Source organism: Carcharhinus amblyrhynchos, chromosome 11, assembly GCF_965287045.1.
Source record: "Carcharhinus amblyrhynchos chromosome 11, sCarAmb.v2.hapA, whole genome shotgun sequence".
In the NCBI taxonomy this organism is placed as follows: Eukaryota; Metazoa; Chordata; class Chondrichthyes; order Carcharhiniformes; family Carcharhinidae; genus Carcharhinus; species Carcharhinus amblyrhynchos.
Window position 1 is genome coordinate 17,544,802 of NC_137334.1, and position 144,179 is coordinate 17,688,980.

The 144,179-nt window shown below is 46.4% G+C and overlaps 2 protein-coding genes across 2 annotated transcripts; one reads left to right on the top strand and one right to left on the bottom strand.

Annotated features, from left to right (window-relative positions):
* Positions 1 to 39,836: 39,836 nt before the first annotated feature.
* On the bottom strand, positions 39,837 to 96,588 carry ube2g2 (ubiquitin-conjugating enzyme E2G 2 (UBC7 homolog, yeast)). Its single transcript, XM_080198631.1, has 6 exons — positions 96,485 to 96,588; positions 75,532 to 75,567; positions 71,698 to 71,743; positions 50,850 to 50,968; positions 50,539 to 50,679; positions 39,837 to 44,451 (listed from the first exon to the last, which is right to left on the bottom strand). The coding sequence occupies exons 1-6, from the start codon at positions 96,525 to 96,527 to the stop codon at positions 44,339 to 44,341; spliced, it is 498 nt and encodes a 165-aa protein (XP_080054757.1). The 5' UTR covers positions 96,528 to 96,588; the 3' UTR covers positions 39,837 to 44,338.
* A 61-nt stretch (positions 96,589 to 96,649) lies between these two features.
* On the top strand, positions 96,650 to 116,150 carry pofut2 (protein O-fucosyltransferase 2). Its single transcript, XM_080198632.1, has 9 exons — positions 96,650 to 96,824; positions 97,962 to 98,212; positions 100,816 to 100,960; positions 104,058 to 104,168; positions 106,052 to 106,118; positions 109,131 to 109,256; positions 110,023 to 110,203; positions 113,071 to 113,194; positions 115,199 to 116,150. The coding sequence occupies exons 1-9, from the start codon at positions 96,667 to 96,669 to the stop codon at positions 115,350 to 115,352; spliced, it is 1,317 nt and encodes a 438-aa protein (XP_080054758.1). The 5' UTR covers positions 96,650 to 96,666; the 3' UTR covers positions 115,353 to 116,150.
* The last annotated feature ends 28,029 nt before the right edge of the window (positions 116,151 to 144,179 follow it).

Here is a 144,179-nt window from a genome sequence, read left to right on the forward strand (position 1 = left end):
TTGGCTGTGGGGGGAGGGGTTGGCAGTGGGAGGGGAATGGCAGGAGGGAGGGGGCAGCAGTGGGAAGGGGGTTGACAGTGGATGAGGGGTTGGCAGTGGGGAGGAGACTGGCAGTGGGGGGGGACTGGCAGTGGGGGAGGGGGTTGGCAGTGGGGGAGGGGGTTGGCAGTGGGGGGGGACTGGCAGTGGGGGAGGGGGTTGGCAGTGGGGGAGGGGGTTGGCAGTGGGGGGGACTGGCAGTGGGGGAGGGGGTTGGCAGTGGGGGAGGGGGTTGGCAGTGGGGGAGGGGTTGGCAGTGGGGAGGAGTCTGGCAGTGGGGGGGGACTGGCAGTGGGGGAGGGGGTTGGCAGTGGGGGAGGGGCGCAGTGGGGAGGGGGCTGGCAGTGGGGAGGGTTTTGACAGTAGGGGAGGGTGTTGACAGAGGGAAGGGGGTTGGCAGTGGGTGAGGGGCTGGCAGTGGGTGAGGGGCTGGCAGTGGGTGAGGGGCAGGCAGTGGGGAGGGGACAGCAGTGAGTGAGGGGGTTGCCAGTGGGAAGGGAGTTGGCAGTGGGTGAGGGGAGCAGTGGGGAGGGTGTTGGCAGTGGGTGAGGGGGGCAGTGGGTGAGGGGGCAGTGGGGAGGGGACAGCAGTGGGTGAGGGGTTGGTGTGTGTGGGTGCTGGGGGCAGGATCGGAGACAGCTGGATGGAAATCAGTGTGAAACCGAACCTCAGCGCAGCGACAGGCAGCCCCAGAGAGGTGATTAGTCGGCAGAATTTCTGCATGAATCAGACAAAACCCTTTCCAAATCTGCAGTAAACACCTGACACCTGACTGACATCAAACTCCAACCCAATCCAGGAGCAGGTAGCACCTTACCCCAGGGCGGCGTGCCTGCTTCCCCAACCCAGAGAAACTACAAACTCCAGTTGTGTGATTGCCCAGGGGGACACGGGCAGAGTCTCAGAAAAATAAACCGAATTGCATCACTCTATAACAAAAAGAAAATCTCCAGAGAAAACATTTATAAAATTTCAACAGAAACAGCACATGTTCCACCCAAACCTGATACTCAGCCAACTTGGCAATCAGAGTTCAACACATTTTCATTTGACTAGCGCCGCTCATGACCACAAGACCTCCCACAGTGCTGCACAGCCAACGGAGTACTTGTTTTGCCTGAGGCGCAGTCACTGTGCGGGAAGTGCTGCTCCCGAACTGTGCACAGGAAGATCCCACAAGTGTGTGTGGAAATTTTTTTTTATATTCTTCATTCGTGGAATATGGGCATCGCTGGCTGGGCCAGCATTTATTGCCCATCCCTAGTTGTCCTTGTTCAGAGGGCAGTTGAGAGTCAACCACATTGCTGTGGCTCTGGTGACACATGTAGGCAAAGGACAGCAGATTTCCTTCCCTAAAGGGCATTAGTGAACCAGACGGGGTTTTCCGACAATGGTGACCCCCAAGATGTTTCGTGGTCATCAGGAGATTTTTAATTCCAGATTTTATTTTATTGAACTCAAATTCCGCTATCTGCTGTGGCGGGATTCGAACCTGGGTCCCCAGAACATTGGCTGAGTTTCTGGATTAATAATCTAGTGATAACACCATTAAGCCATCGCCTCCCCCAGAATGGCTAATTGAGAGGATAAAATCTGGGCTATGCTGCTTAAGGAGCCTTGATGAGTTCCTGCAGTGTATCTTGTCGATGGTACACAGGGCTGCCTCTGTGCATCAATTGTAGAGGGGTTGAATGTTTGTGGTTGGGGTGCCAAACAGGGCTGCTTTGTCCTGGATGGTGTCGAGCTTTTTGAGTGTTGTTGGAGCTGCCCCCATCCAGGCAAGTGGGGAGTATTCCATCACACTCCTGACTTGTATCCTTGTAGATAGTGGACAGGCTTTGGGGAGTCAGGAAGTGACTTGCTGGAGAAGTCCTAGCCTCAGATCTAGTAGCCACAGAATTTATATGGCTAGTCCAATTTATTTTCTGGTCAATGTTAACCTCCAGGATGTTAACAGTGGGAGACTCAGCGATGGTCAATGGTAACCCCCAGGATGTTGATAGTGGGGGGGATTCAGTGATGGTCAATGGTAACCCCCAGGATGTTGATAGTGGGGGATTCAGTGATGATAATGCCATTGAATATCAAGGGGCAATGGTTAGATCCTCTCTTATTGGTGATGGTCATTGCCTGGTATTTGTGTGGCGTGAATGTTACTTGCCAATTGTCAGCACAAGCCTGGATATTGTCCAGATCTTTCTGCACTTGGACATGAACTGCTTCAGTATCTAAGGAGTCATAAATGGTGCTGAACATTGTGCAATCATCGGCGAACATCCCAGTTCAGACCTGGAAGGAGGGTCATCGATGAAGCAGCTGGGCAGCACGGTGGCAAAGTGGTTAGCACCGCTGCCTCTCAGCGCCAGAGACTGGGTTCGATTCCTGGCTTGGGTTACTGTCTGTGTGGAGTTTGCGTCTACCCAAAGATGTGCAGATTAAGTGGATTGGCCACGCTAAATTACCCCTTAGTGTCCTGGGATGTACAGATTAGAGGGATTTGGGAGATAAATATGTGAGGTTACGGGATAGGTCTTAGGTGGGATTGTTATCGGTGCACTCGATGGGCCAAATGGCCTCCTTCTGCGCCGTAGGGATTCTATAAACTGAAGATGAATCATAAAATCCCTACAGTGCAGAAAAAGGCCATTTGGCCCATCGAACCTGCACTGACAACAATCCTACCCAGGCCTTATCCCCATGACCCCATGTATTTACCCTGTTAATCCCCATTGACACTAAGGGGCAATTTATCATGGCCAATCCACCTAACCTGCACATCTTTGGACTGTGGGAGGAAACGCACGCAGACACGGGGAGAATGTGCAGAGTCCGCACAGACAGTGACCTGAGGCTGGAATTGAACCTGGGCCCCTGGAGCTGTGAGGCGGCAGTGCTAATCACTGTGCCGCCCTAGACCCTGTCTGGCCTAGGACACTACCCTGAGAAACCCCTGCAGTGGTGTCCTGGAGCTGAGATGACTGATCTCCAATCACCACGACCATCTTCCTTTGTGCCAGGTACGACTCCAACCAGCGCAGGGTTTTCCTCCAATTCCCAATGATTCCAGTTTTGCCGGGGCTCCTTGATGCTTCATTCGGTCGAATGTGGCCTTGATGTCAAGGGCAGTCACTCTCACCTCACCTCTGGCATTCATCTCTTTAGTCCCTGTTTGAACCAAGACTGCATCGAGGTCAGGAGCTGAGTGACCTTGGTGGAACACATTTGTTACAGACCAGCTCTCACTTTCCGTGGCGAGTTTACTGATCAATTTTGTGCCGAATTTCCTCAAGCTGATTTGGGGGGGTCGGGGGGCGGGGGGGGGTGTTGTAAAGAGCTGTGCATAGTGCCCAGTAACCTGCACTGACTGGGAGGTTCTCGCTGCCCAGTTGCTGGGAAGTTATTGACAGAATGCCAGTCAAAGCCGCGGGTACATTTCCAACACAACCTGGGCAAAAGACAACAGGCACAAACTGAGGAAACTTGGCTCCGAGGGGAGAGATAATCCACACAACATGGGCGGAGATGTAATGCGACGTAAATAATTTTGTAATCACTGCACACATCAAAGACGCTCATTGCGACAAATTAAAAAGCTTAGCTTCATGAAATTATGATTCATGACCCATCTCTTTCTCGGAAAGTTTTCTACGCCAACATGTGTACTGTCATCAGGCATCCCTATTCCGCTGAATAAGGAGAGGGCATTCTTGAAACCCAAGCAATTACACTAAAGGGAAAGGCCTCAGAAGGGAGCCTTTCTCAGTGTTTATGCTCAGTTCAGCCCCTCACTTGCTTGCAGAGAATCCCTACAGTGCAGAAGGAGGCTATTCAGCCCATCGAGTCTGCACTGACTCTCCGAAGAGAACTGTATCCAGGCCCACCCCACAACCCCCTGCTCCCTCCCACTCCCACTCCCATTTCCCCCACTCCCACCCACATTTCCCCCCACCGCATCTCCGTAACCCTGTGCATTTGACGTGGCTAATCTACCTAACCTGCACATCTTTGGACGCCAAGGGGCAATTTAGCATGGCCAATCCACTTAACCTGCATATCTTTGGACACTAAGGGGCAATTTAGCATGGCCAATCCACTTAACCTGCACATCTTTGGACACTAAGGGGCAATTTAGCATGGCCAATCCACATAACCTGCACATCTTTGGACACTAAGGGGCAATTTAGCATGGCCAATCCACCTAACCCACACGTCTTTGGACACTAAGGGGCAATTTAGCATGGCCAATCCACCTAACCCACACGTCTTTGGACACTAAGGGGCAATTTAGCATGGCCAATCCATCTAACCTGCACATCTTTGGACACTAAGCGACAATTTAGCATGGCCAATCCACCTAACCTGCACATCTTTGGACAATAAGGGGCAATTTAGCATGGCCAATCCACCTAACCCCCACATCTTTGGACACTAAGCGACAATTTAGCATGGCCAATCCACCTAACCTGCACATCTTTGGACACTAAGGGGCAATTTAGCATGGCCAATCCATCTAACCTGCACATCTTTGGACACTAAGCGACAATTTAGCATGGCCAATCCACCTAACCTGCACATCTTTGGACACTAAGGGGCAATTTAGCATGGCCAATCCACCTAACCTGCACATCTTTGGACACTAAGGGGCAATTTAACATGGCCAATCCACCCAAACTGCAAATCTTTGGACTGTGGGAGGAAACCGGAGCACCCAGAGGAAACCCATGCAGACATGGGGGAGAACGTGCAAACTCCACACAGACAGACAAAATCACCCGAGGCTGGAATTGAACCCAGGTCCCTGGAGTTGTGAGGCAGCAGTGCTAACTGCCAGTTCACACAAGGGGAAGGAGAGACCTCCCCCCCCCCCCACCTCCCCCACCTCCCCCAGAACCACCCCCCACCCCACCTTGCCCACCCCAGTTATAATCCAAATCAGGGAACAGAGGCTGAGATGCAGAAAAGGACAAACTACAATTAAAACTGCAGGTCTGAACAGTGCCACAGAAGGTAAACTGATTGTGATGTTTAAAGTACTCACCATCAAAGTGCCGAATTCGACAGGAACACAAAGGCCTATAATTAAACGTTGGGTGTGATCAAGGAGATTTATTAAGTGAGCCTCTCTATTTATCTAGCAGCCTTTTGGAAGCAAGTAGCTATTTACTGTCCCATCATTCCAATTCTATTAATATTGCCTTTGATGTGAAACCTATAAGGAGTACAGAGACATCTCAAAGTTCACAGATCCCCCGCTCAGTCCTAGCCACATCTAGGCAGTTCTCATCCATCAGCTGGGGGTGCTTTGTTGACCAACCTGGCTGCTTTCTCTTCAGGCATGTGTGATCTGATCAAGACCTTCAGAAATAGAGTAGCAGAGAGGCAATTCTTCATTGCCATCCCACTCCCGGAGGTTAAAAGGACAGTGGAGGGCGGAGAGAAGGGGAGTGCGTTATTGGAAGCAAAGCAAAATGTTCCACCAGCACAGAAAGTGGCCTTTTGGCCCATCGAGCCTGTGCTAATTTTTATTCAGGAGGCACAATGGCACAGTGATTAGCATTGCTGCCTCACAGTGCCAGGGACCTGGGTTCAATTCCAGCCTTGGGTCACTGTCTGTGTAGAGTTTGCACATTCTCCCATGTGGGATTCCTCCGGGTGCTCTGGTTTCCTCCAAAGATGTGTGGGTTAGGTTGATTGGCCATGCTAAATTGACTCTATTGTCAGGGGGACTAGCTAGGGTAAATACATGGCGTTACAGGGATAGGCTGGGATTGTTATTGATGCAGCCTCGATGGGCCAAATAGCCTCCTTCTGCACTGTAGGGATTCTATGATTTTATAGTGCATTTAGAGACCCCCCAAGGACGATCACGGGAGACTTATCAAACTAATTTTGATACTGAGCCAAATACAAAGAACAAAGAACAGTACAGCACAGGAACAGGCCCTTTGGCCCTCCAAGCCTGTGCCGATCACATTGTCCTATCTAGATCATCAGGCTGTCTCCCTCAATTCCCCATCTGTTCATCTATCTATCTAGATAAATGTGGCTAACATAACTGCCTCAACCACCTCACTCGGCAGTGCGTTCCGAGCCCTCACCACCCTCTGTTTAAAAAACCTTCCCCGCACATCTCCACTGAACCTTTCCCCCCTTACCTTGAACTTGTCCCCCCTTTAATTGTCATTTCTGCCCTGGAAAAAGATTCCAACTGTTCACCCTATCTAAACCCCTCATAATTTTATAAACTTCTATCAGTTCGCCCCTCAGCCTCCATCTTTCCAGGGAGAACAATCCCAGTTTATTCAGTCTCTCCTCATAGCTAATACCTTCCATACCAGGCAACATCCTGGTAAACCTTTTCTACACTCTCTCCAAAGCCTCTAAATCCTTCTGGTGACCAGAATTGGACACAGGATTCCAAAAGTGGCCTAACCGACGTTTTATAAAACTGTAACATAATTTGCCAACTTTTATACTCAAGATAGAATATATAAAGATATTAGTTCCAGTGACGAGGCCTTCCTCAGGAGGGACGTTTTAAAATGTGCCTTTAAGGAGGAGCGATGGAGAAGTTTAGGGAGAGAATTCCAGAGCAAGGGGTCTTGTTCACCAACCCATTCTGAAAAAGCCTCAAATTCTTATCCTTTTTTTCAAATCCCTACCTCTCTGTAAACTGTCTGTCCTTTTATATGTTCTGTCTGAGGCTAGAACTCTCCATTCACCTGATGAAGGGGCAAACCCCGAAACTTGTGAGTTTACTATCAAATAAATTGGTTGGATTTAAACCTGGTGTTGTCAGACTTCATACTGTATTTACTCTTGACCCAGGTTTGACCCCAGAGTCACTAACACTGCAGATTCTCGCTGGGAGATGATGCCAGCTCTCTGAGCACCACAAGGCCTGGTTACGAGACTGTAAAAAAAAACAAACAGGCTTGGCTTTGATCCCCTGTCTTGCTAAGTTGTCGAGAGAAAGGGAAGAACAACATAAACTACAAAACAGAAATTGTACATTTCCGTCACAATTCTCTGTCTGTTCAGTATGCAAGTCCAGATCAGACCATCCACACACACTGGCACCATATCCAGGAGGTGGCAAGGCTGAGATGTTCTGGGCAGGGTATCCGATGTGGGGATTTCCCACTGAATTTAGCAGGATGCCTGTTAAGTTTTTTACCGGGTTTTCTGTCTGACAGCCAGACAGCCTGACAAGCTGGTCAACAGACTGACTGAGAGGATGATTGACAAATTCTCTGACAGTCTGACTGACAGGCTGAATGGCAAGTTGACTGACGCTGTGACTGAATCGCTGTTTGACAGTTAGGTTGAAAGGCTGTCTGATGAGATGCCTGACAAGCCGACTGACTAAGAGGAGCTTTGAAAAGATTGGCTGACAGGCTCACTGCCTCAGGGCCAGAAAATCTCAGCAAGAATGGAGAATTTGGTGCTCAGCCAGAACTCTACATTCACTGCAGCAGGACTGGAAAATCCCAGTGAGAGCAGTGAACATTGCTTTCAGCCAAAGCTCCATTTACAGCAGCAGGACTGGAAAATCCCAGTGAGAGCAGTGAACGTTGCTTTCAGCCAAAGCTCCGTTTACTGCAGCAGGACTGGAAAATCCCAGTGAGAGCAGTGAACATTGCTTTCAGCCAAAGCTCCATTTACTGCAGCAGGACTGGAAAATCCCAGCGAGAGCAGTGAACGCTGCTTACAGCCAAAGCTCCATTTACTGCAGCAGGACCGGAAAATCCCAGCAAGAATGAAGAATGTGGCACTCATCCAGAATTCTGTTTTCTACAGCGGGTCTGGAGAATCCGAGCTGCAGGTGAGGTTGGAGAATTCTGGCCATTATTATAGAGAATTGATCATGCGTAGAATTACATTGAATTCACAGTGTGGGCCTTTCGTTTACTTGTCTGTGCCGGTGTTTATGAGCCTCCTCTCAGCCGCTGCCTTCTCTCCCTCCCACTCAGCTTCCCTTCAAAGATATCTGAGCTATTTGCCTCGACCACAGCGAGTTCCACACTCCCACCACTCTCTGAGTAAAAGGCCTCCTCCTGAATGCCAGATTTGATTCATTAGTGACTGCCTTGTGTTTATGGCCCCTTGGTTTCGCACGCGCTTGCAAATGTGCAAACATTTTTTCTACATCTTCAACATTCTAAGGGCCTCAATCAATGGTTAGCACGGCCAACGCACTGAACCAGCTCAGTGGAAACCCATGCAGACACGGGGAGAACATGCAGACAGTGACCCAAGAATTGAACCCAGCTCCCTAGCGATGTGAGGCAGCAGTGCGAACCACTGTGCCACCCAATAAGCTCATGGCTGATCATACAATCCCTACAGTGCAGAAGGAGGCCATTCGGCCCATCGAGTCTGCATCGACCACAATCCCACCCAGGCCCTATTCCCGTGACCCCACATATTTACCCTGCCAATCCCCCTGACGGTAGTGGGCAATTTAGCATGGCTACCTGTGGGAGGGAACCGGAGCACCCAGAGGAAACCCAGGCAGATACGGGGAGAGTGTGCAGACTCCACACATACAGCGACCCAAGCCGGGAATCGAACCTGGGTCCCTGCCGCTGTGAGGCAGCAGCGCTAACCGCTGTGCCACCCTGGCAGTGCATGTCAGACACCTCCCTGTCTAAAAGACTTGCCCCTCACATCTCATAAAATCATACAGCACAGAGGAGGCCCTTCGGCCCATCAAGCTCGCACCAACACATTAGAAACACCTGAACTCCTATCTCTTTGAACTTTCACCCTCTCATTTTTCTTGGCCCTCCTCCAGTTCTTATTGCTGTTAGTCGTTCAATGCAGCAACCCACCCTCTTTAACATGACTTATCCTCTTCTTTATCATTGCCGGCTACTTCCATCCCAACCCTGTACTTTCTTACATCTCCCTCTGACCCCCGTTCATCAATTTCTCTGGTGAGCTGAACAAGTTTAAAGTTTATTTATTAGTCTCGCAAGTAGGCTTACATTAACGCTGCAATGAAGTTACTGTGAAAATCCCCTAGTAGCCACACCCCGGCCTGTTCGGGTACGCTGAGGGAGAATTTAGCACGGACTAGTGGGGTGCCCCAGGGGTCGGTGCTGGGGCCTCAGCTATTTACCATTTATATAGATGATCTGGAGGAGGGAACCGAGTGCAGGGTGTCGAAATTTGCTGATGACACCAAGATTGGGGGAAAGGCAAATTGTGCGGAGGGTGTGGAGAGTCTGCAGAAGGATCTAGATAGGCTGGGCGAATGGGCCAGGAAATGGCAAATGGAATTTAATGTTGGCAAGTGTGAGGTGGTCCACTTTGGTAAGAAGAATGGTAGGAAGGACTATTACTTACGTGGCGAAAAACTGCAGCAGGCGACAGTGCAGAGGGACCTCGGGGTCCTTGTGCATGAGTCGCAAAAACCCAGCTTGCAGGTGCAGCAGGTGGTCAGGAAGGCGAATGGGATGCTGGCCTTCATAGCGAGGGGGATTGAATATAAAAGTAGGGAGGTCTTGCTGCAGCTGTATAGGGCATTGGTGAGGCCGCAGCTGGAGTACTGTGTGCAGTTTTGGGCGCCGCATCTGCGCAAGGATATTTTGGCCCTGGAGGGAGTGCAGAGGAGGTTTACTAGGCTGATACCGGAGTTGAGGGGATTGAGCTATGAGGAGAGGCTGAATAAACTAGGCTTGTACTCGTTAGAGTTTAGAAGAATGAGGGGAGATCTCATTGAGACGTATAAGATGATGAATGGGATGGATAGGATAGAGGTGGAGAGACTCTTCCCGCTCAAAAAAGACAGTAGGACTAGGGGGCACAGCCTCAAGATAAAGGGGGGGCGGTTTAGAACGGAGTTGAGGAGGAACTTCTTCACTCAAAGGGTGGTGAATCTCTGGAATTCTCTGCCCGTTGAAGTGGTGGAGGCTGCCTCGCTAAATATTTTTAAGAAGCGGGTTGATGGGTTCTTGATAAGAGAGGGGATTAAGGGTTATGGGGAGAGGGCGGGAAAGTGGAACTGAGCCACGACAGATCAGCCATGATCTTATTGAATGGCGGGGCAGGCTCGAAGGGCTAGATGGCCTACTCCTGCTCCTATTTCCTATTTCTTATGTTCAATGCACCCTAACCAGCACATCTTTTGGACTGTGGGAGGAAACTGGAGCACCCAGAGGAAACCCACGCAGACACGGGGAGAATGTGCAAACTCCACACAGACAATGACCCAAGCCGGGAATCGAACCCGGATCTCTAGTGCTGTGAGGCGGCAGCGCTAACCACTGTGCCAGCGCGCCACCCACACCAGCTTGTTTAATACGTCCCCACCATAGACAGAAATCTCCAGAGAGAGAGAAATTCAATCAAGCTAATTGGGGCAGCACGGTAGCACAGTGGTTAGCACTGCTGCTTCACAGCTCCAGGGACCTGGGTTCGATTCCTGGCTTGGATCGCTGTATGTGTGGAGTTTGCAGATTCTCCTCGTGTCTGCGTGGGTTTCCTCTGGGTGCTCCGGTTTCCTCCCACAGTCCAAAGATGTGCGGGTTAGGGTGCATTGGCCGTGCTAAATTCTCCCTCAGCGTACCCGAACAGGCCAGGGTGTGGCTACTAGGGGATTTTCACAGTAACTTCATTGCAGCGTTAATGTAAGCCTACTTGCGAGACTAATAAATAAACTTTAAACTTGTTTGGCCATGCCTAAAAAAAAATTGTCCCTTAGTGTCCTGAGATGCATAAGTTAGTGGGTATAATATGGAGGGATATGGGGGTAGGGCCTGGGTGGGATTGTGGTTGGTGCAGACTCGATGGGCCGAAGGGCCTCTATCCACACTGTAGGGTTCTATGATTCTAATGGCTGCTATTAAATCAATTTCAGATGGTTAAAAATCCAAGTTAATTCCAGGATCATTTATTCTGAGGTACATCAAATGCCTGGGGAGGGAGGGTGCAAAACATCTTAAGCAGCAGATTAAAGTGCGTGATTACAAACTCATTGCCCCTTTAATGTCCTGGTTTTTTTGCTGTGGTATTCCCAAGGCCTCCTCCAAGTTCTGAGATGAGCGTCACTGGGCTGGATTCCGGTGGATTCCGAGGTACGCGGGATTCAGTGGGTGGCCTACTCTCCCGGCCTAGACCTGGCTGACATATTACAGGGAGATGGGGAGGTGGGGGAAGGAGGTAATGTGGAGGAGGTGATCTCGGGCTGCCCACCCGTCTTCTGGCCCACCCCTGTAATTACCCCCTTTTAATTCTTACACCTTCCCCCCAAGTCACTTGAATCTAACCCCCCCTCCTCAAAACCCGCCTCCCCCGCCAACCCCCATTGAGCCCCCTGACCCCAGTGGACTTACCTAACCTCCTCTATGTGTGAAGTTTGCACACTCTCCCCGTGTCTGCGTGGGTTTCCTCCGGGTGCTCCAGTTTTCTCCCACAGTCCGAAAGACGTGCTGGTTAGGAGCTTAAATTCTTACTCAGTCTACCCGAACAGGCGCTAGACTGTATCATTTTCCCAACAGAATAAGGTGGGAGACGGAATGTCTGGAGTGCGTGGAGTTCTTAATTATGCTGGTTGCTTTTCCGAGGCAGCGGGAAGTATAGATGGAGTCAATGGATGGGAGGCTGGTTTGCGTGATGGATTGGGCATCATTCACAACCTTTTGTGGTTTCTTGCAGTCTTGGTCAGAGCAGGAGCTGTACCGAGCTGTGATACAACCAAAAAGAATGCTTTTTATAGTGCATCCGTAAAAGTTGGTGAGGGTCGTAGCTGACATGCCAAATTTCCTCAGTCTTCTGAGAAAGTAGAGGCACTGGTGATGATGTGAGTGATGATGTCTGCGGCACTAATGTCCTGTTACAATGCAGAGGCGGGAATATAGCAAGTTGAATATATATCTATTTGAAAGGGAGAAAAGCCAATGGGGAGAGGTTAAGGTGGGGGCGGGAGTGGGGGGAGTTGGGGAGGGGATTCATTGGCTAGCCCTTGCAATAAACTGCCACAGGCAGAGGGGCCCTCCTCCCATACTCAGTGCCTCTATCACAATGGAGAATTTAAGACCATAAGATATATTCGGCCCATTGAGTCTGTTCCACTATTCAATCATGGCTGATAAATTTCTCATCCTCACTCCCCCACCTTTTCCCTGTAACCTTTGATCCCCTCACTAATCATGAGCCTATCTGTCTTAAAGACACTCAATAACCCGGCCTCCTCTGTGGCAATGGATTCCCCAGATTCACCACCCTCTGGCTGAAGAAATTCCTCCTCATCTTGGTTCTAAATGGTTGTCCCTTTGCTCTGTATACACTGAGTCCTCGGATCCCAGTCTTTCTGACTAATGGAAACATCTTCCCCACGTCCATTCTATCCAGGCCTTTCAGTATTCTGTAAGTTTCAATGAGATTCCGCCTTCTAAACTCCATCGAGTATAGACCCAGAGTCATTTGCCTTCTTTACTGCCTGCTGTACCTGAATGCTTACTTTCAGTGACTGATGCACAAGGACACCAAAGTCTTGCTGAGTATCCACCTCTCTCAACTTACACCCATTCAAGTAATAATCTGTCTTCCTATTCTTGCTACCAAAGTGGATAACCTCACATTTATCCACATTATATTGCATCTGCCATGCATATGCCCATACACTTAGCCTATCCGAATCATATTGAAGCATCTCTGCATCCACCTCACAGCTCACCCTCCCACCCAACTTTGTATCATCTGCAAATTATCAGCCTGCAGGTGCAGCAGGTGGTCAGGAAGGCGAATGGGATGCTGGCCTTCATAGCGAGGGGGATTGAATATAAAAGTAGGGAGGTCTTGCTGCAGCTGTATAGGGCACTGGTGAGGCCGCAGCTGGAGTACTGTGTGCAGTTTTGGGCGCCGCACCTGCGCAAGGATATTTTGGCCTTGGAGGGAGTGCAGAGGAGGTTTACTAGGCTGATACCGGAGTTGAGGGGGTTGAGCTATGAGGAGAGGCTGAATAAACTAGGCTTGTACTCGTTAGAGTTTAGAAGAATGAGGGGAGATCTCATTGAGACGTATAAGATGATGAATGGGATGGATAGGATAGAGGTGGAAAGACTCTTCCCGCTCAAAAAAGACAGTAGGACTAGGGGGCACAGCCTCAAGATAAAGGGGGGGCGGTTCAGAACGGAGTTGAGGAGGAACTTCTTCACTCAAAGGGTGGTGAATCTCTGGAATTCTCTGCCCGTTGAAGTGGTGGAGGCTGCCTCGCTAAATATTTTTAAGAAGCGGGTTGATGGGTTTTTGATAAGAGAGGGGATTAAGGGTTATGGGGAGAGGGCGGGAAAGTGGAACTGAGCCACGACAGATCAGCCATGATCTTATTGAATGGCGGGGCAGGCTCGAAGGGCCAGATGGCCTACTCCTGCTCCTATTTCTTATGTTCTTATTTGAAGATAGTACAATCAGTTCCCTCTTCTAAATCATTCATATGTAATGTATACAGTTGGGGTCGTAGCACAGATCCCTGCAGAACCCCACGAGTCACTGACTGCCAATCAGATAAAAAACCCATTATGCCAACTCTTTGCTTCCTATCTGCCAACCAGCTTTCTATCCATCTCAAGACATTACTTGCAATCTCATGTGCTTTACACAGCAGTCTGTTATGTGAGACTTTGTTAAAAACCTTCTGAAAGTCTAAATAAACCACATCCACCTCAGTCAACTCTACTTGTTATGTTCTCAAAAAATTCCAGTAGATTTGTCAAGTATGATTTCCCTTTTGTAAATCCATGCTGACTTTGTCTGATTATACCACTGCCTTCCATCCTTGATAATAACATATAGCAACGCCCACATCCCATGAAATTATATTTAAAATTAGATTGGAATGTAAGTTGTGAGAAGGATGTAAAGAGGTTTCAAGGTGATTTAGACAAGTTGAGTGATTGGATAAATACATGATAGATGCAGTATAACGTGGGTAAGTGTGAAGTTATCCACTTCAGTAGAAAAAACAGAATGGCAGAGTAAAGGGTGAAGGATTGGGAAATGCTGATGCGCAAAGAGATCGGGGTGTCCCTGTGCACCAGTCACGAAAGCAAGCATGCAAGTGCGGCAAGCAGTTAGAAAGGCAAATGGTATCTTGACCTTCTTTGCAAAGGGACTTGAGCACAGATACCTTACTGCAGCTGCACATGGTTTTGGTGAGACAACAACTGAAGAATTGTATGCAGTTTTGGCCTCCTTACCTAGAGTAGCATGTGCAACAGTGCTTAGCACTGCTGCCTCACAGCGCCAGGGACCCGGGCTCGATTCCGCCCTTGGGTGACTGTACGGTGTCTACATGTTTTCCCCATGTCTGCATGAGTTTCCTCCCACACTGAGGGGTAATCTAGCATGGCCAATCCATCTAACCTGAACATCTTTGGACACTAAGGGGCAATTTAGCGTGGTCAATCCACCTAACCTGCACATCTTTGGACACTAAGGGGCAATTTAGCGTGGCCAATCCATCTAACCTGCACATCTTTGGACACTAAGGCGCAATTTAGCATGGCCAATCCACCTAACCTGCACATCTTTGGACACTAAGGGGCAATTTAGCGTGGTCAATCCACCTAACCTGCACATCTTTGGACACTAAGGGGCAATTTAGCGTGGCCAATCCATCTAACCTGCACATCTTTGGACACTAAGGCGCAATTTAGCATGGCCAATCCACCTAACCTGCACATCTTTGGACACTAAGGGGCAATTTAGCGTGGCCAATCCATCTAACCTGCACATCTTTGGACACTAAGGGGCAATTTAGTGTGGCCAATCCTCCTAACCTGCACATCTTTGGACACTAAGGGGCAATTTAGCATAGCCAATCCACCTAACCTGCGCAGCTTTTGGACTATGGGAGGAAACTGGAGCATCTGGAGGAAACCCATGCAGACACGGGGAGAACATGCAGACTCTGCACAGACAGTGACCCAATCCAGGAATTGAAACCTGGGTCCCTGGCGCTGTGAGGCAGCAGCGCTAACCCACTGCACCACCATTAGCCCGGTTAGTTCTTTTTTCATTTCAAGAGCTGGCACACATGTGACGGGCCTCAATGGCTCCCTTCCGCGCTGCGTCGCCTCAGGATTAACCCCTCACTGCCTGCCGGAGGGGGCTTGCTGTGCACCTGCCCACATCACAAGGGCGACTGTGCGTCAAAGTGGACTGCGTCTGTCTGCGAGGTGTTTCGGGAAAGTGTTGAAGCAGTGAGAAAGGTCTCGGTATAAAAGTGGCTACATCATCCGTTCCACTGGGAGGAATGCAAGAATGCTGTGGGCCCAATCTGCAGGGTGTCTAGTGGGAGGAGTGGGGGGGATGTAGATTCCTCTGATATAGAGAGCTCCGTATCGGCAGGACTATCAAGTATCAAGACTATTTATAACAGCACCTTTGAACTGAAGCCAAGAGACATTAAGCAGAAATTAAACATCACCTGCATCGCGCTCTGCAAACTCTCGATAGCAATCAAAACAAAGAAATAAAAACAGAAAGATTCCACATCCCGGATAAAACACCATCAGCGACTGAGCTGCACGGGGAGGGAGGTGCCAATATGGTGGCCATTAAAATAACTTTGTGGTTGTGCAGTGCCTTTGAGTTGGCCTTGGGCTGTATGCACTACTTAACTTTCCATTTGAAGACTGGCTTGTAAACCAGCATGATGCCATTAGGAGCAGATTGGCCCATTCTGAGCCATTAGCACGAATTTAGCTGTCACGGGGTTGGCAGCTAAATACTGTATGGAACCCATTTAGCGAAAAACAAAATGCCCCCACGGGCTAGGAACAGCCACGAGAGGAGATTGATGTTCCGTTTCAAGAGCAGCTCTTGAGGACGGCAGTAATTCGATCGCTGGAACCGGTGGTTAAGGGCTCAACTTGTTAACCCCTTCACTGCTGATTGGTTTCAGAAACATGGCATGGCACGGTGGCACAGTGGGTTAGCACTGCTACCTCACAGCGCCAGGGACCCGGCTTTGATTCCCAGCTTAGGTCACTGTCTGTGAGGAGTCTGCACATCCCCCCCGTGTCTGCGTGGGTTTTCTCCAGGTGCTCCCACAGTCTGAAAGACATGCAGGTTAGGATGCATTGGCCGTGCTAAATTCTCCCTCAGTGTATCCGCACAGGCGCCGGAGTGTGGCGACCAGGGGATTTTCACAATAACTTTATTGTAAGCCAATTTGTGACATTAACAAATAAACTTCACTTAACTCACTATGTTCAGTGTCATTGTCCAATCTCTATAATTTTTCTTTCAATAACCCAAAGTCTTGAATGAACGTCCATCACACAAACCAGCCTCACATCCATTAACTCCATCTACACTGTCTCGGAAAAGCATGATGTGGAGATGCCGGCGTTGGACTGGGGTGGACACAGTAAGAAGTCTCACAACACCAGGTCCAACAGGTTTATAATAAATCAAATCAAATCAAACTGTCACTTTGAGGGGCTCTGACTGACATCACATCACTTTTCCCATTTAAACCCAGTGAAACATTCCATAATAAATGTCAACCTTGGTAGATTTGGAGATAATGGCTCAAAACTCAAAACCTTGTTACATTTTTGACATGTTTCTTGGGGTAAAACAGATTATTTGTAACAGTTTCTTTTCCTACACACAGAGGGTGGCACGGTGGCACAGTGGTTAGCACTGCTGCCTCACAGCGCCAGGGACCCGGGTTTGATTCCCGGCTTGGATCACTGTCTGTGTGGAGTTTGCACGTTCTCCCCTTGTCTGAGTGGGTTTCCTCCGGGTGCTCCAGTTTCCTCCCACAGTCCAAAGATGTGCGTGTTAGGTGGATTGGCCATGGGAAATGTATGGGGTTAAGGGGATAGGACAGGGGAGAGAGCCTGGGTAAGTTACTGTGTTGGAGAGTCAGTGTAGAACCGATGGGCCAAATGGCCTCTTCTGTACTGTAAGGATTCTATAGTATTCCACCCTTAGATCGTGACTGCGTGGGTTTCCTCCGGTGCTCCGGTTTCATCCCACACTCCAAAGATGTGCGGCTTGGGTGTATTGGCCAAGCTAAATTGTTCTCTGGTGTCAGAGGGATTAGTAGGGCAAATTTGTGGGTTATGGGGATAGGGCCTGGGTGGGATTGTGATCAGTGCAGATTTGATGGGCCAAATGGCTTCTTTCTGCATTCTATGATCCTACTGTCTGATTCTAAATGCATTTGTTCCTAAATTGCATTACAGCAAAGCGTTACCCAGACAGTTAGTTAAAGAGAAAGGACAGGCCTGTATTTCTACAGCACCTTAGACATCCTCAGAAAATTCCAAAGTGCTTTACACTCAGTTAAATGATTGCAAAGTGTGGTAATTTTATGAAGTGGGAAACACAGCAGCCAACTTGGGGATATCGCCCTGCCTTTCTTCAAATACCACAATGTGAACTTTCACACCCACAGTAGATAGCGGTCGGAATTCTCCAGGGAATTTGGCGCTCAGCCAAACCTTTGCTCAATGCAGCAGGACTGGAGAATCCCAGCCACGGGCGAAGTCAGAGAATCCTGGCCTGGGCCGCAGGTTTAATGTGCCAACTGAAATACAGCACTTAGAATCATGGAGTCATAGAATCCCTCCAGTGAAGAAGGAGGCCATTCGGTCCATTGAGTCTATGCCAACCAATCTCCCACCCAGGCCAATCCCCATAACCCCATGCATTTACCCTAGATAGTGCCCTTGACACTAAGGGGCAATTTAGCATGGCCAATCCACCTAACCCGCAACACCTTTGGATTGTGGGAGGAAACCGGAGCACCTGGAGGAAACCCACGCAGACACGAGGAGAACGTGCAAACTCCACACAGACAATGACCCAAGCTGGGAATTGAACCCAGGACTCTGGCGCCGTGAGGCAGCAGTGCTAACCACTGTGTCACCGTGCATAGTGCCAACCTGGCAGTGCCAACCTGTGGCAGGGGTCATTGTCAGGCTGAGCAGGGTAAGATGGATAGGGGCTGGCTTCCCCAGAGCATTACTTTTGGCTCTCTGCATTCCGGTGACAGTACCGCTACATCACTGCCTCCCTGAACATAATGAAGCCAAGTTAAACAAAAAGCCAAGCACAGCACTGTGACTGCGTCTTTAAGTATCTACCCCTGGCTCTGCCACAATTCCAAGATGCTTCGTCTGTCCAAGACTTTTCAGACTAGCCGCCGTTTGCCTGAGACTGCAGGACTTATCTCACTGGCTGTGTTTCTATGGAAATTAAACCATTAGCAATTACAGTAAAATATAACCTGCAGCACTAATCCATTCCTTTACCTGTTCCAAACTGATTAATATATATATCAAGACCATAGCTAACTTCTAAAGCTAGCTCAGATGTCTGTACATGCTCCTATGAAGCTTGGGGGGAGAGGGCACTTACTTTGGTTAAAATTGTTGCCATGAGTTTGGGTCACATTCCTGGATATGAATACATGACCTGCTAATGCTCCATTGATTTGAGGTAAGCGGGCATTTCATTCAGAGGAGATGATGTGAGGTCCCTCCAGGTGGTGGTACAGATGGCACCATCAGTAGCAGTGTCTGACGTTGCCCCTTTCCACCTCCCCCATTCCCTCCCCCACCACGCCCGTTAGTCACCATTCTTCCCCAGATTCACTGGACCGAGGGAAACAAATTTATTTGGTCATCAATTTGTTGGGGTTGGAATATCGGAGACGGGCTGGGTGGCAGGAGAACGGGGCAATGGGTGGTGGAGGATTGGCATCTTGTCACCACCCTCTGGTAGTGAATCACAGAATCAGGGAACCCCTTCAGTGCAGAAGGAGGCCACTCGGCCCATTGAATCTGCACCGACCACAATCCCATCCAGGCCCTATCCACATGCATTTGTCCTGGCTAGTCCCCCTGAGTCTAAGGGGCAATTTACCATGGCCAATCCACCTAACCCACAAACCCACGCAGACATGGGGAGAATGTATAAACTCCACATAGATAGTGACCCAAGCTGGGAATTGAATCCAGATTCCTGGCATCATGAGACAGCAGTGCCAACCACTGTGCCACCATGCTGCCCCAAGTAGTAAGAACTCAATGTGGTGGTGATGGTGGTGCAGGGTGGTGGGTCAATGGGGCTGATGGGGGTTAGGGCTGGTGCGCTGGGAGGGGCAGGTGGGGGGAGGCAAAGGGGGAGAGTAAAAGGTGGAGTTTCAAAAGGATTGGATTTGATTTGATTTATTAATGTCACGTATTGGGATACAGTGAAAAGTATTGTTTCTTTTATGCTATACAGACAAAGCATACTGTTCATAGTGTACATAAGGGAAAAGGAAAGGAGAGAATGCAGAATATAGTGTTACAGTCATAGCTAGGGTGTAGAGAAAGATCAGCTTAATGCAAGGTAGGTCCATTCAAAAGTCTGATGGCAGCAGGGAAGAAGCTGTTCTTGAGTCGGTTGGTTCGTGACCTCAGACTTTTTCCTGATGGAAGAAGGTGGAAGGGAGAATGTTTGGGGTGTGAGGGGTCCTTGGTTATGCTGGCTGCTTTGCTGAGGCAGCGGGAAGGGTAGACAGGGTCAATGGATGGGAGGTTGGTTTAAGTGGTGGGCTGGGATACATTTATGATACTTTATAGTTTCCTGCAGTCTTGGTCAAAATAGGGGTACCACGGTGGCACAATGGTTAGCACTGCTGCCTCACAGTGCCAAGGACCCGGGTTCGATTTGTGGTTTGGGTTGCTGTCTGTGTGGAGTCTGCACGTTCTCCCTGTGTCTGTGTGGGTTTTCTCTGGGAGCTCTTGTTTCCTCCCACAGTCTAAAGATGTGCAGGTTGGGTGGATTGGCCATGCAAAATTGCCCCTTAGCGTCAGGGAGATTATTAGGGTAAATACTTAGGGTTATGGGGGTAGGGCCTGGGTGGGATTGTATTGGTGTAGACTCGATGGGCCAAATGGCCTCTTTCTGTACTGTAGGGATTCTATGATTCTAACAACCATACCAAGATGTGATACATCTGGAAAGGATGCTCTGTATGGTACACCAGTAAACATTCATAAGAGCGTAGCAGATATGCCACGTTTCCTTAGCTTATTATCATAACAATTTAACCCCTCCAAACCATTCACCATCAGCACTTGGGAGTATATTGCTGTTCCTTCGCTGTCAAAATCTAGGCCACACGGTGGCACAGTGGTTAGCACTCCTGTCTCACAGTGCCAGGGACCCGGGTTCGGTTCCCAGCATGGGTCACTATCTGTGTAGAGTCTCTCCCTCTTCCTCTTAGCCAGAGCTGGCACCTTTCTCACCCTCCTTCCCCCAAAGACCATTGCTGGCATCCCCAGCTAATCCACTCCCTTCTGGCCTCCCCACGTTAAATGAAACCCCCTCCCTTTCCCCCCATCACGAGGCTGTCACTGAGGCCTGTCCCTTGGATTACTTGGCACAGACTGGCACTGCCAAGTGAGGCACACCGCCGGGAAATGTGTCCGGGAACCCTGGAATTGGGCTGCAGCCGTTATTAAAGCTCTGCGGATTCTCCCCCAAATCCGTGAAAGTCCAGCTCGAAATCCCTGTGTGTGACCGAAAGTGGAAGCCAGAAGTATCTGAAGTAGAAAGGAATGGAGGCTATGGAGTGGCTGCAGCGGGGGCATTTTGGAAGAGAATAACCAAGATAGTGGATCAGCTAAGTGACTGAATTTAACTTTTATTCATTCGTGGGACACGGGTTTCGCTGGCCAGCTTTTATTGCCCATCCCGAGTTGCCCTTGGAGGGCAGTTGAGAGTCAACCACATTGCTGTGGCTCTGGAGTCACAGGTAGGCCAGACTGGGTAAGGATGGCAGATTTCCTTCCCTAAAGGGGCGTTAGTGAACCAGATGGGTTTTTCCGACATGGTGACCAGTAGGTTCCAGGTATTTTTTATTGAATTCAAATTCCAGCAGCTGCCGCAGCAGGATTTGAACCCCGGTCACCAGAACATTAGCTGAGTTTCTGGATTGATCGTCTAGCGATAATACTACTAGGCCGTCATCTGAAAGGTCACTGAAGTTAGCAATTCAGTCTGTGAAAGCGAGGCCTACAGTAGGCTGGGCCATGACAGGATAATTAGACAGCGGCAAACACAAGCACTGTGCCATTACATCTTCTAAAAGGCCTATTGAACAAGTTACATTTCTCATTACGTGTTCTGTGGTAACCTCTGGTTTGGGTTGACTCAGAGCTCAAACGTGCTTTCGAATCCTGCAGTCACTCTGTGATTAAGAAGTAAAATTGCTAAAATTGTAACGATGCAATGGTGTTACAGAGAAGTAGGTTAATGCTTTGGGTACAGATATTTTTCTGTGGGTCTACAGACACTAACCTGTTTCCTGCTTCTAGCTGTTGACTGATCTATTCTTAGTGTTTTCTATTTTTATTTCAAACTGTCAGCATCAACAGTACATTTTTCTTCTGAGCTTTTTTTTAGTCTAACGATGTGCAGGTTAGGTTGATGCTAAATTGCCCCTTAATGTCAGGGGGACTAGCGGGGTAAATACATGGGGTTATGGGGATAGTGGTCAGTGCAGGCTCAATGGGCCAAATGGCGTCCTTCTGCACTGTAGGGATTCTATGATTCTCGGTTAATGTTTTTTTTAAAATTATAATTGTTAATATTTCAGCTTTTTAAAATTCCTTTCTACTTTAGATATTTCTGGCTTCCATGTCACAAAGATTTCAAGCTGGACTTTCACGGATTTGGGGGAGAATCTGCAGATCTTTAATAATGGCCGCAACCCAATTCCGGGGTTCCCGGACAAGTTTCCCGGTGGTGTGTCTCACTTGGCAGTGCCAGTCTGTGCCAAATAATCCAAGGGACAGACCTCAGTGACAGTGATGGGGGGAAAGGGAGGGGATTTCATTTAACATGGGGAGGCCGGAAGGGGGTGGATTAGCTGGGGATGCCAGCAATGGTCTTTGGGGGAAGGGGGGGTGAGAAAGGTGCCAGCTCTGGCTAAGAGGAAGAGGGAGAGACTCTACACAGATAGTGACCCAAGCTGGGAATCGAACCTGGGTCCCTGGCACTGTGAGACAGGAGTGCTAACGCACTGTACCACCGTGCAGCCTAAATTTTGACAGCGAAGGAACAGCAATATACTCCCAAGTGCGGATAGTGAATGGTTTGGAGGGGTTAAATTGTTATGATAACAATGAGAATTAAGGGCGTAAAGAGAGTGAATGAACACGCAATTATTCCCAACGATTGCTCAGTGTAACATCCTGGAGAATCCAGGACAAAGGCTGGGGAATTTGTAAATCCTGTGGGGTAAGTATTTTATCAGGGGTCTCTGACATCAGTCTCCAGTGATAAAAGCTTCTCACTGAAACTCTATCAAAAGCATCAAACTCTTCCATCTTCTCCCCTATCAACAAAACTCCTTTCAACTGAAGCCAAACTTTCAGGTCTCTGCCCTCAGCCGCCCGGGTGGTGGCAGGAATTCTCTGTGATCTCAACACAATTGGCCTCAGTTTTCCTCGCTCCTCCTGATGCCACGTGCAGCACGGAGCAGGAGAGCTGTCACCGAACGCAAGCCCTGGTGGATAAAGCTCGGTCCCTCACACGACACATCACAAAAAGGAAAGGAAAACACTCAGGGTGCAACGTTTGCTCATTTGATTTGATTGGGTTTCATTTATTATTGCCCACGTGCAATACAGTGAAAAAGATCAGCCACGATCTTATCGCCCATTCACGCCAAGCTACCGCTACTACAGAGACAGAGGAGTTGGTGACAAGCTTGGAAAATCTCGCTGGCGTCAGAGTATTCCAGCCATAGCTTCTTGTGCTATACAAAGCATGCCATTCATTAAAGTAAAGTTTATTTATTAGAGTCACAAGCAGGCTTACATTAACACTGCAATGAAGTTACTGTGGAAATCCCCTAGTTGCCACACTCCGGTGCCTGTTCGGGTACACCGAGGGAGAATTTAGCACGGCCAATCCACTCTAACCAGCACGTCCTTCAGACTGTGGGAAGAAACCAGAGCATCTGGAGGAAACTCACGCAGACACGGGGAGAAAAGGAGAGAGTGCAGAATACAGTCACAGCTAGAGTACAGAGAAAGATCAGCTTAATATGTAGAACGCTACAGTGCAGAAGGAGGCTATTCAACCCATTGAGCCTGCGCTGACCACAATCCCATCCAGGCCCTATCCCCATGAATTTACCCTAACTAGTCCCCCTAAGGGGCAATTTAGCATGGCCAATCCACCTAATCCATACATCTTTAGACAGTGGAGGAAACTGGGGCACCTGGAGGAAATCCACGCAGACACAGGGAGAACTGCAGACTCCACACAGACAGTGACCCAAGATGGGAATTGAACCTGGGTCCCTGGAGGAGTGAGGTAGCAGTGCTAACCACTGTGCCACGATGCCACCCTATGATAGGTCCATTCAAAAGCCTGATGACAGTAGGGAAGAAGCTGTTCTTGAGTCGGTTGGTACGTGACCTCGGACTTCGTATCTTTTTCCCAAGGGAAGAAGGTGGAAGAGAGAATGTCCGGGGTGCGTGAGGCCCTTAATTATGCTGGCTGCTTTGCCAAAGCAACGGGAAGTGTAGACAGAGACAATGGATGGGAGACTGGTTTGCGTGATGGATTGGGCTACATTCTCGACCTTTTGTGGTCTTGGTCAGAGCAGGAGCCACACCAAGCTGGGATACCACCAGAAAGAATGCTTTCTGTAGTGCATCTGTAAAAGTTGGTGAGAGTCGCAGTGGACATGCCAAATTTCCTTAGTCGCCTGAGAAAGTAGAGGCGTTGGTGGGCTTTCTTAACTATAGTGTCAGCGTGGGGGTCCAGGACAAGTTGTTGATGATGTTGAATGGTTTTACTGTGACACCAACTGGGTGAATCAATTGTGGCTCAATAAAAACATGGTGACTCTGTAGCTACATGAACCCCCCTCCCTGCCCCCTACACCATTCCCTCCCCCACAACCAACCAACCCCATGTTATTTAGTTAGATCATAGAATCATAAAATCTCTACAACGCAAAAAGAGGCTATTCGGTCCATCAAGTTTGCACTGACGATCCGACAGAGCATCTTAGCCAGACCCACTTCCCTGTCCCATTTCCTTAACCCCACCCATTTACCTTGCTAATCCCCCAACATATCTTTGGACACTAAGGGCCACTTTGGCCTGTCCAATCCACCTAAGCAGCACATCTTTGGACTGTGGGGGGAAACTGGAAGCTGAAATTAAACCTGGATTCCTGGTGCCTTGAGGCAGCAGTGCTAACCACTGTGCCACCCTTACCACCCTATAGTTGAAGAATCTGTCTAAGACAGTTGATTCAATGACCCAGCCTCCACTGCTTTCTAAGGAAGAGAATTCCAAAGACCAACAACCTCTGAGAGAAGAAATTCCTTCTCTTCTCCATTTTAACCTCCTTATTCTGGGAGTATGCCCCCGAGTTCTAGATTTCCCCACGATGGAAGTAAGGGTGGCACAGTGGTTAGCACTGCTGCCTCACAGCACCAGGGATCCGGGTTCAAATCTTGCCTTGGGTCACTGTCTGCGTGGAATTTGCACATTCTCCCCGTGTCTGCGTGGATTTCCTCCGGGTGCTCTGGTTTCCTCCCACATCCCAAAGATGTGCAGGTTAGGTGAACTGGCCATTCCAAAATTGATCCCAGGGAGACTAGCAAGGTAAATACATGGGGTTACGGGGATAGGACCTGGATGACATTGTTGGCAGTACAGGCTAGACAGGCCGAAACACCTCCTTCTGCACTGTTGGGATTCTATGATTCTATTTTATGAGGGAATCAACCTCTCAGCATCTACTATGTCAAACCCCGAGAATCCTATCTGTCTCAGTAAGGTTGCCTCTCATTCTTCTAAACTCCAGTGAGTGCAGACCCAACCTCTCCTCATAAGAAAATCCCTCCATACCAAGGGTCAAGTAAATGAACCTTCTCTGGACTGCCTTTAATGCTAGTATATTTCCCCTAAATAACGGGACCAAAAAAGTTTGCAGTTTTCCAGATGTGGTCTAACTAGTTAGTGCCTTGTATAGTTTCAGCAAGACTTCCCTATTTTTAGACTCCATTCCCTTTGAAATAAAAGCCAGCTTTCCATTTGCCTTCCCAATTGGCTGCTGAACTTGCATGCTAGCTTTTTATGGTTTATGCACAAGAGCCTTAAATCCCCCGGTGCTGCAGCTTTCTGCAGTCTTTCTCCATTTAACTCAGCTCCTTTATTCTTCCTACCAACGTGCAGAGCTTCACATTTCCCACATTATATTCCATCTGCCACATTTTTGCCACTCAGTTAATCCCTCTATATCCCTCTGTAAAGTCTTTGTGACATCCTTACCACTTGCCTTAACACCATAAAGAGCAGAATTCAGAGGGATTTTCTTACAAGGAGAGGTTGAGTAGGTTGGGCCTGCGCTTACTGGAGTTTAGAAGAATGAGAGGCAACCTTACTGAGACAGATAGGATTCTCGGGGTTTGACAGGGTAGATGCTGAGAGTCTGCTCTGCCATTCAATCATGGCTGATATGATTCTCATCCCCATCCTCCTGTCTTCTCCGCATAATCCCTGATCCCCTTATTAATTAAGGACCTATCTATCTCTGTCTTAAAGACACTCAATGACCTGCCCTCCACAGCCTTCTGCAGCAAAGAGCTCCACAGATTCACCACTCTCTGGCTGAAGAAATTCCTCCTCATCTCTGTTTTAAAGCAGTGTCCCTTCACTCTGAGGTTGTGCCCTTGAGTTCTATTCTTTCCCATTAGTGGAAACATCCTCTCCACTTCCATTCTATCTAGGTCTCTCAGTATTCTGTAAGTTTCAATTAGATTCCCCTTCATCCTTCTAAACTCCATCGAAAGTTGCCTTCCCAACCATTTCTGTACCAACTGCAACCTTGGCAACAGTCCATTCCTGTCCTTCATCCAAGTCATTAATATATATTGTGAATAATTGTGGACCCAGCACTGATCCCTCTGGCACCCCACTAGTTACAGGTTGTCATCTTGATCATGCCCTCCTTATCCCTATCTTTTATCAGTTAGCCAATCCTCTATCCGTGCCAACATACTACCCCCAGAAATCAACCTAGTGAACCATCTCTGAACTGCCTCCTTAAGAAAATCCCTCCTTAAGTTAGGAGACCAAAATCATACAGAGTTCCTTAGGGCAGTCTCATCAGCAGAACTATAATAAACTCACAATAGTGCATTAGCCATGCAGTATCCCAAAGGTAATAAACTGATAGGTGTTGATGTACAGGAGAATAAAACTAAAACAGAACTTTATCAGTAATGATTGTTTTACAAGGGAAGTACTGAAACCCTTGATTATATTTCAAATTGTAAACATCACAGTGATAATGATTATCATAAAGATTTTAATAGTGCCTCTCACATCTTCAGTACTGTTTAACCAACACAGCACTGTTGAAAAACCACGGCGGCACAGTGGTTAGCACTGTTCCTCACAGCGCCAGGGACTTGGATTCGATTCGCGGCTTGGGTCACTGTCTGTGCAGAGTATGCCTTGGCCATGCTAAATTCTCCCTCAGTGTACCCAAACAGGTGCCAGACTGTGGCAACTAGGGGATTTTCACAGTAACTTCATTACAGTGTTAATGTAAACCAACTTGTGACACTAATAAATAAACTTAAAAACGATTCATACAAACTCGAAACAATGGATGGGATTTTCCAGAACCTTCCTGCCAATGGGGTTTTCCAGTCCCACTGAAATTGACCCCCACTCCCGCCATGGGTTCCCCAGTGGCGGACAAGTCATGCAAATTCCCCTTGGCTTCGTTAGATGGGACAGGAAAATTCTGCCAGAGGCCATTGGTGAGACGCCATTACCAAGGGAAAACCCACCACGTTGGGAGGGGTGATGGGGGGGCTGTTTCTTCAGCTGTTAGCTCTGTGATAGGCTGCTGAATTCGAATTTCAAAAGCCTGCAAAGCTTGTTACCAAGGCCACCCTGATGCTTGATCTTTGCTACAAATGTTGCAATCTGTGTACTCAGTGTACTTGTATTTTAAACATAAAAAATATCTGGAATTAAGAATCTATGATGACTATTAAACCATTGTCGATTGTTGGAAAAATCCATCTAGTTCCTTTAGGGAAGGAACTCTGCTGTCCTTACCTGGTCTGGCCTACACGTGACTCCAGAACCACAGCAATGTGGTTGACTCGAGGTGTGCTAGGAAGGGCAGAGGTGATGGATGAAGGGGCTTCCAAAGATGTGTGGGTTAGATGGATTGGCCATGCTAAATTGCCCCTTAGTGTCAGGGGGACTAGCTAGGGTAAATGCATGAGGTTATGGGGATAGGGCTTGGGTGGGATTGTGGTTAGTGCAGACTCGATCGGTCAAATGGCCTTTTCCAATGTTGGCATGATGGCACAGTGGTTAGCACTGCTGCTTCACAGCACCAGGGACCAGATTCGATTCCTGGCTTGAATCACTGTCTGTGTAGAGTTTGCACATTCTCCCTGTGTCTGCATGGGTTTCCTCCAGGTGCTCCAGTTCCTCCCACAGTCCGAAAAAAGGGCTGATTAAGGTGCATTGGCCGTACTAAATTCTCCCTCAGTGTACCCAAACAGGCACCAGGGTGTAGCAACTTGGGGATTTTCACAGTAACTTCATTGCAGTGTTAATGTAACACTAATAAATAAACTTTAACTTTTAACTTTTTTGCACCATTGGATTCTGTAATTCATGGACATGGAGTGAAACATGTTACGGGGAGTTGAGTTTTGGATGATTTGGAGTCTGCAGAGGGGGCAAGGTCAGCGAGCTGCCTGCAAAGTCCTGGGATAGTCCAGTCCAGAGGCAACAGAAACATTGATGTCAACCTCAGCAGAGGTAAGGAGAGAGAGGGATAATATTACAAGTGGAACTGGACAGTCTCATCAAGGTATATGGCTTAATGCATTGTATATAAAATAGTTTAGAGTGGGAATATTTGCACTTCTGTAGAAAAAATTGAAAAGGCAGCAAGATATATCACTTTTTTTTTACTCATTCTTGGGTTGTGGGCATTGCTGGCTAGGCCAACATTTTTGCCTACCCCTTATTGCCCCTTGAGAAGGTGGTGGTAAGTTGCCTTCTTGAACCGCTGTGCTGTTAGGGTGGGAATTGCCCCTTAATGTCAGGGGGACTAGCTCAGGTAAATGCATGGGGCTATGGGGATAGGGCTGGGGTGGGATTGTGGTCGGTGCAGATTCAATTGGCCAAATGGCCTTTTCCAAGGGCGGCACGGTAGCACAGTGGGTTAGCACTGCTGCTTCACAGCACCAGGGACCAGGTTCGATTCCCAGCTTGGGTCACTGTCTGCGTGGAGTCTGCACATTCTCCCCGTGTCTGCGTGGGTTTCCTCCGGGTGCTCCAGTTTCCTCCCACAGTCCAAAAAACGTGCTGATTAAGGACAGGGAAAGAATGGCCGATATACCTCCAAGTCAGGACGATGAGTGGCATGGATGGGATCTTGCAGGTGCTGGTGTTTCTCTGTGCCAGTTACCATTGTCCTTCTAGATGGTAGTGGTAGTGGGTTTGGAAGGTGTTGCTATGTCGATGGTACACACTGCCACCACTGTGGTGGAGGGATTCCCAGCCTCTGACTACTCTTGGGGCCACTGTGTTCATGTGGCTGGGTCCAGTTCAGTTTCTGGCCAATGGATGTTGATAGTGAAGAATTCAATAACGGTGCGATAGTTAGATCCTCTCTTACTGGTGGTGATCATTGCCTGGCGCAAATGTTGCTTGCCACTTGTCAGCCTGAGCCTGGATGTTGTCCAGATCTTGCTGCATTTGAACATGAACTGCTTCAGTATCTGAGGAGTCACGAACGATGCTGAACGTTGTGCAATCGTCGGTGAATCTCCCCACCTCTGATCTTAGGGTGGAGAGAAGGTCATAGATGCAGCAGCTGAAGATAGTTGGGCCACGGACACTGCGCTGAGGAACTCCTACAGTGATGCCTGGGGACTGAGATGACTGACCTTCCAACCACCACAACCATCTTCCTTCATTCCAGGTGAAGCCTCCAACCAACAGAGAGTCTTCCCCTGATTCCATTGACTCAGTTTCTGCCCCGGCTCCTTGATGCTGCAGTCAGTCGCAAGGTCTATCACTCGCACATTAAATCTTGGAGCTCAACCCTTTTATCTACACTTTGAACCAAGGCTGTAATGAGGTCAGGAACTGAGTGACCCTGGCGGAACCCAAACTGAGCATCAATGAGGAGGTTATTGCTAAGCAAGTGCCGCTTGATAGCACTGTCAGTGACCCCTTCCATCACTTTACTGATGATCGAGAGTAGGATCAAAACAGTGCGGCCTGTTTAGAAAATAAATTGGCTGGTGCTCGTTTCACAACAGTCCGAGCAATGCTATATCCCTGGAGAGCAGACACAAAGAACGGATTCAGACATAACTTCTGTAATCCGCCACTAACCAAAGTTCTCCATTTCCTAATTAATTATCGACCAGAGTTGCTATCTGCCTTAAAGATCAACCATTTGTCATTGTAAATTACTTGTATCAGAGCCCCCAGGCAATAGTGGAAGGGACTTCCTGAGATGATAGACATTAGTATCTCAAGATGCATCTCTTCTGTAGCTGTTATTAATTTCAGTTCAATCACAATCAGCATTTACTGAACAGGTTGTAAATTTAATTTTCAAAGATATGTGGACCCAGGTGTGGTGTGTGACAGATTGTTGGAGAATCCTGCAGCGCAGAAGGAAGCCATTCGGCCCATCGAGTCTGCACCGACCACAATCCCATCCCTATCCCCTCAATCTCACATATTTGTCCCACTAATCCCCCTGATACTAAGAGGCAATTTAGCGTGGCCAGTCAACCTAACCCGCACATCTTTGGGCTGTGGGAGGAAACCAGACCGCCTAGAGGAAACCCACGCAGACATGGGGAGAATATGTGCAGACAGTGACCCGAGGCTGGGAATCGAACCCGGGTCCCTGGCGCTGAGGCAGCAGTGCTAACCACTGTACCACCATATGTTTGTAATAAGGCACAGGATTCTCACTGTTATTTAGTGAGTGTTGCCTAAATGTCCCGTGAAGATCTCGGCAGAGGAGTTGAATGGGTGTAAATTGAGAGAGGTGGAGTCTGTACGTTTTCCCCATGTCTGCATGGGTTTCCTCTGGGTGCTCCAGTTTCTTCCCACTGTCCAAAGATGTGCAAATTAGGTTGATTGACCATGCTAAATTGCCCCTTACTGTCAGCAGGGTAAATTAATGGGGTTACAGGTATAGGGCCCGGATGGGATTGTGGTCTGTGCAGGGTCAATGGGCCGAATGGCCTCCTTCCGCACTGCAGGGATTCTATGCTTCTATAAAGTCCTGCCCCTGTATCCCTGAACAATTGTTCCCTTTGATGTCCTAATCCAGAAAATTACCTTTGAATCTTCCCCAGCTATCCCTCAGCTTTGAAGGTGGACACCGGTTGAGATCTGTGGTGATTTTGTAAAAGTTTAGCATCATTTTCTTGCTTCTGTGCTCCATGGAGGGAATTTTCCAAAGTGTCACCTCCAATGGGAAAAGAGGTTTGTAGCTCACCAGATCCGCTGCCGATTTTTCCCGCCATATTTTTGAACAGTTGATCAAAAAAATCCTGGCGGCAGGTCCCATGATATCAAGTTTAAGTTTAAAGTTTACTTATTGTCACAATTAGGCTTACATTAACACTGCAATGAAGTTACTGTGAAAATCCCCCAGTCGCCACACTCCAGCACCTGTTTGGGTACACAGAGGAGAATTTATGGCCAATGCACCCTAACCTTTCTTAACTGTAGACGCAAGAAAATATTAGATTAGAGAGGCATCTGTGGTGGCACAGATTTGTTGGGTCGAAGGGCCTGTTCCTGAACTGTATTGTTTTTTGTTTTTGAAATCAGAGCACCCGGAGGAAACCCACGCAGACACGGGGAGAACGTGCAGACTCCGCACAGACAGTGACCCGAGGAATTGAGCCCGGGTCCCTGGTGCTACGAGGCAGCAGTGCTAACCCACTGTGCCACCATGCTGCCTCACATGTGGCGGCTTCTGAATGAGCCCATCCCTCCAACAACACCAAAAAAGGCATTCCGATCCTAAAATTAAAAAATATATAAGTAAGATCTTTCACTCCCGGCACCATTGGTACTGTGGTTAGCAACTGCTGTCTCATTGGTTTTTTACACAGAAGGTGTAGGTATCTGGAACGTGTTGCCAGGGGCGGTGGAGGCAGATACAATAGGGGCGTTTAAGGGGTTTTTAGGTAAGCACATGAATATGCAAGGAATAAAGGGATATCGATCAAGGGCAGGCAGAAGGGATGAGCTTAATTTGACGTAATGTTCGGCACAATATTGTGGGCCGAAGGGCCTGTTCCCGTGCTGTACTGTTCTGGGTTCTATATTCCCATGTTTTAAGGTCATTCATCTATCTGGAAAGCACTGACAGTGGGGATGAATAGTCTTATGCAAATTTATTAACATCTTAAATAATATTTGTATTTTTTTAAATGAGTAGCTTGAATCGTTTTACTTTGAACCACAGCATTTAATTTATAGACTAAACTTAACGATGGAGATAAAAGATTTTATTTAACTTGCTGCAGGAACTCAGTATAAGCTACATCAATGTGCAGAGTGGTTCTTGGCACAGAGCTAATTGCTGTTTTACTACATGTGCATTAATTGAGAATTCATTCACTCGATGTTTTAATCTGCCAAGCAGATTTATTAAACAGCAAATGAAGAGGTGAATAGGCTCAGTAACAAGCGTGTTTTCCTGTCCTTAATATAATCTTTCATGTTTTTCTTATCCTTAATGCAATGCAATTTCTGGGCTATGCTTTTATCATTCAGGGGTGGGGCATTCCTGACAAGGGCAGCCTCTATCACCCTGGAGAAAGTGGCCCTCCTCAGTCGCTGCAGTCCATAGGTGTAGGTATTCCCACTGTCGGGAATTCCAGCATTTTAACCCTGTGTAAGAGTGGGCCAAATGTTTCTAAGCCAGGAGGGTGCGTGACTTGGAAGGCACTTTTAGGCAGTGCTGTTCCCATGCGCCTGCCACCCATGTATGTTTAAAGTTTATTTATTAGTGTCACAAGTAGGCTTACATTAACACTGCAATGGAGTTACTGTGAAAATCTCCTAGTTGCCACACTCTGGCGCCTGTTCGGGGAAACTGAGGGAGAATTTAGCACGACTAATACATCTAACCAACATGTCTTTCAGACTGTGGGAGGAAACCCGGAGCACCCAGAGGAAACTCATGCAGACAGGGGGAGAACGTGCAAACTCCATACAGACAGTGACCTAAGCCAGGAATCGAATCCAGGTCTCTGATGCTGTGAGACAGCAGTGCTAACCATTGTGCCCCCGTGCCGCCCCTCCCACTGTCAACCCTATCTATGCCCTATTAAGTCAACATAATAACCAGGGTATGTGCATTGGGGTGAAATATCCAGCTTTCTGCCTGTTTGAGATCACAAGGCATACTTATAATCAGCCAGTTTTTAAATGTCAACTATGTCTAGAACATAGAATCCTACAGAGCAGAAAGAGGCCCTTTGGCCCATCGAGTCTGCACCGAACACAATCCTATCCACTCCCTCACCCCTCACTCATTCCCCACTCCCTCACCCCTCACTTACTCCCCATTCCCTCACCCTTCTCTCACTCCCCACTCCATCATTCCTCCCTCACTCTGTAACCTCTCCATCACTCCCCACTCTGTCACCCTTCACTCACTCCCAACTCTCTCCCTCACTCGCCCCTCTCTCTCCCCACTCCCAACTCACTACCTCACTCGTCCCTCCCTCACTCCCAACACCCCAACCCTCAATCACTCCCCACTCCCTCACCCCTCACTCAATCCACACTCTCTCACCCTCCCTCACTCCCCACTCTGTCGCCCCTCACTCACTCCACACTCTCTCACCCTCTCTCACTCTGTCACTCCTCACTCTCTCCATCACTCTGTCCCTCCTTCTCAGGCTCCACACTGCATTACCCCTCCCTCACTCCCAACTCCCTCACCCCTCCCTCACTCCACACTTACTCCCTCACCCCTCCCTCACTCCCTATTCTGTGACTCTCCCTCACTCCATACTGCATAACTCTTCCCTCACTCCCCACTCTGCATAACCCTTTCCACACTCCCCACTCTGTAACCTCTCCTCACTCCCCCTCCCTCCCTCCCTCACTTCCTCCCTACTCCCTCATTCCTCCCTCACACCCCACTCTGTCCTCCTCCTGTTTCTATTTTATCTACACTCATGTCCATTATTTGAACCATGTCTAAACTGAGGCCTCCGGTAGTTTGGGCCCAGCTCAGTCAGTAGCACTTTTGTTTCTGAATGACAAGGTTCTGTGTTCAAGGCCCACTTCAGGCCCTGAGACCCAAATGTGGGCTGAGAATCCAGTGCAGGCCCCACGGAGTGCTGCACTGTCAGCGATGCCGACTTTTCAAGGAGATGTTAAACTGAGACCCTATCTGGCAGTGTAAAAGATCCCATGGTGCTGTACCCAAGAATGAAGGCCTGGCCGATGTGTAAAAGCCAGGTTAGTCTTAATTTTATTCAATTCTCAACACAGGGGACCTGGATAAAAATTAAGCCAGGATTCTATAATAAGAATATCATTCCTCAAATTCATAGAATCATAGAATCCCTACAGTGCAGAAGGAGGCCAATCGGCCCATCAAGCCTGTACCAATTCTCTCTGACAGAGTATCTTATCCAAGCCCACTTACTCACCCTTTCCTGCTAACTTTGGAAAACTAAGGGGCAATTTAGCATGGCCAACCCACCTAACCTGCACATCTTTGGACACTGAGGGGCAATTTAGCATGGCCAATCCACCTAACCTACATATGAACTGTGGGAGGAAACCAGAACACCCAGAGGAAACCCACGCAGACATGGGGAGAACATGCAGACTCTACGCAGACAGTGACCTGAGCCAGGAATCAATCCCGGGGTCCCCGGGGCTGAGGCAGCAATGCTAACCATTGTGCCATCCATGGTTTATTTAATTTATGAGACTTGCATTTGCATAGTGCCATTCATCAGATGTCCCAAAGCAGGTGACAGCCAATGAGGTATTTTTGAAGGGTGATAATGCAGGAAATACAGTGGCCAATCACATGCTCACAAACAGCGATGGGATCATGAACTGACAAATCTTTCCCTTTGGCATTGTTGCCGAAGGAAAAATTATGGGCCATTTGCCAGGGTAACTCTCCTGCTCTGCTTAAAAATAGTGTCCTGGGCCCTTTTAAATCCAAGAGAGCTGGACTCAGTTTAATGGCTTACCTGAACCATGGTGCCTATGACAGTACAGCATGCCCTTGGTACTGCATTGGAGTGTCAGCCTTCACTCAAGTGGAATCTGAACCAGGAGCGTGACTCAGGCAAGAATAGTGCCAACTGTGCCACAAAGGAAGCATGAGAAGGGAAAATTTGAATGAACACAATTCTTTAGACCTATTTTGTTTCGTTTATTAATTAATCACAAGTAGGCTTACATTGGCGTTGCAATGAAGTTACTGTGAAAATTCCCCAGTCGTCACACTCTGGCGCCTGTTCGGGTACACTGAGGGAGAATTTAGCATGGCCAATGCACCCTAACCAGCATGTCTTTTGGGAAGAAACTGGAGCACCCGGAGGAAACCCACGCAGACACCGGGACAACGTGCAAACTCCGCACAGACAGTGACCCAAACCGGGAATCGAAGCCGGGTCCCTGGCGCCGTGAGGCAGCAGTTAGGGGGAGCGGCCATGGTAAAGGTTTTGAAAGCTGTTGGGGTGTGATTTTTCAGTTTCTTTCTCCTGTGATTTCTGCCTCAGATGAAAGCGCTTCGGTCTTGAGTACCACCATGGGGTTGAAAGCTGTTGTTGTGGTTTATGGGGAAGTCCATTAAAAATATGAATCCACACGCAGATCCGTGCTCACCCATGGAGTTGGGCGGAGCGGGAATCAGACGGGACACTTAGTAACGCATCTCTGCTTTTAATCTCAACTGATCTCCAGCCACGATACGGCGCTGAGCACAGGTATATTGCAGGTGCAGGTATCAGCTGTCATTGTTGGGCAGTGTCAGATTTCCCTCACTTCAGTGCAAGGAACATCAAACTATTTGATATCGCAAAGAAGAAACAGATGAGCCACGCAACCCAAATAGAATCAGATCTTATTATGTCTTTTAAATTACATCAAGGTCTGGAGGAGGATATTAGAGCATCACTCAGAGCGTAAGGGTTCTTTAAGTTGCATGGCAGGAAGGTGGGGAGGAGAAAGTTTCAGAAATTTCCTTTATGATGCTGTTAACATTATAGCCCCTATGTTTTTGTTTGTACATCTGTGTTCGAACGGGCATCGTAAGACAAGACTGTGTTTCAGCTCCCTATAACAGCCTGTCCTTAATCCGACAGGGAACACACTAAAGTCAGATCATTACCACTTTGACACAGAAAAATCTATAGCAGCAAACGTTAAGGTGTTCTCACTGTCCCGCTCTCCCAATCAGGGATTTGATCCATGTCCTGGCTGTATGACTGAACATCTCAATGTACGATAGGATAGAATCATACAATCGTCTCAGCACAGAAGGAGGCCATTCGGCCTGTTGTGTTCGCGCTGGAGCAATTCACAGTGTTCACAGAATCCCGATAGTGCAGGAGGACGACATTTGGCCATCGAACCTGCATCGACTACAATCTCACTCATGCCTTATCCCCGTAACCGCGCATATTTACCTAGCTAATCCCCCTGACATCGAGAGGCATTTTAGCGTGGCCAATCAACCTAACCTGAAGATTTGGAAGGTCGGGCAGTACGGTGGCACAGTGATTAGCACTGCTGCCTCTCAGCGCCAGAGTCCTGGGTTCTATTCCCGGCTGGGGTCACTGTCTTTGTGGAGTTTGCACGTTCTCCCTGTATCTGTGTGGGTTTCCTTCAGGTGCTCCAGTTTCCTCCCACAGTCCAAAGATGTGCAGGTTAGGTGGATTGGCCATGCTAAATTGATCCTTTGTGTCCAAAGATGAGCAGGTTAGGTTGATGGGACACTAAGGGGTAATTTAGAATGGCCAAAGAGGTGTAAGCTAGCGGGTTAATACATGGGGGCAATGGGGTGAGGGCCTGGTTAAGATGCTCTGTCAGTGAGTCAGTGCAAACTCGATGGGCCGAAAGGCCTCCTTCTGCACTGTAGGGAATCTAGGATTCTAACGGATGTTGTGAACTGTTTTCTCTCCTCTGCCAATATTGCCATCCCAGCTGCCCTTACAAATCCATCTATTTTATTTATCCAGTCGGCTCAGAACCGGAACGTGATTTGCTTGTGACAAGGTGCAACAATTCATCGGAGCCCTGAGGGTTAAAGCAACAAAGTCAATATTTTGTACTCAATGCTATCAAGGGACACTAAATTACCTCGACAAATCCACCTAACCCCATCATCTTTGGAGTGTGAGAGGAAACCGGAGCACCCGGAGGAAACCCATGCAGATACAGAGAGAACGTGCAAACTCCACACAGGCAGTCGCCCAAGGCCAGAATCGAACCCGGTCCCTGATGCTGTAAGGCAGCAGTGCTAACTACTGTGTACCCAAAGAGGCCCCACAGTATAGCGGCTAGGGGATTTGCACAGTAGCTTTATCGCAGTGTTAATGCAAGCCTACTTGTGACAATAATACTTAAACTTAAAGTCATTTTTAAGGATTGTCAGAGTAGTCATACCAAATAATGATCTGTTGATATTCCTGTTAATTGATGCTTTTATTATTTATCTTCCTTTTATGAATATGGCCAGGGTTGAAAGGAAGAAAATGCTATTCCCTGTAAGTGGAGCACAATTTGCTGTCTCAACCAGTATCAACTGAAGGGACAAATTAAAACACGACCCCTGAAAAAGGTACAGTGTAAACAGAATCACAAAGGAAATTTAAAACATTAAAACAAAATGTGATTGAAGGAGTTGATAACACACACCAGTCCCCGCAGTGCCCAACGAGCATGGAACACACGGTTGCACTGGCGGATACCACGTGCTTCCTTTCCTGAGACTGTTCTCTGTGAATGTGTAAGTCCAGTAGCATTGGTCAAAATCAGAATAAATTCTGAATGGCTTTTGAGCCAGGCACAGTTTCCGAATTCAAGAGTACGCTTTCAGCACAACGATTCCAGGGCACGGTACGGGCTGGAGTGATAGCGCCAGACTCTAGATTGTACCAACTGCTCTTATTACAGCTCTTTCCCCATCTGAAAATGCAAATACAGCATTGCACTGTATAGCAAAATTTAAAATTTATTTATTATTGTCACAAGGCTTACATTAACACTGCAATGAAGTTATTGTGAAAATCCCCTAGTCACCACACTCTGGCGCCTGTTCAGGTACACTGAGGGAGAATTTAGCACGGACAATGCACCTAACCATTGGGAGGATAGTGGGCACCCAGAAGGTATCTATGTAGATAATGTGCAGACTCTGTACAGATTGAAAGGAGTCCCACTTGTGACATTAGTGTACCTTTAAGAGATGTTTTGTTTTTAATCATGATCTCTGCAGCTGTTAGAGCCAGTGTTTCTAGTTCACAGCTTTAGCTGATGTCATTATGTTGCTGGGCTGACTACAATGAGTCCTTTTATTGCTACTCAAGTAGCTTAAATGGGGTTGTTTGTGTTTGCTCTGGAATTAGTTTTACAATCCTGCATTGTTAGAATGGCCATGTATTTCCAGACAGTCTTTTTTTTCATTTTCAATTTGGAGCTGCAGGTTTGAGTTTGGGTTTTAGAAGGGACAGCAAGCTAAAAAGAAATGTTTTCTCTCTGTTGTTTTGAAAATTCTGTTGGTTAGCTGAAAACAAGAACTTGTTTTTCTGAAGTGTAAAAACCTGCTGCTGAACCGGAGCTTCTTGTCTTCAAATTTGTTTCTTGTTTGTAGTTGATACAAGTTCTTGCTAATTTTCTTACTATACATGTTAACTATATTCTTAAATAAACCTAGTGGGTCACATGGATCATACTTGAAATGAAACATATCACGCATATCCTAGCCAAATTCAAGGTGCAAAACTTATGATCCAGGCAGGCTTCATAGGGGAATGGCACAGTGGCTAGCACTGCTGCCCTGTAGTGCCAGCTTGGGTCACTATTGGTCTGTGCAAAGCCACACATTCTTCCTGTGGCTGTGTGGGTTTCCTCTGGGTGCTCCTATTTTCTCCCACAATCCAAAGATATGCAGGTTACCATGTTAAATTGACTTTAGTGGCAGGGGGATTAGTAGGGTAAATGGAGTTGTGGGGATGGAACCTGGGAGGGATTATGGTCAGTGCAGTCTCGATGGGCTAAATGGTCGCCTTCTGTACTGTTGGGGTTCTATGACACTAGAAAGATTCTATGATGATAGAACACTTGAGTTTCTGGCCTGAACCATAACACACTGAAATAGGTTTAACTTAAGAAGGTTGAATTCCTAAATCTCTCTACAACTTTGGAATGACATTAAACTGCATCTGAACCCCTTGCCTTCAGCAAGATAACACAGTTGAAGTGTTCAGACTCTCAGACCCTTTGAAGTATTGCCCTCCTTTCCAGACAGAGCCTTAATAATGACGTTATTAATTGACACAGACTCACAACAAAAAATGCTGGAATTAAGATTTACACCAAATTGTCATTACTGCATGGTAAAAGCAGAAAAGATGGCCAATTGCCAATGAATGGTTAACAATTCCATTCATTCGTGACTCATCATGCCGTGTGACTGCTTTTTCACGTTCTTGAACCTTGTAGTGATAAGTGATACCCATCAGTCACACTAGTAATGCAGGGATAACACGAAGAAATATCACTGACTGCAGATGCCCCGGGTTAACAAACATCGTTGTCAGGATGTCAAACTGGGAGCTACTGTCTATGAAAGAACTTGCTTTTAAATTGCCTCTTTCACAACCTCGGGTCACGAAACACTTTACAGCCAACAGACTACTTTTCAAAGATTAACCACTCTTGTCTTCTATATTTAATAAAATGACAATAGAGAGCACTGTGGAAACATGTTTTGCACCTCATATCTATCATCCAATTAAAGCTATAGTTTGGGGCTATTTGCCCTCATCAATGCATGTTTTCAAGTTGCAAAGTCTCATGGTTAAGAGTTCAGTAGATCAGTTGGTTCCTGTATCAATATGTTACATCTGTGGTTTATACCAATGATAACAAGTTCCCTTCTACCTAGGAGTCACTGTCCTTTTTATAAAGTCCCTACAGTGCAGGCCATTCAGCCCATCGAGCCTGCACCGACAACAATCCAACCCAGACCCTATCCCTGCAACTCCCATAATTATCCTACTTATCCTCCTGACACTAAGGACAACTTAGCATAGTCAGCGCACCTAACCTGCACATCTTTGGACTGTGGGAGGAAACCAGAGCACCCGGAGGAAACTCATACAGACATGGGAAGAATATGCAGACTCGGTACAGACAGTGACCCAAGCCGGGAATCAAACCTGGATCCCTGATGCTGTGAGACAGCAGTGCGAACCACTGTGCTGCCCTTGATCCCACCCTGTTCCCATAACCCCATGTATTTACCCTGCTAATCACCTGACACTGAGGGACAATTTTGCATGGCCAATCCACCTCACCTGGCAGTGCTAATCACTGTGCCACCTTCTCAACCTAGCAGGTAGAGACGACTGAAAGCAGTCTTCAGTTTGTACGCTCAAAGAAGCGGTCACTAACTCCCAGGGTGAATGAGAAAAAAAAACGAGGGATGCACAAAAACTCATCAAGCCATCCTCCGCATGAAATACCTAGAAATTTATTTTTGTTCTTTATATATAGTGTACATTTTTTTTTTACACAAGAAAGAATAAACCTTTTTGCTGCTGGGTACCTTTGAAATCAGTCAAGAAGTCAAGGGGTAAAAGCATCTCCCGAGCTGTCGCCTTTCAGTGGGATGGGCAAAAATATGGTTCCATCTGAACCACGTGTTTGTGAACAGCAAGCCATCCACTCCTCGTCCTGAGACTGGCCTTAAACTCCACCTCTGGCTAACGTTTGGTCAATCTCCTAATATCTCCATCCTTGTCTCGGTCCTCACTTCCTTTTTCCCTTATGCTTTTCTCTATGTTAAAAGGTGCTGCACAATGTTGCTGAGTGACAGCACAGGGAATACAACATTCCACGTTTGATAACATTCTGCGTAGGCCTTAAAGCAGCCCCAGGACAGGTTAAGACACAGGACAGAGGTAGTGTGGAGCGTTCTAACCTGACAAAAGCGCTTGTGAAAAACAAACACACCTGCTAGATTCCTACACTCTTTTGTAAAGAGTCATGTATCTATGTTTCTCACGTGTACAGGGATGAGTGACGTTACCCCATCCTGCCTCCCACTTTCTTTTAGATCTCAAGCAGTGCGTTTTTAATCATTTCCCTGTCAGTAAGGTTTGTGCAGAGCACAAACGAGAACACAGAATTCATCAGATGGACTTGAAATTTGTTCAGTTCTAGCTCCGAATCAAACTAGGTAAAAATTCTAAGTGTACAACAGTTTAAATGAGCCAATTACGGCAGCGAATTCAATCTTGCAATGCTTTTAGTGTGCCAGGGATTTGAGCTGAATCGCGGCATAAATTCAGCGAGGGGGGAACACCACCTTAAACACAACACTTGCCAGCTGAACCTGCCAGTCAGGCACACTGTGGGCAGAACTCAAAATATCTGAATTGACATCAGATGCTACAGAGAGATGTGGAACTCGCGACCACGATGGACCGAACGAGGTCAAATCGCAGAAATCCAGTTCAGAGGAGTTTGATAAATACATGCAGGATGAACAGAAGGATATGCTCATATGGTGAGGTTTAATGAGAGGAGGGTCGCATGCAGCATTAACAGGCTGGTTTGGAGCAAATGCTGCAAATCTTATGCAGTAATCTAAAATGAAATTTTGCCATTTTAACAATGCAGATTCAATTTAATTCCCCTTAGCAGTAAATATTTACAACAGAGGTTAAATTCTATTAGCCAGTTTTGTAGGCCACTGTCTAACTTGGGCATTATCAAGTTAAGTAAGAAGTCTCACAACACTAGGTTAAAGTCCAACAGGTTTATTTGGAATCACAAGCTTTTGGAGCACTGCTCCTTCATCAGGTGACTCAGAGGTTATGGGGATAGAGTCTGCATGGTGCAGACTCGATGGACCGAATGGCCTCCTTCTGCACTGGAGGGATTCTATGATTCTAAGAGACTTTCCAGAGGGCAAGTGAAATAATAAGGTGATGCCTAGCTTGGGCAAGCAATGTTTATCATTATGTTAATTCCTGGGGTGTGATCGGGCAGCGCAGAGGAGAATTCACACTCGAGAGTTCCAATCAGGTCCAGGGCTCAGTGGGACACTCAAATGATTGTCCAGCAGGCTCCAGGGGTCTTGGCAGCTCTGAGTGGCCAGGGGACTGGAGGCCTCACACAGGCAGAGAATTCAGACAAAGGAGTCAAGAGATCCCAGACAGAGGGTGTGGGGGGCTGCGGGAAGGTAGAGAGGAGATACCACCCGAGCTTCTTCCAGGAGCGTTATTCCAAGCTGAGTTCTGAATACAGCAGCCTGGGCTAAAGCCACCGTCCCAGTTATGGGCTGGGTTCTGGGGTGCGAACGTCACACACCAGACATTGAAAACAGGGAGGGAAGAACCCAGTCATGCAGTGTGTAGGAGGGCAGCACAGCACCACACCTCAAGCAGTGCCATTGTTCCCAGTAGGAGTTACCAAATCGAATCCTACCCCAGGGAGATGTCACACAGTGAAGTAGTCAGGTATGTTGCTGAACCCGCAGGGTTACCTCTCAACTGGAAGAAAGATAATAGCTTTCATATCAATCACATTAAAAGTTTATTTATTAGTCACAGGTAAGGCTTATGTGAACATTGCAATGAAGTTACTGTGAAAATCCTCTAGTTTCCACACTCCAGCACCTGTTTGGGTACACCAAGGATGAATTTAGCACGTCTTTCGGACTGTGGGATGGAATCAGAGCACCCGGAGGAAACCCGTGCAGACATGGGGAGAACGTGCAGACTCCACACAGACTGTGACCCAAGCGGGAACTGAACCCAGGTTCCTGGTGCTTTGAGGCAGCAGTGCTAACCACCGTGCCAACATGATAAAACAACTTTGCCCCTTCACAGTGCACTGAGGAACTTTACACCAAGAGTTTCTCTGTCATAACTTAAATGGAGGCCTCTTGTGATTACTAATCCGTTTGAAGAGGGGTTCTTCAGCCAAAAAAGGACAATTAGCCTAAATAACCCATAGTAAGAAGTCTCACAATGCCAGGTTAAATTCCAACAGCTTTATGTGGAATCATGAGCTTTCAGAGCACTGCTCCTTCATCAGGTGAGTGGAACAGATTCCATTCACCTAATGGAGGAACAGCGCCTGAAAGTTTGTGATTCCACATAAACTTGTTGGACTTTAACCTGGTGTTGAGAGACTTCATACTGCACCCACCCCAGTCTAATGCTGGCATCTCCACATCATAAATAGCCCACGGCTTATGTTGCCACAAACTAGAGTAGCATTACCTAAACTTCTGTCCACCGCAGCCCCATTTCAAAGCTTGAAAATTGGCATAAATGGTAGAAAATGGGCAAAAAACATCAGGGATTTTTAAAAACCTACCTTTTCACTGGCTTTGTTGGAACAGGAATGAGGCCTTAAAGGCCAGATGGTTGGGTCACATCCTCTGTTATAAGACAACAGGAGGATTTCAGAGGGGGTGATGTTGACATTCAGGTGGGACTCTGCAGCAGCCACTGCTGCCTTAGAATCCCGACTTGTGTGGCCCACAGTTTGGGGACTTCCCGGGGGATCTCTAGGCTGCCCTCATGCATGGGCACCATGGCAGCATGTTTACAGATACTGTTATCTTTATGTCTCTTCATATCACAACAGTTCCCATGTTACTGGTGAAGTAGACACCCTCTTTTTCCACAAACATAGGCAGCTTCTTACGAACTGTAAAGTGACTGCCACATGATGGGCAGAAGGAAGGCAAAAGAAACATTAGCAAACCTCTGGAGAGGCTGGCGGCTGCAGCCTCCGGGAAGGGAAGCCATTTGTTAGCAAATGCCTTGCAAACAAAGTGTGAAGCAACAAATGTTACACCGCAATGCGGGCTGGGAGTGATGGTAAGACATTCTGTCCAGTGAGTCAGACTTCCAGTTACAACCAGGCCCTAATATAAAACCACTTCAATATCAACCACAAGTCAGGCAGGTACACTGCGCACTTACTGAGGGGAGGGAGTGGGGCAAAGGGAGAGAGGGAGAGAGAAATGTCAATTGGATCTGAAGTGAGCCCTGAAAATTCTCAACTGTGGCATCTTGCATATTGATTTGCTTTGCCTTTGTTTGGCTACATTGTGGGCAGACACACCTGCACATGCGCAGACACACAGTGATGGACATATCGGGAAGAAACTGGAAGCCCTTTTAGCAGCAAACATAATCCATTTTTTGAAATGCTGTTTTGAGTTCTCCACGGTTGGGGACAAGGAGGGATTTTCACTCAGTAATTGCTTTTCAGGTTGCTTTTTATTTTTTCATTTCTGAAAGCTTCTTGTACATAATCCACTCCGTTAAAAGGATAGGGATAGCAGGGTGCCCTGATCACCTGGCAAATGATGTCCCCTATGCCGCAAAGATCAATTCATGCTTCCCTCATCTCTACACGGTTTCTAATGAGCGAGAAGAGCTTGTTGAAAGTACGCTGCTCCATTGTATGCTGCTAAGGCAAGCCCTCACACGCAAAACAAAAACTTCCTATTCATGTCAGCATCTCTGACTGTCTGCATTCAATAAAGATGAATCAAATGCCAGGATACAGAGAGTCTCCCGTCACTGTCCCCAGGATTAAGATGCAAAAAGGACTTTGGAAATTGTGCAGACCAGCCCAGTAGGAAATGCCGCACCTAGTCCCAGTATTAATAGCAATACTAAAGAAAAAGAAAACTCACTGAGAAACAGTCGGAGCGACTTGAGGGGAAGTTACTTTATCCCTTCAGCTATTTCATCCAAGCAAGGTCAGCCTCTATTCGTGCTGGAAATGAAAACGATAACAGCTGTGGAAGCCAGGCTACGCTCCAGTTAACTGTTTAACAGGAGGCCGAAAGGTGGGCTGTCCTAATATCAGCCAGGAAAATGGGACAATCCTAACTTTATCCTTGGATATGAAAAGCAGGAGGCAAAGTGCAAAGAACCATTAAATAATGCAGGCGACCCTGTATAGTTGCACCTCCCTCCGATCACAATCCCAGGGACTTCCGTACAGTCTGCTGAGCGATTTTGTAGAACTGTCCCCGATCATCGCGCCACATCTTTGAGGCATCCACATTGGCCCCGCTTTCATCGTTAGGCTCTGTGGGGGGGGGTGGGGAAATAAACGAGAGAAAGCAACACATTGAGAGCGAATAAAATTACTGTAACTAAAAACATGGAACTGCTTTACATATGCAGCCTCCCATCCATCGACTCCGTCTACACTTCCCGCTGCCTCGGAAAAGCAGCTAGCATAATCAAGGACCCCACGCATCCCCGACATTCTCTCTTCCACCAGAAAAAAGGTACAAAAGTCTGAGATCACATACCAACTGACTCGAGAACAGCTTCTTTCCTGTTGCCATCAGACTTTTGAATGGACCTACCTCACACTAAGTTGATCTTTCTGTATACACTAGCTATGACTGTAGCACTACATTCTGCACACTCTCATTTCCTTCTCTATCAACGGTATGTTTTGTCTGTATAGCACGCAAGGAACAATACTTTTCACTGTATTCCAATACATGTGACAGTAATAAATCAAATCCAATCAAACACTTCCTGCTGCCTCAGGCAAGTAGCCAGCATAATCAAGCACCCCACATACTCTGGGCATACTGTCTTCCACCTTTTTCTGTTAGGAAAAGAGACATAAACTTCATAATAAATTTACTGCAGTGTTAACGTAAGCCTACTTGTGACTAATAAATAAACTTTTTACTTTAGATCACATACCAACCGACTCAAAAACAGCTTCTTCCCTCCTGCCATCAGATTTTTGAATGGACCTACCTCACACTAAATTGATCTTTACACCCTAGCTATGGCTGTAACACTAATACTGCGGTCTCTCTTTTCCTTCTCCTCTAAGTACCCTACGTACAGTATGCCTTTCTTTATATAGCATGCAAGAATGAATATTTTTTACCACATCCCAATACATAAAATCAAATCAAATGCAAAGAAATTTCCTTAACTCTTCATATTTCCGAGTTTGGCCTCAGAATGAACATTGCACCCAGTTCTGGGCACCACAATTTAGGAAGGATTGGAGAGAGTGCAGGAGAGATTTATTAGAGTGATGCCAGTGATGAGGAACTTCAGTCATGTGGAGCGAGTGAATACTGGAGTTTTTCTCCTCAGTATAAGGGGAGATTTAACACACATAAATCTGTGTGGATGGGTAGATTCTATCTCTGCCGATGGAAAGGTGGATAACTAGAGGACACAGATTTGAAGTGTTTGGCATTAGAAACAGAGGAGTGGAGAACCCTTAAAAAAAAACACACAGGGGATGAGGAATGTGCTGCCAAAAAGGTAAATAGCAGCAAATTCAGTAATAATTTTCAAGAGGGAATTGGAAGATTTTGTTCTAGGAAAGAGAGAGCGGGGGGGGGGAGACTAACTGGACAGTCCTTTCAAAGAGCTAGGACAGGCATGATGGGCCAAATACCCTCCCTCTGTGCTGCCATACTCTATGATTCTAGAGCAGCCACTACTAAATTACACAAAGTCCAAATCTGACAACAAAGTCAGAGTTCCACAGCAGCAAAGGCCCTTCGGCCCATCTGTACCAATCAAAAACAACCACCTAACTATTCTGATCCCCTTTTCCAGCACTTGGTCCCTAGCTGCACTGGCATCGCAAGTGTACATCTAGATACTTCTTAAACGTTGTGAGGGGCTCTGCCTTTCAGGCACTGAGTTCCAGACTTCCACCACCCTCTGCGTGAAAAAGGATATCCTCACATCCCCTCTAAACCTCCTGCCCATTACCTTAAATCTTTGCCCCCTGGTCATGGATTCCTCCACCAGGGGAAAGGTTTCTTCCTGTTTATTGATGCCCCTTAGTTTTATACATCTCAGTCATGTCCCCCCCTCAGCCTCCTCTGCTCCAAGGAAAACAAACTCACTCTATCCGCACAAAATCTTGAAAGAGGAAGGGGTGGCACAGTGGTTAGCACTGCTGCCTCACAGTGCCACGGGCCCAGGTTCGATTCCCAGCTTGGGTCACCGTCTGTGCGGACTCTGTACGTTCTCCCTGTGTTTGTGTGGGTTTCCCCTGCGTGTTCTGGTTTCTCCATACAGTCTGAAAGACATGCTGGTTAGGTGCATTGGCTGTGCTAAATTCTCCTGCTGTGTACCTGAACAGGCGCCGGAGTGTGGCGACTTGGGCATTTTCACAGTAACTTAATTGCAGTGCTAATGTAAGCCTACTTATGACACTAATAAGTAACTTAAAAACATCTTCCTTCATAACTAAACCTCTCCAGCCTAGGCAACATCCTGGTGATTCTCCTCTGCACCCTTTCCAGTGCTATCACATTCCTCCCAGTATGCAAAAGGGCTGTCAAAGCTGTTATCAATGTTGCCACAGTCAAGAGGCAAAAGACCCTCCCTGAGAGTTACTACATTCCTGCTCCATGCAAATACTTCCTTGTAATTGACAGATATTATGAATTAGATGGTCAGAACACCGGAGTACATGGAATATGGTCGTGTAACTCTTGCACTAGAGATGAACAATACTGCTGAACACACTGATTACTTCAGACAGACACATTTGGAAATATTTGAAATTGGTATTGGAATGCAAAAATAAAACCCAATTCCACCAAGTCAATGTCACAGACCTACGTGCATGCGTGTGTATTGTGCATGTTTTAATGTGATAAATACAAAGTTCACAATGCCAAGGTTTTCAGGCACTTCTTGATTCCTTTTGCAACTTCTGCTGTTCCTCTGTCTCTTTCTAAATTGTTCCACCCTTCCCATATTCTCCCCATCTCCATTAATATTGCAGCATTTGGCACTGGTGTGCTTTAACCTCTCTCCATGACCACGGTTCTAATTGCATCCTGGTCCTATTCCTCGGTTTATTTTGATCTTTGTTTTCTCCATCCTCACTTCTATTTTTACATCACCTTCCTTCTCATATAACAATATATGGCAGTACTGTGGCACAAAGCACGGCACAGTGTCAGCAACCCTGGGTTCTATTCCAGCCTTGGGTCACTGTGTGTGGAGTCTGAACATTCATAGACTCTCCACAGTACAGGAGGAGGCCATTCAGCCCATCAAGTCTGCACTGACCACAATTCTGCCCAGGCCCCATTTCCATGACCTCACATATTTACCCTGTTAATCCCCCGACACCAGAAAGCTCGTGTTACCAAATAACCAGTTGGACTTTAACCTGGTGCCGAGACTTCTTTTTGTACCCTAATGCTACGGTCAATTTAGCATGGCCAATCCACCTACTCTGCACATCTTTGAGAGGAAACTAGAGCATCTGGAGGAAACCCAGACAGACACAGGGAGAATGTGCAAACTCCACATTCTCCCGAGGCTGGAATTGAATCCAGTCCCTGGCATCGTGAGGCAGCGCTGCTAACCACTGTGACGCCACATTCTCCCCATGTCTGTGCGAGTTTCCTCCAGAAGCTCTGGTTACCTCCCACACTCTAAAGATGTGTAGGTTAGGTGGACTGACTATACTAAATTGCCCCTTCATGTGCCACAGATGTGTAGGTTAGAGGGATTTACAGGCAAATGTGTGGTTACGGGGATAGGGCCTGTGTAAGGTGCTCTTTTGAAGAGTAGGTGCAGGCTCGAGGGGCCAAATGGCCTCCTTCGGCAGTGTAAGGATTCTATGGACAACTTTTCTTTACAGCCTTGCTGAATCTACACTGGCCCTAGCCACCCAGCAACAAGATTCAGTACTTTCTGTATTAGCCCAGCCTCTCGTTTCCTGCCTGTATGAGTCTCATTTCTCTCGGCTTTATCCCATTTAATTTTTATCTTGTAACTGCAGGCCTATGGGCACTAGGGGGCAATGTGTTCCAGGTCCACCTGTCATTCCTCCTTCCAGCCAATCATTAGCTGTTTTGTTTTTAATTTTGATTTCAGTTTTCAATTTGGAAATGGAAGATTTAAAATCCCTTTCTCCCTCCATCCACCTGCTCACGCCAGGCTCTGCTGCTGCTACTGCTCCCAATGGCCAAATCCCCACACTAACATCACCTGACACTCAGGCCTCCAGTCAGTTCATTACTGTCACAGGTTTCCCCGTGGCACTTAACCTCCCCTTACTGAGTCCCAGGAGACTGCATGCAGCAGGCGTTTTAGAAGAGGTGAATACCCTTGAGGTGGACACATATTATGTAGGCTATCCTAACAACACTTGAAATAGAATGGGTAGCACAGTGGCAAGTGTTGCTGCCTCACAGCACCAGAGACCTGGGTCTGATTCCCAGCTTGGGTGTGGAGTCTGCACGTTCTCCCCATGTCTATGTGGGTTTCCTCCGAGTGCTTCGGTTTCCTCCCATAGTTTGAAAAATGCACTGGTTCGGGTGCATTGGCCGTGCTAAATTCTCCCTCGATGTACCTGAACAGGCGCTGGAGTGTGGCTACTAGGGGAATTTCACAGTAACTTCATTGCAGTGTTAATGTAAGCCTATTTGTGACACTAATAAATAAAATAAAACCTGCAGGATCCTTTTAAACTCACATATCATCCCGAGATGGGCAATTATTGCTGTTCCTTCACTTTCATTGGGTCAAAATCCAGAAACTCCCTTGCTAACTGCACTGTGGCTGTCTCTACTCTAACATGCACTGCAGCAGTTCCGGAAATTTGTTTGCCACCACCTTAATAAGGACAATTAGAGACAGGCAATTAACACTAGGGAGGCACAGTGGTTAGCACTGCTGCCTCACAGCACCAGGGACCCAGGTTCAATTCTGGCCTTGGGTCACTGTCTGTATGGAGTCTGCATGTTCTCCCCGTGTCTGCATAGGTTTCCTCTGGATGCTCTGGTTTCCTCCCACAGTCTGAAAGATGTGTTGGGTTAGGTGGATTGACCATGCTAAATCAACGTTAGTATCAGGGGAACTGGCAGGGTAAATATGCGGCGTTACGGGGATAAGGCCTGGGTGGAATTGTTGTCAGTGCAGACTCGATGGGCCGAATGGCCTCCTTCTGCACTGCAGGGTTCTATGATTCTATCATCCCAAGAACAAATTGAAAAAAGGCCATCATTAGCCTTGTGGAGTGGACTTTGTTCCTGATTCAATTTGTCGTTATTCAGATAAACTGTAGGTTGCACATCAGAATATCCGACAAATAGTGAGTGGATGACTGAGATAACTTGATCTGTTGGGGGAGACTATTTCCACTGGCAGAAGGGTCAGTAATTGGAGGGTAAGATAATTGGCAAAAAACCCCACAAAAGGTGAACAAAATAGTTCTTTCTATTGGAGTAGTTTCACTGAAAGGCGAGGCAAGAGGATCCGATGCTGAACCCAGAGTAAAAGCCCAGATCGCCATCACGGGGCAGCATGGTGACACAGTGTTAGCACCGCTGCCTCACAGCACCATGGACCCAGGTTCAATTCCAGATTCGGGTCACTGTCTGTGTGGAGTCTGCATGCTCTCCCCATGTCTGTGTGGGTTTCCTCCGGGTGCTCCGGTTTCCTCTCACGCTGCAAGGATGTGCTGGTTAGGTGGATTGGCCATGGTAAATTGCCCCTAAGTGTCAGGGGGATTTGTAGGGCAGATAAGTGGGGTTATGGGGATAGGGCCTGGGTGGGATTGTGGCTGGTGCAGACTCGATGGGCCCAAAGGCCTCCTTCTGCCTTGTGGGGATTCTATGATCATAAATACCAGATCTCCCTTCATTCAAATCAGATCATGGCTGATCTCAACATTCACATCCTTCCGCCAGGAGACCAAAACTGGACACACTACTCCAGATGTGGTCTCACCAACAATTGCAGCAACACTTCTCTACTTTTATACTCCAGTCCTTCTGCAATAAATACCAACATCCCATTTGCCATTTTTATTGCGAGCTGCACCTGCATACTGACTTTGTGATCCATGAACAAAGACACCCAGATCCCTCTGCCCAGGCACATTTTGAATTAAGATAATAATTTGCCTTTCTATTTTTACGGCCAAAATGGATAACATCACACTTATCCACATTAAACTCGATTTGCCAGGTTTTGGCCTATCCTCCTAGCCTATCCAAATCCATCCGTAGAATCTTTATCTTCTCTTCTTTGCTTGCTTTCTCACCTATTTTAGTATCATCTGCAAATGTTGCCATGTTACACTTGGTCCTTGCGGATTATAAACAGTTGAGGCCCAAAGAGAAGCAGAAGCCACGATGAACCTTACCTGCCAGCATGCTCACAACCGAGAGGAGAATCTTCTCCACACTCTGCACAGGACTCCAACGCTCCGCGCTGCTCTCGTAGCCCATGGGGTCGTCGCCCGGTGCGTGCAGGATCGAGATGCAGACCCTCCCGTCGGGGTAAACTGCAGCGATAAATCAGTTGTCAGATGGGGCAGGCAGGCTGCGCGGACCACGCCGCGTACGTGAACATTTTGTAAAGCGACCCGCTGGACAAGACACGCGCACGTGACAGGGGATGGCTCACTAAACATATTCTGCCAGCGGGCTGGGGAGCACCAAAACAATCGCTTACCATTTGGGTGAAACATCTCTCCAGTGAAGCGCATTTTGGGTGGACTCAGTGGATAATCATGTGGGAAACTCAGGATCGCGGGAAACACTCCGCCTTCAAAACAGGTGTCTTCAGGACCCCTAGGGAACAGAGCACAGAGTCAGAATTGTGGCTCATTCATAAACAGGAATCGCACCTCCATCACGCCTCCTATCTCCACCGACTAGTAAATCTGCTGGAACCTCTATTCCGGCTGCTTAACTTCTAATCAGCCAAAAGTCATCAGGAGTTTCTCCTCCAACCAAACAGAAAACGCTGGAAAATCTCAGGTCTGGCAGCATCTGTAAAGGAGAGAAAAGAGCTGACGTTTTGAGTCCAGAAAGACCCTCTGTTAAAGAGGTTGCTGCCAGACCTGCTGAGATTTTCCAGCATTTTCTCTTTCGGTCTCAGATTCCGGTATCTGCAGTAATTTGCTTTTATTAGTTTCATCTCACTTCCTTCAAAGATAGAATCATACAGTGCAGGAAAGGCCCTTCAGCCCATTGAGTCTGCACCAACACTCAAGAAACACCTGCCAGAATTTTTTGATTTGATTTATTATCACATGTATTGAGATACAGTGAAAAGTATAGTTTCTTGTGCACTGGACAGACAAAGCGTGCCGTTCAGAGAGAAGGAAAGGAGAGGGTGCAGAATGCAGTGTTACAGTCATAGCTAGGGTGTAGAGAAAGATCAACTTAGTGCGAGGTAGGTCCATTCAAAGATCTGACGGTAGTAGGAAAGAAGCTGTTCTTGTGTCGATTGAGAAAGCAACAGGCCACTCAGTCCTTCAAGCCCCTTCCAACTCTGCCACAGTCTGAAGAGCACCGCGGTCCTGTTTCTACCCTAGATTGGCATTGCCAACAGTAGTGCCAACATCTCTGCCACTTTCAACTCAATCTCGTGACTAATTTGGGATCCAGTTCCCTTCTATAGATGTGAGGGGTGTATGGGGTGCCAGGGAGGGGTAGTGCCTCTGGTGGGGGAACATGTCATGTCCTTTCAGGGCTATTTGTCTACTCTGTCCCCACCTGGCACTCGACTCTCACCTGTGGCTCCCCGTAGCTGTTTGCACGCGACAGCGGCCACACCCCGGGCAATGGCTTCGACAAGCCGGCTAAACCAGGTGAGGGTAGCTGACGGGTCTCAACCCTTGATGAGATAGGGAGATGTCTATCCCAGCATGTGAACACAGACTCTGGCAGATTGAGCGGATGAGACCAACGGAAGGTCCAATAGTCAAAATTGGAGTCTCTGCAAGCGTCATGGAATGCGAAGAGCAGGACAAGATACAGAAGACGTCCTGGTCATCCACTGCGCCTAGTCCCACCTCCAGCTGTCTTGACTCTTGTCTTGCCATTGGATCCATATGGAAATTGGGAAGACAGCTAGGCTGATGCTGCGCAACTCTCCCTCACTTTAATCAAAATCAAGCGCTAGTTTCAACACCATCATCATCATCCAGTGTCCTGTTCAACCCTCAAAGTCCTGTGGCGATGGGCGAGAGATGAAGCAGCAGGTTTGGATACACTGGGAGCTGGAGTCACAGACCCGCATAAAGGTGGTTCAGGTCTAATGGTTGTTTTCTGCTGACTGAAGCAGCAATGAAACTCGGCGTCTACCTGGGCGGCTGAGCAGTCCTGTTCAGGAACGCACTGCTCTCCTCCATAGAATGAGGAAGGGGCTTCACTACACCCTGGTCAGTTTACCGTGGCTGGCGGGAATCCCATCTTGCGGTCCAACACACGAAATAAAACACAACGCAACACCGCTCATCATTGGCACTTGGAATGTGCGCACACTTTTGGACAATCCTACAGCAGACAGACCAAAGAGAAGAACAGCTTCAGTTGTCAGAGAACTTGCAAGACACAACATTGACATTGCAGCCCCTGAGTGAAACTCGTCTTGCCAACATAGGTCAGTTGGCAGAAACTGGAGCGGTCGCGGCAGCAATGAGCGTCGTGATGCTGGAGTTGGATTCGCCGTCAGGAGTCACCTCCTTCGGAAACTTGCTTGTCTACCCAAGGGCGTGAACGACCAGTTTATGACATTACAGCTTCCTCCACAGAACAGAAGTCAAGCCAACCTGATCAGTGCCTGTGCCCCCACAATACAACACAGACGAGATGAAAGACAAGTTCTACGAAGAACTAGAAGTCCTGCTATCAGCAATGAGCAGTTCCGACAAGCTGATCTTGCTTGGCGATTTCAATGCAAGAGTAGGGTGCGACTCTGCAACCCGGCAGGGAATCCTTGGGAGGCATGGAGTGGGCAAGTGTAACAGTAATGGCCTAATCTTAATGAAGACCTGTGCATCTCACACCCTGCTCATCACCAACACAACCTTCCATCTGCCTTCCCATAACAAGGTAAAAAGTCTGACAACACCAGGTTGTTTACCCCAATCCAACGCTGGCATATCCACATCATTCCCATAACAAGACCTCCTGGATGCACCCCCGCTCTAAGCATTGGCATCTTATCGACTATGTCATTGTCAGGAGAAAAGACAGGCAGGAGGTCAGAGTAACCAAGGCCATGTGTGGTGCTGACTGCTGGACAAATCACAGGCTCATTGTCTCCAAAATGAGGCTCCACAGCAGATCCAAGAGGCGACCACAAGGAAGGTTATGAAAAGAATCAATGCGGCCAAGGTAAAAAACCCCAGCATAGCTTCAGCACTGGCTGAAGACTTAGAAATCAAGCTGACCTACACCTTGCAGGCAGTGCTGAGGATGACTGGGAACGCTTCAGGGATGCTATCCATACATCTGCGCTGAAGACGCTTGGGCCCTCCACACGCAAACAGCACGATTGGTTGAAAAGTACCGTCTTCATCGGGCCTGTCAGAACGACCCATCTTCAGCTGCCAAGAAAAATGCTTTTACCAGTGCTCGCAGGACAGTCCAGAATAAACTGTGTAAAATGCAGGATGCCTGGCTGAATGCCAAGGCAGATGAAATGCAGGGATACGCTGACAGAAATGACTTGAAACGGTTCTACGAAGCCCTCGACACTCTCTACGGACTCAATCTCTCAGGAGTTCCCCCCTCCTGAGTACAGATGGCACAACTCACATTACAGAGAGGGCTCAGATCCTGCAGAAATGGGCTGAACACTTTGAAGCCGTCCTCAACCGACCATCATCTATTAATGATAAGGCAACAGACAGGATTCCCCAGGTCAATATCAACAGCACCATGGATGACCCAGTGGTAGTAGCCAGTCACAAAAGTTGTTAGCCAGCTATCAAGTGGCAAAAGCCCCAGGGGCAGATGCCATACCTGCAGACATCTACAAAGTTGGTAGTCCTGTACTTAATCGAGAAGCTCACCCAGTTGTTCCAGTCCTTTTGGAAGCAAGGATTGATTCCTCAGGAACTTAAAGGTGCTTCCATCGTACACTTCTACAAGAGGAAGGGCAATCGGCAAGTATGCAGCAACCACCGAGGAATCTCGCTGCTCTCCATCACAGGAAAAACCCTCGCAAGAGTCCTGCTAAATTGTCTGGTCACTCATCTGAAGCTGGGCCTGCTTCCAGAATCACAATGTGGCTTCTGCAAAGGTTGTGGGACTATTGACCTAAGTTATGCTGCGCGCCAACTTCAGGAAAAAAGTGTCAGGAGCAGAATTGCAATCTCTACACAACCTTTGTAGACCTTGCGAAAAATTTCAACACTAAGCCGACGAGGCCTGTGGAGGATCAAGTCGAAGTTCAGCTGCCCCCCAAATTCATTCAGATGGTACACCAGTTCCATGATGGCCAGAGTACTGGATGGCGGAGAATCCTCTGAGGCATTCCCAGTCAACAATGGCGTCAAACAGGGCTGTGTGCTCGCACCCACACTGTTCAACATGTTGTTTACTGCCATGCTGAATGATGCCTTCCAGGACAGTGTTGCTAGAATCAGCCTCAAGTACAGAATGGATGGGAAGCTCTTCAACCTGAGGAGACTTCAAGCTATTATCAAAGTGAGAGACTTCCTCTTTGCCGATGACTGCGCCCTTTCTACTGGCTCAGAGCCAGAGATACAAGTCAGTATGGACAAATTTTCCACAGCTTGTGACAACTTTGGACTCACCATCGACATTAAAAAGACTGAAGTCATGCACCAACCTGCTCCTCATGCACCGTATACGGAACCCATAATCACAATAAAAGGGCAGAAACTACAGGCAGTGGACTAGTTCACTTATCTTGGCAGCACTCTCTCTCAAGCAGTGACTATTGATACAGGAGTTAACTGCAGAATAGCAAAGGCAAGTTCTGCTTTCAGTAGACTGCGCTTCACTATATGGGAACATCAAGGAATCAGCCCAGCAACAAAACTGAATGTTTACGGTGCCGCGGTACTCACTACCCTCCTGTATGCCTGTGAAACGTGGACTGTGTATCGAAGGTATGCAAGACAGCTCAATCATTTCCACATGGCTTGCCTTTGCAGAATATTCCGCACCAGATGGCAAGGCAAAGTACCAGACACTGAAGTTCTCTCTAGAGCAAGTCTACCATCAGTCCACACACTGCTGATGAGAGCGCAGTCCCGGTGGGCAGGTCATGTCATCTGTATGTTAGACAAGCGCACACCCAAGCTGCTCCTTTTTGGGGAACTCTTCTGCTGGAAGACGCTCGCATGGAGGGCAGAAGAAACGTTTCAAAGACACACTCAAGGCCTCCCTGAAGTCGCTTGACAATGACACGACCGCCTGGGAAACGCTGGCACAAAACCGCCTTTCCTGGCACTGCCTCATCCACAAAGGCTGTCAAGCTTACCAAGCAAGGTGTATTGCTGAAGCACAACTTAAATGCGCAAGTCCAGAGTCACCAGCGCAACAACTACAGTATCTACACAAGTCTGTGTAGTGTGTGCCAGGACATTCCGTGCCCAAATTGGCCTGATCAGTCAGCTTCGGACACACCGCATCCAGCCTCAAAATGACTAATGGTGTCAAGGTCCTCATTGACAAGTGAAGAACAACACAGATGTGAAGAAACTCCAGATTGACAGTCTCTCCCTGCCTAGTCACCAACACACGAGCAGGTGAGCAATGGGCAGAGATATGTTAAAGATACAAACACACCATCGACAGGACTAACTGCAATTTCAGTCATGCTGTAAATAGGTCACTGCTGTTTATTCAGCTGAGTGCCAGTGGGAAAACCACACCCGCAATTGAGCCCTAAAAAAAGAGCAATTTCACAGACATAAAATCTTAAGAAAGGAAACAGGAGTTGCAGGAACATGTTGCCAAAGCCAACAAAAACCAGTCGCATTTAGCGCCTTTAATGTGGCAAGACATCCCAAGCCAAACAGGTTTGTGGGTTTCTTTCTGTCCCCAGGAGAGACATCCCACATTCTCCTTGGGTGGTTAAACAGGGAGAGTCACCTGGCAGTTCTGTTGGGGGGTACGGGGGGAATCATTACAGGATAGTTGTCTTGTCCAAGCCCAGCATACCTTTCCCAGTGTGGAGGTCACTAAACAGGCTTCAGGAAGCGTCTACTGTGACTGTGATCATATAATCTCCGGCTCATGGCCAGCATTCTAGTCAGCACTGTAATGCTGGCACTACAGTGAAGTACTGAGGAGCGCTGCACTGTCAGAATTGCAGACTTTCGGACGGGGCATTGAACAGAGATCTTGTCTGCCTCTGAGATGCATCTTAAAAGCACCGATGTGGTGGCCTCAGCATTTTCTACAATACAATACAGCTTTTTTTTTACAGTGGCACAGTGGTTAGCACTGCTGTCTCACAAGGCCAGGGACCAGGGTTCAATTCCTGACTTGGGACTCTGCCTGAGTGGAGTTTCTCCCCATGTCTGTGTGGGTTTCCTCCGGATGCTCCAATTTCCTCCATTACCCAAAGACATGCTGGTTAGGTGGGTTGGTCACGCTAAATTCTCTCAGGTGTCAGGGGAACTAGCTAGGGTAAACGCATGGGGTTATAGGATAGGGCTTTGGTAGGATTGTGGTTGGTGCAAACTCAATGGGCCGAATGGCCTCCTTCTACATTAAACTTGATGTATACAATCGTTCAAAGTTTTTAAAAATGTTTTTAAAGTTTTAGATTAAGGGACCGAGTGTAATGCATCCATTTTTTGCTAATGATACAAAGTTAGGTGGGCAGTAGTTTGTGGGAAGGTTGCTCAGTGATTTAGACAGTTAATGGACAAAGGAGGCTGCAGATGGAGTGAAATGCTGGGAATCGAAAAAAGGTTTCTATTTTAAACAGAGATAAACTTTTAAATGTCAGAGTTGTGAAGGATTTGGGTGTGTTAACATGCAAGTACTGCAAGCAAATAGGAAGGTCATAAAGGTCTTTATTGCAAGGGGGTTGGAGTACAAGGATCAGGATGTCTCGCTGTAATTGTATGGTCCTTTGGTGAAATCACAGATGGAGTTTTCATCTTCATGTACAGCCATCTTATGGTTCAGGAAAGGTACAGCAGACTGCATTCCAGAGAGTAAGAGGTTGTCCTATGAGGAGAGAGAAGACTGTGCCCAAACTCAGTGAGGTTTAGAAGAATGAGACGTCATCTCATTGAAATGTATCACATTCTGAGGGGGTAGAGGCTGATGCCCCTGTCCGCAAAGTTCAGAACTAGAATACAATGTCTCAGGGTGAGAAATCTCTTGACCCAGTGTGTTCTGAATCTTTGGAATTCTCTACCCCATCTGCATCGCTCTCTAAATGTGCAATTCAACCATTGTCATTCCCTGTCTTCTCCCCGTAACTGCGAATATTTTTCCTTTGCAGAGAACAATCTAATTCCCTCTTGAATGCCTCGAGTCACCCTGCCTCCACCACACTCTCAGACAGTACATTCCAGAGCGTAACCATTCATCACGTGACAGTTTTTCATGTCCTTGTTCCTCCTTTAGCCAGTAGAGATTTTCACAGTAACGTCATTGCAGTGTTAATATAAGCCTACTTCAATCATGCAAAAATCATACAATTCTTACAGTGCAGAAGACCTTTCAACCCATGGACTCTGCACTGATCACAATCCCACCCATGCCCTATCCCTGAAACCTCACACATTTACCCCACTAATCCCTCCAACATACACATCCCGGGACACTAAGGGGCAATTTAGCATGGCCAATCAACCTCATCTTTGGACTGTGGGAAGAAACCAGAGCACCTGGAGGAAATCCACGCAGACAGGGGGAGAATGTGCAAACTCCACACAGACAGTGACCCAAGCCAGGAATCAAACCCAGGACCCTGGAGCTGTGAGGCAGCATTGCTAACCACTGTGCCACCCACATGTGACACTAATAAATAAACAAATTTTGTCCTCCCTGTAGTATTCTAGTGAACCAGCGCTGCAGCCCTCCTAACTGACCAATACATCCTTCCTGGGATGAGGTATCCAAAACTGAACACAGGACTAACGCAATACAGGAGCACTGCCCCTCATACATACACATGCACATAAACATTTACTTCAAACATCTCAGGTTACTATCACTGCGGAATAAGGTTTCCATTAAAAGGCAGCTTTGGCTTTGAGAAACCTGGCCAGAGCCTTTGAAACCCCTTCCTTAAGAGGCCAAACGCACTCCCTCATTAATTTCTGTTCCACCCAGTCACTTCAGATAGGGCTCGACTCTCCGCCCACTCCAGCTTACAGGCATCAGAGAGAGCACTTCAAAAGCTCTAATTTCAAGGCTTTAAGTTAAAAGCACCACTCTCTCATTGTCAAATAATTGTTTTAGATGATTATTTTTCATGCGCTGCAAGTCAATGTGTACAGCTTCTTTAGAACAAAGGTGCCCATTACCCATATACAACTAGTGGTCTGGAACTGACCACTGAAGATGCACTACACAACTGAGGCTCCAATGACAGTGCTCTACAGCCCTGGCACTGTTCAGAATTGTCACATCAACCACTGAGTGTGCTAAACAAAGACAAGAGCATTGGGTCTATTCATCACCTGGATATCGCACAACTGCAGGGGCAAAGAGATCCTAGCGTACAGATACATATACCATAAAGGCAGTGACACAGCCTAACAAGACCATAAAAATTTTTGGAAACACAGCACAGTGGTTAGCACTGCTGCCTCACAGCGTCAGGGATCTGGGTTCAGTTCCGGCCTCAGGTAACTGCGCAGAGTGCACATTCTTCCCGTGTCTGCGTGGGTTTCCTCCGGGTCTCTGTTTTCCTCCCACACTCCAAAGATGTGCAGGTTAGATGGATTGGCAATGCTAAATTGCCCTTTAGTGTCCAACGATGTGCAGGTTAGGTGGATCAGCCAAGTAAACGTGCGGGGAAATGGGGATAGGGCAGAGGGAAGGGCCTGTGTGGGATGCTCTTTCCGAAAGTCAGGTAGAACCGATGAGCCAAATGGCCTCTTTCTACACTGTAGGAATGCGATGGTTGTGTCAATTTTATCCCAAAGTTATATTAAAATTATTAAACTTGATTAGACCACACTTGAAAGTACTGTTAAAAGTTTCATTTTCCATACTGTTAAAAGGATATAGAGGCACTGCAGAAGGTGGAAAATACAGATGATAACATACCAAGAGGTTATAACTATCAGCGAAGTCTGAACAGGGCATGGTATCAGAGATTTTAACACATTAAATGATTTGAGAAGGTAGACAAAGAAAATGCTTTAACTTCTAAAATTAGAGATCACAAACAGAAGTAGTCACTAATAAATGCAATAGGCTTTACTCACAAAGTGGTTAGAATGGAGAACTTGCTACTACAAGTAGTAAATATGCAGAAGACTTGCCTGCAGTGGGTTGGACAACATGGTTCTGTTCTGAGCACCTTATCCCAGGAAGGATATAGTGGCTAGTTAGGGAGCGTAGCACAGATTCGCTAGTAGCAGTTGAGGCGAATGGCATAGTCGCATTTAAGGGAAAGCTGGATAAACATACGAGGCAGAAAGGAACAGCAGGTTATGCTGATAAAGATTGGGTAATGGGACGAATCTGCTTGTGTGGAGCTTGAACACTGACATGGAGCAGGTGGGTTAAGTGGGTTGGTTACGTGCTGCTGTGTTAGTCAATGTAAGCAATCTTCACAGAAGCTAAAAGGCAGTGTAAAGTTTATAAAACCAGCTGATTTAGCCTTAGCTGGAGTAGTGTGTTCCATTTAGGAAGTTTGTCAAAGCCTTGGGGGAGGAGACAAAGGAAATTTACTACAAGACAACAAATGAATGGACACTGTGCAACAATCACCAGGCAGGAATGTTCCCTTCCAGTCAGGGAGCACTTCAGCAGTCATGACATTCAGCCTCCAATCTTCAGGTAAACATTCTCCAAAGCAGCCTTCAAGACACACGACAATGCAGAATCGCGAAGCAGAAGCTGACAGCTAAGTTCCGCACACGTGAGGATGGCCTCAACTGGGATTTTGGGTTCATGTCACACTACATGAGAACCACACAACCCACCCTGTGAAGCTGAGCTTCTCCGTGCCAGAAAAGCAAGCAAGCAGCTTGGTGCTGGGGAGTTTGTCCTGCCATTGACGTTACAATTAGATCTCCAATCACATATATAGAATACTTCTCGTCACTTTATGGGACACCAGTAGATGGCCCAAGTCTTGCACAGTAAAAAGTCTGACGACACCAGGTTTTAGTCCAACCAATTTATTTGATAATACTCACAAGCTTTCGAGGGCATCCTGAAACCCATTGTACAAAGAACCCCCAGCTTTTGTCGCGACACTACGGACTTCCAACTGAAACTCAGCACACATGGAGCAGTTGAACCAGGGACACTCCTCGTCACAATGGATGTCTCGGCGCTCTACACCAACATCCCCCACAACGATGGCATTGCTGCGACTGCCTCAGTACTCAATGCTGACAACTGCCAGTTTCCAGATGCAATTTTACAACTCATCCGCTTTATCCTGGACCACAATGTCTTCACCTTCAACAACCAGTTTTTCATCCAGACACATGGAACAGCCATGGGGACCAAATTTGCACCTCAATATGCCAACATCTTCATGCACAGGTTCGAACAAGACTTCTTCACTGCACAGAATCTTCAACCAATGCTATACACTAGATACATCGATGACATTTTCTTCCTTTGGCCTCATGGTGAAGAATCACTGAAACAACTATATGATGATATCAACAAATTCCACCCCACCATCAGACTCACCATGGACTATTCCCCAGAATCAGTTGCATTCTTGGACACATGCATCTCCATTAAGGACGGTCACCTCAGCACCTCACTGTACCGCAAGCCCACAGACAATCTCACAATGCTCCACTTCTCCAGTTTCCACCCTAAACATGTTAAAGAAGCCATTCCCTATGGACAAGCCCTCCGTATACACAGGATTTGCTCAGATGAGGAGGATCGTGACAGACAGCTCCAGACCCTGAAAGATGCCCTCATAAGAACAGGATATGGTGCTCGACTCATAGATCGACAGTTCCGATGCGCCACAGCGAAAAGCCGCACCGATCTCCTCAGAAGGCAAACACGGGACACAGTGGACAGAGTACCCTTTGTCGTCCAGTACTTCCCTGGAGCGGAGAAGCTACGACATCTTCTCCGGAGTCTTCAACATATCATTGACGAAGACGAACATCTCGCCAGGGCTATCCCCACACCCCCACTTCTTGCCTTCAGACAACCACACAACCTCAAACAGACCCATTGTTCGCAGCAAACTACCCAGTCTTCAGGAGAACAGTGACCACAATTCCACACAACCCTCCCACAGCAACCTCTGCAAGACATGCCGGATCATCGACATGGATACCATCATCACACGTGAGAATACCATCCACCAGGTACATGGTAAATACTCTTGCAACTCGGCCAACATTGTCTACCTGATACGTTGCAAGAAAGGATGTCCCGAAGCATGGTACACTGGGGAGACCATGCAGACGCTACGACAACAGATGAATGAACATCGCTCGACAGTCACCAGGCAAGACTGTTCCCTTCCTGTTGGCGAACACTTCAGAGGTCACGGGCATTCAGCCTCTGACCTTCGGGTAAGCGTTCTCCAAGGCAGCCTTCACGACAGCGCAGAGTCGCTGAACAGAGACTGATAGCCAAGTTCCGCATACATGAGGACGGGATCTTGGGTTCATGTCACACTATCTGTAACCCCCGTGACTTGCCTGGGTTTGCAAAACCTCACTTACTGTACTGTCTGGAGACAATACACATCTCTGTAACCTGTGATCAGTGCTCCTTCCACTCACATTGTCAGCCACTTCAGGTCTTGAACAGCAGGTTAGGTGTAAGGATTCGCATTCTAATCAGTAATCTCTAAACTATCTGTGCTTTATATGCTCTGTCTGAGGCCAGAACACTCCATTCACCTGACGAAGAGGCAGTCCCCTTGAAAGCTTGTGAGTATTATCAAATAAATCGGTTGGACTAAAACCTGGTGTTGTCAGACTTTTTACTGTGTTTACGCCAGTCCAACGCCGGCATTCCCACATCAAGTCTTGCACCCATGAAGGAGTGATGCAAGAACCTGGCAGACTTTGATCTTTGCTCTGGGGCAAACTCCATGCTCTTTCCCAAATCTGAGAGAGGCTGACAAACACTGAGCTTGCTTTCCCCAGGTGATGCTTGATTTTGTCATCCAGCGTTGTGTTATTGGAAAGAATACATCCCAGACAGGCAAATTTCTATATTGAACAGAAGGGTGTGTCGTTCAGAAAGATTGTGGGGTCTTGAAAGACCTGGCCAGTATGGGTTGAAACAAGAACTCTGTTGGCTTCAGACATATTGTTAGGTCAAACATCTTTGAGGATAGGGCAAAGCAATCAACTAGCAGCCAGATGTCCTCTACAGTATGTAAAGGGCAGCTGTCTGTGTCCCTTTTAGGGTTAATATACCACTTGCCTTCCCAGGATTCATATACAAGCAGACCCAGATCCCCATGAATACCAACATTTCTTACCTTTCACCATTTAGAAAAACACTCTACTGTGCTAGTTCTCCTACCAAAGTGAATACCTCCATATTTCTTACACGTTGGATGGACGGGATTTTATGGCCTCGCTTGACCAGAGACCGGAAAATCCCACCCAGGTCAACGGACTTTCCCTTGTCCGCCCCTCGCCCACTCCGATTCCCGTGGTGGGCGGGCTGGTAGAATTCCATCGATGATATTTCATCTTGTATATTCCTACCCACTCACCTGGTCCAGCTGTGGCAATTGAGAAGTTAAAGCTCAGACTAGATGAAAGGAGGAAGTTTGTAATGTTGCCAATCTGGGGGGGATGGGAAAGTAAGAAAATCCATGGGCCGGCAACCAATAACGTGTTAAAATCAGCACCTGGATTCTGCCCAGCGATGAGCCCAGCTGAACCTCTGTGTTTGCCAAAGTTGTGGAATGAGGAAAACAGCCCTGGATCAGGTTGGAGAAGGAATAATTACCCTTTCAAATCCAGCTTAACCCTACTCTTTTAAGTTTATATGTACACAGAGTTATAAACGCGAGCCAGATACATGGGGAATTCCACAAGTTTAATTCGCTCTGCGCAATTCTTTGGCCCAACATTTGCTATTTCCTTCCACTCCCACAAGAAAAGGGACAAGAGTTTTGTGAAAAGTATTTTAAATGCAGCAAGCAGACATTACTGGAAACCAGCTATGAAGGAGGACCAATAATGGGCTTCACTGGAGAAGAGGTCCAGGGACGAGCAATAATAAAAGTGAAGGTTCCTGTTCATATTAAATGACCTCTCCCATTTGTCAATCTATCCAGTGGCATCTCTTCCCATCCCCTTGGGGCAGCTCAACAGCACAGTGGTTAGCACTACTGCCTTACAGCACCAGGTACGCAGATTCAATTTCCAGCCTGGGTCACTGTCTGTGTGGAATCTGCACGTTCTCCCTGTGTCTGCATGGGCTTCCTCCCACAGCCCGAAAGACATGCTGATTAGGTGTATTGGCCGTGCTAAATTCTCCCTCAGTGTACCCAAACAGGCGCGAGATAGTGGCGATTAGGGGATTTTCACAGTAACTTCATTGCAGTGTGACTTGTGACTAATCAATAAACTTTACTTTTTTGCAATGAAACTGTTGGGCTGGCCTGATGGGTCACATGTTAATCAACTCCATTTTATGATGAAAAGTCATCGAGCTGAAATATAGGATTCTTGCTCCTCTCAAATGCGATGCCACTATTTAAAAAAAAAGGAGGTAGACAAAAGGCGGGTAACTATAAGCTGGTTAGCTTAACTTCCGCAGTAGGAAAAATGCTTGAATTTATCAAAGCAGAAATAGCGAGACATCTGGATATAAATTGATCCACTGGAAAGACACAGCATGGGTTCAGGAAGGGCAGGTCACATTTGACTAATTTGGTGGAATCTTTGAGAACATTACATGTGCAGTGGACAATGGGGAACCTGCGGATGTGGTGTATTTGGCTTTCCAGAAGGAATTTGACAAGTTACCCCACCAAAGACTGGTACATAAGATAAAGGTGCACAGTGTTATGGGTAACGTATTAACATGGATAGAGGATCGGTTAACTAATAGAAAGCAAACAGTGGGGGTAAATGGGTGTTTTTCTGGTTGGCGATCAGTGATTAGTCGTGTGTCTCAGGGATCAGTGTTGGGACTGCAATTGTTTATGATTTACGTTGATGATTTGGAGTTGGGGACCGAGCGTAGTGTGTCAAAATTCGCAGATGACACTAAGATGAGTGGCAGAGCAAAGTATGCAGAGAATACTGAAAGTCAGCAAAGGGATATAGATAATCTAAGTGAGCGGGTGAGGGTCTAGCAGAAGGAGTACAACATTGGTAAACGCAAGGTCATTCATTTGGTAGGAACAACAGCAAAATGGACTATTATTTAAATGGTAAAAAATTGCAGCATGCTGCTGCACAGAGGGACCTGGGTGTCCTTGTGTAGGAATCTCGAGGGGTTGGTTTGCAGGTACAGCAGGTAATTAAGGCAAACGGAATTTTGTCCTTCATTGCTAGAGGGATGGAGTTTAAAAACAGCGAGGTTATGTTACAGTTGTATAAAGGTGCTGGTGAGGCCACACCTGGAGTACTGTGCACAGGTTTGGTCTCCTTACTTGAGAAAGGATATACCGGCACTGGAGGGGGTGCAGAGGAGATTCACTAGGTTGATTCCAGACTTGAGAATATTGGCTGATGAGGACAGACTGAGTGGACTGGGGCTATACTCATTGGAATTCAGAAGAATGAGGGGAGATCTTATTGATAGATATAAGATTATGAATGGAATGGATATGTTAGAAGCAGGGAAGTTGTATCCACTGACAGGTGAAACTAGAACTATGGGGCATAGCCTCAAAATAAGGGGGAGCAGATTTAGGACTGAGTTGAGGAGGAACTTCTTCACCCAAAGGGTTGTGAATCTGTGGAATTCCCTCTCCAGTGAAGCAGTTGAGGCTACCTCATTGAATGTTTTTAAGGCATTTTTGAACAGTAAAGAAATTAAGCATTATGGTGAGCCGGCGGGTAAATGGAGCTGAGTCCACAAAAAGATCAGCCATGATCTTATTGAATGGTGGAGCAGGCTTGAGGAGCAAGATGGCCTTCTCCTGGTCCTAGTTCTTATGTTCTCTCTTCACTGATGCTGCTGAACATTTCCAGCACTTTCTGCTTTCTTTTCCATTTTGTGGACTGGAAATAAATCTTTAAAAAAACTTTTGCTTTTGGGTCAAGTGTTGACTCTGTCTACCCTTCCCGTTGCCTCGGAAAAGCAGCCAGTGCAATCAAGAACCTCACACACCCTTCCACCTTCTTCTGTCGGGATAAAGATACAAAGGTCTGAGGTCATGCATCAACCAACTCAAGAACACCTTCTTCCTTGCTCAGGCTTCAGACTAGACCTACCTTGCATTAAGTTTATCTTTCTCTGCACCCTAGCTATGACAGTAACTCTACATTCTGCACTTTCTCCTTTCCTTCTCCCATACTTAGTCTACGAATGGCATGTTTTGTCTGCATCGCATATGGCTTGGTATGCCTCCTGCTCTATCCAAGACTGCAGAAAACTACAAAGGGTTGTGAATGAAGCTGTTCAACACACAAGCCAGCTTCCCATCCATTGACTCTGTCTACACTTCCTGCTGCGAGAAAAACAACCAGCAAAATTAAAGATCCCACGCACCCCGGACATTCTCTCTTCCATCGGGAAAAAGATACAAAGTCATGTACCAACTGACTCGAGAACAACTTCTTTCCTGCTGCCATCAGATTTTTGAATGGACCTATCTTATATTAACTTTCTCTACACCCAAGCTATTACTGTAACACTACATTTTGCACTCTCTCCTTTCCTTCTCTATGAACAGTATGCTTTGTCTGTATAGTGCGCAAGAAACAATACTTTTCACTGTGTACTAATAAATGTGACAATAATAAATCAAATCAACAACTGCAAGAAACATACCATGGAGAGGCCGGAGAATCTTGCCCAGCATTGCTCACTCCTCCCTCTGCAGAAAAGCACATTGAATAGCTGAAATTTTTGGCTTTACCTTGCTCCTGGCCCTACTTATCAGTACTCAAAGAAGGATCTCAGTGGTGTGATTCATCAGGGGTTCACATTCAATTGCTGTGCTCAGGGAGTGCAATTTATACGGCCCTCTGGGATTTCTCCAATATCACATACTTCATTAAGGATGATGTCCATTCCAAGTTCTGAAGTTTTCATTTAGTTGGTGCCTATTTCAGCCAAGCCACTGGCCTTATCATTCTTATTTATTGCTGTCAGCTTTCATGATTGTTGGACCATCTTCTTAACTGCTGGCTTTCCTTCTTATCTGTTGTGCTCAATTAACTCTTGCATGTATTCAGTCTGTCTTGCAAGCACTCGGTCTCTTTCAGGGATAACTTCCCCACGAAGGGAAGGTAAAACCATAGCTGCCTTAAAGATCTGCCTCAATACACACACCAATTTATTTCCAATCAGATATTACATTTGATTTTCTGTACGTGGTAGAAGGGAACCTCTTCACATTATCACTAGTATCAATGTACTTTCATGAGTACAACAACATGGGAAAATTACCCAAACAAAAAGGTAGGCATCTACAATCTGATTGAACTGTTGTGCCTCCCTGAAGGCAATTTTTTTATTATTGGTTAATTTATAACAAGCAGCTTCACAGTGCCAAGGGCCCAGGTTCAATTCCAAACTTGGATGACTGTGAGGAGTTTGCATGTTCTCCCTGTGTCTGCATGGGTTTCCTCTGGGTGCTGCAGTTTCCTCCCACAGTTCGAAAAGTGTGCTGTTTAGAGTGCATCGGCCATGCTAAATTCTCCCTCAGTGTACCCAAACAGGCACCAGAGTGTGGTGACTAGGGGATTTTCACAGTAACTTCATTGTAGTGTTAATGTAAACCTACGTGTGACAGTAATAAATAAACTTTAAACTGTGTTGAGTTTACACGTTTTCCCCATATCTGCATGGGTTTCCAGGTGCTCCACTTTCCTCCCACATTCTATAGGTGTGTAGGTTAGCTGGATTGGCCATGCTAAATTGTCCCTTAGTGTCCAAAGATGTGTAGGTTAGGGAGATTGCGGAATAAATACATGGGGTTAGAGGGATAGGGCCTGGGTGGGATGTCTGTTGGAGAGTCAGTGCAGACTCAATGGGCCAAATGGCCTCGTTCTGCACTGTAGGGATTCTATGAATCCTTCAAAATAGTACCACACCGAGATGGTCAGCTTGGAGACCGAGCAGCGAAATGAGGTAGCACACTTTGCAAGTGCCAGATATTGGTTCAGTGGATAGCGCTCTCACTTTCACATCAGAAGGTTGTGGGTTCAAATCCCACTCCAGAAACTTGAGCACAAAATCCTGGCTGATACAACAGAGCAGTACTGAGCGTTGTACTTTTAGAAAAGTCGTTTTTTTGGAGGAGACGTTAACCTGATGATCTGTCTATCCTATCAGGTGCGTGTAAAAAAAATCCCGTGGCATTACTTTGAAGAGCTAGTGAGGTTTGCCTAAGTGCACTGCCCAATTATTTATACCTCTGCCAAAAAAAAAATCTGAAGTCATTATTACATTGCAGTTTATGGAGCCTTACTTTGTGTTAATTGTCTGGTATTTCTTACATCATAACAATAATCACAAAATACTTCATTAGCTGTAAAGCACCTTGAATTTGAAACAAAGGCTGGCCTACCTTTCTTTTCCTGTGACTTCAGTCCAGCCCTGACTGATGGAAGGTTCTTAAGGGCAGCAAAGCAGTTAGCACTGTTGCCTCAAAGCCAGGGACCCGGGTTCAATTCTGGCCTCAGGTCACTGTCTGTGTGGAGTTTGCACATTCTCCATGTCCGGATTTCCTCCGGTTTCCTCCCACACTTCAAAGATGTGTGGTTTAGGTGAAATGGCCATGCTAAATTGTCCATTAGTGTCAGGGAGATTAGCAGTTGGGATTACGGGGATAGGGTCTGGGTGGGATTGTTGTTGGTACAGGCGCGGTGAGCGAATGGCCTCCTTCTGCACTGTAAGGAGGCTATGATCCTATAAACTTGGGCTTCTTCAACCTAGTTGCTACAGCGAGGGATTGCACATTTGCCCAAACTCTCCCAGCGTCGCTTTGCGCATGTCCTCGTGAACTTTCTTCCCTCACACATGTTGTTCTGTCCACACAATTTCAAAATCCTGACCATGATGTTCAAAATGACACGGGGGTTTTGATACAGCAGATGTGGAGACACAGATTCATTAGCAGGAGGGTCAGTATCCAGTTGGGATAGATTTAAGGAACCAGCACACTAACCAGTGGGCAGACAGTTTTGTTTTTACACAGAGTGATGACCCGGAATGTGCCACCTGTAGAGGTGATAGAAGCAGTTAATAATAAGTTTCAAAAGGGAACTGGATATAAAGCAAAATTTGAAGATTTATTGGAAAAGGGCAAAAGGAGTGGCCTTCAATGCATAACTCTTTCAAGAGAGTTCACTGGCACAATGGGCCAAATGGCCTCCTTCTCTGCTATATTAACAATGAGTAAATTTTGGAAGACATCACTGGACGCCTCCAAGCTATTTCAGAAACTGACACATGAAGAGGCATAAATCCAAGTTATGAAGGCATAGCACTGAAACAATAGCTTGTCAGCTCACTAGCCCCTGCATGTTCCTATATGCTTCCCTCCATTATTTGATAATCAGAAATCCCCACCCAAACAAAGGCGCAAACCCAAGGGTAATTCTCTTCAATTACTCAGCTGCTGGAACTCGGTCTGCTCCACACAGTCCCACACATTGCCAAATTTTACTCACAAACCACATTTTAAAGTCTGGCCACCTTCTCATCAGCAATGCCTTTTGTCTTCTAATGTCAAAGCCACTCCGCTGATTAAATAGCGCGTGGCAGGTTATCTGCCAATTTTGACATCATATTTTTTACTGTATGGACTTGTTTGTTGAAACTGCTGCATTGAGTGAGTTAACTTGCTGTGGGTGCATTCCAATTTTTAAAAACACAAAGTACACAAAAAATTCTTCCTGTAATTTTTATCCTGCATTATATAAATTTAACTCAGTGACCCGCAAGTTATATCAATGCCCATCTCAAACCTATTTCATTTACTGAGCCACAGAAATTCAGGGCACAGAAGGAGGCCATTTGAAGGGGCAGTCACAGGTAGTCCCACACATCTGCTTTTTGCCCACTGCCCTGTAAAGTCTCTCACCTCATATAAATTATGGAATCCCTACACTCTAGAAGAATGCCATCTGGCCCATCGAGTCTGTACTGACCACAATTCCACCAAACCCACATTTTTTCCTGCTAATCCTCTAACCTGCACAGCTTGGGATACTAAGGGACAATTTAGCATGGCCAATCCATCTACCCAACACAATTTTGAACACTAAAGGGTAATTTAGCATGGCCAATCCATCTAACCCACACATCTTTTATAAATCTGTATACAAATTAGGTTTCTTAGGCAGTGGGTTCAACAGCCAGCAGAAACCAAGTAGCAAATGGAAGGTGATTTGAGATGGTTAGATAAAGCTGGAAGGAACAAGACAAGGTGGGAATCCCAATGCCACACAGACTTGCTAAACTACATAGACTAGCTAAAGGTCACAGCACGGAAACACTAACTATATTTTTCTCCCCACAGATGCCGCCTGATCTGGTTAGTATTTCCAGCACGGTTTTAATTTCACAGATATTGCCCTGCCAACTTGTACAATAACTTGTGCCTTTAACCTAATAGTGCACGCTACGGTGTTTCAGAGGAGCATCACGAAGGAAGATTTGACACTGAACCACCCAGGGAGATATAAGGGCAGATGATTTAAAGCTTGGTCGGAAGTAGGTTTTAAGGGCCATCTTAAAGAAAGGGAGAGAGACGGGGAGGGAATTACACAACTTCAGACCTGGGCAGCTGGAGGCATAGCCACCAACAGTGGAGCAATTACATTTGGGGCTGTTCACGAGGCTAACGTTTGAAGACCGCAGAGATCTGAGGGTTGTGTGGCTGGAGGAGTTGAGGCCACAATAGGATACAAAAACAAGGGTGTGAATTTTAAGGTCTAGGTATTGCTTAACAGGGATGCAACATAGGTCAACAGGCACAGGGGTGACGGCTGAGGAGAACTTGGTGCAGGTGAGAACATGGGCAGACGCCTGAAGTTTACGAAGGGTGGAAAGCAGCCAGAAGTGCAATGGAGTAACCAAGTCCAGAGCTAACAAAGGCACGGATGAGGGTTTCAGCAGCGAGTTGAGACAGGTAAAATCAGGTCGCACTACAATGGGGCAGCACAGTAGCACAATGGTTAGCACTGCTGCCTCACAGCGCCAAGGACCTGGGTTGGATTCCCAGCTTGGGTCACTGTCTGTGTGGAGTCTGCACATTCTCCCCGTGTCCATGTGGGTTTCCTCCAAGTGTTCCGGTCTCCCCTCACAGTCTGAAAGACCTCATGGTTAGGTAGAATGGCCATGCTAAATTTTTCCTCAGTGTATCCGAACAGAGTGCGGCAACTAGGGGACTTCACAGTAACTTCATCACAGTGTTAATGCAAGCCTGCTTGTGACACTAATAAACTTCAAAACAATGTCATCGAATTTCTACAGCTCAGTGGGAGGCCATTAGGCCCATCAAGTTTGCACCAACTCTCGACAGAGTACCTTGCTCATCCCAGGTTCGTGATCCATTGTGCGTCAAAGCTGCACTGCGTGTGAAACTGGCTGGTTATGTTTGTGTCACTCTCTATGACTAGCCCATTCCGTCACACAGAATCGAAATAACAATATGTCAATTTGTCCATCAGCTGTTTGCGTTCTGAGTATTACAAAGCTAACAAATTGTTCAGCAGACAACTAATTTTATGTGGTTGTTAATATGGCAAGATTGCAATATTCCCCAGATTATGCTAAATGTCCTCTCTCTGAATACAGACACAACATTACATCAGATTTTGTTCCTCTGCTGTTAGATGCACAACAAGAATAATTTGCTACGTGTGGCTGTGATCTCAACATATAATCGAAGGGAATCATTACAGGTCTTTTACCGTTCGCTAGCTTGTTGCCCTGACACTGCAGCACAGTGGTTAGCACTTCTGCCTCTCAGCGTCAGGGACCTGGGTTCAATTCCCAGCTTCAGTCACTGCCTGTGCGCAGTCTGCACATTTTCCCCGTGTCTATGAGAGCTTCCTCTGAGTGCTCCCACAATCCGAAAGACATGCTGGTTAGATGCATTGGATTGCTAAATTCTCCTTCAGTGTACCCAAACAGGTGCCAGAACATGGTGACTGGGGGATTTTCACAGTAACTTCACTGCAGTGTTAATGTAAGCCTACTTGTGACAATAATAAATAAACTTTAAACGCTTTCCGTCTTACATGATTAAAGCCTCCCATTCGAAGAAGTTCTCCTCATTGATGGGACCTGTGAATGGCAGAAAACAGAATCGTTTGGACACAAACCTCTAATTCGCTGAAACGCCAGCACTGCCCAGCTACAAGGGGACAGATAAATTAATTTGGAAGCTCGTTCTGAAACAATTGATTCCCCTGTATAGCGAACAGGAGACATGCCATTCTACAAGAGGATTAGCCTTTAAACAGACATCACATCAATAGAGCCACAGACAAGGTTCTTATTACCTGGCAAACACTTCTAATAATGCTTAATTGACATCAAATTAACCTGACGTTATTTGCAAAAATAAGTAATCATGATTACCTCCTTCTATTAAAAACCTTCTCGTCAAGCTTTACCCAATTACACACACACTTCATTCCTTTGAGTATCTCATCGAAGATTAATAGGGATCTAATCAGGCGCTTAGGATAATTAAAAGATTTGATAGTGTAGACAGACAGAAATTTTTCCCTCTGGTGGGAAGATTTACAAAGGTTATACCAGAATTGCAGGATTATAAATGTCAGGACAAGGTGGGATAACTTTAAAATTAGAGCCACGTAGCTCAGGGGTGATGTCAGGAAGCACTTCTTCACACAAAGAATCATGGAAATCTAGAACTCCCACCTCACTCCCCACCAAAAAACTCGAGATTAAAAATCAACTGAAAAATTTTAAGCAGAGACTGATGTGATTTAGTATAGTAGAGAGATTGAGGGTCACGGAACCGAGGCAGGTAAATGGGGATGAAACACAGATCAGTCATGATCTAACTAAAGGAACTCAAGGAACTGAAAGGCCACTCTTGATTCTATGTTTCATCGGAGATGCCACGATAGCATCAAACGGTGGTGCAGTTTGTGAAGGGGCTGGTGGCCATACTTAATAATCAGACTTAGTGAAAGGATTCGAAAGGTTCAGTTTAGCAGAAAAATCATACCCGCTGTTAGCCGCAAGGCAGGATTCAAGGACATAAGACTTAGCTGTCAGTTCTCAGGCAGAAAACTTCAGAGGCCAACGCTGACAGACTATAAAACAATGAGTACCTGTGCAGGCAACTAAATGGCCTACAGATAACATAGGGAGGCACCCCAGAAAGTAGGTTTATTTATCTATCAAAGACTCCTAATCTGAGAGAATTGATTAAATCAGACATCTGCACATGGGAGAGAAAATTGATATCTACAAAACCAGAAACAAGATGGGATCTTCAGAACAACTTGTAGCCAGTGAATGATTACTCAAGCCTATACACAAATTGGATATTATAATTAAGTATACATGCATGTACTGTAATTAGTTTTTAACATTTGCATCACATGCACGATGTAACCTTAATCAATGGTTGTGAACAGACATGGATAACTCCTATACAAAGGCATCTTTCTGATTGCTAATCGCAATGCTAATTACTTGAAATCAAATCTGGAAGTATATCTGTTTATGTAAACCTGTATTCAGGGCTCGCACACTAGCTGGTGTACCAGGGCTCTTGCTATTGCTAGTAATAAACAGCTGATTTTAAACTCCCAAACTTGATCTGGCTACTTGAAGGAAATTAAGTCTGTAACAAGCTGAAACGCTGAACATCGACAGCCACCCCTCCACCCAAACAGTGTGGCAGGCTTATCTGGGCAGTTCCTATCATAAGCAGGGATATTTAAATATAAAAATAAGAATTGAATGTATGTCTCTGGCACTCTGATCCAATTATCCTCAGCCTTTTAACCTACTTTAGCTGAAGACTACACTTAACTCTGACTCCTCAGAGACACAAGAAACATCAGGTTACAGATGGCAATTAGCAGCAAGTAAATTGTCATTGTTTTGGGATTATCTAAGTAGATTCAGGCTCTTTCTCACTCACTCTGAGTGAAGGAAAAATATTTTGATACACCATGGCAAATTCTTCATACTAACTGATAGATCTCCCTTTACCTAAAAGAACTGCACAGTACTTACATCACAGAAACAAACTATTCCATCCAACTGGTCCATACCAACGTCATAAGAATTAGGAGGAGTCAGCCATCTGGCCCCTTGAGCCTACTCCACCATTCAATAAGATCATGGTTGATCTTTTTGTGGACTCAGCTTCACTTATCCACCCACTCACCATAATCCTTAATTTCTTTACTGTTCAAAAATCTTTATATCCTTGCCTTAAAAACAATGAGGTAGCCTCAACTGCTTCACTATCCTTTGGGTGAAGAAGTTCCTCTTCAACTCAATCCTATATCTGCTCCCCAACAATTTGAGGCCATGTCCCCTAGTTCTAGTTTCACTGCCGGTGGAAACAACCTCCCTGCTTCCATCTTATCTACTCCCTTTATAATCTTACATGCCTCTCTAAGATCTCCCCTCATTCTTCTGCAGTAGTCCCAGTCTACTCAGTCTTTCCTCATAAGCCAACCCTCTCAACTCTGGAATCAATCTAGTGAATCTTCCCTGCTCCCCTCCAGTGCCAGAATATCCTTTCTCAAGTAAGGAGACCAAAACTGTACACAGTACGCCAGGTGTGGCCTCACCAGCATCTTATACAGCTGCAACATAACCTCCTTTCCTTTATGCTCCACACAAGTCTCCTCCCAGTCCTCTTCATCTTACCTCATCTTTCTCTCTCACATTTATCCAGCTTTCCCTTAAATGGAGTCATTCACCTCAACTAGGCACTCCTCATTCAAACCACCCTTTGGGTAAACAAGTTTCTCCTGAGCTCTATATTGGATTTATTAGTGACCATCTTATATTTCTGATCTCTACTCTCAAATTATCCTACAAGTGGAAATGTTTTCTCAGCATCTATCTTATCAATCAAATTCCTTAATAATTTTAAAAAAACTTTTATCTGGTCACTCCTTAGAAGCTTTCTTTTTCTTAGAGAAAAGACGACCCAACCTGGTCAGACTTTCCTGATATTTATACACTTTCAGTTCTGGCATAAGCTTTGTAAATCTTTCTGAATGTTCATCAGTGCCTTCACATTCTTTTAGCAATGTGATGACCAGAATGGTCCACTGTGTCTCAAGTGTGGCTTATGGCTGGCAAGGTGGCAGAGTGATTAGCGCTGTTGCCTCACAGTGCCAGGGACCCAAGTTCAATTCCAGCCTTGAGTGACCGTGTATCGAGTTTGCACGTTCTCCCCGTGTCTGTGTGGGTTTTCTGTGGGTGCTCCAGTTTCCTCCCATAGTCCCATGATGTATAGGTTAGATGGATTGGCCATGCTAAATTGCCCTTTAGTGTCCCAAGATATGTAGAATAGATAGAATAACCATAGTAAACTTGTGGGATTACAGGGATAGGGCCTGTGTGAGGCAGATGTCAATGCAAGTAGGTGCAGACTCAATGGGCTGAATGTTCTCCTTCCACACTGTAGGGATTCTATGATTAACCAAGTGTCTATAAATGCTGGCAAAGTAGAAGGGCAAGGCTTTTCAAATTAAAAACATACCCAAAGACATAAGAAATAAATTACGTTTAAGTTTGGGACACTAAGGGGCAGCATGGACAAGTCGGGCCTAAGGGCCTGTCTCCATGCTGTAAACCTCTATGACGCTATGGTAAACTTATCATGTAATATGCAAGATTCTATTCACAGGGAAATCTATAACAAGAGACCAGTGACTTTAAGGTTTCATGCCACCGAATCTTTGGAAGAATCTAGTTCATTACAATGAGTGTGTCATACATACTCAAAGATATGCCTGGTATACATATTTTGTGTTAGTATCTACAATACAATTAACAGTCTGCAGACAGGTGGAGGACAGGGTGCTGTATTATAGTAAGTTAAACAATGTGGCATTGCTTACCTGCGACAATCCCTTCTGGAGGATTGAGTGTCAATTCTGCAAATGGACAAAACAAAGGTGGATTTACACAGAGAATCTCTGAGCCCACTACCCTGGAACCTTCAAACAATATTACGATTCATGCTTCAAACACAAAATGTGAAGAATAAAGGGAGAGAATGGATGCATTGTTTGACACACAAGGCTAGCAAGCAGGTTCCCATGGTACGGTGTAGTCAGCTACATGTTTCTAATACATTACCTGCTCTTTGCAATGCCCATTAACACCAGCCGTGCAAACATGCAAGGTTGTGGTTGTGTTTTTTAATCTCCAAAGTTCTATAAAATTTCGGGGAAAGAGAGGAATTTCACTGAAGCCTCCATTAAGTTAGGAAAAGGGTCTTGCATTTACGTAACATTGCATCACTTCAAATCCTTTACGCACACGCAAATTATTCTTGAATGGAGCTCATAATTCAGTTTCCATCCTGTGTCAACAACTTTTGTATGATTTGCTTCAGTTAAAAGACTTCATTTTAAGATATTTCTATCTGTATAACTAACTACGTTAAGCTTTAAAGCTAATTTAACCACATTTTAAAACTCAGCTGGGAATGCTGGGATGAGCTTGGAAAGTTGATTACATTCTTTGAAAGTAATCCTGCAGGCTAAACAGGCTTTCTCTCATGCCCAACCAGAAACTTCCACAGCCACACAGCTGCCAACTGTTCATGAAAGTTAGGGACAGTTTGTACCAGCAATTTCAATAACACAGATTACCAATAACATATATTGTGCATTTCAGTGAGAGTTTTTGAGTTGTGAGTATTCAAGATTAGCACAGGGGGCTGGCAGTGAAGAAGCCAGTTTCTCCAAGTCAACTTTTCTCTTTCTTTTTTTTGTAATTTCAATTTTAGGTTTTATTCAATAAAGAAAATCATTTTTAATAATCGTACCAAATGCTGCCTATGTCTAGTCTAAGGAATGAATGAACCCTATAGATCTCCAATAGTAAGTTTATTTCAGGGTATTGGCTGAAGGGCAAAAGGGTGCCCATTTCTGGAGGAACTCCTTGCTATATTACAATAGTGCCTTTGCTTCTAAAGTACATCATTGGCTGTAAAGCACTTCAAGAAAGTCTGAGGTGGTGAAGGAGTGGCACAGTGGCAAGCACTGCTGTCTCATGGTGCCAGGGACCCAGTTCGATTCCCAGCTTGGGTAGCTGTGTGTGTAAAATCTGCACATTCTCCCTGTGTCTGTGTGGGTTTCCTCCGGGTGCTCCAGTTTTCTTCCACAGTCTGAAAGACGTGCTGGTTAGAAGCACTGACCAAGCTAAATTGTCCCTCCATGTACCCAAACAGATGCCAGAATGTGGCAACTAGGGAATTTTCACAGTAACTTCATTGCAATGTTAATGTAAGCCTACTTGTGACTAATAAATAAACTTTTACTTATGGCAGAATTTAGTGAATAAGAAAATTACAATACTTTAAAAGGAAACAAATAAATAGAGTCTTAAGGGGCATCTGGACAAATACACGAATAGGATAGGAAGAGAGAGATACAGTCCCCAGAAGGGTAGGGGGTTTTAGTTCAGTGCGCAGCATGGTTGGTGCAGGCTTGGAGGGCCGAAGAGCCTGTTCCTGTGCTGTAATTTTCTTTGTTGTTCTTTGGTGTGGGACAACTGGGAAAGAGCAGGGGAGTGGGACACTGGATAACAGAGTCACCACAGGTACAATCCAGTGTGCTGTAAGAGTCAACATCACAAATTGGTTCTATTCCAAAAGAAAGCTCCGTTTATCTGATGGAAAGATAGCCAGGCTGATTAAATGTTAGAATATGGCAATAGACAAGTCATTATAAAACTAAACTCAGGAGTGAGATGTGTGATGGGCAGACTGGGCAAGGATTGAAACAGCTGTACACTTTTAATTAAGGAGCAGAACTCCAAATGGTGCAATGAAGGCTTGTCATTCTGAGACTGGAGGGTAGGTGTTCAGATGAGACAGAGGGCAAGAAGCTTAATTCTGTATCAGACTCACGAAGGATCTGACCCAACAAAAAAATAAAAGGACAAAAAAAGTAACACACTCTTAAATACTTTTGATAGGCACTAACGTTTAACTTCACCCCCTTCAGAAAAGCTTTTTGTTTTTAAACAATAGGCAGGTTATATGAAATGGAATTAAATAAGAAGTTTAAGTCAATAAGAAGTCCTTCGGTGGGCAGGGGGCGGGGGGGAGAGAATAGAGTGATCTGGAAATGGCAGCCATGGTATATTCATTTTCACACCTGTCTTCAGAAACAAAGACTACGCTCAACTCCAGATCGATTAAACTTGCCTCGGGAATCTACAGCATATATGGAGGTCAGTAAAGCGCGTGTGGAAGGAGGTATTAAAACGTCTGTGCAGCACTCAAACACACAAGAACACTTCGGGGTATGGATAAGGGTAGGATCAGCAGTGCTATTAATCCCTCTAGAATTGAAGCAGCAACAGAAGGAAGCAGAATATTCAGATCCACAAATGACTGAATCAAGGGACACTGGGAAAAGTGCGCAAGAGCACATTAAGAAAATCATAGAATCCCTACAGTACAGGAGGCGGCCATTCGGCCCATTGAGTCTGCACCAACCACAAGCCCACCCACACCCTATTCCTGCAATCCCACACATTTACCCTGCTAATCCCCCGACACTAGGGTTAATTTAGCATAGCCAATCCACCTAACCCATATATCTTAGGAATGTGGGAGGAAACCGTAACACCAAGGAAACCCGCGCAGACTTGGGGAGGACTAGAGGGCACAGCCTCAAGATAAGGGGGGGCAGATTAGAACGGAGTTGAGGAGGAACTTCTTCACTCAAAGGGTGGTGAATCTCTGGAATTCTCTGCCTGTTGAAGTGGTGGAGGCTGCCTCGCTAAATATATTTAAGACGCGGGTAGATAGGTTTTTGATAGGCAAGGGGATTAAGGGTTATGGGGAGAAGGCAGGAAAGTGGAGCTGAGCCACTTCAGATCAGCCATGATCTTGTTGAATGGCGGGGCAGGCTCGAAGGGATAGATGGCCTACTCCTGCTCCTATTTCTTATGTTCTTATGTGCAGATTCCACACAGTCACTCGAGCCTGGGAAGTGAACCCAGGTCCCTGGCGCTGTGCCACCATGCTGCCTTCCACTATGCCACTGTGGTGAGACAGTTCATCCAGAGAGCATATCACTTGTATGTTGTGTCCAGCTGATAGGCATTAATGGGGGAATCATTTATGGTCCTTCAGGCTAAGATCAAGTGTCGGATCAAGCCCAGAATGAGGTGCAATGCCTCATCTTGGGTCTTGTTTGTCTCTCTTGTGGGGACCATGAATTGGATCCAATTTGACTTTGGCTTTTAGATCAAGCAAGGAGATGGATTCGGGTCCACTCTGAGCATTGGCTGCAATTGGAAGACATGTTGTGGGCAAGCACTGTCCCTAAATTCAGCATCTCACTAATCTGCAGATTGCACTAGGAGGCAGGACAGGGAAGAACTTGCCACGTTCTGTGGAGAACCAGCAGCAGCCGTTGGCAATGTTGGCAGCATTCTTTGGCTCTGGCATTTCTGCTCCATTTGTTTAAGTCTGGCATCAAATAGAAACACAGAAGATAAGAGCAGGAGGAAGCCATTCAGCCCTTCAAGCCTGCTGCACCATTCATCACGGCCATGGCTGATCATCCAATTCAATAGCTTAATCCTGCTTTCTCCCCATAATCTTTGATCCCATTCACCCAAGTGCTATATCTAGTCATCTCTTGAATACAATCAACGTTTTGGCATCAACTGTTTCCTGTGGTAATGAATTCCACAGGCTCACCACTCTTTGGGTGAAGAAATGTCTCCTCACCCGATTCTGGACTTCTCCAGCATCAGGAACATCCTCCCTGCATCTACCCTGTCTAGTCCTGTTAGAATTTTATAAGTCTCTATGAGATCCCCCCTCATTTATCTGAGCTCCAGTGAAAACAATCCTAACCTAGTCAATCTCTCCTCATATATCAGTCCTGCCATCCCTGGAATCAGCCTGGTAAACCTTCGCTGCACTCCTTTGAGAGCAAGAACATCCATCCTCAGAAAAGGAGACCTAAACTACACACAATATTCTAGGTATAGCCTCACCAAGGTCTTGTATAGTTGTAACAACACGTTTCTGCTCCTGTACTCGAAACCTCTCGCAACAAGGCCAACATTTGCCTTCTTTACCACCTGCTGCATCTGCGTGCTGACCTTCAGCGACTGGTGCACAAGGACACCCAGGTCCCGCTACACACACCCCTCTCCCAATTTACAGCCATGCTCAAGAAGTAAGACTACATAATTCAACTCAACAGTCGTGCAATGTCTGCTGAATATTTTAAACCCTCATGCGGGAGTTGGTGCTGTCAATCCTCCCAGTGAGGTGTTCTTGTAAATAAAAGTATAAATGGACTCAGGCTCTTGGCTAACATCAAGCCTCACTTCACCTGCCCTTGCAAATCACTTGAGTCAGACCAGTAGGAAAAAAATCTACATGGATGGGAATAGAGGAATGTGGCAACCATTTGTCTGGGCAACGGTCAACAAAATGTCTCGTGGGGGCTGCACTCATAAGAAATAGGAGCAGGAGTAGGCCATCTGGCCCTTCGAGCCTGCCCCGCCATTCAATAAGATCATGGCTGATCTGTCGTGGCTCAGTTCCACTTTCCGGCCCTCTCCCCATAACCCTTAATCCCCTCTCTTATCAAAAACCCATCAACCCGCTTCTTGAAAATATTTAGCGAGGCAGCCTCCACCACTTCAACGGGTAGAGAATTCCAGAGATTCACCACCCTTTGAGTGAAGAAGTTCCTCCTCAACTCCGTTCTAAAACGCCCCCCCTTTATCTTGAGGCTGTGCCCCCTAGTCCTACTGTCTTTTTTGAGCGGGAAGAGTCTCTCCACCTCTATCCTATCCATCCCATTCATCATCTTATACGTCTCAATGAGATCTCCCCTCATTCTTCTAAACTCCAACGAGTACAAGCCTAGTTTATTCAGCCTCTCCTCATAGCTCAACCCCCTCAACTCCGGTATCAGCCTAGTAAACCTCCTCTGCACTCCCTCCAAGGCCAAAATATCTTTGCGCAGGTGCGGCACCCAAAACTGCACACAGTACTCCAGCTGCGGCCTCACCAATGCCCTATACAGCTGCAGCAAGACCTCCCTACTTTTATATTCAATCCCCTTCGCTATGAAGGCCAGCATCCCATTTGCCTTCCTGACCACCTGCTGCACCTGCAAGCTGGGTTTTTGCGACTCATGCACAAGGACCCCGAGGTCCCTCTGCACCGTCGCCTGCTGCAGTTTTTCGCCACGTAAGTAATAGTCCTCCCTACCATTCTTCCTACCAAAGTGGACCACCTCACACTTGCCAACATTAAATTCCATTTGCCATTTCCTGGCCCATTCGCCCAGCCTATCTAGATCCTTCTGCAGACTCTCCACACCCTCCGCACAATTTACCGTTCCCCCAATCTTGGTGTCATCCGCAAATTTCGACACCCTACACTCGGTTCCCTCCTCCAGATCATCTATATAAATGGTAAAAAGCTGAGGCCCCAGCACCGACCCCTGGGGCACTCCACTAGTCACCATCCGCCAATCCGAATAGCACCCGTTGACCCCCACTCTCTGCCTCCTATTTGACAACCAATCCTCTATCCACGCTAACACCCTACCCCCAACTCCAAGTCCCCTGACCTTCTGCAATAACCTCTTATGAGGTACTTTGTCAAACGCCTTCTGAAAATCCAGAAAGACCACATCCACCGGCTCTCCTCTATCGACCGCCCTAGACACATCCTCATAGAACTCCAGTAAATTTGTCAGACACGACTTCCCTTTAATGAAACCGTGCTGCGTCTGCTCTATCAAGCAATTCCCTTCAAGATGCCTAGACCCTAGATGGTGGAATCAGGCCGCAAGTTGCCCACCATTGGTTTACGTGTCACTTAGCACAGTAGGGGGAGGGGAAGGAAGTGAAATTTACACTGTGCTGTTACACAGTTGTCAGGGGAAGTACTTAAAATTTACTGGGATAGACAGCAAATTTACTAATGCACACTGCTGTTAGTACTCAAATAGCCCAGAACCTGGCAAGGAAGAGATGCCTGACATCATAAGTCTTTGGTCAGTTTAAACTGCACCACTTTCTGTTCCATGCAAATAGATGCTCATCCTCTGCCCCACAGAGTTTAAGTACATGACTGGTGTATCAATTACCAATACAATTCACCACTGAAAATGAGGGCTGGTACTTAATGATGTAAAGACTGTTTTATGACAAGACTGATACGCTTGCAACATTACCTCTTCAGCTCAGAAAGGGGAATAACTGAAACTATAGTCTCATCCCTACAAGCAGTAAATTGTTTCCAAAGGATTTTTAATCTTTAAGGCTGTTCATGCCGGTGGGATTCTCCAGTCCCGCTGGCAGCACACCCCCCACGTTTTACGTCTAAAGATGTGCACGTTAGATGGATTGGCTGTATTAATTTGCTCTTTAGTGTCAGGGGGATGAGCATGGTAAATACTTGGGGTTACAGGGATAGGAGCTGGGTGGAACTGTGGTCAGTGCAGACTCGATGGGCTGAAAAGCTTCCATCTGCACTGTAGGAATTCTATGACTACGAGGTATGCTACAAGATGCCTGACCCATTACTCTCAGGGGGAAGGGGAGGAGAGTAGGTGATTTGACTCCACATTCCTATAAGTGGTGGTGATTTGTGCAATGTTAATAGATGACAAATTTTTCAGTGTATGTTCTTCAATGCACATCGAAGAGGAGCAGACAGTCCCAGTGTACCGGAACCAGGTGGCAGACTGGTTAGCACTGCTGCCTCACGGTGCCAGGGACCTGGATTCGAATCACAGCTTGGGTCACCGTGTGGAGTTTGCACGTTCTTCCCATGTCTGCGTGGGTTTTCCTCCCACAGTCCAAAGACGCGTGGGTTAGGTGGATTGACCATGCCGACTGGCTTCTTAGTGTCAGGGGGGTCTGGCTAGGGTAAATGGAATTTTAGGGATAGGGCCTGGATAGCATTGTGATCGGTGCAGATTGCACTGTCGGGATTCTATGATTCTTCTAAACCTTTGTGCCGACTGCCAGGACAATTTATTTGGTTTTGAGTAACTCACTCACCCTCCAGTTCCAAGTTCTAATGATAGCTTCCCTCAAACAGCTGGATGAACAATAAGACATATTACGGAACCGCTCAATCCATTGAAAGGATTGCTCTGCGCCAGATTTAATCAGTAGCGTCAGGTTACTCAATCCAACCACACGATCAAAGAAGCCAATACAAATATGTAAACAGCTCCTGGCCTGTGGAGAAGTGTCCATTCCAGAACTTCACTCGGAGAAGTATAGTTCTCCGAACAGCTGTCACAATAAAGATTCAAATAAGTCAGGGGCAAAGGCACGATTTGCAGAGTTTAAAGAAAAAGTCTGGGCTTTAGAAGATACAAGCCCACGTGTCAGAGTCTGGGTTTTATATATCCTACCCAGATCAAAGAATAAAGGCTACCCTTTCTATAAATATTTTAATCTGGCAAATATTCAACAGGAATATTTGGTGAAAACTTGAAACAACTCATTCTGTCAGTCCGGTTAATACTTCTCCCAGGACGCTTTTTTAAAGAGAAAATAGGAAGAAGCAGAAGACAGAATGATGAGACGTGAACAGAAGATGCTGGAAAATCTCAGCAGGTCTGATAGCATCTGTGGAGAGAGAATAGAATCAAGGCTATATATAGTTCTCTCTCCACAGATGCTGTCAGGCCTACTGAGATTTTCCAGCATCCACAGTATTTTGCCTTTATTTAAGATAAGTGATAAGTAGGGGTTAAGTCAATCATCTCCTCTAACTGATGGTGAGTTATAGAACAAAGAAAATAGAGAGCAGTACGGCACAGGAACAGGCCCTTCGGCCCTCCAAGCCTGCTCCGATCACATTGTCCTATGTAGACCAACAGCCTGTATCCCTCTATTCCTCATCTGTTCACGTGTCTATCCAGATAAGTTTTAAATGTTGCTATCTGCCTCAACCACCTCACTCGGCAGTGCATTCCAGCCCCTCCACCCTCTGTGTAAAGAACTTCCCCTACACATCTCCAGTGAACCGTTCTCCCCTTCCCCTGAACTTGCACCCCCTTGTAATTATCATTTCTGCCCTGGGAAAAAGCTTCCAACTGTTCGCCCTATCTATACCCCACATAACTTTATAACCTTCTATCAGGTTGCCCCTCAGCCTCCGTCTTTCCAGGGAGAACAATCCCTCATAGCTAATACCTTCCATACCAGGCAACATCCTGGTAAACCTTTTCTGCACTCTCTCCAAAGCCTCCACATCCTTCTGGTGACCAGAATTGGACACAGTATTCCAAATGTAGCCTAATCAACGTTTTATAAAACTGTAACATAATTTGCCAACTTTTATACTCAATGCCCTTTCCAATGAAGGTAAGCATGCTGTGTGCTTTCTTCCCATTTTCCACCTGTGCTGCCACTTTTAAGGATCTGTGGACCTGTACTCCCAGGTCTCCTCAGGATAAAGACAGGCATATGCTCAGTGACCTAACTATTGGTGACATTACATAGAAACTAGGAGCAAGAGCAGGCCATGTGGCCCTTTGAACCTGCTCCACCATTCATTTTGATCGTGGCCGATAATCAAATTCAATATCCTGATCCTGCTTTCCCCTCCATATCCCTTGATCCCTTTGGCCCCAAGAGATATATCTAATTTCTTCTTGAAATCTCACAATATTTTGGCCTTAACTACTTTGTGATAGTGAATTTCACACATTCACCATCCTCTGGGTGAAGAAATTTCTTCTCACCTCAGTTCTAAAAGGTTTACCCCTTATCCTCAAACTGCGGCTCCTTGTACTGGATTCCTCCACCATTGGGAACATTCTTTCTGAATCTATCCTGTTAGAATTTTATAAGTTTCTATAAGAACCCCTCTCACTCTTCTAAATTCCAGTGAATATAATCCTAACCGACTTAGTTTCTCCCCATTTGATAGACCTGCCATCCCAGGAATCAGCCATGAAAATGTTCGTTGTACTCCCTCTATAGCAAGGATGTCATAGAATCCCACAGTACAGAAGGAGACCATTCGGCCCATTGCATCTGTACCCACCACACCAGTTTGGACTGAGGGGGGGAAACTGGAGTGCCTGGACGAAACCTCGGCAGACACAGGGCAAACATGAAACCTCCATACAGGCAGTGACCTGAGGCTGGGATTGAACCCGGGTCCATGGTGCTGTGAGGCAGCAATGCTAACCGTTGTGCCACCCTCCCCAGATAAGGGCATCAAACATGCACTCAATACTTCAGGTGTGGCTTCATCGACAATTGCAACATCACCACAGCATCCAGTCCAGCAGGGCTGAGAAGGGCTGAAGGCAGGCATCAATTTTTTGACAATCGGAGCCTATCTGATTCTCAGGGGCATCAAAACAGCAGTCAGTAATCAGAGCGCAGAAGAAACTTTATCCATGTGTTCAACATAATAACGGAACCAGAAGCGTGGGAGCTGAAATGAAACTCTAATCCCAAAGTATGGAACCACGTGTTAAATGTTGACTAAGTATCGACAGATCAGATGATCCGCTACTGTAGGAGAAAGCAAGTGGCCTTGCCTCGAACCAGTTTACTTGTGGACATCTGCCACAACATTGTCTCGGGAGCATTATCTGACTGCAAAGGAACTGGTGAAACGATGAGATATTGCAGAGTTCTCAAGTATGGCATTCAGGACATTTCTATAATGCTTTGGATCTAATCTTTCTTTATATCATTACAGGTTTGCAAATCCCTAGAACTGTGACAAGCTTTTGGACAAAAGACTACTGTACTCGCCAAAGAAAGCACAGAGACAATCACTTCTTTACTTCAAAGCCTAAGGGTGAAACATTAGTTGCTTACTCCAAATTCCTAATTAAACATTACACACACTGATGACTAAAATAACACATGCTTGAACTTGGTAATGGGGGTGGGGGATGAAGAGTGTTGGTTGGATACACCATTAAATGAAGGGAAGCCTGGTCTACTCTCACAGCTGGACACAAAGGATCCCATGGCCTTATTTCAGAGAAGCAGGCAAATTCTCCCTTGTGCCCTGGTCAATATACATCGCTCAACCAACACCTAAAAACAGATAATCTGCTCATTATGATGTTACTTGTGGGATCTTGCTGTGCGCAAATTGCCTGTCCGTTTCCTACACTACAACAGTGACCACACTTCAAAAGTGCACCGCTGACTTTGAAATGTAAGTTGCTAAATCAATGCAAGTTTTATTCTCCCAATTATTGTGTAGAAAGAATTCCCAATAAATGAAGTTGCATGGAGTATCAACGGTTTCCATATTCCATGTGATGAAGGAGTCAAGTTATTCGTCAGTCCCTTTTCTACATCAAGCTATCCGTGTTCTTAGCTTCAGATGTTCAACATAGGCCGCTTAAAATCAAAACCAACCTGTTAGAACCAAAAATCCTAGGCTCATTCATATTGTAATAATCAGTCTCCATAGTTGTATTAAAGCCTCTTCTCAAAGATTATCGACACAATTAAAATTTATTATTTGTCACAAGAAGGCTTACATTAACACTGCAATGAAGTTACTGTGAAAATCCCTTAGTCGCCACACTCCAGTGCCTGTTAGAGTACACTGAGGGAGAATTTAGCATGGCCAATGCACCTAATCAGCAGGTTTTTCGGACTATGGGAGGAAACCGGAGTGCCCTGGGAAGACCCGGAGAGATATGGGGAGAACGTGCAGACGGCACACAGAAAGAGACCCAAGCCGGGATTCGAACCCGGGTCCCAGTGCTGAGAGACATCAGTGCTAAGCACTGTGTCGCCCCTATTACTCAGGGCTTATAGAAGTCTAGCAATTATACAGTACAGGATACTCCCTGACATCTAGAGTAAAAATGAGAGGAGGAACTTTTATTCCTATAGTACTGTTTCACTTTAGGACATTGGAAACACATTGCAACGAATGGATCCATTTTGGAAGTGGAGCCACTCTTGTTATGCAAGCTGACTGCCAGCGAATCTGCTGAGTTAAGTTAATTGTTGGTGCGAGCTGTGACAGGAATGTTGGCCAGGACACTGAGGGAACTCCCTACTCTTCTCAGCAGTGCCCTGATGTCTTTTACATCCAAACAGGTAGATCGGGTCTCACTTTAACATCATATCTGATGGATGGCATCGCTAAACAATACAGCAGCCCTTGGCTAATGCACTTCAGTGCCAGTTCAGAGGTAAGGATGCTTCCCCACTGAGCCAAGCTGACAATTAGCTTTACGTGCCACATCAAATGTCACTCTGCTATCACAGCCTCAAGCTTTCACCTTAAATTGTATGATGAGTTGGTGAGGAAAGGCAAGATGCGGCTTGGCAGCGGTCATGAATATCAGGGGATCCTGGAAGATACCCGAATTGCAAGTGTGAACTGGGATAAATCCAAGGCATTGATGTGGATTGCCACAACAACTTAAGCAGCCTGACTTAATTGTGCAACAGTGCTCAAGAAAACAGATGCTGCATTTGACAAATCTGTTACTTGCCAATTTGGTACAGAGCTTGGCAAACCAGTGTGTCAAGTGGAGACATGATCAGATGATGCTCCACAGTGTTGAACATCCAACCATATTTAACACACAGGCCCACAAACAAACAGCAGCGATTTCTGTTCTATTCATTTGTAGGACGTGGACGTCGCTGGCTGGGCCAGCATTTGTTGCCTACCCCTGACAGCAATTGAGAGTCAACCACATTGCTGTGGCTTTGGAGTCCCAAGTAGGCCAGACTGGGTAAGGACGACAGATTTCCTTCCCTAAAGAACATTAGTGAACCAAATGGGTTTTCCTGACAATCGGCAAAGGTTTCACGGTCATCAGTAGATGCTCAATTCCAGATTTTTTTTTAATTGAATTCAAATTCCACCACTTGCTGTAGCGGGATTCAAACCTGGGTCCCCAGAACATTAGCTGAGTTAATAGTCCAGGCCACTAGGCCTTTGCTCATTTGTTCCGACACTATGGCACCTTGTGCAACCAAATAAAGGAAGGATTCTGTTTCCTTTGTAAAAGAAAATAGGCTAGGCTGCTCACTTTTAATGAATTCTACGATGGGCAAATTCCATATAGACAGTGACCCAAGCTGGGAATTGAACCCGATCCCTGGCGCTGTCAGGCAGTCGTGCTAACCACTGTGCACCCCAACATGAGCTTGCAAGGTGCCAGAAAATAGGAGTTAAGAGAGAAGACAGACAAATCGACAGATTGTGACAACTACTATTTTATCCCTCAGCAGCATGAGGAGTTGAGAAAGAGAGGGAGGGAGTGCCATTTTACACACTTGTATTCTAACCTTGACTAGATAATTGCGCAGTGTCGCAGACACAACACTGCTGCCACAAAATGTATAGCGATGCAGTGCAGCATTGATGGGATGCGAGGAGGTTAGACAGGCAAATGTTAGTACAATACATCCCCTACAGCAAAACGGCAATAAATCAACACCACCCAGCAGCTGCAGAGATGGTTGGAGAAAAATTATACAAAGTACAGCAGCACCCTCTGGTGATAGACAGAAACTGCTCCAAAAATTACACCCAAAATGATTTCTCATCTCGCTTTCCACACAAACTGATCCACAATCCATTCACAGCACTTCCTCCAACAGGACTGATTGTAAAGCACTGTGAGCCAGCCAAGGCTCAGTGACCAGTACTCTCACGTCCACTCCAATCCTCAAGGATAACTGAGGTGGTGCTGCCCTCTCAGAGGTGCAGCTGATTCAAGGTCCTGTCTGCGCTCACAAGGTGGATACAAAAGATTCTGTGCCACTATTCTGAAGAGGAACAAGGGTATTGTGGCAGAGTGGTTAGCACTGCTGCCTCACAGCACTGGGAACCTGGGTTCAACCTCGGCTTGGGTTACTGTCTGCGTGGAGTCTGCACATTCTCCGTGTCTGCCTGGGTTCCCTCTGATGCATCGGTTTCCTCCCACAAAGATTAGGTGCGGTTAGGTGGATTGGTTGTGCTAAATTGCCCCTTAGTGTCAGTAGGATTAGCTAGGGTAAATACATGGAGTTACAGGATTAGGGCCTGGGTGGGATTGTGGTCGGCGCAGACTCAATGGGCTGAATGGCCTCCTTTTGCATTGTAGGCATCTTATGAGTCTAGGAACAGGGAAATTCGTCCCAGTGTCCTAATCGATATTCATCCCTCAATAATACCACCAATACAGATGATCAGGTCATCAGTCCATTGCTGCCGAGAGAGCTTGCTCTGAACAAACTGGCTGGCATCTTCCCTACATCACAAAAGTGCTTGCATTTCCAAACTATTTTATTGCTTGAAGACAGTTTGGGACTTAGGGTCATCCTGAAAGGTCTATTACTTTATTTATTAGTGCCACAGGTAGACTTATGTTAACACTGCAGTGAAGTTACTGTGAAAATCCCTGAGTTGCCACACCCCAGCACCTGTTCTGGTACACAGAGAATTTAGCACGGCCAATGCACCCTAACCAGCACGTCCTTTGGACTGTGGGAGGAAACCGGAGCACCCAGAGGAAACCCATGTAGACACAGGGAGAATGTGCAGACTCAACGCAGACAGTGATCCAAGCTGGGAATCGAATCCCAGTCCCTGGCATTGTGAGGGAGCAGTACTAAACACTATGCCACTGTGCCGCCCTAAGTTGATAAGATGGATCTGAATGCACTGCCCCAGTGTGGAGGAGGCAGATTCAAAAGCATTATTTTTAGTAATACTGGTTGACAAATAATTATTTGTCAGGACACCAGAGAATACTCTTCTCTGACATAGTACCAGGAGGTCCATCACATCCACCATTCAAAAGAATTTGATAAGCAACTGGGGAGAAACATTTACAGGACTATAGGGAAAGGCTGGAGCATGGGACTAACTGATCAGCTTTTACAAGGAGCTGGCAAAGACATGGCAGGCCAAATGGTTACTTTGTGTTGGAAGCATTCAATGGTTTCTTCTTTCATGATCAATATGTTGCAAACTCTCCGTTTTCCACATCACCATCTCCCACTCACCTGCAGACACCATCATCCATCAGTGGTGTTGAGTTAGTCATAGTTAGCTCATCCATGTTGACCAGGTTTCATAGAATCCTTACAGTACAGGAGGCCATTCGGCCCATCAAGTCTGTACTCACCACAATTCCACCGAGGCCCTATTCCCGTAACCCTACATGTTTATCTTGCTGATTCCCCTCACATTAGGGTCAATTTAGCATGGCCAATCCACCTAACCTGCACATCTTTGGACTGTGGGAGGAAACCGGGGCACCTGGAGGAAACCCATGCAGACACAGTACTTGCAGAATCCGCACAAACAGTGACCCAAGCCTGGAATCGAACCCGAGTCCCTGGCACTGTAAGGCAGTGGTGCTAACCACTGTGCCACCATGCTCTTCTAAACTGAACTAGACCCATTTGCCTGTGTTTTGCCCACATCCCTCTAAACCTTTCCTATCCATGTACTCATCCAAATGTCTTTTAAATGTTGTAATTGTACCAACCTCTACCATCTCCTCTGGCAGCTCATTCCATATACGCACCACTCTCTGCGTGAAAAAGTTGCCCCCTTTAAGTCTTTCCGTTCTCACTTTAAACCTATGCCCTCTAGTTTTGGACCCCCCCCACCCTGGGGATAGGACCTCAGCTGTTCACTTTATCTATGCCCCTCTATTTTTAAAACCTCTATGAGGTCACCTTCATCATCTAATGCTCCAGGGAATATAGGCCCAGCCTATCCAGCCTCTCATAATTCAGCAGCACTCAAGTCTCTGATCAGAAGATTGTGGGTTCAAGTCCCACTCCTGAGACTTGAGCACATAACCTTGGGTGACACTGTGGTCCAGTGCTAGAGGAGCTGCAGGTGCCATCTTTCAGAGAAGGCATTAGGCAGAGACCAAGCCTGCCCTCTTGGATGGATCCCATGGCAGTTTCAAAGATCAGTTGAGTTTTCCCCAGACCTGGCTAATAATCATTTGTCAACCAAGATTCCTCAACAAAAATGCTTATTTGGGTGACACAGTGGTTAGCACTGCTGCCTCACAGCGCCAGGGTCCCGGATTCAAATCCCGCCTTGGGTCACTGTCTGTGCAGATTCTCATGCTGTGTCTGCACGGGTTTCCTCCAGGTGCTCCGATTTCCTCCCATAGTCCAAAGATGTGCAGGTTAGGTGGATTGGCCATGCTACATTGCCCCTTAGTATCAGGGGGACTAGTTAGGGTCAATATGCAGGATTACAGGGATGGGCTCTGGCTGGGATTGTGGTCAGGGTAGACTTGGGATGAATGGCCTCCTTCTGCATTGTCAGGATTCTATGATTCATCAGATTTGAAAAGGGTAAAAAGAAATGACAAGCTGCTAACTGCTAAATTCTTAGAGAAATTCTCAAACACAGAAGCTGTGAGAAGCCAGATGCCTTCACACCAGACACTTACAGATAAAAACCAAGCACCATAACTGTATTTAGTTATAAGGGCAGCTTTGGTTACAGTTTGTGCACAAAAATCCTATTCATCGCTACGTAGCTGCAACTTTCTGTGCCCACTAAAAACAAAGAACAATGCACAAGGGAGTTTTAATACACCAGTGGTCAGACATATTTCCATCACACTCATGTCCAGGAGTTAGTAGATAAGTAGAGAAAAATAGGTACTTGATTTTACAATTAAGTAGATGTGCACATATTGTAACTGGATAACTACATCTATGTTATACACAAAGTAATTCTAATTACCAATTGTGAATGGTAACTTATTACAATTGCTACAAAGATTTGTAATTGTGCCCACCTCTACCACCACCTCCAGCAGCTCACTCCATATACGCACCACCCTCAGTGTGAAAGAGTTGCCCCTTTTAAATCTTTCCCCCGCTCAGCTTAAACCAATGCTGTCCAGTTTTGGCCCAGTGACACTTATGAAACAAAGTCTTGATTACAAAACAAAGTTTTAAACAAATGAACACTTTTGATTGGTACATGTTAATTGCTTGCAATTGAGTTTGAAAGTATAATTGCCACTGTAATCCTATGTTCTGGGAGATGTCAAGCTGCATGGTGAATGACTAGCTTCCTTGCTGTAGCTTGAAATAAAGGCTGTTTTTAAACTGAGTGTCATCTGCTGACTTGGAGGTGAGGTATATTGTAGTTGAATAGTTGTGAAATTCCCTTCAGCGTGATTGGCTGCATTTCTCATATTGTTCTCCTTTGATTACTCATTTTCTCTAAAGAAAAGATGCTACTTAGGGAACCCATGTCACTGAGCTATACGTGCTTTTCCACACACTACACCAGTTTTAATTGCCCCCTGCACCTTCTTCTGGTGGCTGTATTGCTGTCATTTCCTGCTCTTTCCCTGAACTAGAACATTTCAATCTCGCTTCTAATTTCCACCTGTGGTCCATTTCCAACTCTCCCCTTCCACGACTTCTCAATCGTCATTTCTGGAGATAACGGACATTGGTCGGTAACCTATCAGCTGACTGACTCTCACCACTACCATGACTACACTTCTCTCACTCTGCTTCCTGAAAGAACTTTACTCTTTGCTCCTTCTCAGTCATGCCCATTCTGACAGTGCCACCTTCCTGATAGGTCTACCTTTTGCTTCTACTGAGGATTTCTCTCCACTGTGATTAGCTGGACCCTTCACCAAGCCTATTTCCTGCTCCCATGCTTCCCCTCTCACTCCTTCCACTCCCTCCCAGAATCATGATATGGTTTCCTCGTCCATCCCAGTAGATTTCACATTCAATGGATCACTCACACCCTCTTCCTCCCACCTCCAATGCGATGACAATAAACACATCTTCTCCTCCACTCCTTTCAACATTTATTCAACTGCACCTTCCACACCTAGGACTTCTGCCAACTAGGACAAGAACAGCAGTGCGTGGGAACACCACCACTTGCAAGTACCCCTCCAAGTCACGCACCATTCTGATCTGGAAGCATTACCAGCTGATCTTTCACTGTCACTGGGACAAAATCCTGAAACTCCATCTCTAACAGCAATATGGGTACCCCTACACCCTGGAACTCCCTCTCTAACAGCCTTGTGAGTACACCCATATCCCCATAACCCTATGCATACTGGACTGCAGTAGTTCAAGAAGACAGTTCAGCACCACAATCTCAAGGGGCAAAAACGCTGGCCCAGCCACCAATCCCCAGAACCCACAAATGAAGAAAAAACACAATCTAAAGGACTTGCTCCCTCCATGGCCCACTCTTCAATCATTCCCGGACAAACACAGGAGGTACAGTACCTGCCCGTTTCCCCCACCTTCCTGCATCCCAAACCTAGTGATTTACTGGTACGTCTTTCAATTTAGTGTGCTGTATTCGCAGCTCACAATACAGTCCCCCAGTACACCGGACAGACCAAACCGATTAGAGGTGGAGGATGTGGTCAAGAAGGTGTATGGTGTACTGGCCTTCATTAATCAAGGGATTGAGTTTAGGAGTGGGGAGGTAATGCTGCAACTTTATAGGACCCTTGTCAGACCCCACTTGGAGTACTGTGCACAGTTCTGGTCGCCTCACTATAGGAAGGACGTGGAAGCTATTGAGAGGGTGCAGAGGAGATTTACAAGGGTGTTGCCTGGATTGGGAGGCATGCCTTATGAAGATAGGTTGAGGGAGCTAGGTCTCTTCTCCCTGGAGAGACGAAGGTTGAGAGGCAACCTGATAGAGGTTTATAAAACGTTGAGAGGAATAGCTAGGGTGGATTCTCGGAGGCTATTTCCAGGGCTGAAATGGTCGCTACGAGAGGACACAGGTTTAAGGTGCTGGGAAGCAAGTACAGAGGAGATGTCAGGGGTAAGTTTTTCACTCAGAGGGTGGTGAGTGAGTGAGTGGAATCGGCTGCCGTCAGTGGTGGTAGAGGCGAACTCACTGGGGTCTTTTAAAAGACTTCTGGATGAGCATATGGGATCTAATGGCATTGGAAGTTACAGATAGTTCTATGGTTTGGTAGGTATAGATGTGATCGGTGCAACTTATGGGCCAAAGGGCCTGTTTGTGCTGTAGTGTTCTATGTTCTATTACAGGTGGCTGCTTTGCTGCACATCCCCATTCAATTCACAGGAAAAATTCCGAGCTTCCAAGTGTTTGGATTTTCTAATTCTCCACCTTATTCTAACCTTTCTGTCCTCAATCTCGTACACTGCATCAATGAAGCTCAATATAAACAGCACAGTGACACAGTGGATAGCACTGCTGCCTCATGGTTCCAGGGACTCAGGTTCAATTCTGGCCTTGGGTGACTGGGTGTGTTTGGAGTCTGCACGTTCATAGAATCCTACAGTGCAGGAGGAGGCATTTGGCCCAAAAAGCCTGCACCAACCACAATCCCATCCAGCTCTTATCCCCATAACCCTATGCATTTACCCCAACTACTCCCCCTGACACTAAGGAACAATTTAGCACGGCCAATCCACCTAACCCGCACATCTTTGGGCTGAGAGGGGGAACCAGAGCACCTGGAGGAAACCTACACAGACACAGGGAGAATGTGCAGACTCCACATAGACAGTGATCAAGCTGAGAATTGAACCCGGGTCCCTGGCGCTGAGGCAGCAGTTCTAACCACTGTGCCACCGCGCTGCCCACATTCTCCCCATGTCTGCATGGGTTTCCGCTGGGTGCTCCGGTTTCCTCTCTCACTCCAAAGATGTGCAGGTTAGGTGGATTGGCCACAATAAATTGTCCTTTAGTGACTCAAGATGTGTAGGTCAGATGGATTAGCCATGGTAAATGTGAGAGGTTACAGGGATAGGGTGGGGGAAGAGGGCCTGGGTAAGATATTCCATCAGGTAGTCAGTGAAGACTCAATGGGCCATATGGCATTTTCTGCACTACAGGGATTCTATATGATCAGCTCAAAGCATCTTTCAATTAGGCACTTCACAACCATGAGCATAAAGCACAATTTCACATAAGGATTGATCCACGATGGCAATAATCCTGTTATTCCCATTTACACCACCTCAGGTTGCAGCTTTTGTTTTACTACTTGTCCTCTTACCACTGCCATTTGCCAAGCATCATCATTGTGGTATTTAGTCACAGAAAAATCACTTAGCAAATCAAGCAGCGTCTGCAGGCAAAGAAAGAGTGTTAATGTTTTAGGCTGATGGTTTATTATGAGACCATCAACTGGAAACATTTCTCTCTCCACGGATGCTGCCTGACTGCTGCGTACTAATATCTTCCTGTTTACATTTCAGATTCCCAGCCTCTGCAGTATTGTACTTTCGTAAAACTAAAGTAAATGTAATCTATGTCACGTTGTTCTCAGTAGGAGCTTGCAGCATGCAAAGTTGTGTTTCTTACATGTCAAGCGACTACATTCCAAGAGCATCTAATTGGCTGTAAATAAAAAAAGGTAAAGGCACCAAAGTCGCAGATGGTCATGACTGGTGTGATTTAACCACATCTTCGATTCCTGACTTGGGTCATTGTTTATGTGGAGTTTGCACATTCTCCCCATGTCTGCATTGGTTTCCTCTGGGTGCTCTGGTTTCCTCCCAGTCTGAAAGATGAGCTGGTTAGGTGCATTGGCTATGCTAAATTCTCCCTCAGTGTACTCGAACAGGCACCGGAGTGTGGTGACTAAGGGATTTTCACAGTAACCTCCCTGCAGTGTTAATGTAAGCCTACTTCTGACACAAATAAATAGACTAATGAATAACCTCTGCCAATACAAGAATTGAACACATGCTGTTGGCACTGCTCTGCATCATGAACGAGCCATCCAACCAACTGAGCTAAATCGACCTCAATTGGCTGTACGAGCCTTTGGGACAGCCTGAGATTTTGCAAGGTGATAGTTAAAATGCAAGCCTTTCTTGTAGAATCGCAGAAGTTTGGTACGTGATTTGCATACAGAAGTGACATTCTATGACAACATGTAAAGCAGTCTAATTTGGGGTCTGTGGTCACGGTTGGTGGATTATCAAGCCCGCAGCTGCACTGGAATGTTCTCCAACATAAATTAACAGTTATCAGTTCCTTGGGTAAACAGTAGCACTCATACCTCTGGAGGCCCACACACTAAGGCACGAATGCACAATATACTATTTTGAGATTAAACCAAATTAAGCAAACTGAGGGAGGAGGCCTCCCTTAAAGGGATACTCCAACAAACCAAATCAAAAGGGTGGCACAGAGTTTAGCACAGTTGCCTCACAGCACCAGGGACCCAGGTTCGATTCTGGCCACGGGTGTCTGTCTGTGTGGGGTCTGCACATTTTCCCCGTGTCTGCATAGGTTTCCTCTGGGTGTTCTGGTTTCCTCCCATATGCCAAAAATGTGCAGGTTAGGTGGATTGGCTAAAGCACGGTGGGGGGGGGGGGGGGGGGGAATTAGTGGGGTAAAAAATTTGGGATTATAGGGATAGAATGGGATTGTTGTTAGTGCAGGCTTGATGGGCCTAATGGCCACCTTCTGTGAGTCTATGTAGCAGCGAAGGAATATTAAAACTTTAAATCTAAATTAAAGGGGTCAATAAAACACTCCAGTCCCTAGGGTTCCTCCCCCCCCCCCGGGTACAGAGAGGCTTTAACGATGTCAGCAGACGTGGTATGCCCCAGATTAACACAGGGGGGATGGGGGGGGATGATATGGCGGGGGGTGGGAAGGGATGATATGGGGGAGAATGGTATGGGGGGGTGGGGGCTGTTCCTTCCCAATGCTCCACCCTCCACCCTGAGCTCTGCCCGGTGAAGCGCCACCCTCGGGCGGATCCAAAAACCCCGGTATCCCGTAGCTGAGGCGCCCCCTCTCTCTCTCTCTCTCCCTCCTGCGGGAGCGCCATACTGCCCGCCCGCCGCTCCACTCACGCTTGTACTCAGCCATCAGCCGCTTCAACGCCGTGCCCGCCATCGCCCCCGCGACCGCTGACGCCGTCCCCTGATGTGGCCGGGGGGACCACTTACGCCGGCGCACCGCCGTCACTTCCGGTAGGGCCTGGGAGCGGGGCGGGGACGGATTTGAGGGACGGACCCGCCCCTTTCCCGCCAACATGGCGCTGCCGCGAGGGCCGCTCCAGCTGTTGTCTCTGTTTGCTTCACTCGGCCTCCTGCTGGGGCCGCCCGCCGGGGCTCAAATCACCGGGGACGGTGGAGCTTTCAGCCCCGGACAGACCGGTGGCAATGGCGCCTCAACGGCTCAACACCGCAGGTAATGGTAATAATACTCACCCTACAGGGACAATAACAATGGAGAGACTGGACAATAATACTGCACAGGGACAATAATAATGGAGAGACTGGACAATAATACTGCAGAGGGGCAGTAATAATGGAGAGACTGGACACTAATGCTGCACAGGGACAATAATAATGGAGAGACTGGACAATAGTACCGCACAAGGACATTAATAAAGGAGAGACTGGGCAATAATACTGCACAGGGGCAGTAATAATGGAGAGACTGGACAGTAATACTGCAGAGGGGCAGTAATAATGGAGATACTAATAACTGTGCAGGGGCAGTAATAATGGAGAGAGTGGACAATAATACTGCACAGGGATTGTAATCGTGGAGAGACTGGACAATAATACTGCACAGGAACAGTAATGATGGAGAGGAGGGACAATAATACTCCACAGGGACAGTAATAATGGGGAGACTGGATAACAATAGTGCACAAGGACAGTAATAATGGAGAGACTGGACAATAACACTGAACAGGGACAGTAATATTGGAGGGACTGGACAATAACACTGAACAGGGACAGTAATATTGGAGGGACTGGACAATAACACTGAACAGGGACAGTAATATTGGAGGGACTGGATAATAACCCTGCACAGGGACAGTAATACTGGAGGGACTGGGCAATAATACTGCACAGGGACAGTAATCATGGAGAGGAGGCACAAATACTCAAACAGTATTAGCTGGGAAAAGGAACAATAATACTTTGTGGAGACAGCACTATTGAAGGGAGAGAGAGAGGCTAGACAGTAATACTGCACAGGGACAGTAATAGTGCAAAGACTGGGTAATAATACTGCACAGGAGCAATAATAATGGAGAGACTGGACAACAATACTGCCCCAGGGCAGTAATGAAAAGAGGGGACAATAATACTTTATGGGGAGAGTGCTAATGGAGGTAAGGGGCACTTACATTCTACAGTTCAGTAATGAATAAGAGAAGGTAGTAACACATAGGTCGGTAATAAGAAAACAAAGAATACTAAATACCATTTTTCTAGTCATTGAGAAATACAACCAATATTAGGGGTGCATTGCAGATGATAAAAAAAGTGATAAAATGCAACTGTGATGGAAAAACTCTCTATCCTTTAGGTATTTATTATACGACGTGAATCCCCCTGAGGGGTTTAATCTTCGGCGAGATGTCTACCTCCGTATGGCATGTTTGACCAAGGCACTGCTGAAGATTGAAGATTGGGTGTTGGTCCTCCCTCCTTGGGGCCATCTCTACCACTGGCAAAGCAAAGGTCTTGAGCAAGTCCGCATTCCCTGGTCTGCATTTTTTGATGTGCCAAGCCTGAACAAAAACATCCCCGTTATTGAATATGAGCAGTTCATTGCAGGTATCTTAACCAGCCTTGGACAATGCTGGTTTCTTGTTAAGGTGTAAAAGATAAACAGGGGGCATAATGTCACTTTATTAAGAACATAAGAAATAGGAGCAGGAGTAGGCCATCTAGCCCTTTGAGCCTGCCCCGCCATTCAATAAGATCATGGCTGATCTGTCATGGCTCAGTTCCACATTCCCGCCCTCTCCCCATAACGCTTAATCCCCTTGCCTATCAAAAACCTATCAACCCGCGTTTTAAAAATATTGAGCGAGGCAGCCTCCACCACTTCAACGGGCAGAGATTCACCACCCTTTGAGTGAAGAAGTTCCTCCTCAACTCCGTTCTAAACCACCCCCCCTTTATCCTGAGGCTGTGCCCTCTAGTCCTACTGTCCTTTCTGAGCGGGAAGAGCCTCTCCACCTCTATCCTATCCATCCCATTCAACATCTTATACGTCTCAATGAGATCTCCCCTCGTTCTTCTAAACTCTAACGAGTACAAGCCTAGTTTATTCAGCCTCTCCTCATAGTTTAACCCCCTCAACTCCGGAATCAGCCTAGTAAACCTCCTCTGCACTCCCTCCAAGGCCAAAATATCCTTGCGTAAGTGCGGTGACCAAAACTGCACACAGTACTCCAGCTGCCGCCTCACCAGTTCCCTATACAGCTGTAGCAAGACCTCCCTACTTTAATATGCAATCCCCCTCACTATGAAGGCCAGCATCCCATTCGCCTTCCTGACCACCTGCAGGCTGGGTTTTTGCGACTCATGCACAAGGACCCCGAGGTCCCTCTGCACCGTCGCATGCTGCAGTTTTTCGCCACGTAAGTAATAGTCCTTCCTACCATTATTCCTACCAAAGTGGACAACCTCACACTTGCCAACATTAAATTCCATTTGCCAGTTCCTGGCCCATTCGCCCAGCCTATCTAGATCCTTCTGCAGACTCTCCACAGCCTCCGCACAATTTGCCGTTCCACCAATCATGGTGTCATCAGCAAATTTCGATACCATACACTCTGTTCCCTCCTCCAGGTCATCTATATAAATGGTGAATAGCTGAGGCCCCAGCACCAACCCCTGGGGCACTCCACTAGTCGCCAACCGCCAATCCGAATAGCACCCATTGACCCCCACTCTCTGCCTCCTATTTGACAGCCAATCCTTATTATGGATTTCCACATTAGTTTGGGGCTGTTTAATGTTTTATTCCATATGTAATTCTGTTCCTTAGGTTGTTTGTGTCACTGGCCAAATGTTGTGTTCTTTTCGAAGACTCATCTTGAGATTTTCTTGGGCTGCCTTTGTTCTTTGAGGTTACCTTTTGGTTTTCGTGAATTTTGTTGGAAACTTGTAAAATGGAATTCAACAAAACTGTGGGAGAAAAGAAATGTGAGATTTTGGTGAAGAAATCAGCTGGTTCATTCATGTCCTTCAGGTACTGGAACCTACCCCCATGTCAGCTCTGGCGTAGATTCCATTCTCACACTGTGTCGTTGATATTTGATGCCCCCAGATCTAAATCAGCTTGCAAGAAGGACCACATCTTGCCAACTACAGCACTTATAAAAATACAACTTGCGGGAAGACAAATTTATAGAAATGTGCAACACTGAAAAAGATTCATCGTGCCTGTGGCATTTTATTGAAGGAGCTAACAAATTAGTCCCACTCCCTTGTTCTTTCTTCATAGGCCTGAAAATGTAGTCCTGTCTGTATCATATATTCACAATTCCCTTTTGAAAGCACCAATTTTAGTTGCTTCATTTACCCTTTCAATCCAAAGTATAAAAACTTTGTCTTGCACACTGCTTCCTTCCCCAATCACTTACAGATGTTCCCAGCACCGATCCACTTAATCTTTTGAAAGATTTTTTTTAATCATTTGTGGAACATGGGCATCGCTGCCTGACCAGCATTTATTGCCCATCCCTAGTTGCCATTGTTCAGAGGGTAGTTGAAAGTCAACCACATTGCTGTGACTGGAGTCATATGTAGGCCAGACCAGGTCAGGACAACAGATTTCCTTCCCTAAAGGACAATGGTTTCTGAAGTTTATTTAATGGTGTCACAAGTAGGCTTACATTAACATTGCAATGAAGTTACTGTGAAAATCCCCTAGTTGCCACACTCCAATGCCTGTTTGGGTACATTGAGGGAGAATTTAGCATGGCCAGTGTACCTAACCAGCGCGTCTTTCGGACTGTGGGAGGAAACTGCAGCACCTGGAGGAAACCCACGCAGACACGGGGGGGGGGGAACGTGCAGACTCCACAAGACAGAGACCCAAGCTGGGAACTGAACCCGGATCACTGGCACTGTGAGGCAGCCACCCTGCTGCCCATGGCATGGTTTGTGGTTATCAGTGGATTCTTAATTCCAGATACTTTTTATTGAACTCAAATTCCCCCATCTGCTGTGGCAGGATTCGAACCCAGAATGTTAGCTGAATTTCTGGATTAATAGTCCAGCGACAATGCCATTAGGCCATCGCCTCGCCCCTAATGAATCTGCTTCCACTGCCCTTTCAGGTTGTATCTTCCTGCTTCAATGATGACTTTTGGGGTTCAGATCCGCTTCCATTTATAGTTGCTCCCTCTCCCATGTTCACCCAGAGTCTGGCGGTCCCTTCATCCAGCAAATCTATGTCCTGCAAGGATATGCGGAAGGTTGGACAGAGGGCCACTGGGAAGAAAAGGTGGATGAGAGGCTCTGCATCGAGGATCTCGCCTACAGGAATGACAAACAGGGATTTTACAGGTATTTGGAAGATTCGCATTGAAACCAGATTGTCATCGCTTGTTCTCCATTTCTCTTTGATATCAGCCTAGGCAGGAGAGTGATGTTATATTGCAGCCTAGGAGTCTGTCTCTTTAGTGTGATGGAGCTTATTGAATCACTAAGCTTAAAGAAGCCTATCATATCTGTGCCAATATTTGAAAGAGAAATAAATCCCTCTACACTGCTTTTCCTCTACGTATTTACCCAATCCCTTTGAAACATACAGAAAAACGAGCGATAAAATGAAAAAGAAGAAAAAGCAGTTTGTGTTGGTAGGGTACAAGATCAGAAACCCCACGGTATATTATGAAGTTAATTTAGACCCCAGCTATTTTGGCATTAATGTGAGGAAATGATGTTTCACTCCAGGTGTGATCCTACGGCCAAACTGGGAAGTTTTTAATCAAATCAAACTATTCAACAACACGGTTTTACGATAACAAATGAATCATTGCTTATACATTACAAGATACAATTCTTAACTGCTAATCTATCCCTATTGGTTTCAATTCGAGCAATATTCCCCTTATAAACTTAAACTCCTCTTCAAAATCTGTTACCAAACACGGGTTTACAGGCTTTTACTTGTCAACAGTCCTAGAGCTAATTGAACACCTCTGGAAGAAAAGAGAAATCTTTCTAGAGAGAGAGAGCCATCTCTTTAAATAGCTTTGGTCAGTAACTGCACTTGATCTTTAAAAATGAGGCTAAACACTTTTTCCTGCAAGCTTGGTTCCCCTAGTGATCACAACTCTGTCGATCAACCTAATCAAAACCCTACTCTGAAACCCTAATGGAAACTTAAGTAAACAAAAATGCATTAACTGTTTAAACAAAGACCTTCCTAGCTAAAATCAGTCATTAGCCTAAGTTCTCAACGTGTGAGCTGCCTGCCTGTATTGGCTGAGGTTCCTGTATTCCTGTATTGGCTGAGATTATTCATGAAGGCTTCCGCCTTCTCAATCTTGTCCCTGCCTGAAATGTGGTGACCCTCAGGCTAAATCACCACCCCTTTGAGGGGGGAGAGCAGCCTAGGTCATCGCTATGACGACTATAAGGAAAATGTAATTGAATCATTGTCAACCAATTAATTTCAAAGCGTTTATTTTCTCCTTCATTGATAGACCTCTCTTTTGTTTAATCTTGTTGGTTTTGTAATTCCAATTCCACCAACTGAAATCTTAAATAAGATTGTCTTTGATTTAGTGTCCTTTCATATTGCAGAACTCGGTTCTTTTCCTTGGATGTGTCAACAGCTGATTAAAGTTCTGTATGATATAAGGGTCAGTAAGCACTGGGCTTTTCTTCAAATTGGTTGACTGTTGTCTACATGGACTTTAGCAAGGTGTTTGACAAGGTTACCGCATGGTAGGTTGTTGCACAAAGTTAAATCTGGGTGAGGTACCTAAATGGATACAAAATTGGCTTCTCGACAGAAGGCTTCTTGACTGGAGGCCTGTGACCAGAGGTGTGCCTCAGGGATCAGTGCTGGACCCACTGTTATTTGTCATTTATATTAATGATTTGGATGAGAATGTAGGGGGCATGGTTAGTAAGTTTGCAGACGACACCAAGATTGCTGGCATAGTGGACAGTGAAGAAAGTTATCTCCAATTGCAATGGGATCTTGATCAATTGGGCCAGTGGGCTGACGAATGGCAGATGGAGTTTAATTTAGATAAATGCGAGGTGATATATTTTGGTAGATTGAACGAGGGCAGGATTTACTCAGTTAATGGTAGAGCACTGGGGAGAGTTACAGAGCAGAGATCTAGGAGTACATGTCCATAGCTCCTTGAAAGTGGAGTCACAGGTGGACAGAGTGGTGAAAAAGGCATTCGGCATGCTTGGTTTCATCGTTCAGAACATTGAATACAGGGGTTGGGATGCCTTGTTGAAGTTGTACAAGACGTTGGTAAGACCACTTTTAGAATACTGTGTGCAATTCTGATCACCTTATTATAGAAAGAATACTATTAAATTAGAAAGAGTGCAGAAAAGATATACTAGGATGCTACCAGGACTTGATGGATTGAGTTATAAGGAGAGGCTGAATAGACTGGAACTATTTTCTCTAGAACATAGGAGGCTAAGGGGTAACCTTATAGAGGACCTTATAAAATAGTGAGGGGCATAGACAAGATAGATAATCAATATCTTTTCCCAAAGATAGGGGAGTCTAAAACTAAAGGGCATAAGTTTAAGGTGAGAGGGGAGGGATACAAAAGTGTCCAGAGGGGGAATTTTTTCACAGAGGGTGCTAAGGGTCTGGAACAAGCTACCAAAAGCAGTCGTAGAGGCGGGTACAATTTTATCTTTTAAAAAGCAGTTAAATAGTTGCATGGGTATGATGGTTTTAGAGGGATATGGGCCAAATGTGGGCAATCGGGATTATCTTAATGGTTTTTTAGAAAAATGGCATGGACAAGTTGGGCCGAAGAGCCTGTTTCCATGCTGTAAACCTCTATGACTGAACTCACTAAACTTACCATTTAAGATCAACCATGGATTGATAGCCCAGTGGTACTTCAAATTAACTTAAATCTTCCCTCCTTAACAAAGGCTAACGATTAATACAGATCATAGAATCCCTAGTATGATTCTATGATCGATGAAGGAGGCCATTCAGCCCATTGAGCCAGCATTGACGACAATCTCACCCAGGCCCTATCCTGTAACCACACATACTTACCCTGCTAACCCCCTGAAGTATGGGAGAATTTAGCACGGCCAGTGTTCCTAACCAGCATGTCTTTTGGACTGTGGGAGGAAGCCAGAGCACCTGCAGGAAACGCAGGCAGACACGAGGAGAACGTGCAGACTCCACACAGACAGTGATCCAAGGCCGGAATCGAACCTGGGCCCCTGGCGTTGAGGCCCATGCCGCCTAAAACATGGGGGTTAAAAAGATTACAGGCCAGCAAAGGGTTTTGGACTCGTAACGTTGACGTGGTTAGCTCCACAGTTTAACCACCTGAGCCAACCAGTCACATCCCATGGAAGAATTTTTAAAAAGCAGTGAAACCTGAGGAATTAAATTGTGCCACTTACTTCAATTTTGTTTCCTTTGTGACAGGGGTTGGTTCTGGGGCTATGAGGAAACGAGAGGCCTGAGTGTTGCCTGCATATCTGTCCAGGGCTCAGCTTCCATCATGGTGCCCGTTCTTCAGAGAAACACCACAGCACAGTGAGTGAGTGACCAGGACTAAGGGACTGCAAAATATATTTATTTCTGCATTTGTTTGGCGATTTGTCAATTTAAGAAAAAAAAACAATGTTTATTTCGTACCAGGAAAGAGAATTTTGGAAGAAATCAGGGTCCATCTGACCAGATTGAAGGGACATTTGAGTGTTGGTTAAGGAATGTGGTTGTTCAGCACTGTGTCAGACCCCTTGGGCAGCTTTTTACCTTTTTTTTAATCTAAGTGCTTTTGGGATGCTTTTAGGCTCCCCACTCTCTCTCTGCCTTTAAAATTCTGAGCGAGCCTGTTGCTCACTGCAGAAGCCTGTGGGCAGGGATTAACGTGGCCAAAAGCCTGCAGAGGGAGGTAGTCCACACATGCAGACCTCTGCTGCTGCACATGCGCATTAGCAGTAGCAGGAGCCTGACAGACAAAGAGAGAGAACTGCCAGGTCCCTACTAATGCAAGCAGCCCGACCCCCGCGGCTGTAGATGCACTCCCTGCCGATCCACTCCCCACAGCCCAGACCGATTGTGGTCCTACCCCTGCCCACTGATCACAGACCCACTGCCCTCCTCCCACCAATCCCTGCAGAGTGGTAGAAGGCTCCTGTCCTTACTGGCCCCACCCCGGCACTGCCTGTTGGGCATTGCAAGGGTGGCACTGCCCAAGAGGTGTATCCCTGGGGCACCCTGGAGGTGCCTCAATGGCCTCTGGTTCCACTGGTGAGGGTAGATCGACTGCTCCCCATTCAAGAGGACTGTGTTAATTCCTCGCCAGCACTTTCCCGGCGAGGTCATAACGGGGGGCTGAGCCCAGATTAAGTGCCAGGCTTCCTAATGACATGTAAATACTTATTTAAATAAATTTGAATGCATTAGCCTGCCTCCCATCCAGAAGCTGACTGCACTGGAAATTGGGCGCTCGTAAAATGGTGCCGGTTGTGAAAACCAGCACCAATCACTTTATGCCCCACTTTCTGACTGCATCACGCCCAAAAACGCTCACAGTGCAATGGTAAAATCCTAGTCCTTGTTTCTTTCGGTGAAAGTCTTGTCCCTTCTTGCGACCTGTTCCATGAGGATCTGGTAAAGGAAGACAGAAGACTTGTATTTCTGTGGCACCTTTCACAACCTCAATGTCCCAAAGTGCTTTACAGCCAATGACGTACGTTGATGTCTGTTCGCTGCCATAATGTAGCAAACACAGGAGCTCGTGTGAACAAGATCCCAGGGGCCGCTGTGAGGTGATGGGAATTGATAAGGCTGGTGAAATAACTCTCTCCAAGCCAGTATCTCTTCACCAAATTTAGATTTATTTACATAGTAAGCAACACTCGGACAGGCTGTTCATGTAGAGTTAAACACGGAGTGCCAGTAACCCTGACACTGCATATAGCACACGCAGGCAGGGCTGCCTGGTTGGACAAGCCATTACTGCCTCAGTCAGGGAGCTCGTATTAAGAAGGCCACATTTTGGGCCTCATTAAAGTCATTGTATCCCACCCCCTCTAGGTCTAAGGAACCTCAGCGCTCTGTTCACTTTGAGAGCCACTTGAGGCATTTAAGCACTGGGTCTGGTTCCTCAAGCTACGTCCGATGGAGGTGGGATGTAGCGCACCCTATGCTCATCCTTTTCATCCAGAATGCCAACGCACGAGTCGCTCTCTTCTCCCAGTGATAAGGAGGTAGAACCCCTTGGAGCTAAGTCCATGAAAAGATCAGCCGTGATTTTAATGAATGGCGGAGCAGGCTGGAGGGGCCAGGTGGCCTACTCCTGCTCCTAGTTCTTATGTTCTAACCTGCGAATGCAGAAGTGATCACTAAATCGTTTTATTGCATGTTTTGTGCTATAAGGCTTCCTGAGCAGGTATTTGATTATGTTCCAGGTCTGTAATGTTAGACAGAGCAGAAAACCTCCTTCATGACCATTATGCAGGCAAAAGTTACTGGGATGTGAGTATTGTATTGCTGTAAATACAGTTTTGGGATTTAAGCATTACAACCAAAAAAAGGAAAACTTTTTCGACAATCATGGGTTGAAAAACCTTCCTACTCAGCCACCTTCCCTTAACACTCCTTAAATCAAACAAAAACTGTATTCTGCAAACATACAATGTTTTTTATTCGTTCGTGGGACGTGGGCACCACTGGCTGGTCAGCATTTATTGCCCATCTCCTTGTTGCCTGAGGACAGTTGAGAGTCAACCACGTTGCTGTGGTTCTGGAGTCACGTGTAGGCCAGACTGGGTAAGGACGGCAGATTTCCTTCCCTAAAGAGACATCAGTAAACCAGATGGCAAAAGGGAAAATGCTGGAAAACCTCAGCCGGTCTGGTGGCAACTATAAGGAGAGAAAAGAGCTGACATTTGGAATGGCGGAGGTTGAGGGGCGACCCGATAGAAGTCTACAAGATCATGAGGGGTGTGGATAGTCAAAAGCTTTTTCCCAGGATGGTGGGTGCCTGGAATCGCTGCTGGGGGAAGTTTTGGAAGCGGATATGATACTGATTATTAAGGGGCGTCTGGACAAATGAATGAATAGGATGGGAATAGAGAGATAGGGTCTCCAGAAGGGTATGGGGGTTTTGTTCAGTCGGGAAGCACGGTTGGTGCAGACTTGGAGGGCTGAGGGGCCGGTTCCTGTGCTGTAACTTTTAGTTCTTATTTTTGAGTTCAGATAACTCTCATGGCCATTCACGCCTTCTATTCTCTCTGTGGACTGCCATTAGAAGCCTTTCCCCTTGTTTTTGTGGCTATGACTCATCATTCATTCCCTCACCCTGCAGTATAAATATCTGTCACTTTCTACACCTTTTAGTTTTAACAAAGGGTCATCCGGACTCAAAACGTCAGCTCTTTTCTATCCTTACAGATGCTGCCAGACCTGCTGAGATTCTCCAGCATTTTCTCTTATGGTCTCAGGTTCCAGCATCCACGATGAGTTGCTTTTATCCAGTGAACCAGATGGGTTTTTCCAACAAGCGACAGTGGTTTCATGGTCATCAATAGATTCTTAATTCCTTGGAATTCTAAATTCTTGAGTTCACGTCCCACCATCTGCCGTGGCAGTATTCAAACCCAGGTCCCCAGAACATTAGCTGAATTTCTGGATTTATAGTCTAGTGATAATACCACTAGGCCATCGCCTCCTCTAATTGCTATGACAAACTCCTACAGCCCACCGAGATCTCTGACTTCTCCAATTCTGGCCTCTTGAGCATCCTCAATTTCCTTTCCTTCACTGTTGGTGCTCAAGCTTTCAGCCAAGAGGACCTAAGCACTGGACCTCCCTCCCTTTAACCCCTCTTCATCTTTAACACAGGAACATAGAAATTTGGAGCAGGTGGAAGCCATTCAGTCTTCAAGCCTGCTCTGCCATTCATCACGATCATGGCTGATTGTCCAACTCAATAGCCTAATCATGCTTTCTCCCCGTAACCTTTGATTCCATTCGCCCCAGTGCTATGTCTAGCCTCCTCTTGAATGCATTCAGTGTTTTGGCATCAACTACTTAAATGAATTCCACAGGCTTGCCACTCTTTGGGTGAAGAAATGTCTCCTCACCTCCGTCCTATATGGCCTACTCTGAGCCCTGAGACTGTGCCCCCTAGTTCTGGACTCCCCCACCATTGGGAACATCCTCCCTGCGTCTATCCTGTCTAGTCCTGTTAGAATTTTATATGTCTCTATGTGATTCCCCCCTCATTTGTTTGAACTCCAGTGAAAACAATCCTAACCTAGTCAATCTCTCCTCATACATCAGTCCAGCCATCCCCAGAATGAGCCTGGTAAACCTTTGCTGCACTCCCTCGAGAGCAAGAACATTCTTCCTCATAAAAGGAGACCAGAAGTGCGTGCACTACTCTAGCTGTGACCTCACCAAGGCCCTGTATAATTGCAGCTACTCATCCCTGTTCCTGTACTCGAAACCTCTTGCAATAAACACCAATGCATGGAGATAACTTGCTCCTTGAAACCTACCTCTAACTGTCCTAATATCTTGTCATATGTCTTAATGTTGAATTTTTGTTTGGAGAGTCTCGATGTTTCACAATGTCCAAGGTGCTACAGAAATGCAAGATGTTAGTGCTGTTTTGGGATGGATTCCTGAGATCTGTGTTTTTTCCCCCTTGGGAATAAATTCCTTGGGATGTTTTCACATTACACCTCCGATCTCCATGTCATTTTGCGTTTTTCCTTGGCGCTCAGGAACCCATCAACACCAGCAGATTGACATATTTCATCTTTTAAACTTGCAACTTGTGTTTGGCCATGTACCGATCGTGTCAGATTGTGGGAGCTTGCTGTGCATGCCATGGCATGCCGGCTTTCCTACATCACAAACAGTGACCCCAATTCCACAGCACTTCATCCTGATGTTCTAAGATTGTGAAAGGTGCCAAACCTGTGTACAGCTTTGGTCTCCTTACTTGAGGAAAGATATACTGGTACTGGAGGTGCTGCAGGGGAGAATCACTGGGTTGATTCCGGAGTTGAGTTGGTTGACTTATGAGGAGAGACTGAGTAGACTGGGACTGTACTCATTGGAATTCAGAATGAGGAGGAATCTTACAGAAACATTTGAGATTGTGGCAGGAATAGAAAGATAGAAGCAGTGAGGTTGTTTCCACTGGCGGGTGAAACTAGAACTAGGGGCATAGCCTCAAAATAAGGGGGAGTAGATTTAGGACTGAGTTGAGGAGTGAATCTGTGGAATTCCCTGTCCGATGAATAAATTGAGGCTGCCTCATTGAATGTTTTTAAGACAAGGATAGATAAATTTTTGAACAGTAAAAGAATTGAGGGTTATGGTGAGCGGGCAGGTAAGTGGAGTAGAGTCCACAGAAAGATCAACCATGATTTTATTGAATGGCGGAGCAAACTTGAGGGGCCTGATGGCCTACTCCTGCTCCTTGTTCTAAAGTTCTTAAAAAACATGAGTTCTCTCTTTTCCTCTTTCTTCCAGGCTCGGAGAAGCATGGTGTTTGCTAAACATCTCCGTATGGTTGGAGATGAATTCAGGGCAACATACCTCAATTCTACAGATGAACCAGACAAGACTGTTTACAATGAGGATTGGACGAGGATGAAGGTGAGTTGAGACCAAAGTGCAGGTCAACGTTGCGATGGACTATCTGCCTCACTTTGAGTTCAGGTTGTGTTACGAGGTATAGAAAATGTAGAACTGGGTTCATTGTGGGTTTGAACTGTAACCTTTCACCTCTAGGATCAGTGGGATGAACGTCGTCACATTTCTGTGGGTGGCACAGTGGTTAGTACTGCTGCCTCACAGCTCCAGCAACCTGGGTTCGATTCTGGCCTCGGGTCACTGTCTGTGTGGAGTTTACACATTCTCCCTGTGTCTGCGTGGGTTTCCTCTGGGTGCTCCGGTTTCCTCCCACACTCCAAAGATGTGCAGTTTAGGTGGATTGGCCATGCTAAATTGTCCCTTAGTGTCTAAAGATGTACAAGTTAGATCAGACCATTGTAAATGTAAATGTGTGGGGTAACAGGGATGGGGGGGGAGCATGCTAGGCCTGCGTAATGGCCATCTCCTGCATTGTAGGGATTCTGTGGTTCTAAGAAGTGCCGGGTGCCCTGGCCAATATTTATCCCTCAGTTGGTTCGGTCACCTCTCCTGCTTGTGGGATCTTGCTGTGTATTAGTGGCCACGCCTACAGCCACTCTTTGAAAAGAGCTTCATTGGCTGGGATGTGTTGTGGGATGTTGTGTAAGGCAGTGTATTAAACATTTCAGTGGAGTTATGAACCAGCAATTAACAATACCTTCCACTCTTTTATGAGTGCTGGAACCTGTGGCACCATCTCTAACCTCGGGAATACCCCTTCTTGTTGCAGGTGAAGCTGGGCACTGCCAGGGGTGGACCATACTTGGGCGTTCACCTGAGGAGAAAGGACTTCATCTGGGGCCACCGGAAGGATGTCCCCAGCAACAAGGGAACAGCCGAGAAGATTCGCAGCCTCATGAAAGAGCTGAAATTGGACAAAGTGTTTGTGGCCACAGATGCGGACGAGCATGGTAATAAGCCTGAGTGTGGCCACGGTTACATCCCCTTATCAGTGAGCCCCGTACACTTCTCATGGTGCTGGGCAGTAATGGTGATGTTGCCTATGGGTGGCACAGTGGTTAGCGCTGCTGCCTCGCAGCTCCAGGGACCCGGGTTTGATTCCGGCCTCGGATCACTGTCTGTGTGGAGTTTGCACATTCTCCCTGTGTCTGTGTGGGTTTCCTCCGGGTGTTCCGGTTTCCTCCCACGGTCCGAAGGTGTGCAGGTTATGTTGATTGGTCATGCTAAGTTGCCCCTTAGTGTCCCAGGATGCGTAGGTTAGAGGGATTAGTGGATTAAACATGTGGAGTTATGGCGATGAGGCCTAGGTGGAATCGAGTCTGCCGAGGTGCAGACTCGATGGGGGCTGAATGGCCTCCTTCTGTACTGTAGGGATCCTAAAATCAAGGAGATGCCATCTTTCCTCGCCAAATTTCCTTGCACTCCAGTAGAGGGCTCTGAAGAAGTCACATTGGACTTGAAATGTTAACTCTTGCTCTCTCTACAGATGTTGCCTGACCTGCTGAGTTTATTCAGCACTCAGAACCCAGGTGGGCCACATATGGCCCCTGGGCCTCAGGCTTCCCACCATTGAAGGGGATACAATTCGGTGCAATCCGTCCTTGTAATTTAACCCAAAACCCTAATGATTGGGTGAATCTGCACCGCACCAACTCCAGCGTCAATACGATGTCTGAAACATGACACACAACCTCAGCTAGGGTTTGTCCATAGCTTCATATAAACTTTCTTAGAAGCTTGCACCATTTTATATCCAGCCTGTTGAGATAAGTTCCATTACCCTTTCAAATATTTTTTCTTGCATGCTGCTGGCTTTGTGTTTTCTGTACCTGCTGCCCTAACCTCCTTTATTTAAAAGATGTTTTACCTCTTGCTGCACCTATCAGCATAGAGTCATAGAGGTTTACAGCATGGAGGCAGGCCCTTCAGCCCAACTTGTCCATGCTGCCCTTTTTACTTAAATCCCTAAGCTAATCCCAATTGCCCCCATTTGACCCATATCCCTCTATACCCATCATACCCATGTAACTATCTAAATACTTTTAAAAAGACAAAATTGTACCCATCTTTACGACTACCTCTGGCAGCTCACCACCTTCTGTGTGAAAAAATTGCCTCTCTGGACCCTTTTGTATCTCTTCTCTCTCACCTTAAACCTATACCCTCTAGATTTACACTCCCCTACCTTGGGAAAAGATTTTGACTATCTAGCTGATTTATGCCACTCATTATTTTATATTCCTGTATAAGATCATGCCTCAGACTCCTGCACTCCAGGGAGAAAAGTCCCAGTTTATCCAGCCTCTCCTTATAACTGAATCCATCAAGTCCCGGTAGCATTGGCATCAAGCAGCGACAGTGAAGGTTAAGATGAAGAGCAGATGCTATTGATCAAAGGGAGCATTTGTTGTTTCTGTGTCTGGTGTTGAACCTGAAGCTCCATCTACAAGGCACAAGTCAGGAGTCTGGTGGAATACTCTCCACTTGCCTGGATGGATGCAGCTCCAACACTCAAAACTCGACACCATCCAGGACAAAACAGCCCACGTAATTGGCACCTCACCTACAAACATTCAATCCCTCCATCACTGACACTCAGTAGCAGCAGCGTGTACTGTCTACAAGATGCACTGCAGCAACTCGCCAAAGGTCCGTAGACACCACCTTGCAAACCAACGACCATTTCCATCTAGAAGGACATGGGCAGAGATACCTGGGAGCACCCCCACCTGCAAGTTCCCCTCCAAGCCACTCACCATCCTGACTTGGAAATATATCACTGTTTCACAGTCACTGGGTCAAAATCCTGGAATTCCCTTCCTAACGGCATTGTGGATCAACCCACAGAACACAGACTGCAGTGATTCAAGAAGGCAGCTCACCATCAAGGGCAACTAGAGATGGGCAATAAATGCTGGCCAGCCATTAATGCCCATGTCACACAAATGAATAAAAAACAATTTACAACTGCTGTAAACATTTCTTTAGAAGGGAACAACCCAGCTCAAAATATATTAACAAGGATTGCAAAAAAGGTTTGTAAGTTGCAAAATCTTTGTAAAAATGAAGACGGGGCAAAATGTAAGACGAATGTTGCCCATTATAAAAGGAAAAATGGATAACAAGTATCGGTTTGTGTACTGCTTTCTGAAGGGTAGCACGTTGGCACAGCAATTAGCACTACTGCCTCACAGTGCCAGGGACCCGGGTTCAATTCCCAGCTTGGGTCACTCACTGTAGAGTCTGCATGTTTTTTCCATGTCTGCATGGGTTTCCTCTGCGTGCTCCAGTTTCCTCCCACAGTCCAAAAGATATGCGGGTTAGGTGAATTGGCGATGCTAAATTGCCGCTGAGTATCGGGGGACTAACTAGGGTAAACGCATGGGGATGGGGTCTGGGTGGTTGTAGCCGCTACAGATTCAATGGGCCGAATGGCCGCCTTTTGCACTGTAAGGATTCTATGAATTTGTTCATCCAGCAGAAAGGTACTCTTTGGTTTTAGGCAATAAAATGAAACAAAACTTACTCCAACAGATAAATCAAAGAAAAGGGCTTAATGAAGAAACTTGATTACTCCAACACTTGAGGCCTTTCCAAGCTCCCAACAGGTTCTTATTTATACTGAGTCAGCTGATCATGACATCATTCCGTCATTGGTTACATAGTTTACTGGGCCAGCTTGTTACAAAGAACAACCCGGCACGGAAACAGGCCCTTCGGCTCAACGAGCCCGTGCCATTGGTCACATTACAGCAGATCCAACTGGTTACATTCTAACAGAATTGACTAACTACATTCAATTCCTTTATTGTTTCAGAGCTGATGGAGCTGAAAAGTCTTCTCCCAAAGATGCTTCAGTTTGAACCCACCCAGGAGGAGCTGCGACTCTACGGAGACGGGGGCATTGCAATCATTGACCAGTGGATCTGTGCTCATGCCAGGTAGAGGCAAGGGGTTGAAGCACTTGTTTTTCCAACTGGAAGCTGCTAATTCGGCACGGTGGTTAGCACTGTTGCCTCACAACTCCAAGGACCTGGGTTCAATTCCCAGCTTGGGTCGCTGTGTGTGCAGAGTCTGCACATTCTCCCCATGTCTGTGTGGGTTTCCTCACACAGTCTAAAAGACCTGTTGGTTAAGTGCATTGGCAGTGCTAAATTCTCCCTCAGTGTACCCGAACAGGCACCGGAGTGTGGTAACTAGGAGTTTTTTTTTACAGTAACTTCATTGCAGTGTTAATGTAAGCCTACTTGTGATGCAAATAATAAAAGGTCATGCACAAAGAGGCTATTCAGCCCATCGAGCCTGCACCAACAACAACAATCCCACCCAGGCCCTATTCCCATAACCCCATGTATTTACCCTGGTAATCCCCCGACACTAAGGGTCAATTTAGCATGACCAATCAACCTAACCCACACATCTTTGGAGGAAACTGGAGCACCCAAAGGAAGCCCACACAGACACGGGGACAACATGCAGACTCTGCACAGTCACCCAAGCAGGGAATTGAACCTGGGTCCCTGATGCTGAGTGGCAGTGGTGCTAGCCACTGTGCCATCAGTGGGGTGGATGAGGCTAGCAGCCCAATTAGCGTTCACAGTGGCTGCTTCGATGATGGAGGGTCTTTGGAGTGTAGATGGAGAATGATCCCAAAATACTGTGTTAAGATGATCTGATGCAGAAACTATCACTAACAAACACCTAGGGGCTGCTCAGCCTGTGACAGCTGCCTGCCCTCAGATCCCGAGGTCACAGTCAAGTGCTTTGTGTATCTTCGGCCTCCAATGACAATGGAAGGCAATGTGCTGAGAAAGAGGGAGAACGTGTAAACATCTGACAGAAAAGCGAGGAGGAATCCGGAGTCAAAGAAAATCACTCCAGATATAATTTATTGTAAAGTGTTTGCTATAGAATCTTAACAACATGGGATGGCACAGTGGTTCGCGCTGCTGCCTCATAGTGCCAGGGTTCAATTCTGGCCCCGGGTCACTGTCTGTGCAGAGTCTGCATGCTCTCCCCATGTCTGTGTGGCTTTCCTCCCAAAGCCCAAAGATGTGCAGGTTAGGTGGATTGATCATGCTAAATTGCCCCTGAGGGAGATCCTCGGAGATTATCAGGGTAAATATATGGGATTTCAGGATAGGGCCTGGGTGGGATTGTTGTCAGTGCAGACTAGATGGGTCGAATAGCCTCCTTCTGCACTGTAGGGATTCTATAATTCTTGGAGGAGTCCGTCGTGTCCGAGTGGCTTTGAACAAGCAATCCAATCCATCCCATAATCCTGCAGTTTCTTACTGTTCCATATATTGACCAAATTTCCTTCAGATTTTTGATTTGATTTCTTATTGTCACACGTATTGCGATGCAGTGAAAAGTACAGACAAAACGTACCATACATAGAGGAGAAGGAAAAGAGAAAGTGTAGAATGTTGTGTTATAGTCATAGCTAGGGTGTAGAGAAAGATGAACTTAGTATAAGGTAGGTCCATTCAAAAATTTGACAGCAGCAGGGAAGAAGCTGTTCTTGAATCGGTTGGTACGTGACCTTAGACTTTTGTATCTTTTTCCCAACGGAAGAAGGTTGAAGAGAGAATGCCCGCGGTGAATGGGAACCTTAATTATGCTGACTGTTTTTCTGAGGCAGCGCGAAATGTAGACAGACTCAGTGAATGGGAGGCTGGTTTGTGTGATGGATTGGGCCAAATTAAGTTTTATTTACTAGTGTCACAAGTCGGATTACATTGACACCACAATGAAATTACTGTGAATATTTGGGAAGTTACAGGAAAATCTGTCCTCTGCACCTACAGTCAGTGAATTTAACAGGGTAACAACTCACTGCGTTAGTAAATTCCTCCCTGCTCTCTGGTTCGTTCCTTGGTGATGTCTGGGCTCTGGTTCACTAACTTCAGCACCATATAATTAGTCTTCTCCTCTTCCTGAAGGTACTTCATCGGGACATCAGTGTCGACCTTCTCATTCCGTATCCACGAGGAACGGGAGATCCTCGGCTTCGATCCCAAAACCACTTACAACAGGTTCTGTGGCGATGAAGAGAAGGAATGTGAGCAGCCGACACACTGGAAGATCGTGCACTGACTGAGCTGGAAGTACACCGTGTCACAGCAGTAATTCCGCAGTGATTGCAACTCCTGTAGTCAAATCTGGACATGTATCACCACTCTACAGGGAGGCCTGATCTACAATTCAATCGCACTCGTTTAAAATTATATATTTACCCTGACCTCCTATTTAACCCTGTCAGAATACACCTTCCTCACTCTACCTTGACAACAGAACCACCAGTGTCTCAAAGGCAAACGTTCCCAGAAGGGACTGTTAGGATAAGGACTGCATCGCTCACAGGTTCCTACCAGGAGAGAGGACGGACAACACTATTTCTCCCAAGTATTATGACATGCCCCTTCCCATTGGAAACTGGGAGCATTTGAGTTTGGTGTAGCGCAATTCATCAGAGCATGTCGCAATAAGACACGGAGCTCGAGGAAGTTCCACATGGGTGTAAGAAGCAGCTGAATGATCCTCCAGTCTTGATCTCCCGTCTGTAAGACTGCACTTAGGGATAACACAAACAAGGAGAACAGTTAGTGCCAGGCTTACATTGCCAGATCTGTATTCTTCCCATGGCAAAGCCTAGCCCCACAAGGATTGTTAAATTAACATCTTGAGCGCTGGTACGTTGCAGTTTTAAAGATGTGAAGGAGGTGTTCAGCCATCCTCCACAGTATTGGAATTGGAGACATTTGTTGCTGAGAGTTGTCAATTTAATTTGGTTGACAGTGCTTGTAGTGCCCAATAAAGCCTAACCACCACAGCCACCACCACGTGCCTGTTCTGGGTTCACCAGATCTGCCAACCGTTTTGTGCCTAATAAAAGAGCTTGGGGTTAGGTTGCTACCATCAGTACTGATGAGTTTTAAACACCAATGTTCAGGCATTAGATTGCGATCCCTTGAGTTCACGCCCACTGGGGGTTTAATTATTCCATTTTGCTGTGGTTGTTGGGCATTTGGGTCAACTATTCCTCAACAAATCATTTCCAACACATGCCAAATCGCACTCGATTTTGTGTCTGTCCACTTCACCTTTAACCCGAGTATGACCTACAGCTGGAGTTTTACTGGCATGCCCATCCGAGACTTGTAAGATCATGCCCAAGACTGACAGCGAATGCTGTTGTGTGAGCCTCGCCCACCCAGATTTCAGGGTGGGCGTGCCGGTAAAATCAGGACCCATGTTTGCGATAATCTGAGTTGAGGGTGAAGTCTGACTGGGTCCAGGGAGCCTCATTCACACAGCCTGGATTACAGAGGAAAGGTGATCTTGGTACAGTAGTATTGATAATCTATACAAATACCTGTCCACTTTGGTACTGATCATCTCCCAGGGGATGGTCCGTGCCAAAGGAGTGTAAACTCCAAGCTGTGAAATGCACGGGATCTGCCCACCCTGTAAAACTGGGCCCAAACGCTAAATATTTTATACTTTCATTGTATAAATCATGGGATATTATAATACCACTTCATATTCTATAATATAATGTTTACAGTGCTTTATTCATTGGAGTTTAATTTTAGATGAATTGTACTCGTTTGTAGGATTGCAGTCCTTTTTGTGTCTGCCAGCCAGCCTGGAGTTGTTTGTATCTAATAGAGTCTGTTATATAGACAGATATGTGAACTGTTCAAAAAATAAAAGTATTATTGAAATGCAGCCCTTGGGCTGTCTCTGGGAGATCCAAATCTGGCACAGTGGTTAGCACTGCCGCCTCACAGCACCAGGGACCTGGGTTCAATTCTGGGCTCGGGTCACCGTCACTGCGGAGTTTGCACGTTCTCCCTGTCACTGAACATAAGAAATAGGAGCAGGAGTAGGCCATCTAGCCCTTCGAGCCTGCCCCCCCATTCAATAAGATCATGGCTGATATGTCGCGGCTCAGTTCCACATTCCCGCCCTCTCCCCATAACCCTTAATTCCCTCGCTTATCAAAAACCCATCAACCCGCGTCTTAAAAATATTTAGCGAGGCAGCCTCCACCACTTCAACGGGCAGAGAATTCCAGAGATTCACCACCCTTTGAGTGAAGAAGTTCCTCCTCAACTCCGTTCTAAACCGCCCCCCCCCCTTTATCTTGAGGCTGTGCCCCCTAGTCCTACTGTCCTTTCTGAGCGGGAAGAGTCTCTCCACTTCTATCCCATCCATCCCATTCATCATCTTGTACGTCTCAATGAAATCTCCCCTCATTCTTCTAAACTCTAACGAGTACAAGCCTAGTTTATTCAGCCTCTCATAGCTCAACTCCAGTATCAGCCTAGTAAACCTCCTCTGCACTCCCTCCAAGGCCAAAATATCCTTGCATAAGTGCGGCGGCCAAAATATCCTTGCGTAAGTGCGGCGACCAAAACTGCACACAGTACTCCAGCTGCGGCCTCACCAATGCCCTATACAGCTGCAGCAAGACCTCCCTACTTTTATATTCAATCCCCCTCGCTATGAAGGCCAGCATCCCATTCGCCTTCCTGACCACCTGCTACACCTGCAGGCTGGGTTTTTGTGACTCGTGCACAAGGACCCCAAGGTCCCTCTGCACTTTTTCGCCACGTAAGTAATAGTCCTTCCTACCATTATTCCTACCAAAGTGGACCACCTTGCACTTGCCAACATTAAATTCCATTTGCCAGTTCCTGGCCCATTCGCCCAGCCTATCTAGATCCTTCTGCAGACTCTCCACACCCTCCGCGCAATTTGCTGTTCCACCAATCTTGGTGTCATCAGCAAATTTCGACACCATACACTCGGTTCCCTCCTCCAGATCATCTATATAAATGGTAAATAGCTGAGGCCCCAGCACCGACCCCTGGGGCACTCCACTAGTCACCAACCGCCAATCCGAATAGCGCCCCTTAACCCCCACTCTCTGCCTCCTATTTGACAACCAATCCTCTATCCACGCTAACACCCGACCCCCAACTCCATGCCCCTTACCTTCTGCAATAACCTCTTGTGAGGTACCTTGTCAAACGCCTTCTGAAAATCAAGAAAGACCACACCCACCGGCTCTCCTCTATCCCCCGCCCTAGATACATCCTCATAGAACTCCAATAAATTTGTCAGACACGACTTCCCCTTAACGAAACTGTGCTGCGTCTGCTCTGTCAAGCAATTCCCCTCAAGATGCTGTGCTATTTCCTCCTTGATGACAGATTCACATCTCTTTAACCTGTGGTTATTCCTCCTTGCACACTGTTCATACCTGTAAACACGTAGACTGAGGGGCAACATGGACAAGTTGGGCCGAAAGGCCTGTTTCCATACTGTAAACCGCTGACTTGATTACCTGTAAAGACTTGCATTCCAATCATTCTTCCCATTCCAATCTGTAATTATCCTGCAATTGTGTCTTAGCCTATATATGCCCTGTTTGTAACGTACCTCTTCACTCACCTGATGAAGGAGCAGTGCCCTGAAAGCTTGTGATTCCAAATAAATCTGTTGGCCTTTAACCTGATGTTGGGAGACTTATTATAAGAATCTTGGGCCATGGGAGGAATCTGCTCTTTATTTCACCTGATTTTAATCCATTTTGCCATAAGTGAGGCAATTGTCTATTCAATTCTCTTAGCTTTAGCATCTCCACATGGAGAATTAATAGGCCAAATATTCCGAGGAGAGGTGATCACTTTTGGATTGCCACTCCAATCCTATTTATTGACTTCAGTCACACTGGAGCTCCAGGTTCCCACCTGGACTTACACAGTGGATTCCTCAGAAACGTATTTTGTATCCCAGTCGGTTAACACATTTCAAAATCACTTTGAGAAACTAGAGAGAGATTTTAAGTGGGTGAGGGGATGGAGTGGGTCAGGGGATGGGAGCAGTTAGAGGAGACACTGGCCCAGTGGTGTTATCGCTAGATTATTAATCCAGAAACCCAGCTAATGTCCTAGGGACCCGGGTTCGAATCCTGCCATGGCATATGGTGAAATTAGAATTCAATAAAAAAAATCTGGAATTAAGAATCTACTGATGACCATGAAACAATTGTCACAAAAGCTCATCTGGTTCAATAATGTCCTTTAGGGAAGGAAATCTGCTGTCCTGACCCGGTCTGGCCTATGTGTGACTCCAGAGCCACAGCAAGGTAGAGTCTCAACTGCTCTCCAAGGGCAACTAGGGATGGACAGTAAATGCTGGCCAGCCACGAATGAATAAAAACAAGGCCAGTTGTAGTCACTCAGGAGCTGGTGCTGTTGCAATCCTAACATTTCCTGGGAACTATCCTGATAAGTGAGTCAGAATCATCCAAAGTCTCTGACTTTAGCCCAGAGATTCAGAGGGTTCCAGATACAGAGTAATGACAGATCAGAAGTTCAAGCTTCCTGGGAAAATCCTGCATTGTCGGTGTGACTTCCAGAGGGGTTCCCCAGTGCTCCTTGGAGAATCACCTCCGCAGCGCGACCATTGAATTTCTGGGCCAGTGTTTCTCTGTCATGTTTTGATTCTTGTCACTCGGAGTCCCACCTCTGTTATTTTGGAACTTGTTACATTCAGAGACGTTTACAGCAGAGAAAGAAGCCATTAGCCCATTGTATCCAAGCTGGTCAACAAAGATGTAACTACACTAATTCTATTTTCCAATGCTTGGCCCTCAGCCCTGGAGGTCATGGGAGAGCACGTGAATATCTAAATACTTGTTAAATGTTCCAAGAGTTTCTAACTCAGTCACATTTTCAGGCAATGAATTCCAGATTCCCACCACCCTCTGGGTGAACTGATTTCTCCTTTTCTTCCCTCTTAGCCTTCTGCCTTTTACCTTAACTCTATACCCCCTGGTTGGAGAAACTTGGTTTGTTTCTCTCTGGAACGACGAGTGTTGAGGGGTGACCTGATAGAAGTCTACAAGATTGTTGGGGGCACGGACAGAGTGGAGAGTCAGAAGCTTTTTCCCAGGGTGGAAGAGTCAATTACTAGGGGCATAGGTTTGAGATGCGAGGGGCAAGATTTAAAGACGGTGTACGAGGCAAGTTTTTTTTACATAGAGGGTGGTGGATGCCTGGAACTCACGGCCGGGGGAGGTAGTGGAAGCTGATACGATAGTGAGTTTTAAGGGGCATCTCGACAAATACATGAATAGGATGGGAATAGAGGGATATGTTCCCCGGAAGGCTAAGGGGTTTTAATTCAGTGAGACAGCATGGTCAGTGCAAACTTGGAGGGCTGAAGGGCCTGTTCATGTGTAGTAATTTTCTTTGTTCTTTGTTATTGACACCCCTCTACTAATGGAAAAAGTGTCTTCCTATTCATTCTAACTATGCCCTGCATAATCTTCTACACTTCCATCAGGTCTCCTCTTAACCCTCACTGATCAGGCTCAATTTATCCAGTCTCTCCTCGTAACTCAGCCCTGACAACATCCTGGTAAATCTCTTCAGCACCCTCTCCCATGCAGTCACATCCTCCCTAGGATGTGGTGCCCAGAAGCTCACCTGCAGTGATCACGTCTAGAACTCAAGATCTAATCCCAGTCCACATTGCTGTAAGTCCAAAAATATAATGGAGGTTTGCTTTATGTTGTGACAGGATTGGCCATAGCATCATTGCCATTCTGACCTTTGACCTAATCAACAACCTTATAAAGTGTTAATTTTTCTAACGTAAAAAGCTAGAGGAAACATGATATCCAAAGTTAACAACTTATTCTTTTCTCTTTCACAATATAAGCGGGCTGTGAAAAAGCAAGTGGAATTTCAATCCCACTCATCAGGAAATCTCAGGGGAGGACAGGTGATGGCTTGGTGGTATTATCGCTAGATTATTAATCCAGAAACTCAGCTAATGTTCTGGGAGCCGGGTTCGAATCCTGTTGCGGAAGATGGTGGAACTTGAATTCGATATAAAAAAATCTGGAATTAAGAATCTACCGATGACCATGAAACCATTGTCGATTGTCAGAAAAACCCATCTGGGTCACTAATGTCCCTTTAGAGGAGGAATTCTGTCATCCTTACCCGGTCCATGTCCCATGAATGAATAAAATGTCTAACTAACCAACGCCAAGTTCAGAATTCTCCAACTATGATATCCAAATAGTCAGTGCCGAGGGATTGGAGGAGAATGCTCCCACAGTATTGTGTACAGATTTTATCTAAGAAAAGAGAGACTTGCACTGGGGACAGTTCACTCAACTGATGCCTGGGGTGAAGGAGTTGTCTAATGAGGAGAGGTTGAACAGATGGAGCCTGTACCCATTGGAGAATGAGACACAATCTTAGTGAAACACGGCCAATGAGAAGTTAAACAGGTTGGACCTGTATTCATCGTAGTTGAGAAGAATGACAGTCAATCTTAGTGAATAATGGCCAATCCACCGAACCTGCACATCTTTGGACAATAAGGACAATTTAGCATGGCCAATCCACCTAACCTGCACATCTTTGGACATGAGGGCAATCTAGCATGGCCACTCCACCTAACCTGTGCATCTTTGGACACAAAGAGACAATTTAGCATAGCAAATCCACCTAACCTGCACATTTTGGACACCAAAGGGCAATTTAGCATTGTCAATCAATCTAACCTGCACAGCTTTGGCCTGTGGGAGGAAACTGGAACACCCAGAGGAAACCCACTCAGACATGGCAAGAACGTGCAAACTCCACATGGTCACCTGAAGTTGGAATCGAACCCAGGTCCCTGGCGCTAACCACTGTGCCACCATACTTGAGGGGTATCAACTTTGCCTCAAGGATGGGACAAGGTAAGGAAGCTGCCCTTCATGAGCTATCTGCACCCAATACAGGGATTAAACCTACAGTTAATGCTCATCATTAGGAAAGGAGACTACAAGATAGGCAGCCCCTTGCTGTCAGGTCTCTGGATGAGAAGAGAATGACTGAACATTACCACACAATGCCCATTTTCAGATCCCATCAGCCTTAACCTTCAAAGCATCACCAGAGCAGCGCTAACCATCCTGTACCATTCTGCAGCAACCTTCCATCACCAGTGAGGTCGATCAGTGATGAAGCTTCAAGGTTTCAGTTGTCCTATCTGTGGTGTTCCATTTCCCATCGCATTGTCGCTGAGACTTTCCTGTGCAAAGGTTACTTCATGTACCATAAGAAACCTAATATACATCTGTATCCCAGCACATCCCCATTGCTGCCAGAATCTATTACGGTCAATTAGATACAACATCCATCCTTGTAGTGGGTCTGCTATAAAACCACAGGAGGAGGCCATTCAGCCCATCGAGCCTACGCTGGTCCTCTGCAAGAGCAATCCAGCTAACCACACTCTCTCACCTTTTCCCCTGCAATCCCTTGTTTCTTCAACTCTTTGAATCATAATTCTCTGTTGGAAGCTGCCATTGTCTGCACCAAACTCTCAGGTAGTGTATACCAGACAGCAGACACTCGGTGAGTAATTAAGCTTGTTTTGCTTCACCTCACCTTGCCAATCGGTGTCCTCTGGTTTGTTGGTCTATTCCGCCATTTCCCCCTCAGGATTTTGAACACCTCCATCAAATTTCCCCTCCGCCCTGAATGAGCTAAGGCAAGCACCTCCACCCTCTCCGGGTAACTGAAGTCCCTCATCCCTGGAACCCTCCTCCATCAATCTTTTCTGTGCCCTCTCTAACAGAGGCACAGAGAAAATGCCTCTCTAACTATTATTGTACACGGACATGTTATACATACACACAAACAGGGAAAATAGGAGCAGGAGCTGGCCATTTGGCCCTTTGGGCAGCACGGTGGTTAGCACTGCTGCCTCACAGCGCCAGGGACCTAGGTTTGATCTCCAGCTCAAGTCACTGTCTGTGTGGAGTCTGCATGTTCTTCCCATATCTGGGTTTCCTCCGGGTGCTCCGGTTTCCTCCCACAATCTGGAAGGCATGCTGGTTAGGGTGCATTGGCCATGTTAAATTCCCCCTTAGTGTAGCCAAACAGGCTCCAGAGTGTGGCGGCTAGGGGATTTTCACAGTAACTTCATTGCAGCATTAATGTAAACCTACTTGTGACACTAACAAATAAACTTTAAAATCTTCATTAAAACTTTTACCTTTGAATCAACTCTGCTACTGAGTATATTCACGTCTGATCATCCAACTCAGTAACCTGTTTCCATCTTCCCCCCATGACCTTTAATCCCCTCCACCCCAACAGTGATATTTAACTCCTTCTTGAAAACATATAATGTTTTAGCTTCAACTGCTTTCTGTGGTAATGAATTCTACTGGCTGACTACTCTCTGGGTGAAGAAATGTCTCCTCAACTCCATCCTAAATGGTCTACCCCAAATCCTTAGACTGTGACCCCTGGTTCTGGACTCCCCCACCATTGGGAACATCCTCCCTGCATCTACCCTGTCAAACCCAGTTAGAACCCACTGGGTCGGCAGGGTGGCACAGTGGTTAGCACTGCTGCCTCACAGCACCAGGGACCGGGGTTCAATTCTGCCTCAGGTCACTGTCTGTGTGGAGTCTGCACATTCTCCCTGTGTCCGTGTGGGTTTCCTCCGGGTGCTCCGGTTTCCTCCCATACTCCAAAGATGTGCAGTTAGATAGATTGGCCATGCTCAGTTAACCCCTCATGTCAGGGGGATTAGCAGGGTAAATATGAAGGGTTACAGGAATAGAGCCTGGGTGGGATTGTGGTCGATGCAGACCCGATGGGCCGAACAGCCTCCTTCTGCACTGTAGGGATTCTATGATGTTTGAATAAAGTCACCCCTCACACTTCTAAACCGTGAGGAATACAGACCCAGACTATTTAGCCTCTCTTGATAGGACAATCCTCTTGTCCCAGGGACAGAACCTCCCGTAGTTGCAGCCGTTTAGTTGCTGCTTGCCTGATGGGCTGTAGGTGGCAGTGTTTCACTGGAAAGGGACATTCCCCATTGCAGTCGCTGTAAGGCATCAGTGAGTAGTTTGGTAGATTTAACTTGGTCATATCACATAAATGCCAGCCGCATCCTTATAACAAAACTAGCTGGAGAAATGAGAGTGAGTTTACCGTCTCGGATGTTGGCAGAACTTTATAAAAATGGAGATTTATTTATGTTCATCGTAGCAGTGCACATGACAGCATGCCATGAATATTTCTTGTCACAGTGTTAGAAATCTCCATACATTACCTTCCCCTCATTTCCTTATTACTGTCTTCTGTCACTCACAGGAAACAAAATCCTTTACAAACCCTTTACGCCAATTCCACCTTCTTCCGTCAAGAAAAAGATACAAAATTCTGAGTTCACGTACCAACCAACTCCAGAACAGCTTCTTCCCTGCTGCTGTCAGACTTTTGAATGGACCTATCTTGCATTAAGTTGATCTTTCTCTACACCCTAGCTATGACTGTAACACTACATCCTGCATCTTCTCCTTTCCTTCTCCCCCCAACATATTTTAATAGAATCATAGAATCTCCACAGTGCCTAGTGTGTAGACAACTGTGTGCCAAAGAGGCAAATCTGTGTGTTCCCCAACTGGAAACCATGGATGAACAGGGATATCCACTGCTTGCTGAAGTCCAGGTCTGAGGTGTTCAGGTCAGGTGATATTGACTCATACAAAAAAGTCAGATACGGTCTAAGGAGATCCATTAAAGATGCCAAAAGACAGATCTGGGCCAAGCTAGAGTCCCAGGCTAGCCACACCCACCCCCGCCTTCTAAGGCAAGGTCTGCAAGGCATAACAGGCTACAAGATGAAGGCATGTAAAATTGCCAGTTCCAAAACACCTCTCCCCAGTGAGCTCAATGCATTCCACGCCTGTTTTGAGCAAGAGGTCAGTGAGAGCCTGCCCTCCATCCTGGAAGCCCTGGATGAAACTGTATCTGGGGTCACCACTGCAGATGTCAGAGCAGCTTTCTTCAAGGTCAACCCATGGAAAGCAACTGGCCTGGACGGGGTATCCGGACGAGAACTCAGATCCTGCATGGATCAGCTGGCGGGAGCATCCACAAACACCTTCAACATCTCTTTACAACAATCTGAGGACCCTATCTGCTTCAAGAAGACGACCCATCATCCCAGTACCAAAGAAAAACCAAGCAGCGTGCCTTCATGACAATCGGCCGGTGGGTCTGAAATCCATCATTATGAAGTACTTCGAATGGCACGAATCAATTCCAGACTCCCGGACTACCTGGATCCACTGCCTACCACCGCATCAGGTCCACAGCAGACGCCATTTCCCTGGCCCTGCACTCAACCCTGGAACACCTTGATAACAAGGACACCTATATCAGACTCCTATTTATTGACCACAACACTATTATTCCCACGAATCTCATCTCCAAATTCCAGGGTCTGGGCCTCGGCACCTCCCTCTGCGAGGTGAACTTCCTAATTCACAGACCATAATCAGTAAGGATAGGCAACAACACCTCCTCCACAATCATCCTCAACACCGGTGCCCCACAAGGCTGTGTTCTCAGACCCCTACTATACTCCTCATACACCTATGACCGTGTGGCCAAATTCCCCTCCAATTCGATTTTCAAGTTTGCTGATGACACCATCAGAATGGGTCAGATCTCAAACAATGACGAGACAGAGTACAGGAATGAGATAGAGAATCTGGTGAACTGGTGCGGCGACAATAATCTCTCCCTCAATGTCAACAAAATGAAGAAGATTGTCACTGATTTCGGGAAGCATAAAGGAGAACATGTCTCTGTCTACATCAACAGGGATGAAGTAGAAAGGGTCGAGAGCTTCAAGTTTGAAGGTGTCCAGATCACCAACAACCTGTCCTGGTACCGCCCCCCCATGCCGACACTATAGTTAAGAAAGCTCACCACTGCCTCTACTTTCTCAGAAGACTTAGGAAATTTAGCAACTCAGCTACGACTCTCACCAACTTTTACAGATGCACCATAGAAAGCATTCTTTCTGGTTGTATCACAGCTTGATATGGCTCCTGCTCTGCCCAACATCACAAGAAACTACAAAAGGTCATGAATGTAGCCCAATCCATCACGCAAACCAGCCTCCCACCCATTGACTCCGTCTACATTTCCCGCTGCCTCGGCAAAGCAGCCAGCACAATTAAGGACTTCACACACCCCGAACATTCTTTCTTCCATCTTTTCCCTTCAGGAAAAAGATACAAAATTCTGACATCACATACCAACCAACTCAAGAACAGCTTCTTCCCTTCAACCCATTACCAATTAAAAATCTAACTCCTCCTTAAATTTACTCACTGTCCCAGCATCCACCGCACTTTGGGGGAGTGAATTCCACAGATTCACAACCCTTTGGGAGAAGTAATTTCTCCCTGACTCTGTTTTAAATTTGCTGCCCCTTATCCTAAGACTGTGACCTCTCGTCCTAGAATGTCCCACAAGAGGAAGCATCCGTTCCATGTCTATTTTATCCATACCTTTTATCATCCTGTATACCAAAAGGTGAAAGTTGATAAACTCAGTTGATTTGTGAGCTCTGGAGGGACAGGTGAAGGTTTTTTAGTGGCCTGAAGCAGTCCTTTGTCTATTCCTTTTCGCTTCCAGATGCTGGTGGATTTGCTGCATTTTATCAGAATTTCAGCTTTCACTTTTTAAGTCAGGACATGGGTATTTATTTGACAGGAGTGGGTTATGACCTGTGTCTGAATGCTGGGATATCTCCTGTGAGTGTTGATCTGTTCGAGAGTCTTTCAATTGTGTAAATTTTTGGGCTGTTTGATTGGCGAGGAATCCATTTGGGATGTGCCTGGAGGGGTTGGATTTCAGATGATCATTCAGCATCAGTCTCTATCACGGTTCCTCTGTCAATGAAATTGAGGAAAGGGCCCCAACCAGTCCTTGTCGCTGTGGTTTTGCACAATGAAGAGTGCTATTAAACTCATATAATGTTAGAAAAACAAAGGAGATAGTCATCGACTTCAGGAAGCATAGTAGAGTACATTCTCCTATCTACATCAACAGGGATAAAGTGGAATTAGTAAAGAGTTAAATTGCCCCTTAGTGTCCAAAGATGTACAGGTAAGATAGATTGGCCATGCTAAATTGCCCCTTAGTGTCCAAAGATATGCAGGTTAGGTGGATTGGCAAATTGCACCTCAGTGTCCAAAGATGCACAGATCAGATGGATTGGCCATGCTAAATTGCACCTTAGTGTTCAGAAATGTATGGGTTAGGGAGATTGGCCATGGTAAATTGCCCCTTAGTGTCCATAGATGTGCAGATTAGGGGGATCAGCCATGGTAGATGTGCAGGACTACGGGGATAGGGCGGGAGGCAGGCCTGGGATAAGATACCCTGTTGGAGAGTTAGTGCAGACCTGATGGGCCGAATGGCCTCCTTCTGTACTGTGGGGATTCTATATAACAACACATTACTAAAGAACATTGTGAATAAAAACGGGGCACCTGCTACTTAGAGGTGATGTGTCCGAAATATCAGGGGGATTAAAGACAATAAGATATTCAATTAACATTAGGAACCAGGAAACAAGGTGCATTTTAGAAATATCTTGAGTTTCTGATCTTTCAATCGAACCATTTCATCAAAATTGATTTCATTTATAAATAAAAGCCAAAAAAAATTGAAATTCAAAGATATTTAAATACTAATGATAAGATTCTTGCATTAATCTATGAAAATAGGATAACTTCTGCAATAAGATGTTGGTAAGAATCACCCTGATGTTCTCCAAAATAGAGGCTTTGTCGCCAGGAATGTTAGATTCTTCCTGAATTCCCTTGGTTCCTGGCTCTTTAAATACAGCCGATGGCAGGATGATATTTATAGACCTTTTCGGAACCTTAGCTCAGCACCTGCTTCTCAAGCTCAGTCTTTGATTTGAACAGCAGAGCTAACACTCACTGTAAAGGGATGGATGCTGTCATGTTTTAGATGGAAAGGAAAGAATACAGAGACGGGGGGACAAATAATTAGCTTGGTCAAACAGTGAGTGTAAGGATAAAGACATCATCCAATGCAGAACAAAAGACTTGAACTGTAATGTGTGCAAATAGAATCATAGAATCCCCACAGCGCAGGAGGCGGCCATTCAGCCCATTGAGTCTGTACCGACAACAGTCCCACACAGGCCCTATCCCCGCAACCTCAAGTGTTTACCCTGTTAATCCGTCTGACAAAATGGGGTAATTTAGAATGGCCGATGCACCTAACCAGCACATCTTCAGACTGTGAGAGGAAACCCATAGAGACACGGGAAGACCGTGTCTGCCATGCAGACTCCACACAGATTGTGACACGAGGCTGGAATTGAATCTGGATCCCTGGCGCTGTGAGGCAGCAGTGCTAACCATTGTGCCACCATCCACCTGCTCTACTTCCGCTATCCCTGTAATCTCACACATTTACTGGAGTACTGTGTGCAGTTTTGGTCGCCACACTTGCTGAAGGATATTTTGGCCTTGGAGGGAGTGCAGAGGAGGTTCACTAGGCTGATACCGGAGATGAGGGGGTTGGACTATGAAGAGAGACTAAATAGACTGGGTCTGTACTCTTAGGAGTTTAGAAGGCTGAGGGGGGATCTTGTAGAGATGTATAAGATAATGAAGGGGATAGATAGGGTAGAGGTAGAGAGATTCTTCCTGCTCAGATAGGATAGCAGGACTAGGGGACACAGCCTCAAGATAAGGGGGGAGCTGTTTAGATCAGAGTTGAGGAGGAACTTCACTTAAAGGGTGAATCTCTGGAATTCTCTGCCCATTGAAGTGGTGGAGGCTACCTCGTTAAATATATTTAAGTCACAGGTAGATAGGTTTCTGACAGACAAGGGAATTAAGGGTTATGGGGAGAAAGCAGGAAAGTGGAACTGATCCACTTCAGATCAGCCATGATCTTATTCAATGGCGGGGCAGGCTCGAAGGGCTAGATGGCCTACTCCTGCTCCTACTTCTTATGTTCTTATGTTCTAATCCATCTAACCTAAAGGACAATTTAGCATGGCCAATCCACCTAACCGACACATCTTTGGACACTGTGGGACAATTTACCATGGCCAATCCACCTAATCTGCACATTTTTGGACACTAAGGAGCAAATTAGCCTCGCCAATCCACCTAACCTACTCACCTTTGGACTCTAAGGGGCAGTTTAGCGTGGCCAATCCACCTAATCTGCACATCTTTTGTTACTAAGGGGTAATTTAGCATGGCCACTCCACCTAACCTGAACATCTTTGGTTACTAAGGGGTAATTTAGCATGGTCACTCCACCTAACCTACACATCTTTGGACACTAAGGGACAATTTAGCATGGCCAATCCACCTAACCTGCACATCTTTGGACACTAAGGGGCAATTGAGCATGGCCAATCCACCCAACTTACACATCTTTGGACACTAATGGGCAATTTAATGTCCTCCACCCTGCCCCCCCTTAATATCCTGAAAAATTTAATCAGATGACCCCTTCAGCCGACTAAATTCCAGGAAACACAACCCAAGTTGGCGCACTCTCCACAGGCGATTTAACCCTTCGAGCCAGGGTATGAAGGAAGGCCATATGAAGATTAATAACCCGAGGATAGAGTTAAAGGGAGAAAAAGCATCGAGTGTGATAATAAAACTCTGATATTGGACAGAATCTACCAGGCCAGAATGACGCAGCACAGCGGCATCAGAGCAGGCCAACAATGATCGCTTCACTGGTTTCCACACAATGTTTGCAACGAAAAGAAAATGGAAACTAATAAAAAGTGCATTACCCTGAAAAATGAGCAGGGCCTGGTCCACCCGCTCACAAGCCACACTCCATTATCCCAAAATGTGTTCTGTCATGTGGCGTTCTCAGACTGAAGATTTATGGGAGGCCCTTTTCCCAGTGCACAATATTGCACAAAAATAATTGTAATATTTTATGGATGGTTTGCAGCGGACGGGAGAACAATATTGATGCCGCTACTGCGACGTGCACACACATTATCGAGGAGAATAAATTGCAGCTGGATTCATTAGTAGCCAGCAACCACGCTGTCCCAGCTTTCTTGTCAGAGAACTTACAGCTTTGAGCGCAGCGGGCAGGATCTGGTTCCAGCAAGAGAACCGGTCCCTCCCAGCTCCCGTCAAACACATCCCAAAATTTCCAACGGAAAAGTAAACCAAAATTCCACAACCACAAATTGTCCCCTGCTGTATCCCGTAAACAAAGCCAACAAGGACAATTTAAGTCCCTTATCACGAGGGAGGAAACATGAAGATTGGTGATTTTCAAATGCAACTTTGAAAACTTATGAGTTTAACTAACTGAGCCATTGTGTGGTGCCTCAGACAAATTTGCCTCTTAGAAAGAACTTCTACATTCTTTAATTCTCCATCTGTAGCTGTAGAGCTAAACAGTACGGTCAGCAAAGCCCACCAATGCCTCTATTTTCTCAGGAAGCTAAGGAAATTTGGCATGTCCACTCTCATCAACTTCTACAGCTAAGACCATAATACATAGGAGCAGAATTAGGCCACTCGGCCCATTGAGTCTGCTTCGCCATTCAATCATGGCTGATGTTTTTCTCATCCTCATTCTCCTGTCTTCTCCCCATAATCCCTGATCCTCTTATTAATCAAGAACCTATCTATCTCTGTCTTAAAGACACTCAATGACCTAGCCTCCACAGCCTTCTGCGGCACAGAGTTCCAGAGATTCACCACTCTCTGGCTGAAGAAATTTCTCCTCATCTCTGTTTTAAAGGATCATCCCTTTAGCCTGAGGTCGTACTCTCTGGTTCTAGTTTTTCCAACTGGTGGAAACATCGCCTCCACGTTCACTCTATCCAGACCTCACAGTATCCTGTAAGTTTCAATAAGAACCCCCCCCTCATCCTTCTAAACTCCAACGAGTACAGACCCAGAGTCCTCAACCGTTCCTCATATGACAAGCCCTTCATTTCAGGGATCATTCTTGTGAATCTCCTCTGGACTCTTTCCAAGGCATCATTGCAAAGGTTGCAGCTAACATGAAACTCAAAAAGGTAATAAACTGTGATAGTGGCAGACATCAGGAGGATATTGGCACAGTGACCAGCCCTGTTGCCTCACAGTGCCAGGGACTTGAGTTCAATTCCCGGCTTGGGTCACTGTCTGTGCAGTGTCTGCACATTCTCCCCATGTCTGTGTGGGTTTCCTCTGGGTGTTCCAGTTTCCTACCACAATCCAAAAGATTAGGTGCATTGGCCGTGCTAAATTCTCCCTCAGTGTACCCGAACAAGCGCTGGAGTGTGGCAACTAGGGGATTTTCACAGTAACTTTGTCGTAGTGTTAATGTAAGCCTTACTTGTGACACTAATAAATGAACTAAAACGTAGAAACATAGAAAAACTGCAGCACGAACAGGCCCTTTGGCCTACAAGTTGCGCCGAACATCTCTACCTACTAGGTTTACCTATAACCCTCAATCCTACTAAGTCCCATGTAATCATCCAGAAGTCCCTTAAAAGTATGATCTACAAATGTTGCAAACAAATTCAAATGACTTTTAAAAGGGGATCGGCAAATTATTTGAAGGGCCAATTTTAGCAGCATGACGAACGAGCTGGATCGCTGTTTCAAAGGGCTAGTATTGGCTGGATGGATGAAAAGCCTCCACCTGTGCCGTTTGATTCAAAGGGACCCTTCCAACTCAGGTTTGGGGAAAGCCAGCTGAGTAAACGCGCAGAGGATGGTGACATTATCCAGTTCCTGCGTTAATCGCTTGAGCATGTCCTTGAATATCAGACAGAGATTTAATCAGTCTGAGTGACGCGTGACCTTCTCCCTGACATTTTCTGACACGATTTCTAGTAGCTTCTTACTGCCACTGTTACAAAGCTCTCAGCAGGGCCTACTTAAATAAACTTCCACCGAATGAAGACCAGACGGTTTCAGGACAGTCCCTGTTTGAGAAATATCCAGGTTAATGCCAGCAGCGATTACCCGCAGTGCAGAGGCAAACTACTCGAAAGAAGCCAGCGCAAGATCTGAAATGGAGGACGGAATTTTCCCCAAAGAGTGTCATTGCTGGCAACAAAAACCAGATCGTTCACCTGGGTGAATTCCGCCTAATCTGCACATCTCTGGACACTAAGGGGCAATTTAGCATGGCCACTCCACCTAACCTGCACATCTTTGGACACTAAGGGACAATTTAGCACAGCCCATCCACCTAACTTACACATTTTTGGACACTAAGGGGCAATTTAGCATGGCCAATCCACCTAACCTACACATCTTTGGACACTAAGGGGCAATTTAGCATGGCCGATCCACCTAACCTACACGTCTTTGGACACTAAGGGGCAATTTAGCATGGCCGATCCACCTAACCTACGCATCTTTGGACACTAAGGGGCAATTTAGCATGACCAATTCACGTAACCTACGCATCTTTGGACACTAAGGGACAATTTAGCATGGCCCATCCACCTAACTTACACATCTTTGGACACTAAAGGGCAATTTAGCATGACCAATCCACCTAACCTACGCATCTTTGGACACTAAGGGGCAATTTAGCATGACCAATTCACCTAACCTACGCATCTTTGGACATTAAGGGGCAATTTAGCATGGCCAATCCACCCAACCTATGCATCTTTGGACACCAAGGAGCAATTTAGCATGGCCAATCCACCTAACCTACACATCTTTGGACACTAAGGGGCAATTTAGCATGGCCAATCCACCTAACAGGCACATCTTTGGAGTGTGGGAGGAAACCAGAGCACCTGGAGGAAACCCACACAGACACGGGGAGAAGGTGCAGTCTCCTGCATAGACAGTGACCCGAGCTGGGAATCAAACCCAGGTCCCTGGCGCTGTAAGGCAGCAGCGCAAACCACTGTGTCACCGTGCTGCCCGAATATTGTATTTCTGGCAATAGAGCCCACAGCATAGAAACAGATAATGGCTGGAATTTTAACCACACACCCACCCTGGAACCAGGTGGGGCTCGCAGAATGGAATCCTCCCCGAGTCTCGGGCGGGATTAAAATCCCAGCCTGTTTTACCACGTCTGCTCCATGCCAGGATTTATGTTCCACCCGAATTTCCTCCTACCCCTCTTCATCTCACTATCAGCCTATCCCTCCCTCTCTCTCGTGTGTTCATTCATCTTCCTCTTAAATGCGTCTTTTCTTCAACCAATCCTCCTGGTGGAAAATATCACATTCTATCCACTCCGGACCCTCTCCTGAATTATGGGGATAGGGCAGGAAAGTGGATCATCGTAGGAGATCAGTCATGATCTCATTGAATGGCTGTGTGGGCTCAATGGGCTGAATGGCCTGATCTTGCTCCTATATCATCTGGTCTTATTGTCTATAATTCCTCACTGGAGTTATGATGTCTGGAGCTTTGCCCAGCTTCCAGACATTACATCCGAGCACAATAAGTGTCGCCTTCACAACATTACGTGAGTTTATCATTCAATCTGAGGTGTCTACTTTCTCTGTGTGTCTCTCACATTGAGATTTGTGTTGATAGTTAACGTGTGATTTATGCATGCTATAATGATGATCGCCTGCTGCTGTTAGCTGCTACTTTACTTCCAAGATTGATGGACATTTATAGGAGTAAAGCAGAGATTATTGTTCTTTACCATCTGACACAGAATTGCTTTGTGATTTAGCTTACGCTGCTGGCTTTGAATAATAAATGGCAACTTTTTTCACATTCTTAATTTCCAAGGAGCTGGCCCTTGGAGGAATCTTAGAGGAAGATAGCACTGGTCCTTTGTTGATGTGTTAAGATCCAGGTCAGAAATTCCAAAGTGTTTTCTGAAGTTAGTCTAGACTCTAAATTGTTCCGTTTGATTTTGGCATTAAGATGAGTGTAAGATATTTCACTTCCAGTATGATTCCAGTGACCCACTAGGGAGCTTTTACCAAACAAAGTTATTTAAAAACGCAGTTAGAGGGCAACAAAAAGGATTAGCGTTACTTCCCCCAATTACAAGATTCAAACATGACATAAATCTTAACAGTTATCTATGATAGCTAGTTATGGCTGGCATGGTGGCACAGTGGTTAGCATAGCCAATGCTAAATTGCCCCTCAGTGTCAAAAGATGTGGTTAGGTAGATTAGTCATGCTAAATAGCCCCTTAGTGTCCAAAGATGAGCAGGCTAGGTAGATTGGCCATGTTAAATTGCCCCTTAGTGTCCAAAGCTGAGCAGGTTAGGTGGATTGGCCATGCTAAATTGTTCATTAGTGTCCCCAGATGTGTAGGTTAGGGTGGACTGGCCATGCTAAATTGCCCCTTAGTGTCCAAAGATGTGCAGGTTAGGTGCATTGGCCATGCTAAATTGTTCCTTAGTGTCCCAGGATGTATAGGTTAGGGTGGACTGGCCATGTTAAATTGCCCCTCAGCGTCCAAAGTTGTGCAGGTTAGGTGGATAGGCCATGATAAATCACCCCTTAGTGTCCTAGGTAACTTAAGTTAGGGGGATTAGCAGGGTAAATACATGGGGTTACAGGGATAGGGCTTAAGTAGGATGCTCAGTTAAACGCCTGTGCAGACTCGATGGGCTGCACTGTAGGGATTCTATGATTCAATTCTAAGATTTTTAATAATGAAACTTGAAGTGACTTGCTGGTTTCTGGTAAACAGGAGAGAGAGATGTACAAAGTTCAGCGTGACAGATGTAAACAGTTTCACACTGAATAACTCAAGAGACTGCTGATCATTTAACAAATACCAGTGAGGGGCCAGGGAGAAAATCAGATATAATCGGTTTGAATGGACAAAATAAACTATTTCATATGTTCTAACTCTTACTCCGGGGTTTGGGAGATGGGTCGACGGAAAGGAAAAAGTTACCCTCACTAAGATGAAAGCTTGCTTTGCACGCAATGGAATTTTTAATGAGACCATATCATTCAGCGGATCACCATTTGCCTCCAGGGGATTCTTAACAGTTTTCTGAATCCATCCATGTCGCTGAGCTATCCACAGTCAGATGGTAAAGTGGTTGCAAGTCAAGATTGCAGCAAACATAATCAGAAGAAGCACGCGAATGTAACCCCCCCCTCCAGCCTTCCCCTGTTCCTCACAGAGAGAGGCCCAATGCACCAAGGTTGGTGATCACTGATGCGCCCTGGCTCCCCCCTCACCGTATGGCAGACCGAGGCTAGTATGGGACGTCACAATGAAGCCGGAGCTCAGGAAAGCCCGACGGATGTGTGCTTACAACAAAGAGACAAAACTGAGAGAAGGAGTTACAATTTGGGGAGGGTTGGAGGCTTGCGGGGGGAATGTGGAGGCTGGCACAAGCGGCGTGTGAGGATTGAGGCGAGGTGACGGAGGAATCAGCAAACATGAGAACCGCTCAGGATTTTCCAGCCCCGTTTTGGCAGATTCGCCAGTCCAGTGTCTTCCCTCTGCCTTCCATTGTTCATTGAATCATAGAATCCCTACAGTGCAGAAGGAGGGCATTCAGCCCATCGAGTCTGCACCGATCATAATCCCACCTGGGTCTGATCTCCATAACACCAAGTATTTACCCTGCTAATCCCCCTGACACTAGGGTCAATCTAGCACCGTCAATCCTCCTAACCTGCACATCTTTGGACACTAAGAGGCAACTTAGCATGGCCAATCCTCCTAACCTACACATCTTTGGACACTAAGAGACAACTTAGCATGGCCAATCCTCCTAACCTGCACATCTTTGGACACTAAGAGGCAACTCAGCATGGCCAATCCACCTAACCTGCACATCTTTGGACAAATTGTCTCAGCTAAAGAGAGAGAATAAACTTGAATTTATATAGTGCCTTCTCCGGCCTCGTGAAGCCCTGAGCTGCCTCAGGGCTAAGAAATGATTTTGAAGGGTAGTCACCCCTTGTCTGCAGGCTTTGATCTTCATCGCTTTCAGAGGATTCAGTCGAGTCCATGGCTATGCAACCAGTAGGCTCAATGGGCTGAATGGTCACTCCTCATTTTATATCTGCACGCTATTGTCTCATTCATTGGCTGCCTTGTCCTGAGTTTCCCATCATCCAAACACACAAAATACTGAGGTAGTGTTGAGCAGCTAAAGAAAATATAATTAGTTTAGCAATTATTAGAGTTTTTGAGCAAATATTGACGCATTTAACAGAAAGTTTGATAAGCACACGAGAGAGAGAAAGAAACTGCACATCGATGGGATTGGGTGAGATGAGGTTCCAATGGGGCATTAATACTAGTATGGACCAGTTGGGTTGAATGGCCTGTTTCTGTTCTGTAAATTCCACGTCATTCATTCTATTTTGTTTCAAATTTGCAATTACTCCACACTCCCCAGACGGTGGCACAGTGGTTAGCGCTGCTGCCTCATGGCACCAGGGACTTGAGTTCAATTCCGTCCTCGTGTCACTATCTGTGTGGAGTCTGCACATTCTCCCCGTGTCAGCATGGGTTTCCTCCAGGTGCTCCGGTTTCCTCCCACACTCCAAAGATGTGCCTGTTAGGTTGATTGGCCGTGCTAAATTGTCCCTTAGTGTCAGGGGGACTAGCTAGCGTGAATAAGGATTGAGAGGATAAGGCCTGGGTGGGTTTGTGGTTGGTGCAGACTTGATGGGCTGAATGACCTTCCTCTGCACAGTGGGATTCTATGACTTTTGGATTACACAAATTCTTCTTTATGACTTGATTTATTATTGACATATGTGATGGAAGAAGGTGGCCCTTAGTGTCCAAAGATGTGCTGGTTAGGTGGACTGGCCATGCTAAATTACCCCTTAGTGTCCAATGATGTGAATGTTATTTATTTATTACTGTCACAAGTAGGCTTATATTAACACTCAATGAAGTTACCGTGAAAATCCCCTAGTCACCACACTCTGGCACCTGTTTGGGTACCCTAAGGGGGAATTTAGCATGGCCAATGCACCTAACCAGCACATCTTTTATGCTGTGGGAGGAACCCAAAGCACAAGAGGAAATTCAAGCAAACAAAAGAAGAATATGCAGACTCCATACAGTTACCTAAGCGGGAATTGAACCGGGTCCTTGGCGCTGTGAGGCAGCAGTGCTAACCCCTGTGCTACCTTGCCACAATGGTGGATTGGCCATGCTCCTTACTGTCTCAAAATGTGCCAGTTAGGTGTATTGGCCATGCTAAATTGCTCCTTCGTGTCCAAAGATGTGCAGAGACATTGTTTGGCGGACAATGTCTTGTCAATTTATGCAACTGGAGGGAAACAAACTGTATATCTGAAGTGAGTGGACAAGGTTGCAACAACTGTGGGCAATTAGCATTCTCTGCTCCGTTTAGTTGGTGAACCTTTTCCTCTCCGTGCTGTGCCTTTTGTTCTGGCGTTCACACGGTGATGGGTTTATCTCGGAGTGGAGAGCTCTGTCCTGCTCTCATCACCGTTGCTGTGTGTGTGTGTCTCAAAGAACTGCAGAATTCCCCATTGAATTCGGAAGGTCAGAATGCAAATTCTCCCTTTATTATCTGCCAGTGAACACGGGGAGATGTTAATGCTCTAATTATTCCATTAGGGCCGCAACTGTCTGCCTCTCAGAGCCAAGATAAATGCTTTCACTTTGATGCCACTCTGACAGTTCATTTTTTTCTCTCGCTTAACAGAACTTCAAACGGCTCCCAGAATTAAAATCGGTCCATTTGCTCCAGCGCATAAGACACAGCTAATTACCTCCAACAGTATTCCAGGAAATCCCAGGGGAACTGACTGGCAGTTTAAAGGAATCATAGATGCACTACAGTACAGAAGGAGGCCATTCGGCCCATTGAGTCCAAACTGATCATAATCCCATCCACTTACCCTAGCTGATCGCCCTGACACTAAAGGGCAATTTAGCACGGCCAATCCACCTAACCCACACATCTTTGGACTGTGGGAGGAAACCGGAGCACCCAGAGGACACCCACACAGACACTGGGAGAAGGTGCAGTCTCCTGCATAGACAGTGACCCGAGCCAGGAATCGAACCCAGGTCCCTGGCGCTGTGAGGTATCAGTGCTAACCACTGTGTCACACCTTGGGCGTCCCCATCCAACTCCTTCTAAGTGGCAGAGGTTGCAGGTTGACAAGGAGGTGTGGAAGGAGCATTGGTGAATTGTTGCAGTGTATCTTGTATGGTATGCACACTGCTGCCACTGTGCGGTGTCAGTGGTGGAGGGAGCGAATAGTTAGATGGGAGAATGGGTGCCATTCAAGCAGAGTGCTTTTTCCTGGAAGGCAGAGACCCAAGCCGGGAATCGAACCCGGATCCCTGGTGTTGTGAGGCAGCAGTGCTAACCACTGCCGCCCAGAGGGAACCCGTCTTAGTCTTTCCTTTAATCCCTTTTTTTCTTGTCCCCAGGAAGATCCATTTAGCACAGCTTTCAGTAGGTATGACCAGTTACGATTTCTGCAAATTCAATCCTGCCAAGACACTTAGCTTCTGCAGATTTATCCCCTCATTATTCAATTTGCCCAGACTTTACCAGACAAGACAAAAAGTGCGTCCAACTTGGCTTCCCTCTGGACTTAAGGAGATCTCCTCAATTGGGTCCCTTTTATCCATGAATTTTGGCTTTCAGGGTGACACTAAACCTTCAACTCTTTGCATATTGGGTTTGATCTGATTTATTATTGTCACATGCATTGGGATACAGTGAAAAGTATGTTTATTGTGCGCTATACAGACAAAACATACTGTTCAGAGTACATAGGCGAGAAGAAAAGGAGAGATGTCACTGGTTGCTGTTGAATGTTCAATTACTGAGGCTGATCTGGGTATTTTAATTGACCCAATGGGTTCTCGCTGCAGTGGCACATAGGATGGCACAGTGGGTTAGCACCGCTGCCTCACAGCACCAGGGACCGGGTTCAATTCCTGGCTTGGGCCACTGTCTGTGTGAAGTTTGCATATTCTCACCGTGTCTGCACAGGGTTTCCTCCGGGTGCTCCGATTTCCTCCCACAGTACGAAAGACATGTTGGTTAGGGTGCATTGGCCGTGCTAAATTCTCCCTCGGTGTACCCGAACAGGCACCGCGGTGTGGTGACTAGGGGATTTTCACACTAACTTCATTGCAGTAAGCTGACTTGTGACACTAACAAATAAAATAAATGTAGGGGTTCGATGAACCTTACCATCCCAGGAACAGTCTGGTGAACTTTACAGTTCTCTGTATTTGACGCCAGTACACCCTTTCCATTGAGCCGTGCAGGTCCTTTTGAAGTTCTATACTACCCTTTTCACAGTTTACAGTGTTTCCAAGTGTTGTGTCATCTGCAAAATTATGCACTGCACTCCAAGGCCAAGAGTGTGATGGAATACTTGCCTGGATGGGGGCAGCTCCAACAACAGTCAAGAAGCCCGACACCATCCAGGACAAAGCAGCTCCACTTGATTGGCACCACATCCACAAACATTCACTCCCTCCACCACCAACGCTCAGTAGCAGCCGTGTATACCATCTACAAGATGCACTGCAGCAATTCACCAAAGATCTTTAGACAGCATCTTCCAAACCCAAAATACTTCCATCCAGAAGGACAAGGGCAGCAGATACCTGGGAACACCCCCACTTGCAAGTTCCCCTCCAAACCACTCGCCATCCTGACTTGGAAATATATTGGCCGTTCATTCACAGTTGCTGGGTCAAAGTCCTGGAATTCCCTCCCTAACGGCATTGTGGGTCAACCCACAGCATGTAGACTGCAGCGATTCAAGAAGGCAGCTCACCACCACCGTCTCAAGGTCAACTAGGGATAGACAATAAATGCTGGCCCAGCCAGTGAATGAATTAAGAAAAACCACAGAAATCATTATCTTCTGTGGTCATTTGTTTGTCACTTTGCAGATGGAGCAAAATTCGATGTGACATTCTGCAAGAACCCAAACCCAGCCTCTCTCTGTCCTAATGCAACACGGCACAAAGCTTATTGCTAAATGAACCATTTTTGAATCCTCTCTCATCCCATCCCCAACATTAAATTGGTTTCACTTAAGATTTAGGACTGAGTTGAGGAGGGATTTCTTCACCCAAAGGGTTGTGAATCTGTGGAATTCCCTGCCCAGTGAAGCAGTTGAGGCTACCTCATCGAATGTTTTTAAGGCAAGGCTAGATAGATTTTTGATCAGTAAAGGAATTAAGGGTTATGGTGAGCGGGCGGTTAAGTGGAGCCAAGTCCACAAAAAGATCAGCCATGATCTTACTGAATGGCAGGGCAGGCTCGAGGGGACGGGTGGCCGACCCCTGCTCCTAGTTCTTATGTACATGTGACTCCAGAGCCACAGCAATATGGTTGATTCTTAACCGCCTTCGGGCAACTAGGGATGGGCGATAAATGCTGGCCCAGCCAGCGATGCCCCATGTCCCACAAATGAATAAAAAACACCTTTGTTAGAGAAAAAAGTGTGCATTTATGTAGCACCTTTTGCCTCAGGACCACAAAGAACAACACAGCACGGGAAACAGGCCCTTCGGTCCAACGAGCCCACACCGCCATCTTAAAAGCATTTTCCTACCCCTACCTTGACCCATGTGTATGCGTATGGTACGCCCATTGGAAACCAGATTCAGGGGAGAATAGTTTAGGGATAATTTGTTACACCAATCAGCCTAAGAGCACATCTTTGGGGTGTGGGAGGAAACCGGAGCACCCGGAGGAAACCCACGCAACCACAGGGAGAATGCGCAAACTCCCACAGACACTGGCCTAAATCCATGTATCTGCACAGCCAGCAGTGATAGTCACTGAGCCTTGTGCATTACAGCCAGTGAAGTATTTCTGAAGCGTGGTCCCTGCTGTGTGTGTTGCCATTGGATTAAACCAATTGGATTAAGCCAATGGCCACAACCTTTTAGTGAATCCCACTTTTAAGCTGGACTTGTGCACAGCAAGATGCCACAAGCAGCAACACAACAATGACCCAGGTAATCTGTTTCGGTGATTGTAGTCGAGCAATAATCATTGCCCGGGGCACTGGGTTGTGCTGCTTTACTCTTCTTTAAGACAGCACCAGGGAGGGGTGGGGGATGGAATTCTCTACGTCCACCTCAAAGAGGAAAAGGGCGCCTCAGTTTGATGTCTCAACTGAGAGACAGTGCCCCTGTACAGGACTCCTTGGTACTACACTGGGAGCATCACGGTGGTACAGTGGTTAGCACTGCCGCCTCACCACATAAGGAACTTGGGTTCGATTCCCAATTTGCGTCATGGTCTGTGTGAAATCTGCACGTTCCTCCTCGTGTCTGTGTGGGTTTCCTCCGGGTGCTCCCGTTTCTTCCCTCAGTCCGAAAGACGTGCTGGTTAGGGTGCAATGGCCGTGCTAAATTCTCCCTCAGTGTATCCAAACGGGCGCCGAAGTGTGGCGACTAGGGGATTTTCACAGTAACTTCATTGCAGTGTTAATGTAAACCTACTTGTGACACTAATAAATAAACATAAAAACCTTTAAACACCTGACTTGGTGTTCCCCATCTTTTGATTTGATTTATTATTGTCACATGTATTAGTATACAGTGAAAAGTACTGTTTCTTGTGCACTATGCAGACAAGTCGGCACGTTGGCACAGGGGTTAGCACTGCTTCCACACAGCGCCAGCGACCTGGGTTCGATTCCCGGCTTGGGTCACTGTCTTTGTGGAGTCTGCATGTTCTCCCTGTGTCTGCGTGGGTTTCCTCCAGGTGCTCCGGTTTCCTCCCACAGTCCAAAGATGTGTGAGGGTTAATTGGATAGGCCGTGCTAAATTGCCCCTTAGCGTCAGGGGGATCAGCTAGGGTAAGTGCATGGGGTTGTCGGTATAGAGGATAGGGTTGTGGTTGATGCAGGCTTAATGGGCCGAATAGCCTCCTTCTACACTGTAGGATTGTACAGTTCCATGAAGGCATGCCATTCATAGAGCACATAGGGGAGATGGAAAGGAGAGAGTGCAGAACCTAGTGTTACAGTCATAGCTAAGGTGTAGGGAAAGATCAACTCAATGTAAGGTAGGACCATTCAAAAGTCTCTGGATTGGGTCTGGAATCCACCACCTTCTGAGCCCTCCGTCAACAAGAATTACAGAAGGGAATTTTGCGAACTCCCCCCTCCTCCCAGTCGCTATGACAGGTTCGATAGTGATGGAAGGCAGCACAACCTACAAACAGAAGCCAGTGCATTGTCTCAGTCCCAGAGGTTCTAGTTCCTCGGCTGCACAGTCTTAAGAGGCCCCTAGTGTTTCACTCCGCCAGCTAGCTTGGAGTTCAAGGAGCAAATTGGAACAAGGATGGAAATTAATTGGAAGTGGTTGCACGGTAATTTCACGCAGTCTCTGAGGGCTGGCACTGAGCGACATTCAGCCAGTCTCTGACACACTTTCCCTCATTCAGCAGCCTGTTTAGTCTCTGGCCTCGGTACATGACTGCCCTAATTTCCACTTGGCTAACAGTGGGCAGCTAAACCTGTCTGAATCATTTCCCAGATCTTCAAAATGGACCAAACACTGTTACAACACTGCCTTCCTCCCAGAAATGACAATGCAAGGTTCTTACCCTCCCCCCCCAATCCCCAAGCTAGCCACCCCATTCTGGGGTCTGGTGTCATGACACCTCACATCTCCCCCAGTTCCAGAATTCCTACATACGCCCACATACATTGCATCAAATTACACACATTCAAATGCTTCCTCCATGCACAGGATTACATACAATGTAGAATAGAATCATAGAATGGTTACAGCACAGGAGGCCATTTGATTCACTGTCTCGATACCAACTCTTTAAGAATTACTCCTCCATCCCCATTCCCTGCCTTTTCCCCAGAAGCTCTGCAATTCCTTTTCTCTTAAGCTCTTTTTTGGAAGCCAGAGTTGAGTCTCCACCACACTCTCAGACAGTACAATCCAGATCCTAACCACTCGCTGTGTGAATCTGTCTCCACCACACTCTCAGACAGTGCATTCCAGATCCTAACCACTCGCTGTGTGAATCTGTCTCCACCACACTCTCAGACAGTACATTCCAGATCCTAATCACTCGCTGTGTGAATCTGTCTCCACCACATTCTCAGACAGTACATTCCAGATCCTAACCATTCACTGTGTGAATCTGTCTCCACCATATTCTCAGACAGTATATTCCAGATCCTAACCACTCGTGTGTGAAGCTGTCTCCACCACACTCTCAGACAGTGCATTCCACATCATTCTCTACACCCTTGCTATGACTGTAACATTACATTCTGCATCCTCTCCTTGCCTTCTTCCCTATGCGCTCAACGAATAGTATGCTTTGTCTGTATAGCGTACAAGAAGCAATACATTTCACTGTATATCAAAACATGTGACAATAATAAATCTATCTAATTCAATTGAGATGTGCTAGTTAGCGTGCATTAGCCGTGCTAAATTCTCCCTCAGTATACCTGAAGAGGCGCTGACTAGGGGATTTTCACAGTAATTTCATTGCAGTGTTAACGTAGGCCTACTTGTGACAAATAAATAGTCTAGAACGGTGTTAGCAGCTGATGTAACAAATCCCAGCCTGGGGTTTGGAGTCCATCTGGAATCCTGATGACAAGACTATCAAAGTTGTGAAAGTCACCTATTGGAATATGTGCAGTGAATGATCACACAGTCAGGTAGAGAAAAATATCTGTGAGGTGTCAGTATCTGCTGGCATCTCTCCCCATCACATTAATAGCATCACTCCATTTCCTGAGCTCCAGGAAGCTGGGGTCACCTGAGGGCACGTGTTAAATTCCAGGAGCCCACAGGTCAAATCGAGCAATTATCCCGAACTGAAATCAACACTCTCTCCTCTCCCGGAATTAACGTTCACATGCAGCCTAACACTGCAGCTAAATGTAGAAATAAACACCTTGAATACAGGTTTATCCTGATGCTTAGTTTCCTCACTGTGCAGACCCCGTCACCCCACTCTCAAATCCCCCCAACGCACCCCCCCCCCCCCCGGCGATTTTAAATTCAGCCCCATATCTCTGCACTCTCTCTCTCACACACACACAATC

Bases quoted from the DNA above. Each gene is read 5' to 3' on its own strand.
- ube2g2 (XM_080198631.1), bottom strand. From the start codon at position 96,527: ATGGCGGGCACGGCGTTGAAGCGGCTGATGGCTGAGTACAAGC. The intron at 71,744-75,531 runs GTAAGCAATGCC...TGCCATTCACAG, and splicing joins TCCAGAAGGGATTGTCGCAG to GTCCCATCAATGAGGAGAAC. The intron at 44,452-50,538 runs GTAAGGTTCATC...CCCCCCCCACAG, and splicing joins GGTTGTGAGCATGCTGGCAG to AGCCTAACGATGAAAGCGGG.
- pofut2 (XM_080198632.1), top strand. From the start codon at position 96,667: ATGGCGCTGCCGCGAGGGCCGCTCCAGCTGTTGTCTCTGTTTGCTTCA. The intron at 96,825-97,961 runs GTAATGGTAATA...TCTATCCTTTAG, and splicing joins TCAACGGCTCAACACCGCAG to GTATTTATTATACGACGTGA. The intron at 106,119-109,130 runs GTGAGTATTGTA...TCTTTCTTCCAG, and splicing joins CAGGCAAAAGTTACTGGGAT to GCTCGGAGAAGCATGGTGTT.